Source organism: Cajanus cajan, chromosome 6 (assembly GCF_000230855.2).
Source record: "Cajanus cajan strain Asha chromosome 6, NIPB_CcT2T_4, whole genome shotgun sequence".
Classification (NCBI taxonomy): Eukaryota; Viridiplantae; Streptophyta; class Magnoliopsida; order Fabales; family Fabaceae; genus Cajanus; species Cajanus cajan.
This window is the reverse complement of record NC_138522.1, coordinates 40,313,226-40,457,404: the sequence shown is the minus strand read 5'-3', so window position 1 is coordinate 40,457,404 and position 144,179 is coordinate 40,313,226. Positions and strand designations below refer to the sequence as shown.

The window sequence follows — 144,179 nt, the reverse complement described above, 5'->3', positions numbered from 1 at the left end:
AGACTTCTCTTCAGCACTCAATCGACCAATATATGAATGACCCACTAATGTTTCCGCTAAATCATGGTTATGATAACCACACATTATCTTAAGGTCCATATATCCTCCAAACTTTTTTGAAGTTGTTCCCCTTAGTTTGAAAGGGCACTCACATTTTTTGGTACTAGTCACCTTATTAGATAATGCATTTTAGTTTGATCTTCTAAATTTTTCACTTCTTTCACAACTCAAAATTACAAATGTCTTCCTTTTATCACTTCCTGTATTTGTATCTGACCTAAAAATAATAAGGACAAATCTACTTTCTTTCGCAACATATCGTGCCCAATCTAACAAAGCGTCTCGAGATGGAAAAACCTAAACATATAAATAGAAATACAATTATTATTATTATTATTATTATATATTGATAACTTAACAAAAATAATTAATTGTTTAATTACCTCTTTAGTGTTAAATACACTACTACAGTCAATAGTCTTATTTGTTGTTCCATTAGTTGATATATTCCTCTCCTCAAGCATTTTCCTAACATGTATTTCATGCGCACATACAAATAAAAATAAAATTACAAAATAAATAAACTATAATGAGAGATAAAAATATAATAATAGTACTAAAAGAAAAATATAGTATTTTAGAAAATAATATATAAGCAGGTTTGTGGATATGATCGAAAAAGGGGAATAATAAGAAGGTTTTGTTCCGGAAAGTACTTTCTGGAATAGTAAAGTTTTTGTTCCAAAAAGTACTTTTCGGAATAATAAAGTTTTCGTCCAGAAAATACTTTCTGGAATAGTAAAGTTTTTGTTCTAGAAAGTATTTTTTGAAATGTTTTTTTACATAATTCTGGAAAGTACTTTTCAGAATACTAAAATTACTGTTCCGGAAAGTTCTTTCCGGAATTATATAAGAAACACACTTCCGAAAAATACTTTCCGAAACAATAATTTTATTATTCTGGAAAGTACTTTCCAGAATGCTAAAGTTAACATTTCAAATCTTATTTTTTAGAAGTATGACAAATTTAACTTACCAATATTTTTTTATCTCCATCATCCACCATCGTCATTTACGATCGAAGTAGGTAATACCAGAAATTTAACCAATTATATATTTCTGTTATATATAAGTAATGTTAAATAAGTTAAAAAAGAAATTAAAGGTGTATTTATAAAATATATGAAGTGTATATATCATTAGGCTATAGTATTTTATCTTGTTTGTGATGAAATAGGTCTCTGCATATGGAACGTTATTTGTTCAAGAGACTTCATAAAGGGTCAATCAACGAGGATCTCGCTTGAGTTTGTTCGTCTATACAGTCCATCTATGGCATGATTGGGCCATCGAGGTCCCAGTTTCGGCCCAATATCCAAGGTTGAAAAGCAAAGGCTGTATTTGCTTATGGCGGAGTAATCACAAAAGTTCGGTCAAGTTTGAATAAAAATATATTCAAATCAATCAAACTAAATGAGATTGAGTTGAATAAAAAAATTTCAAGATTTTTTTAATTAACCAATCAGAACCAACTAAATAAAACTCATGTTAGATTGGATTGACATATTTATAATTTTAAATTTTTAAATATTTATAAAATAATTATAAAGACCAAACTAAAATTACATAGAATTGTGTGTATATATATATATATATATTACATTTTATAAAACGTTAATAAACAATAAAAAATAATAGAGAAAAGAAAATTAAATTAGTTCGAGTTCATTTCATTTTTTTTTTTGAAAATACGAGTTCATCTCATTTGAAAATGTACTATTTGATGTGCATGAGCATCTCCGAAATAAGATTTAGCAAACGTTGGGCCATGCTAAATTCTGTTTCATCCTTAGAAAAGTCGTATATTACGTTATGTCAGGTAGATACAAGAAGCAATTGCATGCTCTTTGAAGTTTGAACTTTGAACCTCGTTAAAAATGTTCATTATAATTTTTTATAATAAAATATGATCATTTAGTTCTAACATTGTTTGCGTAAATTATAATACTTTTATTGAACTAGATTAGTTAAAAGTACTTCCTTGTGAGAAATTTTAAGATACCCTACGTATAATATTTATTGTATTAAAGAATATGTTCCCTTTGTTTCGTTTCTCGTGAATTAAGAGGTAGATGCAACTGAGTTTTGGATGATTTGGAAGGGGAAGCAGTCTACGGCTCAAAATTAGGGAATCTTCCAGTTGGCACCTTCCGTAAGGGAAAGGCAAATGTGAGCCTCTGTGTGTGGTCATGCCAAAAATATTACTATTTAACACAAATACCACATAATCCAAAAAGAAAATTTGTTTAACATAGAAATGATAAATTTCTTAAAACAGGTTCTTGATTAGGTTAGGACACGTGTAAACATGCTGTCTTGGATGATCACATATAACCACATAGGCTGGCTCCTTATCATTCACCACAAAATACCTATCCCAAGTCCCAACTCACTTCTCATGTTTCGTAGTTGTAGCTTCATATTTCTTTTCACGTGAAAACGGCTCGTTACGAATGAATCTCCTTTGTTTCACATATTATGCCTTTTTTTTCGTACGGTTAATATTGTGCCAATTTTAATTTGTCTAGTCCAGGTCTAGTAATTCATTATGCCATTGAATTTTTGAACCGTAGTCCCTAAACTCCCGTTACTCATGCGTTAATGCTTGATAGGTTATTTCAATTAACACAATTAGTAGTTCTAACAAGTGGCGTACATAACTTGCCAAGTAGTCGAGAACAGTTTTGGTGACATCATTGATTATTTATTGCTTATAATTTTATTATCTCTTTTTATTTGGGTAGACTCCATACGTTTTCTGTATTTAATTATTTATGTGCATCATCCAGTATTAAATTGACCGATATTGATAATAATGTGTTTGTTTCATTTTCTTTATGTTGGGATGGAAATTGTTTATTTTTCATGTGCTATTTGATTTAAACTATTGTTGTATTGGGATGCGAAGTAGAATAATTATTATTACAAATCTAAACGTATAGTAAACTGGGCAAGTATCAAATTGTTAATCAAACTTGTGAAGTCCCTAGAATCCGGTCATCTTTTTGATAACACACGTAAAGAAGAGAAGAAACAAGGTCAGTATTGGTGACGGGTGCATTAGTCAACCCGGTATTTATTTAGTTGGGTGTTCAACGCAGTTTAAGGTGTTGAAACAAGTCTTTTGGTTTGTGTCACGTTCACATGGAGAGAATAAACAGTGCTGGTTCTTCGATCAGAAGGCGTTCATTGAGCATATCAAGTCACATAAGCCACCATACAGATAATGATGGCGAGTCCGAGAGTGTTTCAGAGGCCGGAGACATTGGGGATCGTGCTCTTCCAAGCAGAAGGTTCAGTGAGAGCAGCAACTTCAACCTGTCTTTCGACAACAGGTCAGAAAATGAAGCTGTTGTTTCCATTCCAGAGGATTACAGATTGCATCCCAACTCCTCTGTTATGCCTTTGCCTCCTCCACTCATATCCACATCCCCTCTTTCCACTGATGCAATTGTGGGTTCTGAAGACATAAAACAAGTGAGCTCTCTTCAACTCTTGATTTCCATGTGCTCTCAGATTTTGGTTTTTAATTAGCCATATATGGTTTGTGATAGACCCAAATATTGTCATATCATGCTGCTTTACACTTTGTTGTCTGTTTTCAGGATCCCCGTATTGGGTTGCCAGAGTTGTTGGACTACATTTCATGTATGGTTCATTTAGCTGTTTTTGGAATTCTTGGGGTAATATATGCTATCTTTTTGGCTTGAATTGTTAGATGTAGAGCTACCTTGGCATGCTACAACATAGTATTCTTCTGGTGCAGTGTAATGATTCCCATTGTTTTAATTCATAATTCTTTTGCTCATTGAGATATTAGGGCAAATTTGCAGCTGCTATTAGCACAATTATATCTTTTTTATTATCAAATTTTATTTTAGTACAGGCAGTTATCCACAAGAATCTAATACATAAATTGTCAAATTAACTATGCAGGTCTTAACAAGATATTTACTGCAAAAGTTATTTGGTCCTGGGGTTGCCCATGTGACAAGCGATGAATCTATTCTTTATGTTGATCTTCCTTCTAATATGGTCAGTTTCCTTTTCCATCTTCATTATTTCTTTGCCTTGGTTACATACAAATTATGGTGCGTTCAGAAAGACTAATGGCCAGGAATATAACTTTCAGACATTATGGTAGTAACTTGCTTAAAAGAACAATGTATGTTAAATTCTTCATATCTATTGCTTTTCTAACTATAGAGAAAATTTTTGTTGTGCCACCTTTAAAGCTGGAGTAGAACAATTAGGAACGTTCTGACTTTTGAGCTTGAAGTAGTTATTCCTTTTCTCATGACAGAAGGTTAGCTGCCTTTTGTTATATCCTTAATTTACAGGGTGCACAATTAAACATTCCGTTTTGAATCTTGCTATAATACAGTCAATCTGAAAATTTTAATTTGATGTCAAGTAGCACTTGGTTGCTTTGTGTATAGAACACAATTGCAAATTAGATTTGAATCTTACTGTTAGATGAAACTTTAGTCCATTTTAGATTTCACTCATAAGGAAGCTGATTCAGAATACACTAAAGCAATTATTTTACATTCCGTTTCAGATTGGTTCATTTCTTATGGGCTGGTTTGGTGTGGTATTCAAGGGAGACATATCTTATGTGTCAGAGCATCTAGCCATAGCAATAACAACCGGTTACTTAGGAAGCCTTACAACCTTCAGTGGTTGGAATCAAAAAATGCTTGAACTCGGTGTTTCCGGGCATTGGCTCTTTGCCACACTTGGCTTTGCCGTAGGTAAATCGGAGGATTTAACGTGTGTTTTATAGTTATAAGCTTGTAGATGTTAATTCAAAGATTTTTTTTTTGTTTTGTTTAATATCCCATGTTGATAAGCTGATGTTTTTATTTCCTCATAATGTTAATAGGATGAATTTGTTTTACAATTGTAATTTTTCAGGTTTATTTCTCGTTGCCTCTTCCATCACATTTGGGATTGAAACCGCCAAGGGTTTCAGGTGGCTTCTCAACTGGATGAATATGAGTTCAGGAAAAGATGGTTCTAAGATGAACTGCAAAGTAGACAGCTACCGCCGTCAGTTGATAGTTATGGTGATGTTCTTTGTTATATTGGGCATATTATGGGGTGTCAGTGGTGCATTAGTAAAGGATGAGTTCAAGCATGGTGGTAATGCTGCACAGTTATGGTTTGCTTGCATGGTTGGACCCCTAGGTGTGTGGATTAGATGGTTCTTAGCCAGGCTCAATGGACTTGGATTAGGAAGTGGAGGGTTGTTTAAATGGATTCCGTTTGGAACTTTAATTGCTAATGTATCAGCTGCTTGCATTATGGCTGCACTTGCCACTGTGAAGAATGCAGTAAGTTCCTTTGTTCCAGTCCCTCCATGCCTAATTGCATTGTCCATTCTCTAAACTAGTAGTAGTAGGATCCAAATTAAACCAAGCTTCTTGGCCAATGATTATAAGGCTTGTCCTGGATAGAGGGGATTGACCTGGTGCTCTTAGAGTCTCAATATTGATTCTTCCATTGTTAAAATAATGCTTTATTAGTGGAAGTTATGTTCTACAAACATAGATTAGTTCTTAATTGTTAGTATTGAGATTCTGCATGGATAATATCTATGGGAAAAAAAATAGGATCCAAATTAGATTTTGGAGTAAGATTTACCCCTGTTGGGAAATTGGCTTTCTTGTTCAACTTCATTGGAGAATACCATCTTCATTAATTCTTGGCCTTATTTCTGTCATATCTTATAGTAAGATATTTGCATAGGTGTTATCCAATGCCTTGTATGAAAGTCTATTAGGGGTTTATGATGATAAAATCTAAAAGTATCTTTTTTTAATAATTATATTGGATTGTAACTCCTATGCTCTAAATGGGTTTACGCTTCCTGTTTCAATTCTTTGATGATATGGACCTGCATCCTAATACAAAAATCTAGAAAACTGTGCATCAAAATTTTGATGGTCACAAGTCACAACCATTGATCGGTTGCTTGATGCAGGTGAACACCAGGGATTGTGATACAGTGGTAGCAGGAATACAATTTGGTCTGATGGGGTGTCTGAGTACTGTCTCTACTTTCGCTGCTGAGTTTCATGCAATGAGAAAAAGCAATCATCCTTGGAGAGCGTATGCATATGCCATCATTACAGTATTTTTGTCATTCTCTTTGGGAATCTTAATATACTGCATCCCTGTTTGGACAAAGGGGTTTGACATTGACTCGTAGCAATTGAATAAGGCAATCTTGTTTTTGCACTTCATGTGGTACAACATTTAACAATAGAAGATTCACCACAATCTTAAAGATAACGAATTGTTTTTGTAGAGAATGAGTCGACAGTTCAGAGAAACAGAGTAATGTATCTACTACTCTTGATTGTGACATCTGTCGATATTAGAATTGGGTGTAAAGCGAGGTTTTAAGCTGATAAATCACTTCTGACTAATAATATACATTCATGTCTTGATGTAGAAAAATGAGCAAAGGAAGTGTTAGAACTTTTTAATCTTGAAATAAATTATCATTAGCTTAAGTTTTCACAAAGTGGTGGTATTGATAGGAGTGAATACAGCTTAATGGAAGAGAAAAAAAAATTGTTGACTATTTAACTTAGCTGCATAATTAGCAAAGTTGCGGCAAATTAATGACAACCCTTCTGAGGTGGATTTATATAGGCTTTGATTAATGCCCCCCAATAAATGTAATGGTATTGACTTATTAAAAAAAGTGTTCTGTTCCTTTACCTACCTAAAAGGTTAGGTGAGTATTGCTTTGATATGTACGGATATTATGTGTGTATGAAGCAAGCTTAATTGGTGATATGCAACTTAAATATATTATGTGTGTGGATATTAATAGGTTAGGTGAGTATTGATAATATGATGCAAGCTTAATTGGTGATATGCTACTTAAATATAATGTTGCGGATTAGTTTGGTTTCAGTAATTTCTTTTTGTTGGTAGTTAAGATCTAGCTTCATGCATGATGCGAAAGCATAATGTAACAAACTAAAAATAGCACAATCCTTTACAATAAGTCATAACAAATATAATTGAGAATATAAAATTTTGTACAATAACAATACATATTTGTTATGCTTTTATTTTATACATTCAAAAAATATAATATTAGCTATAAACTGTTTTCCATATTTATCACTAGACTAACGTTTACTCGGCAAATTAAAGTAAGAAAGTAGGTAACATTTATTTATACGTGCAGCATGGCACTCTGTAGTGATGGTTGATTAATTTAATTTACTGAGGGATCTTATTGAGCTTACAATAAGCATAATCCTTGTATTTCTTGCTCTTATATTTTGGTGGGTTGTCTTTGTTAATCAGCTTTGGGTGAGGGCCGACGACATGCTCCGGTGGGGGCTCTACGAACACTGGCCACGAAATTCTTGTTTCGTCTTTGCTCACTGTGGTCCTGTGAAACACTGCCTTGTATTTTCCATTGCTCATTATCTGTCACCATAATAAAACACACATGATATATGATATATGATGGTCTACTAATTATAACATATTTACTATTTTTGTCCTTAAAGTGAAACAAGTTGATACATTACCTCCATTTGATCCCCAATGTGAATGACCAAAGCATTGGGGATATACTTAACATCGTACCAGTGACCATCTCTGGATGCTTGAAGGCCCTGAACATAGTTGGGCACAAGAAGGGTAATACAACTCATGTCGGTATGAGGTGGCACACCGAGGACGAGATCAGGGCATGGGCAAGGTGGGTAGTAATTGATCTTCAAAAGATGAACAATGCTGTCACCTCCAACAAACTCCTTTAGTTCATGTCCTTCAAGTCCCAACCCTATTGACATGCTTTTGAACAACTTGTCGATAACCCCATGTAGGTACTTATCATATTCCTCATTTGCCTCTCTGCACCCATCAAATAAACCCTCATTCATTATTCCCCATGTATATAATTTTTTTTAAATAAATATCATAAAATAACACATTTATTATATGTAGCTAGAAGAAACTTTGTGCCTTCATATACGTTTTAAAAATAACTAATAAATAATTTAAGTTAAACATGTGTGGAAAACTTAGAGGATGTGAACAATTTTAAGTAATTATTTAGAAGATGTAAAATGGTTGAAAAATAAATTTATGAAAAATTTGAGAAAAAAGAAATTAAAAACTAAATAAAAATAATAATATAAGAAAAAAAAAAGAAAATTAAGGGATAAAATAGTCAACCGAATGAGTACACCAAAATTATGTGTCATCTTTATTAATAGTATAAATAATTTTATGTAATTATCTTAAAAGTTGTTCTTAACATAATTTTAATTAATTGATAAAAAACTTCTTAGTGTTTACATAAAAATTAGACTCTTATAATTTAATAATAATATTAGTAATATTAATAGCAATAACTGGAAATATACAATTAATAAAAAAAAACTGGTAGTTAATTATTTTGTTATCTTCTTAAGAGATTTTTTTTGAGAAAAAATATTTTGTAGAAATAATTTATTTCGAAACTAGCGCTTATTCATCAATAACTCCGACAATAAGAGGTCATTAAGGTTTTTTATTTTTAATTTTAGGTAAGATTGAAAACGTCATTAAATTGATCAGTAAATAAAACACGAAGGAATACGATGGAAGTTATATATCACAACGATACTAAAAAAAAATTCCTACCCACTATTTACTTATTTTAGTTTTTAAAACACGAAAATTAAGTATCATAAATTTAAAAAGTATGTGAGACACGAAAACAAAATCATAATAAATCTGTGTGATACTTTGTTATATAAATCATATGATATTTTATTATATAAATTTAAATCAATATATAAAATATATTTATAATTATTTATCAATTTAAATTAATAAAATAAAGTAGAAAATAATTTTTAAAAAATTTATAAACATGATCTATGCATATGTATGTGTGTGTATGCGTGTATATATATATATATATATATATATATATATATATATATATATATATATAGAAAGAGAAAGAGAAATAGACTTGTTTCACTCGATAACTTGTATTTTATATCAAATTTTAATAATTTAATTGTTGAATTAAAAATTTTTAATATATAAATCAAGGCATATTCGTTAAAAAATTTAAAATTATTTAATATTTTGTTATATAAATTTAAATTAACGTATAAAATATTTGTATGATTATCTTGATTTGAATTAATAAAATAAAGTATTAAATGATTTTTTAAATTAAATAAAAAAAATAAAAAAAAGCTTGAAAGTATAACCTGTATGTAGGAGGGTTCTTAGGCCAGAAGCGATAATTAATGTCTGAAGGTGGCGATATCTTGTGGAATAAATGATCTACCCAACCTTTCTTGTTATTCACGTCCTTTTGAAGCTTTGTGCCATAACCTTCAATAGATGGAGAGTTCTCAGGCTTAGCGTATTGTTCCTTTTCTTCTTGTGGCAACTCAAAGAACTGTTTTCCCACGGCTTGAAGTTTTTCTATAACTTGGCTTGGTATCTCATGGTTCACAATTTGGAACATGCCCCAGTCACGACTTGCCTCCATAATCTCATGCAACACCTTATCTTCATCAGGCTCACTAAAATCAATTATAGGAACCTCCAATTGGGTTCCATGAACAGTTGTCTTGCCTGGTTGCTCTGTCTCTAATCTAACAAACTCAGTAGGAATGCTATCCTTCGACTCAGAAGCTACACGTTGCACCCTCAATTCCTCCATTCTTTTTCTTCCTATAATCTTCCCTTGTTTAGTTTTCCTCGAGTTTGCTGTCTTAATAATCAAATGAGAAACGTATCAAATAAGATACACCACGTTTAACCGTATATAAATAGCATAATTAGGCAACCCAAAATTGTTGATTTCTAATTAATGAGTAGGTGCAATCAAACAATGCAAAAGGATGTACAATTGCATGTTACCTGCATGAACGGCAACATTTTTTAGCTATACTTATAATTGCTATAGGTGAGCACCCCACAATTGTCGATTTCTAATTAGTGAGTGGGCGCAATGAAAGACGGCATACAATTGCACTTGCATGAATGAGAAGGCTTTTCTCCGCTGAAAAGCATGTTAAATCCTGTTAGTGTAAAGTATTTTACACTCACAATCAATCATATCTTCTAAATTATTTTATTTTATTTTTATTTAATTAAATAAGCAAATAACATAGTACTATTAAGAGATATGATTGATTATCAGTATAAAAAAACTTTATACTCTCGGTATATAAGTAATTAACTCTAATATATATAGATATATATTTGCTCGAGTATGTACGATGCATTAATTGTATTGTACTAGCTTACATAACATCTAAGTTGGTTCAATATGAACTTTGATTCTGAAATTTAAGTCCAGATGGGTGCTTATTCTAACTTCCAAGAATAATTGTAAGACATCAAACTTTCTGAAAATAATAAAGGTATTTTTTTAATTAATAAAATGTATCTTATAAATAATATGACAGATTTTAAAATAAGGATAAAACTTAATTATAATTTCTTAACTAAGGTCACTACAAGAAAATTATTATTATCTATGGAATATTATTTATGAAATTTTTTTTATAGATAATGTTTAGTTATCAAAGGAATATTACCTACAAAATTTTTCCTGTAAATAATGTTTATTTATCTACGGAATATTACCTACGAAATTTTTTTAGTAAATAATGTTAGTTATGTATGGAATATTACTTACGATTTTTTTTGTAGATAATGTTAATTTATTCTAAAATTTTTAGAATATTTAAGTTAACATCATTAAAAAAAACACCTTTATAAGATTTTAAAATTTATTTTTAATATAATTATTTATAAAAATACTTTTAACCATCATATTCACCGAAAATATATTTTTAATTAAAATATATTTTAAAAATTTAGTATCTGAATATTTATTATGATTTTAGTTATAATTTTTTATAATCTTTTAATTTAATATTGAATTTATTTTGATTATAAAACATAATAAATAAAATCTAAAATCTGTATTAGTTTATTTGATATAAATATTTAATTAATTTTAATATATAATAAATTTAATATCAGAATATTTATTATGATTTTAGTTATAATTTTATAATCTTTTAATTTAATATTGAATTTCTTTTATTATAATATTTTAAAACATTTTATTTAGAACATCAGTTAACATATTTTATTATCTTTTCATTTTAATTTATTGTAAAATAATTAGAATATTTAATTTAGCATCATTAAAAAAATAACCATTATAAGAATTTTTTTTAATTTAATTATTTATTATAATACTTTTAGTCACTGTATTGACTAAAAAATTATTTTTAATTAAAATATATTTTAAAATTTTAGTTAATTCATTATCATTCATTTACTTTATTAAAAGGTGATAAAATATAATTAATTTTCAATTAATTTAATAAAATAAAAACTTTAAAATATATATCTAAAATCTGTAACAATTTCTTAAATACAAATATTTACTTCTTAAAGAATTATTTTTTTAAAATTAGGAGTGAATAATATCTCACTAATTATACTTGATTAGTGTCCAAGTTAGATGTTTAGCTAGTGTAAGGTTTTTAATTTGTCTTTTAAAATAAGACTGTACTAACCTATGATTGTGTTCACGATTTTGAAAAAAAAGAGTCTTTTTCTTAAAAAACTTTTGATTCAAAACTGTGAATTTCTTAAAATAAGTTTGGAATTAATTTGTTTATAAACCAATTTTAAACATGTTTATAAAAATATTTGCTTTAGAACTGATTTATTAATATGATTGAAATAATTCTTAAACTAGTTTAGTGTGATTCATGATATTGATATATATATATATATATATATATATATATATATATATATATATATATATATATATATATATATATATATATATAATTGAAAGTAACATAAAGGGTTATAAATTCAATGAATAAGTGTGAATAATCATATTTAGTGAAATCTCTTTAATCAACTACTTTTTTTTTCAACAGAGTTTAAATCCAAAATATTACTTACGATTTTTCATCATGATTCCATTCGTGACCAACATAATGTTGGTAAATTTTTCTTTGATTTGGAAATATACCCAAGTTTATGTGGTAAACATAAAAAAATATAACATTTTTTTTCAAATCATCATGATAAAAAAAAATACATTGCTAACATTAAATATTTAACTTTTAAATAAAATAAAATTCACCTATAAGGAACATTAGAGCTTGTTTACTCAAAACTTGCGTTTGAACGAAGGGCGTGAGAGGTCGTTCACTCAAAAATTGCACATGAACTATAAAGTTTGTGACTTTGCTTATAAGTGACATTGGAGAGTCATATGATAGTTGTTGCAACTTTGAGGAAAGGAAAAGAAGAAAAAAAAGGTGTTTTGATAGTAAAATAATAAATAGATTCATTGCATAATTAGCAACGATGTCATATCATGGTGTGGATGACACATTCAAATATTAATAAATCATGCATGTATCTAGCTAGCAATGATATTGGTGTCATATAATGGAGTTATAAATAACCTCCTTAATTTAGCTTCTTATTGTAAAATTATAGATTGAACTTGTTTCGATGTTTATTAATAGAAAGTTATAATAGCGTCGGCTTTTCCGCTACTATTTGCGTCAACTATTAGCCGACGCTTATTTTTCGTCGCTTATTCACCATTTTCTTGTAGTGGATCACCATCCACTAGATAATTAATTATGTGTGAAGAATAATATTTATTAATTTTTGCAACATGCTAATTTCAATTTTAGAAGAAACATGCATTCCATTGTGATCTAATGATAAACACTGTATTGACGAAAAACTTGAATAACAATTTTTATTTTCACCCTCACTTCATTCAAAGAATTCTATGTAATTTGTAGCTGAAAAAAATGCAAAAAAGGCAAATCCCATAATCCTATATTTTCATGGATTATATTTATAGCTAGAAACAAACTTTACAAACCAGAAAAAAGAGAAAAATTGAAGAAAATTAGGTTAAGATAAAAATAAGTATGTATTAACTTTTTTTTTTAAGATAAAAAAATTACAAAGATGATCACAATAAAGATTAAACATAACTCTTCATGTTTCTAACTACCCCAATCCCTCCCACCCAACCACTAGACTAATGGTATATGTATTAACTTTTAAAATAATAGAATCAATGATTAAAACAAAAGATCATTATGATATATATGTCAAAACTATAACAATTTAATACATCTCAAGTGATAAAACATAACAATTATAATGACTTACATAATTTTTATATTTTTACTTTATACATGTCTACATTATTATCCACATCTTATTATTGGGAACAATTTATTATATAAAATAAATGTTATAAATCAATTATTATTTATAATTAATTTTAGAATAAAATTAAATTTATTAATAATAAAATTTTAGCCCTTATTTTGAGTCAACAATTTTTTTTTAATCAATTGTTATTTGGATGAAATTTTTTTAAAAGAACAGTATTAACAACTTTATATAATAAGATATATAAAATAAATATTATAAATCAACTATTATTTGTAATTAATTTTATAATGAAATTAATTATTAATAATTGGTTTCTAACCATAATTTTGAGCCAACAAAAATATTTTTAATTATTTTCTATTTGGACAATAAGAGAAAAATCACTTCAAATGTTAATAACTTTATATAATAAAAAATTATAATATAAATATTATAAATCAATCAATATTTGTAATTAATTTTATAATGAAATTAATGTTATTAATATTCAGTTTTTAACCCTAATTTTTAGCAAAAGAAAACTTCTTAATTATTCCCAAATTGGATGAAAACTTTTGGTGAAAAATTACTCCAAAGGTTAACAACTTTGTACAAGAACATATATATATATATATATATATATATATATATATATATAATTTTAAAATTATTAAATTTTTAATGAAAGGAACTAAAATCGTACAATTGTGATACTAAAAAAATTTAAATTGCTTAATTAAAATTTAAAATACTAAAATCACATAATTATAATACTTGAGAAATTAAAATTATTTAATTAAAACTTTAAGAATTAAAATTGTACGGTTACAATACTTAAGGAATTAAGGTTTATGGTAGATAAAATTTGATAAATCCTCTTTTACAAGTTTTACGACTCCCTCTTTCATTTAAAGTGGTGACATCAATTAATTTTTCTCATTTGAAAAGTTTATATTATAGACTTAACATACTAATTTTAAAAGGTGAAGAAAATTCTTAAAATAAATATAATATTTTTTATTTTGAACGATATCTTAAAAAAATTATTAGTTTTTAAATATAAAGAATAACCTACACATTTGAATTGAGAAATTGGAATGGTATACAAAACATCTGCTAATGTTTTAAAGCGAATATCCAAAATATATTCCTATGAACTTAATTTCTCATCCTTTAGACAATACGATGATCATCGTGAAATGAAATTACAAATGAGAGAATGGGATAGATCATCTACATAAACACCTGCGAATCACATAATTGACACTAGCATTACGCTACGTCCCGAAACAAACAAACATAAAAAACAGAAAACCCTATCTTGGACCCGAGATATTTTGCGAAGAAATGTAAGAAAAACGACCAGTTAGTGAATCACTTGGCATGCTTGTAGAATCACGTGCTTGTTGATGCAGCATAGAAGCATACCCATTTTCTTCCGCTATGGTGGAAGCCTCGGTAAACCTACGTCCATAAAACCGCAGGAAGTTCAAAGATTCTATCCTGGGGTGTGGCAATGGAGTACTACCCTCCAACATGCCAACAACAGTTACCATGTTTGGCCTAAGAGCTGGTTCTTCATGAACGCAACACAAGGCAATGCGAACAAGTTTCTCCACATCTTCACATGTAACACGTCCTTCTAGCCTTGGATCAGCCAACTCTAGGTAACTCCCTTGCTCATGCATCTCCAATGCAAATAGAGGAAAATAAACCAACCCTGGTGTTGATGAGGTTGAGGAATTTCCTCCACCACTGTTGCTATCATCAATGCTATGGCTTCTCGATCTAAAATAACAGTTCTTCCTTCCACTTACAAGTTCAAGAAGTACCATTCCAAAGCTATAGACATCAGTTTTTTCAGTAATGGCTGAGTTGGTGAGCCACTCTGGAGCGAGATAGCCACGTGTGCCTCTCATTGTTGTGAACAAACCAGACTGTTCAGAACTAAGGAGTTTCGAGAGTCCGAAATCAGATATCTTGGCTTGAAACTGATCCTGCAAGAGAATGTTCTCGGGTTTGATGTCACAATGGATAACCTTTTGCTCACAGCCACTGTGAAGGTAAGCAAGTCCACGTGCTGTTCCAAGCGCCACATCAAACCTCTCTTGCCATTCCAAAACGGGTCCACCACCAAAGAGGGTTCGGTCAAGGGATCCACGGTTCATGTACTCATACACCAACAAACGGTGTCTCCCTTGAGCACAAAAGCCTTTCAGTTTGACCAAGTTAACATGGTGGATGTTTCCAATAACACCAATCTCAGTGCAGAAGTCTTTTTTCCCTTGAATGCCTATGTTCACTATTTTCTTTACTGCCACAACGGACTTGTCAGGAAGCACACCCTTGTACACTGCTCCAAATCCACCCGACCCTATTAGAGTCTTGAAGTTATCTGTGGCCTCCTCAAGCTCTTCATAGTCAAACCTTGCAGGTAAGCCAGGAATGTAGAAGGCATCAAGGTCCCCTGAAGAAGGTGACTTTTTCCCTAGTTTCACTTCTTTCATTCTTGAAAGTGTTAATTTTCTCCACACAAGGAAAACTATGGCCGTCACAATAATGAATCCAAGAATAGGTAATAGCACAGCAACTGCCACAGGAAAACCCCCTTTTTTAGAACTCTGCTTGTTATTACTATCATCACTTGTGGATGCAACAATAGCTTTAATGAACCCCAACATTTCTCTTTCACCTCCATTACTTGACTGAATCGATCCCAACTCATTCTCAACCATGTAACAAGAACCAGTTGTGTTTTTATAGAAAAATCCCATGCAGGAACAGTTACTAGAACAAAGATTTTGACAAGCAGTTAAGTTCCATCTATACATAACTTGATCAGTATAAAAATTGCCAAAGTACTCAACATACCCAATATTTACAAATGAAACTACTGAAGAATATTTACAAGCATTTGGCAAAGAATAGGATCTATCGTTTGGCACACAACCACCAGAGTTACCTGAGCCTACATGGAAGTTTGGGGGACAAGAACAAACAGGTGTAGATGAAACAGTGTTCTCAGTGCATAAACCTGCTCTTCCACAAGCTAAAGGAGTTTGACATCCATCACCTGGCCCCACAAACTCCTGCTTCAAGTTAGTGCCAGAAAAGCTGTTGATAGTGAAGTGGCCATGGGTATCCAACTTGGCAATTCGAAAACTAGCCAGTGGCAAACTCAGTTGAAAAACGGTTCCACCAACTCCAAAGAGATAAAACCCTGTGTTGTTTATGGCCATGTATTCAACCACATCATACGAATTCTTATAGACTTCTATATCCATGGACAGTTTCCAGTATGTCTGTCCATACCATTGCAGTATTGCATCAGAGGACGTTATTGTGAGCTTGTAATTTGTTGTTGACAAGTTTGAATTGGACCCTTCACTTGACAAAGATTTTCCAACAGGCAAACGTTGTCCAATTACAATTGTGTCAGTTGGGTTTTGGAAACTCTCCCAAAGAGAATCATTGGACTTGTCAAGTAAGACAAGATTTCCCATCTCAGTCAGCACAAGCCTATTTACTTGAGACTTCAAAGATGGCGTTGACCATTTGTTGTCCCCATCTTCATCAATAATTGTAATCCCTCTGACAGTTAGAAACATTTTACCAGAATCTGAGATGGGGCCATCACGGTTTGCAGACCAAATGATAGTGTTGGAGGCAGCATGAATGACACAAAGATAGAAACGGGCTTGTTGGTCACCAGGGTTGAATATTGCAGCCTTGAATGTTTTGTTTTGAGACAACAGGAAGGTTCCAAAGTTGTCAATGAACTTAAGATATGAGGCAGTGAAATCTGGATTGATATAATCTGAAAAAGTGCGAGCTGAGATGGTAGTAGACAAAAGGAAAATGCAAGAGAAAGTTATGATGATAAGTTTCATGGTGTAATTTGATGAAGTCCAGAATCGAGAAAATTAAGAAATGGATTTGGAATAGAGGAGGGGAGAACATGAAAGGGTGGAATTGGTCTAGTTTGGTGCTTTCAATTTTCTTTTCTCGTATGCTGATACCCATATTTGCGTTGACTATTGAAAATCTTACAGCCCCACCTCTCTTTCTAACAAACTGTTTCCAAATTCCAATTCATAACGAAGGTGAAGGTGGGGATTTTTATTATCTAGTGATTACACTAGATAGACACGCAATGATAAAAAATTTAAGGGACATTGAAACTTTTATATATGTATTTATTCTGTTTTGGGTGATTTGCTGTCAAAACTAATGACTCTTGACTCATTGCCATTTGTCTATTAACATATTTTAAAGCAGTTATGTATGCTATTTTCCACAATTCTCATGCTCCTCAAATTATTGTTCTCAAGTAAAATAAAGCCGACTTATTTTAAAATGCAGCAACTTATATATGGGCCAGCATGTCGTGAGTAGTTAATATAATTTTAATCTGAAATAATTGCAGTTACATGCATCATGCATTCTTCCACAACTCATCCTTTTATGCATATTATATTTATTTTATTTAATAGCACAAAAAAACAACTACTTCCTCTTTCTTTAAACGTATATGGGAGATTGGAGAAAACACTTAAAAAACTAAAACATGTCACACAACTTGTCTGCATCATAAAGTCAAGGGACGACCTGCTAAGCATTGGGGGCCTACGCCTCCATGCGCGGATATTTTATAATTATTATATTCATATACCAAATAAAAGAAAAGTATAATGAAAGAGAAGTTAGATTTATGAATATAATAATTATAATGTCTTCTTCTATAAAAAATGTCAAATAATTTGTAAGCTTTTAATATATTGCATATTTTCATTTGTATTTAATTCTTTCTTTATAAAAATCTAAAAGAACATGCACAAATTAGTTTATATATAAACTAATTTTAGTTTATAAAAAAATTTAACCGAAGAACATGAGTAAGAATTAAAGGATTCTTAAGTACTAGTATTCTAATTCGTAGAATTCACAAACATATTTATTATATAATTAAAATTTATAAATTATATGTATATGTAAAAATTATTATGTTTGAATATATAAATTATATTTAAAATTTGTATAAATAGATATTCTTAAATATATAAATTATATTTTAGATTTATGATAATTAATTTATATTGTAGTATAAAATTATTTTTATTTATTAAAAATTTATTTTAAAATATTAATATTTAATTAATAGATAATTATGATAAATAAAAAAATTAAATAAGAAGTTCAAATAATTTCTATAAACTTTCTCGTCGAAGAAAAACTTCCTAGAAACACTCTCTGTTTAATAAATAAGAATTGATTCAATTTATTACAAATTCAAAATTTCTTAACAAATATGTTTTTTACATTTTCACTTAATTACATACTTAAAATAATTTTTATTATAAGGTAATATTCATGTGCTGAATTACAAAATAGTTAAGAGAAATGTTAATGTTGAGATTCAAGGAATATGAAACCACAAGACAAGAAAGTCAAGCAAATTACAAGTACAAGAACAAGAGAGAATCAAGAATGATAATGAGAGAACTCAATACGAAAAGAAAGAAAAATGAAGTAGAGTAAATGCATTGATCTCACTTCAACATATGAAAATTGTTACAACGATATACATGTGTGTGTGGTACAAAACATGTCATGTGATGTAACTAACTCATGTGCCCTATATAGAAAATACATGATTGAAGTTAGAAACTAATAAGGTATTATAACAGACAGACGTTATATGGTCTACATCCATGTAAGTCAAACATTACACTCCAGACACAACCTCTCCTCAAACAAAGCTTCTACTTGATTCACTCACAAACCATTTGACGATTCATTAATCTAAAGATTCTAAGTCAATACCGACAATCTCTACCTTGACTATATATAAAGGTTGTCATACCTCCATAGTCTTCAAAGCTATATCCTTCTTTTGATCGGTCTCCACCAACTCCTTCAGATAAAGTTCACCAAGTTCAAGCACCTCTCATACTTACATCTTGGTAGAGACTTGGTAAACATATCAACAGGATTATCATCTTATTCAATCTTCACAACCTCACTACTCTTGTTTCAATCACATCTTACGAAATGAAGTTTCACATCAATATGCTTTGTCCTCTCATGGTACATCTAATGATTAGCTAGATGAATAACACTCTAACTATCAGAATGGATTGGGATGTACTCCTTCTCAATTCCCAAGTCACTAGCATTCCCTTCAGCCACAGGCCCTCCTTCTTTCCTTCTACCAACGCAATACACACAAATTTTGTAGTAGATAATGCTACTATTGACTAAAGATTTGACTTCCAACTCACAGTAGGTCCATACAATGTAAACACATACCCAAATAAGGACTTCTTGGTGTCAGCATTTCCTGCATAGTCAATATCCACAAATCCTTCAATTGAAGCTTGACCTTGAGATATCTCCCAATATAGAAGTCCTAAACCCAGAGTTTCATTCAAGTATCTTAGCATCCACTTCAGCACCTCTTAGTGAATCTGTCAAACATTCCCCATCAACCTATTAACAACACTCACAACATGAGCCTAGTCTAGTATTGTACAGACCATCTCATACATGATGCTTCCAACTCCACTTGCATATGGAATTATATCCATTCTTCTCCTTCTTCCTCAGAATCAGGAGCTTAACTCTTTGGCAGCTTCGTGTGATGCCCCAAAGGTGTACCCACAAGTTTAGACTAATGCATCTTAAACCATTCCACAACCTTCTTTAACTAGCCTTGTTGAGACAAACACATAACACCTTTCATCTAATCATTCTCCATATTTATCCTAAGAATGTGTCTGGAAAAATCAAGATTTTTCATCTCGAATTCTAAGTTGCTTCGTCTTGTATTGGCTAGTTAATAGGATATCGTCTACATATAGGAGCAAATACAAATGATCTTTTCCTCAACACACACTGTAGAAGTGACTATCATAACTAAACCTCTTAAATCCAATCCTTATCAGAAAGTTATCAAACTTCTTATACCACTACCTTGGACTCTACTTTAGACCATATAGTGATTTCTACAGTAGATACACTTTCTTATTATCATCTACAGACCCTTATAGCTGCTCCATGTAGTTGGTCTTATCCAAACCTCCATGTAGAAAAGTTGTCTTAACATCTAATTGTTCCAAATACAAATGAAATTGGTTGGCACTAGACAACAAGATCTTGATTGAGCGTTTTACCACCGGTGAGAATATCTCATTATAATCAACACTTTCAATCTATGTAAAGCCCTTAGCCGCAAGCCTCACCTTAAACCTCACATCCTTTACCCCTGGAATTTTGTCTTTCCTTTTAAAGACCCACTTGCATTCCACCACCCTCTACCCCATAGGTAAGTGCATAAGCCTCCATGTGTGGTTCTTCTCCAATGAGTCAAGTTCTTCCTTCATAGGACATAGTCATTGCTCCCTCTCCTTAATCTCCTATGCCTCCCTAAAGTTTCTAGGTTCTCCAAAACCTTTCATTTGTTCAGTCACACTAAGAACATAGCAGATAAGGTTAAGTTGTCTAAACCTTCTTTTAGGTTTTGGAATCCTCCTCTTCCTATCAAGCATTAGTTGATAGTCCCTAATAGTTGTTAAGTCAGACGAAGCAATTTCCAGAAAGGTTGAGTGTGACAAATATAATGCACGTGGTTATCTCTAACAAGTGTGTTAGTGTTTCAGAAGAACATAAGTACAAGAAAAGTGAAGAACAAGCATATGCATCAGAAGACACAAGACGATAGACAAAAGGCTAACACAAGCATCCAACAAGCCAAATCAAGAACAAGACAAAAGCGCGTCAAGCACAACCTAAAGTGAAACATAAAGACTCAGATGAAGGTTGGTCAAAGGTCATTTGAAAGTATGACCATATACAAGTTGACCAGACGAAAGGAAAAGTCAATGCGTTAATGACAGATGCTCAGACAAAGGTCAAGGCTTGAGCTACATATAAACTACCAGACGCAGACAAAAATTGTCACGCAATCACCTAAGGAATCAAATTTCAAAGGAAAATTTTAATATCATCCACACTCACAGGAGAACACACGAAGTCATCGAAAGTGTGAGAAGACAAGAAGAAAGAAGGAAAGTAAGCACAAAGCGTCAAATCCCGAGTGTGTCAGAAAAAGGACACCTACTTTTCTGATAAAGATAACGTCTCTACAGCTAATCCCTAGGATTTTGTGAAAGTTAGAATCTGCCGATTCAGAACAATATATGCATTGTTCATAAACAGGAAATAACATTTAATGCAAGATCAAGTGCATTAAATGAAAGGATTAAAATAGTCATGAACGACTATATCAACTTCAACGGACATACGCAACGAGCAAATTTTACAGGTCTATAAGTATGCAATAACCTCAAACCGAAAAAGGTTGACAAGAAGCAACGAAAGAATGACCATAGGCATTGCCATAGGCTCTGAGCATTAAGCACCAAAAGTAATATCAAGCCCAAGAGAAAAACAGAGAAATCAGATATCGATTCTTCATAGTCAAATCTACAATGTATCATTGTATTCATCTCTGTAGTCTAAGGTGTTCCAAGCGTATCTTAGGTAGGAAGCCTTAGTGAGTGTTGTAGCCTTATGTATCCTCTTTGTAAAGAGTAACCCACACACTCAGAATCTCTGTAGGACTAAGGTAGTGAAACCTTAGAGAGTGTAGTAAACCTTTGTATCCTCTCTGTGAGAGTAACCCAAACACTCAAACTTGATTATACGTCTATCATCTGTAAAGCTTGAAGAGGCTAGGGAAAGAATACTTGTAAAGCCTGGAGAGGCTAGTCAAAGAAAACTCACTACAAGCCTGAAGAGGCTGATTAAAGAATATTAGCGCTAGTGAGTGAAGCTGGCGGGTCAAGAGTGGTCAAGAATACTTGGACCAGGAGTGATTCTGACCTAGGTAGTCCATAATACTCACTACTAGCCAGAAGTGACTGATAAGAATATACTAGCACTAGTGGGTGAAGCTGGCGGGCCAGGAGTGGTCGAGAATACTTGGAGAATCAGAAGTGATTTAAGAATACTAGAGCTGGTGAGTGGAGCTAGCTAACCAGGAGTGGTTGAGAATACTTGTGACTAGGAGTGGTCATGACTGGGATTGTCTAGAATACTCAGGGCCTAGAGAGGTCGAGAATAATTGGACCAGGAGTGGTTCTGACCTGGGTGGTCCACGGGTCAAAAGTGGTTGATAATACTTTTGTACTTTATTGAATATCTAGTGGAACCATTCAAATGAAGGAGACTGGACGTATCTCAATTTGAGTGAACTATTATAAAAACGTGCTCTGCAATTTTAAATGATTTAGACTCACTTTATTCGGTTGGTTTTAAATATCGAAAACTTCGTCCAATGCCTATCGTCCATTAAAACTATATTCAGACGAAAATCACATGTGTTTAACTGATCACCCAATAGAACGGTTTTTCTCTTCAGAAATGTTTTCTTTGAGCAGATGATGAAATTCCCAGACGTGTTAAACCTATCTTGGGTAGTTCATATCTAATATTCACCAACATCATTTTATAGGACGAAAAAAAGTCTTCTTGCAAAAAGTTTTTGAAATGCTCTTGTTCACAGACACACATATTCAACCCCCCCTTCTATGTGTTTTCCGTCTAACTTCAATAACACGATCTAACCTTATGGAATCCAAAGTTGTTGGTTCAGCTTCATCATTTGATGTATCGTTTGCCTCCACCAGACAATCTTATATGAGTCTGCTAGTGGATGACCCCACCTCAATATGAGTCTTCTCCCACCATTCTTCAAGGTTTCCACCCAGCATACCCATCCTCATCTCATCAAATGTTACATCTTTGTAGATGATACATTTTGACATTTTAGACTCCAATCTTTATATCCTATAACCCTTGATCCCATCAACACATCCAAGGAAGATACACTTCTCAGCTCATGCCTCCAGCTTATTATTTGAGTAATTTATCGGTCTCCCACTTCAAACTTCCATTGGTGTCTTATACTCCATGGTAGATGAAGGACATTTGTTTATAAGGTATAACATTGTGTTAACAGTTTTTCCCTAAAAGATCTTAGGCAAACCTACTTCTAAAAGCATGCATCTTACCTTCTCCAAAATGGTCGTGTTCATCCTCTCAACAAGTCCATTCTGTTGAGGAGTTCCTGTCATAGTCTTATGCCTCTTAATCCCTTGGTTCCTGCAAAAGTCATTAAACTCCCCCAAAACAAACTCCAACCCATTATTTGTACTTAATACCTTCAGCTTGGTCCCCCACTAATTCTCCATCTATGAATATCATTCCTTGAACTTTTGGAATGTTTCAGCCTTGTTCCTCGGAATGTGGTTTCATACCCTTCATGATAAATAATTGATAATGCTTCAAAAATATAACCCTCCACCATGAGTCTGTGTTCAAGATGGACCCCATAGATCTTCATGAGCATACTCAAAAGAATTGTTGGATATGTGTTTCCCAATCCCAAATTTCACTCTATGAGACATAATAGAAATCTAACTTCTGCAACTTATTTCCCATCAATAGTTATTGCTTATCAAGCTTAACCAAGCCTCTCTCACTTACGTGGCCCAACCTTAGATGCCATAACTTAACCTTGTCTACCATCAATTAACTAGCTATAGACGCATGAGCTATGATGGTAAACCCTTCCAAAATATACATCTCATTACTCCTCTTTCCCTTAGAAACCACAAATGCTCCATTTAACACCTTCATCATCCCAACGCTCCATCTTGGTTGAATAACCCATAATATCAAACATACTTATTGACATAAGATTTTGTTTGAGCTCTAGAATAAACCTCACCTCCTGTAGAAACATCTCCCAACTTGATTCAAATGCCCTACACCTTGAAAGCCTTATTGTCTCCAAGAAGAACAATTCCAATCTCCTTTAGTTCTAGGGTCTCAAAGAAGTCCTTCACAGGATACATATGGTAAGTACATCCTGAATCCATAACCCAACTCTTAAGTGAATCATTAGAAGACACCACCAAAACTCCAACAAATTCATAACCTTCAAAAGCCTCTACAACATCAATTAACTCTTGCAAGTTCTAAGAATCTTTCCATCCATTCTCTGGATATTACCTTTGAATGTAGTCCAACTTTTGGCACTTAAAACATCATGATTGCTTCTTCCAATCAGGTTTTGTCTCTTGATTGTTCTTTGTTTTTTTTTCCTCCCCCTCCTTCTTTTTTCTCTTTCTCTTCACCATTGTCATACCAGTTGCCACATCACCCACTTTTGAATCTTGGAGCTTCTAAAACTCCTTTGTTTGAATCGAGGTCAATACTTCCTCTATGGTGATCGCCTGTTCCTTCACATGCAACAACACAGCCTTAGAATAGTCAAATGACTTTGGTAAAGAATTAAGGAGGATTATGATTTTATCCTCATCTTCAAGCTTCACATCAATATTTTCAAGATTATCTACCAACTTTTTAAAATTTGCAAGTTGCTTCTCAATCATTCTTGATTTCTTCATCTTGAACGAATAGAGTTATTATTTCAAACAAAACTTGTGAGCCAATGACTTCGTCATTCCAATTTCACCTACATGCCAACAATTGTTCTCTCCTTTGTGACTTCCCTCAATGCCTTATATATCCTCAAGGCATAACACAATATAACACTTCTTGCCCTATCAATCATCTTTCTTTTCTTCTTCGTTGTCAAATATGGTGATATGTTCACCTTCCCCTTTAACACTTTTTTGCACCCTTGTTGGATCAAGATTGCCTCCATCTTGACCTTCCATAATCCGAAGTCATTACTTCCAGAGAACTTCTCAATGTTGAACTTCGTTGCCATCCTCACTAATCTTTCTGGATTGGTTTGCCTTTCCCATGGATGACATCACTTGTTGAGGTTCAAGGAATATTAAACTCACGAAACAAGCAAGAAAGTCAAGAAAATCACTAGCATAAAAACGAAAGAGAATCAAGAGTAATAGTGAGAAAACTCAATTCAAAAAGACTGAAAATGAAAGAGTGTAAATGCCTTGATTTCACTTTAACATATGAAAATTGTTACAATAATATATATATAGGATACACAACATGCCATGTGATGAAACTAACTTATGTGCCCTATATATATAGATGATACATGGCTGAAGTTAGAAGCTACTAAGGTATTACAACAAACAAACGTTATATGGTTTGCATCCATGTAAGTCAAATGTTGCAACTTAGATACTCCATCAAACACAACCTCTCCTAAGATAAAGCTTTTATTTGTCCCACTCACAAACTATTAGATGATTCATCAATTTGAAGATTCTGAGTCAATACCAATAATTAATAATATATTTTTAACACACTATTTCTTAAGGATTAAAATATAATAGAAATTACAAAATTATGTGAATACCATTATGTATTTAATAAGATCTTGCTCATATTCGTGTGAATTCTAATATTTTTTAACTAATAATAAAAATGTGTTATATGTTTAAAAGGAAACTAGTAATTATTGTATGATATGAGATCACCATGTGTATAAAGTATTAACATGTATCCTCGTGACATCGAAAACTTATTTAGATAAACTTATTCATAAATACTTATAGAAAATTAAAATAATTTTTTTTATAAATTAAAATTAGCTTATACGTAAATTAAAAATTAGATTTTAGATAAGTTAATATGATAGAGATTTTATAAAATAATTTATGTATAAACAAATTTTAGTTTATAAAAAAAATTATTTAATTTTTTCATTTTTATTTTCCTCTCCTAAAAGTAGTACCCGATAAATTTACCAAACAAATTCCTGGCCAAATTTTATTACCTCTTTTCATAAATAGAAAAGTTTAAGTAGTGTCATGTGAAGATCGATCGGAATCATGTAGATTTGATTTTAGATCATACAATAATTTTTGCGTTACAGAGTGGATTATTATCAATTTTCAATAATTAAAGAATAATTATATGTGATGCAATAATAAATAGTGTTTTGTGACTTAATATGATAATTAAAGTGTTTTAATATGATAGTACCTTTCTCGCAACATTTTCAGCTGCCGAAAAACTTGAAAGTTGAAATGTTCAAAATAACTGAAATATTGTATATATAAAAAAGGAGTTAAGCGAAATAATTAATTTATTTAGATACCTACGGAACGCGAGTCTATGATTTAATTCAAATAAACTAAGCGATGCGGTCAATCATATTAATAGTATAGACATAGGTCTGCGTTGGATTTAGGATAGGTGGAATTATTATAATATAAGAATATGCTCAGCATTGTCAAATTGCATATGAATCGTTATAATTGTAAATAGGATAGGTGGAATTATTATAATATAAGAATATGCCGAGGATTGCAAAATTGCATATGAATCGTTATAATTGTGTGAATTTTAAAAAAAAATTAAAAATTATTTAATATTTTATTTCATTGATTTAATTTAATGTATAAAATATTTTTATCTATCAATTTAAATTAATCAAATGGAGCATCAAATAATTTTTAATTTTTTTAAAGATTTGCATATTATTAAAAACTTAAATTTAATAATTAAATCATTAAAATTTGATGTAGAACATAAGTTATTGAATGGAATAAGTTTATTTATAAAACAAATGGATTCCTCATAGATTGAAAGTTCATATCTCTTAAATCATATATGTCAAATTTTGTTAAAATTGAACAACAACTTGAAGGTAATCAAAATGTTCATATTTTAGTATATTTTGAAATTTATATATTACGTCAATTTTGTTTTATGAGAATGAAGTATCAAATCATCTTAGATTAATATAAAATTTGATATATATGATCCAAGAGATATGAACTTTCAATCTAACGGTTGGATTTTCAAAATTCACATTTAATATAAAGTTATTGAGCGGTGTAACACTTAGTAAAAGTTACACCAGTGTCGTTTGAACCCTCCTCATATATATATATATATATATATATATATATAGGGAGCATATCAAGCAAGAGGAAATTTATTATGAGAGATGAGAGGGTAAAAATATAATCCTTAAATTAATTTTCTCTCACTTGATTAAATCCCAAATTTTCTCTCACTTGATTAATCTAAGGGTTATATTTTAACTCTCTCATCTCTCATAATAAATTCATTCTCACTTGATACGCTCCCTATATATATATATACATATATATATATATATATATAGAGAGAGAGAAAGAGAAAAAGAGATAGATGATCCATTTACCCTTAAAGTAAGTTTATCTCAACTTATTTAATTAAATAATTCATTTTACGGTGAATTCTCTGAAAGACCACTTTCACAAGTGGTCCATGGGTGCACCATGAGTTTGGACTCTTAGATACATCTAAACTAATAGATCATCATACACCTTATCACACTGGATCCAAATTTCCAAATTTTTTACTGAATTTTTTTTAAATTACCCAAAAAAGAAACACGCATTACGATGCACTGACCAGCTGCTAATCACTTTCGGAACGGGCCGTTCTGAAACAAGAACGGGCCGTTCAGAACGGGCCGTTCCAGATGAAACAATAACACATGAATAAAAGATCAAAACGGGCCGTTCCAGATGAAAAAAAATGCATGCAGAATGGATCAGAACGGCCCGTTCCGAAATCAGAACGGCCCGTTTCAGATCCAAAAATAACACATGACTACTTAAACTAGAACGGCCCGTTCTGAATTCGGAACGGGTCGTTCTAACGATATATTTGTCCTATGACTTTTTTTTGAGCAAAATAATATTTTTCTTTTCATTTTACTAAATTATATTTAAAATTTAAGTATAGTTATAATGTTTTTCTATTAGAATTAGGGGTTTACATTAATTATATGCATAAATTTCTAATTCTAATTAGAAAATAACACTAAACAAAATTTTCTATTATAAATATAATTTTCTCTCATTTAAATCATTGCAAAAATTTGTTAGTTTTAGTTATATATCTCGACATTTTTGTCTTAAAAAAATGATGTTACCAAATATTTTTAAATTTGATTTACATTAGTTTAATTGCTTTTAAGGTGCATAGGCTTTCGTGGTTTTGTTGTCAATGCCACAAACATTAGGCGTTGATTAAATGTCACCTAGTGTGAGGAGAGATACTCATTTTCTGTTTGGATATGCATTGGGTGCTAATGTATGCGGCATTAAACATAAGTTAGACAAAGGCCCTCTGCCTAATTAGGGTCGGGCGTGAGTTTTGTCATACCAGACACGAGAGAATAAGAGACTTTTTGGCTCAATGACATTAAGTAAAGAGAACCCTAGGCCCACCAAACCCATTGGGCTCGCTGAGCTCAGAAGCAAACAAAAGTCGAAAGGCCCATGAAACCCAAAACTAGGCCCAATAAACTTAAAACCCAAAAAGCCTTATATTAAGACCCATAATACAAGACCAAACAATATAAATTCCTATACTACCAAATATATGAGAAAGATGGCCATCCATGTAAAGCCCAAGTAAAGAGAATCTTAGGCCCACCAAACCCATTAGGCTCACTAAGCTTTGAAGCAATCAAAAGCCTAAAGGCCCATGAAGCCCAAAACTAGGCCCAATAAGCTTAAAACCCAAAAAGTCTTATACTAAGACCCATAATACAAGACCAAACAATATAAACTCCTATACTACCAAATATATGAGAAAGGTGGTCATCTATGTAAAGCCCAAGTAAAGAGAACCTTAGGCCCACCAAACCCATTGGGCTCACTAAGCTCAGAAGCAATCAAAAGCCAAAAGGTCCATGAAAGCCCAAAACTAGGCCCAATAAGCTTAAAACCCAAAAAGTCTTATACTAAGACCCATAATACAAGACCAAACAATATAAACTCCTATACTACCAAATATATGAGAAAGGTGGTCATCTATGTAAAGTTCAAGTAAAGAGAACCTTAGGCTCATCAAACCCATTGGGTTCACTAAGCTCATAAGTAAACAAAATTCCAAAGGCCCATGAAGCCCAAAACTAGGCCCAATAAGCTTAAAACCCAAAAAGTCATATACTAAGGCCCATAATACAAGACCAAACAATATAAACTCCTATACTACCAAATATATGAGAAAGGTAGTCATCTAGGTAAAGCCCAAGTAAAGAGAATTAATCTAGCAGTGCTGGATGCTCGTATGATACAACAAAATGATGGTTTAATTCCTCAAATATTAGTTCAATGGGATGTGACAGATTCTTCAGATGCTACTTGGGAGAATTTGTGTGATATTCAAAGTTCTTACCCTCATTTCAACCTTGAGGACAAGGTTGTTGTTGATGAAGAAGGTAATGTAACGTGCATAAGGACAAAACAGTTGGCGGGAGAGTTAGTTGGAGCACCAGGACACGTGGCAAAAGATTCTCAAATAGTGGAGACACGGCGCAACACTTGTGAAAGGAAGCACAACAATAAATGGAAGGATTATATGTTGAATGGGATAGGAAAAAATGGTATCTGGCTTCCCTCTGATTTGGTTCTTCCCTCTCTGTCGTCTCTGATTAATTATCTTGCACTGATAGTTCTCAATTCTTTTCTTCTATGGTTCTCAGGTTCCAGGCTTGATTGAAGAATTGCACTGCATCTGACGTTTTCAAGTTTCTGTTATTGTGGCATTTCGTTGTTGATTTTTGAATTTTCTGTTGGCATAGTAAATAAAATTCACAAACATTTCACTATAATACACAAACTTGATTATCTGCGCAAGTAAAACGGCTAAAAAGGCATAAAAGATTAACAGTGTATATGATTACATTATGTTTCGTTTTAATTGTTTATGGGATAACAGATGAATCTATTTATTTATCATATATGTGATTCATCCACAAATAAATTCATTCAATCTATCCATTACAATAAAAATAAATAATGGATCATATTCAATCCATTTATTTATTTTTGTGGATGATTAGAGATTCATTTACTACTTTTTTATAATCTATCGGATGACATATAAAATGTTTATTGAAATGAGATTTTAGAAAAATATTTTGATATTAAATTTTTTCGTGAATTTTAAAAAGTTATATAAAAATATAATAACTTATAAAAAAATGAGAGAAATAAAATATTTTAAAATTTTAAAATTATTTAATTTTTAAAATATTATTTTTATGAATAGATAGATATTCATCTATAAAAAAAATTATTAATAGATAAATTAATTTATTATGTAATTTTTTTTTAATAAATTAATAAATTATTTTTATCTAATTCATTATCATTAAAAAGAATTATTCAATACGTTCATTTGTTACCTTAATTTTCACACAGCTCAGGCACAGCTCAGGCAAGCGCAACATGCTGGTTGGTGTCTGCTGTCAGGAAGCTACACGCAGTTTATATGTATTATTCTAAATTTGGGATGCAACATCGTATGGTCGTACATTCTCGATCGTTCGTTTAATATTTCATGCTAATTTATCATTCATCTAGTGCTACAATATTCAATCTCTTATCCATGGCACACTCTCCCGAGAACAGTAAGAAGTTTTGACTCGTTTGATAATTTAAATGTTTGGTTTTACTGTTTTTAATTTTAATTATAAAATTTTACTTTATTTTTTGCTTTTAGATAAATGTTTTTAACTATTTTCTTTGCAGGAAATATTTAAAACATGAAATAAAGAGAGTAAATGGACCTTACCTTGATATTTACAAGGTTTTTTTTTTTTTTTTAACGAAAGGGTTGGGTACCCGGGTGAAAGAAAACACTGAAGAAGACTTGAAATTATTACAATACATTTAATCATTAATACAAGAACGGGGGAATATAATTCATATTTTTTTTGTATAAGATAGTTTCCTTTTTCTAATATTTTTAGGAGATTGTAAAATACTTATTATAATTTTAAATTTATTTTGTCTTTAAATAAATAAAATTTGGAACATTAAAATAAAAAGATGTTATATATCTATCGTATTTTTTGAATTTTAATTAAGGTTTTTATTTATTTTTATGTCAATTAAATTTTCAGGAAATAAAAAATGAAAATTACAACTTTAATTGATTAATTAAAAAAACCAAAGAACAACCAAAACAAAAACATTTAAATCTTGGACATTTCGAACAATACACATAACCACATAACAAGTAAGTATAAATCCAATGGCTTATAATATATACACTTCCTTTTTTTTTTTATAAGTACACCTCCTTCTTTTAAATTTTTTTTTTATAAAATATTATATTTTTAAAAGAATTTTAATTTTATACTTTTAACTTTCAATTTGTTACTTTCTTCTTCTTATTCATACACTTTTTTTTTCTCTTTCAATTTTTACATGCTACCAAAATAGGTGGGGTGAAGGAAAAATAAGGGGGTGTATATAAAAATTGAAAAAAGGAGGAAAGATATGTGAAAAAATATACTAAATTAAATATTGTAAATGTAAAATTAAAAATTTTAAAACAAAAAATTAAAAATATTTTAAAATTTTAATTATTTTTTTTAAAAGGAAATGTACTTATAGAAAAAAGGAGGTGTATATATCATGAACCAAATCCAATTTCATGAAGCCCAACTTATTCTATTGGAAAGCCCAATTAATTTGGATCAACAGCTTAACAGCCGGGAAATTCCTGTACAGTCTAAACCAAATTATACTAGTAGTTGGACCAATTATAATCGCAGCTAATTTGATGTACTGATTCAATTTACAATAAACCAATTGGACTATAATAAATGCAATTGAACCAAACACCATATGATATTGTTAATAATATCACTACAAGGATAACCATGAGCGAAACCAATCTATTGTACTAAGTCGGATGAATAAGTTCAATTAATACAACTTTAGAAAATGGAGCAGTCCAATTTCACTAAGTTAGCATGATCAAAATCACGTAAATCTAAATAGGTTAGGACAAATAAAAGACAGACATCACAATATAAAAATAAAAAAAAACTATATGAAAGTAGTTACTTAAACTTAAAGAGCAATTGAACGGTTATTAAGAATCAAGATATGTATACTAAAAAATATGATAATTGAGATAATCTAGACTAATTTGATCATTGTGATCTTTTTTGTAGGTACTCCTCTCCTCATTGCAAACAACTAAGAAGAAGTAAAGATTGGATAAAATATCATATGTGAAACCTCTATTTGGAGAGATAAGGAATTTTAGTGTCCAAATTTATCATATTCTAGTAAAAATATTTTAGCTCCCACCATGAGGCCAAAATATATCCTCCTTCAGTCACTTGTGGTTTCAATTCAAAACCAAGTTATGAAATATCATAATAAGGTGAACACAAAACATCCATCATGGAAGATAGTTCAACCTTATGTAAATTGGCAAATCAGATAGATATGATGAGACAACAAAACCAAGAAGCTTTTGATGCTATGTGTTGCCAACATGAAACTGACCTTCAAGTCTTATATGCATAAAATGATGATATTAGTATACACAATTAATAATATTATTATTGTGTCGAGTATTTCCTACATCCTTAATAAGAGCAATTTTAAGTTACCCAATTACCATTCAAATCTATTAATTCTTTTAACAACCTAATTCAACAATTTGGAGCACAATATGCTACCAACCGCCCTCACACAGATCAACTCAACGACGTTGGTCAATATGAGGCAAGGCAGTGATGAATATTTGAGAAAGTTTGTCAAACAATTTGTTGATGTCTCCATAAAAATATGTAACCTTAATTCAAAAGCTACTCTCCATTCAATGTTGATGGCACTTAAGCCATGACCATTTGTTTATATCTTATGTCAAAGACAACCTATAAGCATGGACAAAATTTTTGCAAGAGTTGTTGGTTACATCCAAATGAAAGAGCATGTCAAGTTCAAGAATAAAGCTAGAAATTATGACCAATTGCGAATCAAGTAACAAAGAAAAGTTGAAGATGATTAACAAAACAAAATCCAAAAAGCCTTGCCAACCACGAAGCCCAAGGTATGAGTTATATACTCCACTAAATGCTCATCAAGTTAATATTTTAAAGGAAGTTTAGTGTGCAAACCACAAGTGCACAAATTATGGCCAAGTAATAAAAATATGGATTCATAGAGACCACATTTTGATTGTGTAATTATCATTGATTAATCAAAATTAGATAATGGGGAACTTTTGCAATTAATAATATAAAATATAATGATAGGATAAAAAAACTAATATAGCAAAATAAAAAATTTGATTTTTAGGGTTTCGATAATTAGGTTTACCTTTCAGTTCTTCCCTAAATATCTAAAATTATAGAAACGATTTTCAACACTTAACATATATCAAATACTAAAAATTAGATCAAGAGAATAAATTAAATAAACAACTAAATGATTTGATTAAATAAGAAGGTTCTTGAGAGTTAAGCTTCAGTACCAAAATAAAGAAAACATAAAAGTAAAAATGAACCTTAAAGTTGATAGAGATTCAAAATCCTCAAGCCTATAGGTAGAAAATAGAGCAAAAGATGCCTCCTCTCCCAACTCACCTACTATTTAAAAGCCTAAAACTAATTCTAAAAATAAAAGAAAATATAATTAAATTAAAAATTCAAAAATTCAAAATATAATAGAAATCATGGACATTTGCACAAGTGTGCAATTGGGTTGTACGCCCATGTCGGGTGTTGTCTTGATAGCTTCAATGCATGTGAGACTTCCTCAATGATTGGCACGAGCGTGCCATTTTGTGCACAAATGTGTCATTTGCTACCTTGTGGTTTTCCATCTAGTTAAGGGTTGAAACCTTTCGAATTTGCTCCTCTATAGGTCCATGATGATTTAATCATGCTCTGGTGACGCATGCAATTCTATAATTCCTCTTTTTGCATCAAATATAAACACTTTTGACCCTTATATTTATAACAACTACCCACAACATTATAGGAGATGTCAATAATATCTTCCCAACATTAGGTCTAAACTACTTGTTCAGTCTTCTAGTTGGCATAGATAGTCATTATCTTCCTAGTTGAAGAAGGAAACTTCATGGCTAGGTGTGACATTGAAACTATAACACCTAATTTGTTAAGGGAATGAGATTGCCCTATTAAAACATTATAGAAGGTGTTAGCATTGACTAGTATATAACTTATACAAATCTTCCTCCTCGTCTTCCCCTCATCATCAAAGGTAGTCAACAAATAAACATAATCTCTCGTGTCAATTCTCTCTCTCCTAAGAAACTAACTAGTTGATCATTGTATGGCTTGATGCTTGATTTAGGAATTTGTAACTATTGAAAGGTGAACATGTATAAGATGTTAGTAGAACTATCTTGGTTTACTAGGGTCTTCATTATTGCAAAAATTTTCATCTTCACAATGATCATTATAGGATCATTTTGACAAGGATGCAAACCCTTGATGTCCTTGTTGATAAAGGTTATTAACAACATTTTTTGAGAGAGTTATTAAGTAACAACATTCACCGCCTTCATAGTTTAAAGCTGCCTCTTTCTTGTAGAATTGGTCGAGCCCCGAACAAATCCTCTAACAATGGTGTTAATTATCCCATGTAAACAAGAACTAGGATGATATTCTTGTTAAGGAGCTTGTTCAAGGCTTATCCTTGATCTGTCATTTCTTTCACGCTACCTCTCATGGTGTTCATAACTTTGATCTTGATCATGATCATGATCATGAGATCTAGTATTAGATTTTTGTGCAAACTTGAGTAAGTGTTTGGCCTAAATCAACTATTCTATCTTGTCCTTCAAAGTTGCACACTCCTTAGTAGTGTGACCAAAATTGCAATGATATCGACAATGTTTACTACGATTGACTTTCTAAGGAGTAGAGATCGACTTGACTGGATGTATTAAATCACTATTCAATACTTTATCCAAAATTCATGAACAAATTTCATTCAAAGGAGTGTAGTAAGAGAAACGAGGTTGTTTATGCTCCCTCGTACGTTTTGACTGGTCTCTCTATTGTCTCCTCGAGATTTAATTTTCTCCTTGTCTCGTTTCTCGTTGGAACATTCTCAAAACTCAATAAACTCCTCTGTTTGCATATACTTCGCAACCCTTCTATGAAATTCCTCCATAGAAAGGGTCAATTTCTTATACATACTATTCAGAAAAGGACCTTGCCTAAATCTATAAGCATCTAGTGTAGAGAAACCTCTTTGGCCAAATTGGAATTTTAGAAGCTACTATCCCAAACTTGTCCATGAAGGCCCTAAGAGATTCATCCTTCCCTTATTTGACACTGATAAAGGTGGGCGAGGTCATAGCATGAGGTTGAGTAGTACCAAACTATGTAGTAAACTAAGAGACCAGTACTTGTTGAGATTTCCGTTAAAACCACTTTTGTTATCACTTTAAATTACTATTGTTTTGTCAACGGTCTCAAACACGGCAAGTATACCAGCCGTTCAAGTAGTAAAAATATCGTATCCACAGGGATTAGAAGGTAAAATAAGCATTTATTGACTATTCATGACTAAAAAATAATTCCAAATTGTAGTTTGTCATGTATGTGAATTAAAGAGCATGACTACTAGAATGAAAGCTATAAAAAATATTTGTTGTGAGTGGACAAGGGTAGAAATGGTATTATGATTTTTGTGAGATTGTGGGGTCAGATTTCACCAAACGTTAAACTAATGAATCCTTAATCACTTGTTACATGCATTGCTTAGTCAACCCATAAGTTTACTCAAACCTAATCCCTTAGAGCAAGAGCCTAGGTGCGGACATTGAATATCAATCCCTTGAGTACCCAATATCTACACCCGCATTACGGGTTAGGGTTTAAGACTACTAATGGGCTAAGCTCCATTCCTAGATACATCTCCCACTAGGCATTTGTTTCAGAGCTAGTTTCAATGGTTATTTTCCAACATCCAATGGAACCCATATCATGCAAAGGAGAATCAATCCAAAGCAAGCATTAAGAATAGAAACAACACAACAATGAATGAACAACATATATATATATATATATAATTGAAAATGTAAGGATTACACTAGAATTCGTTGGTTACATCTAACCCCACAAAAAATGGGTGAAACCACTCAAAACAATGAAGGCAAATACAAAATAGAGATGAAAGGAGAAATGAAGAACCGAAGGAAAGACCCACACACGAACGACTCCAAGCTCCGGGAATCCCTTCCACAGCTCCTAAAACGCGCTCAATGTGTGAATGGGGAGAAAAGTCCCCGAAAATGGCTTCAAATACGAGCTTGGGGAGATCAGATTAGGGTTTCGCGCCCGGCGCATAAATCTTCGCGCCCGACGCAGGTCCTTCCAGAGAAGTCAAGCACTCTCTGTCTCAAAACAAGCCCGGCGCAATTCTTTTTGCGCCCGGCGCAATATAACTTGCAGAGATGATATACTTTGTTTCGATCACGCTCAGCGTGGGTCATCGTGCGCCCGGCGCAGTCACTCTTCTCTGCTCCTTAGCTTCTTTAGTTTCCAATCCTATGGGTCTTCAATCCTCAAGTCTCTAGCTCAATACTTGCACAAAAATGAGGTATTAAGGTATTGTTAGCTAAATTTGGGTTAGTTATATCTGCACACAAAATGAACCAAAAAGAGAACAATTATATTGCAATGGTTCAGAGGATGAGTGGAATTGTTCAATAAGTCTCATCCAAAAAGAGGTAAAATTGAGACTTAACAACTCCCCCAAAATTAGAACCTTGCTTGTCCTCAAGCAACAGGTAATTAATCTAGCAGATAACAAACAATGCAAGTGTGTCAAGTTCTACATCCCAGTTCACTTGTATTTTCCTTTCGCAAGCATGAACCTAAGATGGATCTCCAGTCACAATTATTGCAATAGAACATGACAAGGTACAAACAAAGGTTTCAAAAGAGATCAAAGAGCTGAGAAGAGTTAATGACTATCTGTGTATACATCCTCACTAGGAAAGTGTTTCTCTCTATGCACACTAGTGTATCAGGGTGAGTGTTTCTCTCATATCTACTACTCACGCCACATGATTCAACTTTGCTCTTCGTTTCCAAATGAAACCAGTGGTAAAACAGATGCAGGCACTTATCACAAGGTCTTTATTAGGGCAAATCTGGGTTAAGTAATAACAATCTCATGGTTTTTCAAGGATTCAAGTTGCTATGGCTTAAAAGAGCAATTGAGATTTCTACAATGATATCCCTCTCTATACCCCAATACAACAATTCAGCACATGCCTCTATCCGAATCCAAGCCATTAGCCTTTATGAGATGTATATTTACACTTTTGCATCTTAATATTTTTTTTTGTTTTGCTTTTTTTTTTTTGAATTTTTTTTGTAATGGCTGACTACATACTTTCTTTTTCCCAAAATTTCTCATTCTTCAACTCCCCCAAACTTGTTTGATGTCATCAATTTGCTTTGTTAACCAAAGTAAAGGTTATGGTTAATTTTTCATGGTTTGGGATAAGTGGAAGGTGTGGTGTTTAGGCTTAGGAAGGTATGGTCAGGTGAAAAGTGGATATGGCTTTTTGGCTTAGATGGTTAACAAAATATGGAAATATGAATGCCTTGATCATATAAATGCACAACACTAGCAAACCACCAGGGGAAACTCAAGCAAAGTCTATCATGCGACTTAAGCGTAGTTCACTCATCAGTATTTGGGCTCAAACCTCACCCGGCTATGCAACCACAAATTATCAAACTCAGCTCAGTCCTATGATCAACATTGAAACCCGTATGCAACTAGTTATGAACTAAAGATCTAACGTGACTTGAAAATGTCTAAGGTACACGCACCACAAACATCAAGCAAACCACAATCCAGAATCGACCACAAGCAAAGCAAGTATCAACAAGATTAAAAACCGTGCTAAAGCAGAATATTCACAAAAAAAGAACCAACAGAGTAATCATCAAAAAGAAACTAGATAATAAAAATAGTTAAAATACTAAAAATAAAAGACAGAAAAATAAATTGCAATAAACAAAGGTAAACTAAGGTAGGCTCCATCTGCTTCCATCTATGGGGTCTGGTCATCATCATCAGCAGCTGCTCCACCATTATTAGCTCCGTCAGCATCAGTAGCTCCACTCCCCCAAACTTAGGAGCCTGGTCCCCAGGCCAACCAGTATATGCCTGAAAGTCCTGGTAACCAGAAGTGGTTGCGGAGTGTAATCATGAAAGAATATGGTGAGCACAAAATTCATACACAGTGATGACCAAGAAAATATAGGAAAATTGAAGAATATCCTTAGACCACAATTAAGCACAGCATGCATGCACACAGAAATGGACTATGACAATGCAACATAAAGCACACAAACAGAACATAAAGAAACATGATTGAAAATAGATAAATATTGGCTGTCAGGAAGGTTGCGTCGGGCACAGAACAGATGCGTCGGGCTTCGTATCAGTAAAGATCAACGAGGTTTCAAAATTTGATATCTAGCCGGGCGTGACTTAAGCGCGCCCGACGTGGTGGGTTCTAGAGACCAAAAATTGAGTACTGAGCCGGGCGCAAAAGAGTTACGCTCGGCATGTAGCCACTTACATGGTCAATTTGCCTAAGTTTTCTTAAAGAGAAGGCCTTATCTCCACCCAGAAACATAATTACCTCATCCTCACACTCCCAACAAGATGTACCCTATATTTACCCACTCAAACATGATTCTAACAATTAACACATAACAAAGAACAACATATTCCACAAAATAACATATAACACAAAACACAACACATAATACAAAACAACACAAAATCTAAAACACGGTTCAGATCTCTGGGTTGCCTCCCAGGAAGCGCTTGTTTACTGTCCCGAGCCTGACGGTGACCAACTTGAAGTGCTCTGATTCTCCTTCTCCTCCTGTTGCTCTTGTTCCCCTTTGCCCCGTGTGCAACCTTATGATTGCTCAACAACGGCTCAGAAGGATTGGTCAGTCTAATTTGAACAATACCTTGCATACAAGAGAAAGCTAAAGACTAGAGTACACAAGTTAGCTCCAACAATTCATTGCTAACATAAAAATAACAAAAGCAATAAAGGATTAAATCACAAATAGCTATAAATACTAAATTGCCTTGCTAATCCCCGGCAACGGCGCCAAAAACTTGTTGAGATTTCCGTTAAAACCACTTTTGTTATCACTTTAAATTACTATTGTTTTGTCAACAGTCTCAAACACGGAAAGTATACCAGCTGTTCAAGTAGTAAAAATATCGTATCCACAGGGATTAGAAGGTAAAATAAGCATTTATTGACTATTCATGACTAAAGAATAATTCCAAATTGTAGTTTGTCATGTATGTGAATTAAAGAGCATGACTACTGGAATGAAAGCTATAAAAAATATTTGTTGTGAGTGGACAAGGGTAGAAATGATATTATGGTTTTGTGAGGTTGTGGGGGTTAGATTTCACCAAACATCATACTAATGAATCATTAATCTCTTGTTACATACATTGCTTAGTCAACCCATAAGTTTACTCAAACCTAATCCCTTAGAGAAAGAGCCTAGGTGCGGACATTGAATATCAATCCCTTGAGTACCCAATATCTACACCCGCATTATGGGCTAGGGTTTAAGACTACTAATAGGTCAAGCTCTATCCCTAGATACAATCTCCACTAGTCATATGTTCCAGAACTAGTTTCAATGGTATTTCCCAATACTCAATGGAACCTTAAAACATGCAAAGGGTGATCAATCCAAAGCAAGCATTAAGCATAGAAACGTACACAACAATGAATGAACAACATATATATATATCATTTAAAACGTAAGGATTACACTAGAATTCGTTGGTTACATCTAACCCCACAAAAATAAGTAGAACCACTCAACAATGAGGGCAAATACAAAATAGAGATGAAAGGAGAAATGAATAACCGGAGGAAAGACCCACACACGAACGGCTCCAAGCTCCGGGAATCCCTTCCACGGCTCTTAAAACGCGCCCAATGTGTGAATGGGGAGAAAAGTCCCCGAAAATGGCTTCAAATACGAGCTTGGGGAGATCAGATTAGGGTTTCGCGCCCGGCGCATAATTCTTCGCGCCCGGCGCAGGTCCTTCCAGAGAAGTCAAGAACTCTCTGTCTCAAAACAAGCCCGGCGCAATATAACTTGCAGAGATGATATACTCTGTTTCGGTCACGCCCGGCGCGGGTCATCGTGCGCCCGGCGCAATCACTCTTCTCTGCTCCTTAGCTTCTTTAGTTTCCAATCTTATGGGTCTTCAATCCTCAAGTCTCTAGCTCAATACCTGCACAAAAATGAGGTGTATTAAGGTATTGTTAGCTAAATTTGGGTTAGTTATTGTTGAGATTTCCGTTGAAGTACTTTTGTTATAATTGAAATTTAGTTTAATTCCATCAACGGTCTCAAACACGGCAAGTATACCGGCCGTTCAAGTAGTAAAAATATCGTATCCACAGGGATTAGAAGGTAAATGTGAGATGAAGAGCATGACTATTGGAATGTTAAAACTATAAAGAGATTAGTTTTAGAATGGGAAAGAGTAGAAATGGGATAATGGTATTGTGAGGCTGTGGGGGTCAGATTTCACCGAACGTAACACTAATGTATCCTTAATCTCTTGTTAAATTCATTGCTTAGTCAACCCAATAGTTTACTCAAACCTAATCCCTTAGAGCAAGAGCCTAGGTGCGGATATTGAATATCAATCCCTTGAGTACCCAATACCTACACCCGCATTACGGGCTAGGGTTTAAGACTACTAATGGGTCAAGCTCTATCCCTAGATACAATCTCCACTAGGCATATGTTCCAGAACTAATTTCAAAGGTATTTCCCAATACTCAATGGAACCTTAAATCATGCAAAGGGTGATCAATCCAAAGCAAGCATTAAGCAAAGAAACAAACACAACAATGAATGAAACAACAAATATATATATCATTGAAAACGTAAGGATTACAATAGAGTATGTTGGCTACATCTAACCCCACAAAATGGGTGAAACCACTCAACAAAGAGGGCAAATACAAAATAGAGATGGAAGAGGAAGTGAAGAACCGAAGGAAAGATCCGCACACGGACGATCCCAAGCCCTGGGAATCCCTTCCGCAGCTCCTAGAGGCGCCCAATGTGAGAATGAGGGAGAAACCCTCGAAAATGGCTTCAAATACGAGCCTGGGAGGTCAGATTAGGGTTCTGCGCCCGGCGCATAAGTTGTCGCGCCCGGCGCATAGTCTTCTGAGCACTTTCTGCCTCGTTATAAGCCCGGCGCAATTACTTTTTACGCCCGGCGCAGTGTCTTCCAGAGACTTTCAAGCATTCTCTGCCTTAGAGCGAGCCCGGCGCAATTCTCTATTAAGCCCGGCGCAATTCGTTCCAGAGAGTATTGAGGTACTCTCTGCCTCGATCACGCCCGGCGTGGTGGAGTCTCGCGCCCGGCGCATGTACAACTTCCAAAAGTCCACTGCTCTGTTCTTCTCAAGCCCGGCGCAGCGTCATCTTACGCCCGGCGCAGACACTCTGCTCTGCTCCTTGGCTCCTTATGTTTCCAATCCAAAAGATCTTCAATCCTCAAATCTCTAGCTCAATACCTGTACAAAAAATGAGGTGGATTAAGGTATTGTTAGATGAATTTGGGTTAGTTATATCTGCACACAAAATGAACCAAAAAGAGAACAATTATATTGCAATGGTTCAAAGGATGAGTGGAATTTGTTCAATAAGTCTCATCCAAAAAGAGGTAAAATTGAGACTTAACAGTTATATCTGCACACAAAATGAACCAAAAAGAGAACAATTATATTGCAATGGTTCAGAGGATGAGTGAAATTGTTCAATAAGTCTCATCCAAAAAGAGGTAAAATTGAGACTTAACAGTACTCGAAAGGATTTGACCAAATAGGGTGGAAGACGAGGGAACCACCTAAAAGCAGCTCTCTTCAAAGAAGTAAAGAATAATTGGCAGATAGCATTGTCGGTACTTATGAGCATGCTAACTTGAGAAACATATAAGTTATTAACATGATCATCAGAATCAAAGGTCTCATCATACTTGTCCAACCCCAAGTTCTTTCATCCCCTTGGAAGAGGGACCTCGATGATCTCTTCAATATAGGGGTGCTTGCAAAACTCCTCTAGTGTAACTACAAAGTAAGGTTTTGATGTGTCGGCTGATCGAGACACTAGTGTCGATGTCTCGATCTGCCAAGATACTTAAGTATAAAAAATGTTACAAGAAATGTTACATATAATGATATATAAAAAAATGTCATTATAGGTACAAAATATGTAAGTATAAATTTATTTGACATATTACTACGTACAATTTTTGTGTTGATTTTGAATGAGATTTCATAATATATATTGTGCGTCACTATAATCTATACTTACATTTTTTTTAACAAAATACTAATATATATTATATTTATAGGTGTAAGTAAAAGTAATTTTTAGTAGCAAGTATTGTGACACTATAAAGTGTATGTCACTATATGGAAACATTTTTGTAGTACCTTCATGTTAGGTTGCTCTAGTAGGACATATGATATGGGAGCATATTTAAAACTAGATTAGAGATCCTTTTCATGTTGTTTAGTTGGAGGACAATGATTTTAATTTCTTTGTAATTTAGTTATTTTCATTATGTGTTTGAGTTAAGTTACAATGTGATTGTCTGTATTGTATGGATTTTAATTCTTTATATTATGAAGTATTTCGATTAATTATCATTATTTGTGTATTATGATATACAAGGTAGAAAATGTCATAATTAGGATTAGCATTTGGAGATTTAGGACTTGTAGCATTAAATTTGGATTAGGGAAGAGAAGCATGATTGATAAAGGTTTGGATGTAATGAAGTGCATTTTGAAACAACAATAAAAAAAACTTATCAAAACTAAAAGTAAAAAATGGGTAAATTATATTATTAAAAGTTATATTTAAACTTAAAAATAATTACTTTAAAACGTGTTAACAAAGAGATTACTTTTTAAATATGTAAATTGAATAAGGCATATTATATGTTAAAAATTACACACATATTTATAACAATAGTATGATAATATTTCTATAATACTAAATTGAAACTAAAATTAAAAGGAGCAAAACAAGGAGCCTGTAGGTTTGGTAATGAATAACATATATTTACAGGAATATGCAGACAAGCTTCGAACAATTCAAATAACGATGGCTGTGGTTGTACGGTGGTTTTCATAAAGACACTAATACAAGAACATAAATCACATCGTATTTCACAATTTAAAGATGTTTTTAACTATAGTAATAGTATACTATTATGATTGTCCTATCCTCAATTCCAAGACACAATCTAGAGTGTTTGAGAAAATAAATAAATAACAATTCCAATATACCGAACAAATGAAAAGAAAAAATAAACAAATAAAAGCATAGGTAGGCGTTCTTTTTATTCTTCCAAACATACTATTTGAAAATTTCAAAAACAGGAAATTTTCAAATCTTTAATTTCATATGTTTATTTGGCAGGAGGAAAGGGGAAAACCACTGTTAAAAAATAAAACAACTATTCACAAAAAAAAAAACTAAAATAAAACAACTTATACTTTTTTCGTTGCATCATTTATTATATTAATTTGTTATTCTTCTTTATTTTTTTCCTTTTTATTCATTTCTTCTCCCCCTCCAAATTTGGATAGACAGTTATATTTTTCTATAACAAATATATCATTTATACCCTGTTTGATAGGATGAAAATGTAGTGACAATTGAAAGAAGAGAAAACGAGTGATGATTGATTAATTAATTTGACTAAAATCTGTCTAAAAAAGTTTAGAGGAGTCCACAAAATAAAATTTCTCCTCGGATATATAGGTGAAAGAGTTGGAAGTGAAGTTGATGTCTTTCTTTCATTTTGTGAAAAATAGATTATATGTTTCACTTAAAAGGAGAGTATAATTGATTACGTTAGCCTTTTTTATTTTAGGATTTAAGAATCAAGTTATTCTAATAGTAACATTAAAAAAAATTATATCTTGACTTTTATTTTCTTTTGATCTAGTATTCAAACAAATTATATCTTTAATTTTTATTTTATTTCTTATTTACCTCTCGCTTGTTTTTTTTCCGCTTATTTCTTCCTGTTCCCTGTAATTATAATTATTTCCTCTTGTACAAACAGGAATTAATGTTTATACAGTTGTCAATGGCAATGGACTTCTTAATTAATATTTTAGCATGACTCGTAGCAATCAAGCAATTATGAGGGGACACGAACTTATTACGAAATGATAACTCATATTCATACCAAAACGTGAAAGAATATTACATATATTATTTAAATACCAAATTGTATAATAAATTTTACATTATTTATTTTATCTTATATTCTTTTTTTTTTGTTTCCTAATAACATTCTCACAATTGTATAAATTCCTGTACAAATTGATAGCAAGAAAACAATTCCTCAAATTGAAATGGAAGGCCCCTTACTCCTTTTTCCCCTATTAAGTAAAGCGAAGCATGAATTGAACATGTACATGTTTGGTTACATTTACACATATGAACATATCCAGTAGAGGATTTGGGCAGTATGAAAAAGAGTTTGGTTTGAAATTATAGAGTGTATAAAGTTGAGGAACTCAAAATAGAATGTGAAGAGAGAAAAAACTGTGTGATGAAGAAAATGAAGTGTTAGGAGGTGAGGCTGAGGTGGTGGGACTAGGTGACATTCATAAGTCATGTTAGGTAGCAAAGATTGTGAAAGTAAAACTAGTATAAAAGGGAAGAAGAAGTAAAACAAAGGTTTATGACTTGGTTTCAGTTAATTTGAATTAATGAGAATCTGGGAAGAAGTCCAAAGTGAAGCAGAAAGCATGCGCCTAGATTTCCAATCCAACACCAACTTATTACTCCCCAACTCCTCCACTCTGTATCCGTCGTTGAAAAGACCAGCAAAAGCTTCGCTTGGCAATGATTAGCGAAGCTTAGGGGAGCTCCCCTGAACCCCGCTGCACCCAACCACTCCCCCCAGGACCCCCTCTCCTCCTCTTCCCCCGTCCGGTATATACGGCCCAACGACCCAACTATCCGGGGGCCCAAGAAAACGCGCTCCACAAGGGCCCTGGCCCGGCTCTACATCGGAAACCGAGCCTCCAGTGAGTCAAACACGACCGAGTAGTGATGCAGCGAGTCCATGAACCTTCCCACGAACCCTCCCACACTGGACCCCACCTCCTCTTCCTCCTTCACCACGGTCACCAGCTTGGCCTTCAACGCCTTCGCCCCGCTCAAAAACGAGGCCACCGAATCAGGTGCACGGTAACTAAGGTGTGGCAAGTTCAGCATGCAGTTGAAGACCAAAGCCTCTCCGGCTCCGCCTCCGCGAACCACTTTGAGAGAGGAAGTGTGAAACGTTTCGTCGGAGTCCAACCTGCACTGGTGGAAGGCGAAGGGCTGGCCGAGGGAGGCGGCGAAGGCGATCAAGCAGCGATCGATCTCCTGCACGGAGGTGATGGACCTCCGGGCAGTGCCAGTGCGGGACAATGTTGTGATTCGGAGGTGCGGCGCGGGTGGGCCTGTTTTGTTGGAGGCGAGGGCCTGCATGAGGGAGGCCCACTGGACCCCTTCCATGATGTCATAGTCGACGATGTGTACTCGGCGCTCGTGGGCCACGGCCTCCAGGATGGCCTGGTTCGCTGTGAAGTGTCCAAACTTGATGTAGGGTGACATGTCCTGAAGCAGTTGAAACGTCGCGAGGGTGTTGTTTTGATGATAATGAATAGGATGATGCCTGGTGTTGTTATTGTGCGCACCCCTTGCGCCTTCTAGCAGGCCCTGGAGCGCGTCGGTGAAGTACGCGGCCAACCTCTCCATGTTGGAGGCGTGCGCCGCGTGGGACACCAACTCCTTGAGCCGAACCAATATCACTCGAGCCAGCTCGCGGCTCTTGGTGGCACCAGTGAGGGCCTCCGTGGCGTCCATCAGGAGGTGGACCAGTCTCAGACCCTTCGAATCCTATTCCTCCGTCACGGAGTTGTTTTCGGCGTTGTCGGGGCTGAGGTTGTCCTCGGCGGCGCCGTTGCTGACGATGAAGTCGAGGAGGTGGTGGAAGTTGTCCGGGGTGGCGGTGAAGGCATCCCAGTTGACGAGGGGGGACCAGTGGTTCCAGTTGCAGTAAGCGTAGTCGTCGTCGGAAGAGGGGGTGGTGTTGGTGATGGTGTTGTATCCGAAGAAGTCGAGGTTGTGGATAGCATCCATGTCCATCATGTCTATCTCCATGGTTGGTTGTTGAGTTGACTATATATGAAAGAAAGAAAGAAAGAAAGAAGAAAGAGTTTGTAGCTGCTTGTAGGTGTGGTTAGTAGAAGTTGTGTGTGGGGATTTATAGAGGGGTTGAGAGGAGAAGCATTTGGAGCATGAGACAGTGGGAGTCCAAAAATTCATTGGTCATTCTGGAGCTATGCCCATCTGATGTTAGATCGATTCAATCTTATAAAATATATATACTACTGCCATTTTTTATACCCCATCTTCCACTTATTCAAATATACATAACTCCTTCTCTTTCTCTATTACTTTCAACAAGCCCCCATTCATTTTCATCCATATCTTCTAATTCACCGCTCCCATAAAGATTTTGTTTCAATTCATAATATTCATATCTAACAAGGACTCTCCTAATCCTTCACATCACCATTCTAGGATATTAATACATAATTAATATCTTCCTAAACATTTCTTTCAGTCTTTATAAGGTTCATCATAATCCTCATGAGTCAGTCACAAGGACTCGATTCTTAAATTAAAAGATAAATATTAAATGACTTTTATTTTTTAAGCATCAAATATTTTAGGATTTAATACTTGTTTTTTATTTCTTAATGAATACATGAAGTTGAACATGTTAAGATAAGTTTAATGTTTAAAATATCAAGTAATTTGTAAACTCTATTATCAATTTGTCATATTTCTAAAACTAAAAGAATTCAAATAAACGCAATAGCGAACAAAACTGAATTACTTCGGCTCGATCTTTCCATGTGCTATTTTATTTTAACATGCATGTGCTTATTAACATGAACAAAATAAGAAAAGATATAACCCAAAGAGTCATGACTAAAAAAGTGTCAAGTTTATAAGAGAATATATATGGCATCATAATTAATTAAACCATTTCAGGAGAGGGTGAGAAGAAGCAAAATATGTAAGAACTGTAAGTTCTATGATTTTCTAATACATCAATTATAGAAAATTAAAGGATCTTTGAAATTCATGATACTCACATAATAATTAGAAAGTGTGTACCTTTCTCCATAGTAGAAAACTCCTTTGATCCTTAGAGTGCTTTGATCTTCTTGAGAAGAGAACCAAGATTTCACTCCCTTTGACTTTTCTTTTCTACTCTCTATCTTTCGTGATGGCTAGGGTTTGAGAGAATACTTTCTATCAGGAGTGTGGACATTGTCTCACATTAGTGGATATTTATCACCCCTAAAGATTTTTATTTCCATCAAATAACAATTATTCTCATAAATGCTCCATTAAACCTATTTATAATTTAGTCTTTAATTATTTAATTATTTATTTATTAGTCCCTTTATATATTACATATTTCCCACATGAGACATAATTATCTTACATTCTCCCACTTGACTCATGTGACATTTCTCACAACGGACAAATAAATAAATAAATTAAATTAACATAATGCGCATTAAAATGGCTAAATTATTTTATACATTGGGTTCATCATAATTTCATATTTAAAAATATGAACTAATTTGAGTCATGGCGGTTGTACATCAGTTTAATCGACATAGTCCCTTCCATGTACTACAAACAAGTCTTCTTCTTAATATGATCGTTAATAAGGAGCACATAATTGGTCCAACATTATATCTTTATTCAAGATAACACCTGTTTACATTACTCTAACACAAATATGCATAAAACCATAGAAAACAGGTACTCAGAAACATATCATTAATGAGCTCAAAATGTCAATCACTTAATATCAAATAAACATAATACTCAACAATCATTAGTAACAATAATGCCCATATTTTTAACATGCTCAATAAATGTTTTGGGCAGTAATCCCTTTGTTAAAGGGCCAACTATCATAAGGTTTATGCTAATAATATGTTCTATTGACATTTCTTGTTTTTGAACTTTTTCCTTCACGACAAAGTACTTTAATTTCATATACTTAGCACCCTTAGAGTACTTGTCATTCTTAAAAGAAATACTGCTGCAGAATTATCAAATTACATTTTCAGCAGCTTGGCAATACTGTCGGAACAAGCCCTGAAATAAAGTTCTGCAACCAGTTAGTCTGAATTGTAGCCTCAAAACATGCTACAAATTCAGCTTCCATAATCAATGAAGCAACAATTGTTTGTTTTACACTTTTCCATGATATTGTTCATCCAGCTAAAAGAAATACATAGCCAATAGTGGATTTTTTGAATCCACACATCTAGCAAAATCAAAATCTGAATATCCAATCACCTTAAGGTGATTAGACCTCCTATATGTAAGCATGTAACACTTTGTTCCCTATAAGTATATCAAAACTTTCTTTGCAGCTTTCTAATGTTCCATTCCCGGATTACTTTGGTATCTTCCTAACATTCTAGCTGCAAAACTTATATCTGGTCGAGTACAGATTTGAGCATACATGATACTCCCAACAACTGATGCATACAGAATTGCTTCCATTTATTTTCGTTCCAAGTCATTTTTAGGACATTGAGTGAGACTAAACTTGTCTCCTTTTTGAATTGGAACAGGCGATGCTGAGCACTTTTCTATCCTGAATCTCTCTAGTACTTTATTGATATATGTTTTCTAAGACAAGCCTAACAGTCCTTGTGATCTATCTCGGAATATTTCTATTCCTATCACATAGCTTGCTTCACCCATATCTTTCATTTCAAAGTTACTAGAGAGAAACTTCTTAGTCTCATGAAGAAGACCAAGATCATTAGTTGCAAGCAAGATGTCATCAACATATAGAATTAAAACTATAACTTTACTCCCACTGACCTTCAAATATATGCATCGATCAACAATGTTTTCTTTAAATCCAAAGGAAACAATGGTATCATTAAACTTTAAATACCATTGGCGGGAAGCTTGCTTAAGTCCATATATTGATTTCTTTAATTTGCACACCATGTGTTCCTTTCCTTCAACCGAGAACCCCATTGGTTGGTCCATGTAAACATTCTCCTCCAAATTTCCATTTAGAAAGGCGGTTTTCGCATCCATTTGATGTAGCTCCAAGTCATAATGGGCTACTAATGCCATGATAATTCTAAAGGAATTTTTTCGTGAGACGGGCGAAAAAGTCTCTTTGTAATCAATGCCATCTTTTTGAGTAAAACCCTTAGCAACAAGTCTAGCCTTGTACCTTTCAAGGTTGCCATCAGAGTCACGTTTAGTCTTAAAGACCCACTTACAACCAACTCTCTTGCAACCTTCTGGCAATTCTACAAGGTCCCAAACATCATTTTGTTCCATGGATTTTAATTCTTCTTTCATGGCATTTAACCACTTTTCAGAATTATCAAAACTTACAGCTTGTGAAAACGGAACTGGATCATCCTCATTAATACTTGAGTCAGTTTCTAACTCATGTAGATATACCATATAGTCATTTGAATTAACAGGTCCTTTTTTTGTGACCTTCTTAATACTATTTCTTGTGGTTGTTCTATAATAGGTTCATTATTAATCATGGGTTCATTATTGTGTTGCTCTTCTTCATTGTTGTTTGACACAACAGCCAGAGGAACACTTACTTTACTGCCAGAGGCATAAGTCAAAGGAACTTGCATTCTAACTTCTTTGACTTCCACTTTCTGTGGAATTGTACTCCCACTGACTTCACCATTTTCAATGAACCTTGCATTTCCAGTTTCAACAATTCTCATACTGTTAGGACAATAAAACATATATCCCTTTGATTTTTCTGGATAGCCAATGAAAATCTACTGATTGTTCTTGCATCCAATTTCTTTTCTTGTGGATTATAAATCCTTATTTCTGCCTGACAACCCCAAACATGTAGGTGCCTTAAACTAGGTGTCCTACCAGTCCACAGTTCAAAAGGTGTCTTTGAAACTGCCTTACTAGGAACCCTATTTAACAAATACATAGCATTTTTCAAGGCATACATCCACAAATATATGGGTAAAGTTGAATTGCTTAACATACTCCTAACCATATCCATTAATATTCTATTACGCCTTTCTGATACACCATTTTGTTGTGGTGTACCTGACATTGTATATTGAGCACAAATGCCACGTTTCTGAAGAATTTTAGCAAATGGACCTGGGTGTTGCCTAGTTTCATTATATCTTCCATAATACTCACCACCTCTATCAGATCTTTCAACTTTCATTTTTTTTGTCTAATTGCTTTTTTTTACTTCATTCAAGTAAATTTTCAAGGCATCGACTGCTTGAGATTTCTCATATGCAATAAATAGACATAAGCATAACGTGAATAGTCATCTATAAAGGTAATGAAGTATTTTTCCTTTATGAAAGAATTGACATCAAAAGGACCACATATATCGGTATACATAATTTCAAGAAGCTGAGTGCTTCTTGTAGCTCATTTCTTTGTATGTTTTTTTTTGTTTTCCTTTAATACAATCCACACAAATATTTAGATCCATAAAATCTAGATTTGGAAGAATTTATTTATTTATAATTAATCTTTTCATTCTTTCTCTGGAAATGTGACCTAAACGTTTATGCCACAAGAAAACAGAACATTTCCAAGGAAGTTCTCATTCATAGTCATTCTAAAAGACTTAAGTCTTGCTGCAATATTTGTCATCTCAATGACATGCTCATACATAGTACATGAACTATCAAACTTCATGGTGGTTAATGTACTCATTAGTGTCTCAGCAAAAGACTTATCAGTTGTTTGAGAGAACTCTCCCATAAATCCCATAAATCTTTAGCACTTTCAGTTTTGGGAAGAGTTGTCTTAATACTGTCAGTAACAGTCATTCTCATGAACATTAGGCAAAATCTATTAGACTTTTCCCAAGCTTTATAATAGGCTTTCTCTTCATCGCTACTAGAATCAATAATAGTAGCACGTTTCTCTTCCAATATAGCAAGGTCTAAATCCAATACACCAAGGTGAAATTAGACTTGCTCATTCCAGTCAAAGAAGTTAAGCCTATTAAAATTGGAACAGACGCTACAAGAGAATTTAGTGAATTGGGAATATATACTTTATAATAAAATTTCACATGAGTGTTTTGAGACATAAAGTACATGCTACACATATAATATATTCAAACATCAATCAATAGTATATTGATGCTCTCCTTTGGGTGATACATCAACACACAACATACAAACATAATGATGTTAATAAATTTAAACATTATTTTGCAACTAAACATGCACCAATTAAAATTATCTAATACCTTTGGGTATATAAATAATTTAATAACACACATAAGTCACACACAATTATATTCATTAATTATGAGAACAACTAATCAACCTTTGGGCGATACATAAATTTCTTATAATAATGAATTTCAATATACCCATAAACAAACAATTATTTTATTTATCATCCATTATTCTATGGGTAATTGAATTAAATTACCATTAATTTGAAATTAAATAAAATAAAATCTGGCCACTTTGGTGACTAACAAATTCATCATACAATTAATTCCAAGTAAATAAAAACTTTACTAGTCCCAATTTAAAGTAATTCATGAATTTCATAAAAGAAAGTAAAATAAAACTTCATACTTTAGAAATTGAGAACATTAAAATTCTACGTTAAAATACACGAAGGTAACATGCGCAGTCACAAATTCCAAAATTTGATTAAAAGGAAAAATCAATTATTTCCAATTTGAAATATTAATTCATGCATTTCAAAAAAAGGAAACTTTCTTTCAATCACTCGATTTCATGAAAATAATTCTTTTGCGATTGCCATTAGGATTTCGATAATGTGGGATTTAATGTATTGATCATAATTCAAAATTAAGAATTTTATTCATGATCCAAACAAACAACATGCAGCGAAAAATTACATCATAATTCCTAATTTATAAAATTAGGGTTCATATGAATTGGGATTTATATGTATATAATTGTCCCAAACATCATTTAATATTTGCAACAATGACCTTGATAAAATTATTTCACTTCTAGTGGTACTCAAAGGATCAAATTAATATAATATTTATATCATATTTGTTTCTTTATCTATCCTTTTCCTTTTCACTTTTCATATTATTTTCCCACTTCCGGTAAGAAAAATATTCTTTTCTTTTCATTATCGTACAAGTATCTCACTTCCGGTGAGAAAATATTCTTTTATTTTCATTGTTGCATAATTATCTCACTTCTGGTGAGAAAATATCCTTTTATTTTTCATTGTTGCACAATTATCTCACTTCCGCTGAGAAAAAAATATGCTTAAAATTTCTTAATTTGACAATGTCTTCTAGATCATTGCAAAATCGTTATATATGTATATATATATATATATAACATTCATGGAGAATTATACAATTTTACAACACATATCATTCACGAAGAATCATTCAATTTCAAAACTAGGCTCTGATACCACATGTAAGTTCTATGATTTTCTAATACATCAATTATAGAAAATTAAAGGATCTTTGAAATTCATGATACTCACATAATAATAAGAAAGTGTGTATCTTTCTCCATAGTAGAAAACTCCTTTGATCCTTAGAGTGCTTTGATCTTCTTGAGAAGAGAACCAAGATTTCACTCCCTTTGACTTTTCTTTTCTACTCTCTCTATCTTTCATGATGGCTAGGGTTTGAGAGAATACTTTCTGTCATGGGTGTGGACCTTGTCTCACATTAGTGGATATTTATAATTAACCCCTAAAGATTGTTATTTCCATCAAATAACAATTATTCTCATAAATGCTCCATTAAACCCATTTATGATTTAGTCTTTAATTATTTAATTATTTATTTATTAGTCCCTTTATATATTACATATTTTTTACATGAGACATAATTATCTTACGAGAACAAGTACTGGAATTAAAAAATAGAAAGCTCTAGAGACTAGAGGTATTTGGTGGGTGGCTGATGAAAATTATTTTGATGAAGTACGTCTGTCCTCAGAAACATCATATTGAAATCATCAACATGAAAGCTCAGTTTTGTTGAAAAGTTTAATTTTAACCTCACACAATACATCACGAAAAAGACATATATAAGCCTCAATATCTCATAGTCATAAATGTTAAAAAAATTTAAACTTTCTGTCGAGCCTATCCCACTGGCCACTGGCTTACCATTTGATCATGCCACGTCATCTTTACAGTCCCCATATTATTTGGCATCCTCTCATTGGCTGATGCCACATCATCACGACGGGAATGTTTCCTCCTCAGCCATTGGTCCAAGTTCACTCCGGCTCCACTCAACTAATTAGAACATACTGTTAATTCTGAGTGAGTATAATAGAAAGCACAATTTTATATTTTTTTTAATAAAGACTACTTATAAGATTAATGTGATATTTTCCTTTACAATTTTAAGTCGAAGGCGGGAATTAATTAAACTATGTAAGATCTCTGATTAACAAACATAACAAGTATCAATCAAAGTATCAAAGATCGTTAATAATTTGATAATTTTGTAATACAACTCTTTATTAAATAAATTATCTGTCCATCATCAGAATATCGATTCTTTGAAATAATTTTTTTAATGAGAATAAAATTAGGTATACGTGCATATGAATCGAAACGATTTTATTTGATTAACAAGTTGAATGGCCGATTATTGTTGTCCTTAATTGTGGCAGATATAAAAAAGAACAAGGTGGCCGTTACAGTACAGATTTTTCATATGAAGATAATTTTTTAATTAAACGAAGAGCTAGCTGTGCGGTGTCCACCTTTAAGGGTAGGGCACATGTATATTTTATGACGTGTTCAATGACATATATAAATCCTCTATTTTGGGTTTTTGAAACGATCGCCCACGCCTAGAGTTGTTTCATTGCATGTTTAATTCACACATATATGGAATAATTGATGCCACGAATAGACGTGATGAGTCAAGTTGTGTTAATTAGATGTGGAAATTACTTTCATTTAATTTATAATTCATTGTGTTTATGTCAACTATTGAGATATTGCGAAGGGACATAATTAAATAGCTCTATTAGAATACCCCGCGAATCATGCTAATCAACATGTTAACGAGGTGAAGTATTTGTATCATATACATATAGTGACTTTCTGTATTCCTAAAAGTTACTATATATATATATATATATATATATATATATATATATATATATATATATATATATATATATATATATATACACTTCCTAATGAATTCTTAGCCGTAAGTATTTGAATTCTGTTACGTAGATATAGTTGTAAATACGTGATTGGAAAACACTTACTTTGATTTGCTACACACAGGTCGATTTTGCCATGTTCATACTGTTTCGTGAAAGTCGACTGATTGCATTTTATAACCCTCTTTACAAATTCATAGTTGAAAGCATCTATTAAAATAAATATAAATGTATGGGTTTTAGATGGAATCTCACATTGGCCAAGGAAGAAGGAGTCTAAGAGTAAAAAAATGCCACTTCTCCAATTAGTATAACTTATGTCGATATATTATGAAGTATGAACAGACATGGAAACTGCAATTACAAAAAACTAACAATTGTTACTAATGGCTAGAAAATAAAAATCAAGAAAAATAAGTAGGCCATGTTTGACAAGTTTTTACTTTTAAGAAAAAAAATCCAGGCTTGATATATTGTATTTTCCTCTCATTAATTTGCTTTGCATGTGGTTTAATTACTTAAAAAAATGAGCTGGGTAATTAAGCACCTCTTTTTTAAAATTAAGGAAATGTTGTCCTCTCATTGAATTTATTTAACTTCAAAAAAATTAAAAATATTTTTTATCTGAATATTTGAGAAATAAAGGTGAATTTGGAATGTGGATGATTTTAAAAGTATATAAATTTGAAATATAGTGAAAACTTGATAAAATTGAATGGATTTTTTTTTTTTTACAAAATTGAATGAATGTATAAATGTGAAAACTATCTGGTAGATAAAAGACAATTTAATTGATTAAATTTATAAGGAGTTTGAGTAAAGAAAATAAAATTAGAATCTGAAGGTTTTAGTTAAAAGAAAATCAGTTGAAGGTCAAACTTTACTTAATTTTAAAACTATAGACTTAATTTTCTTATAAAAAAATTAAAAACAGAGAATCAAAACCTATAGATAATTTAACTACCAAGACTATAAAAAAATATAAAAAAAAGTTGTATTAGTATAAATAAAAATACACAATCAATTAATCAACAAACCCTCGTAGTATATTGTCGAGCCCATTTGAATCAACTAGCAAAAGTGAAGTTATTTAAGTTTAACGGATCTTGAATTTAAGATTTGAGCATGTAGTGTATTTTTGGTGAAAGATTTGTGTAGTTAATTTATAATGCGTTTAAGTTTTGAGAGTGATTGTGTTTTCAATAAAAAAAATATATATGTCATCATCTATACTATAAAAAAAAAATCAAATGTAGTATAATGTCATTGTATATTAATTATTTATTTTTACTAAAAATGCAAATATATATTTTTGAAGTTTATTTTTTAAAATAATTTCAAAAATTATTTTAAAAACAACATAATAAAAAATCTATTTAACAACTTTTCAAATAACGATGGTTGTGGCTGTACGGTGGGTTTTCATAAAGACACTAATACAAGAACATAAATCACATCGTATTTCACAATTTAAAGATGTTTTTAACTATAGTATACTATTATGATTGTCCTATCCTCAATTCCAAGACACAATCTAGAGTGTTTGAAAAAATAAATAAATAACAATTCCAGTATACCGAACAAATGAAAAGAAAAAATAAACAAATAAAAGCAGAGGTAGGCGTTCTTTTTATTCTTCCAAACATACTATTTGAAAATTTCAAAAATAGAAAATTTTCAAATCTTTAATTTCATATATTTATTTGGCAGGAGGAAAGGGGAAAACCACTGTTAAAAAATAAAACAACTATTTACAAAAAAAAACTAAAATAAAACAACTTATACTTTTTTTCGTTGCATCATTTATTATATTAATTTGTTATTCTTCTTTATTTTTTTCCTTTTTATTCATTTCTTCTCCCCCTCCAAATTTGGATGGACAGTTATATTTTTCTATAACAAATATATCATTTATACCCTGTTTGATAGGATGAAAGTGTAGTGACAGTTGAAAGAAGAGAAAACGAGTGATGATTGATTAATTAATTTGACTAAAATCTGTCTAAAAAAGTTTAGAGGAGTCCACAAAATAAAATTTCTCCTCGGATATATAGGTGAAAGAGTTGGAAGTGAAGTTGATGTCTTTCTTTCATTTTGTGAAAAATAGATTATATGTTTCACTTAAAAGGAGAGTATAATTGATTACGTTAGCCTTTTTTATTTTAGGATTTAAGAATCAAGTTATTCTAATAGTAACATTAAAAAAAATTATATCTTGACTTTTATTTTCTTTTGATCTAGTATTCAAACAAATTATATCTTTAATTTTTATTTTATTTCTTATTTACCTCTCGCTTGTTTTTTTTTCCGCTTATTTCTTCCTGTTCCCTGTAATTATAATTATTTCCTCTTGTACAAACAGGAATTAATGTTTATACAGTTGGCAATGGCAATGGACTTCTTAATTAATATTTTAGCATGACTCGTAGCAATCAAGCAATTATGAGGGGACACGAACTTATTACGAAATGATAACTCATATTCATACCAAAACGTGAAAGAATATTACATATATTATTTAAATACCAAATTGTATAATAAATTTTACATTATTTATTTTATCTTATATTCTTTTTTTTTGTTTCCTAATAACATTCTCACAATTGTATAAATTCCTGTACAAATTGATAGCAAGAAAACAATTCCTCAAATTGAAATGGAAGGCCCCTTACTCCTTTTTCCCCTATTAAGTAAAGCGAAGCATGAATTGAACATGTACATGTTTGGTTACATTTACATATATGAACATATGTAGTAGAGGATTTGGGCAGTATGAAAAAGAGTTTGGTTTGAAATTATAGAGACTGTATAAAGTTGAGGAACTCAAAATAGAATGTGAAGAGAGAAAAAAATGTGAGGAAGAAAATGAAGTGTTAGGAGGTGAGGCTGAGGTGGTGGGACTAGGTGACATTCATAAGTCATGTTAGGTAGCAAAGATTGTGAAAGTAAAACTAGTATAAAAGGGAAGAAGAAGTAAAACAAAGGTTTATGACTTGGTTTCAGTTAATTTGAATTAATGAGAATCTGGGGAAGAAGTCCAAAGTGAAGCAGAAAGCATGCGCCTAGATTTCCAATCCAACACCAACTTATTACTCCCCAACTCCTCCACTCTGTATCCGTCGTTGAAAAGGCCCAGCAAAAGCTTCGCTTGGCAATGATTAGCGAAGCTTAGGGGAACTCCCCTGAACCCCGCCGCACCCAACCACTCCCCCCAGGACCCCCTCTCCTCCTCTTCCCCCGTCCGGTATATACGGCCCAACGACCCAGCTATCCGGGGACCCAAGAAAACGCGCTCCACAAGGGCCCTGGCTCGGCTCTGCATCGGAAATCCAGCCTCCAGCGAGTCAAACACGGCCGAGTAGTGATGCAGCGAGTCCATGAACCTTCCCACGAACCCTCCCACATTGGACCCCGCCTCCTCTTCCTCCTCCACCACGGTCACCAGCCTGGCCTTCAACGCCTTCGCCCCACTCAAAAACGAGGCCACTGAATCAGGAGCACGGTAACTAAGGTGTGGCAAGTTCAGCATGCAGTTGAAGACCAAAGCCTCTCCGGCTCCGCCTCCGTGAACCACTTTGAGAGAGGAAGTGCGAAACGTTTCGTCGGAGTCCAACCTGCACTGGTGGAAGGAGAAGGGCTGGCCGAGGGAGGCGGCAAAGGCGGTCAAGCGGCGGCCAGTCTCTTGCACGGAGGCGATGGACCTTCGGGCAGTGCCGGTGCCGGTGCGGGACAATGCTGTGATTCGGAGGTGCGGCGCGGGTGGGCCTGTTTTGTTGGAGGCGAGGGCCTGCATGAGGGAGGCCCACTGGACCCCTTCCATGATGTCATAGTCGACGATGTGGACTCGGCGCTCGTGGGCCACGGCCTCCAGGATGGCCTGGTTCGCTGTGAAGTGTCCAAACTTGACGTAGGGTGACATGTCCTGAAGCAATTGGAACGCCGCGAGGGTGTCATTTTGATGATAATGATTAGGATGATGCCTGGTGTTGTTATTGTGCGCACCCCCTGCGCCTTCTAGCAGGCCCTGGAGCGCGTCGGTGAAGTACGCGGCCAGCCTCTCCATGTTGGAGGCGTGCGCCGAGTGGGACACCAACTCCTTGAGCCGAACCAATATCACTCGAGCCAGCTCGCGGCTCTTGGTGGCGCCGGTGAGGGCCTCCGCGGCGGCCATCAGGAGGTGGACCAGTCTCAGACCCTTCAAATCCTCTTCCTCCGTCACGGAGTTGCTTCCGACGTTGTCGGGGCTGAGGTTGTCCTCGACGGCGCCGTCACTGACGATGGAGTCGAGGAGGTGGTGGAAGTCGTCCGGGGTGGCGGTTAAGGCGTCCCAGTTGACGAGGGGGGACCAGTGGTTCCAGGTGCAGTAAGCGTAGTCGTCTTCGGAAGAGGGGGTGGTGTTGGTGATGGTGCTGTATCCGGAGAAGTCGAGGTTGTGGATAGTATCCATGTCCATCATGTCTATCTCCATCTCCATGGTTGGTTGCTGAGTTGACTATATATGAAAGAAAGAAAGAAAGAAAAAAGAAAGAGGTTGTAGCTGCTTGTAGGTGTGGTTAGTAGAAGTTATGTGTGGGGATTTATAGAGGGATTGAGAGGAGAAGCAGTTGGTGCATGAGACAGTGGGAGTCCAAAAATAGATATTGCTTATGCGTTGTTAGTAAATTGACGCGATTTCTCATGTTTTTTTTATCGTCTTTTCAATACCCGGTGAACCCTCCACGTCATGTCTCATTTAAAAAAATGAATCTTTTCCCCCTTCTAATCTTCGAGGTCACGTCGTAATTATTCACATATCACATATATGCTTCATGCCTTCATATATTTTATGGCAACTAGTGTGTAAAAAAAAATTATGGATGTCACCAATGACACACTCCTGAGGCTTCTATATTTGTTATAATGTTCATAAAAAATAAAATTCAAACCCACACCTTAATTAGAAAAGGGATTAAGATAATTTAATATAAATTAAATATATATTTATATATCCTAGATAATAACTTCGATGAAAAACACACACACACACGTACGGCCGTCTTAAAATTATGTTTCTAGATTGGTATCATTTGTATAATTATTCTAGTTCATTTGAGGTAGAAACATAATAGGAATATTTTTTTTTTCAAAAGTCAATTACGAAGATTTACAGAACACTCCATCCATGAATAATAAATTATAAAAATGAATTTGATATTAGATTCTAATAAAAACTTTAAGTATATTAATTATTTTAGATCATTAGAGGGAGAATCATAATAGGAATATCAAATTATTTTCTTTTAATTTTCCCTTCCTAATGAAGAGTTTTATATTAAGAAACACTCTATTCATAGATAGTGAATAAATTACATAAGTGAGTTTCACACCACATCTTAACCTAACATTAAGTAGTCAAGTCTTTTTATGCCATTGCTAGAAAGTTTTACATTGGAAAGCATCTATATATATGATGAGTAGTGAATAAACTTGTTACACAAGTGAATTTAATACCACATAATCTTAATCAAAACCTATACAAGTAGATCTTTTTCACTTATATATTGTTCATTATGTTCAACATTAATTTATGTGTGACTTTATTTTACATTTGAACTCTAATCAAACCAACATTTTTCCCTAATTCTATTAACGTAATTTTATATATGAAAATTATAATAAAAATAATAGAATTTAAACTTAAAATCACTTAAAATCTTGTACATATTAATTTGATCTCTCACTATTAAATCAACCATAGTGATTTATTAAATTAAATATTAAGATTATGAAATTAAGTTAACATATTTTACACGTATATTTTGTTTAATCAATGCGTATATTAAAATATTTAATGAGAAATAAAAAAGTCAATAAAGAGTAAAAAATTTAAAATCTTAACTAACATATAGAATGTTGCAATTTTTTCATCAACTTTGTTAACACCAATATTTAATATTTACGTTAAGCAATTAATTAATGGTATAGAGTTTTTATTAGAAAAATATAATGTATTTTAAAGTTTAATAAATATTTTTTAAAAGAAATACTTTACAGTTTTTAGTTACTTAAAATTAAGTCTAAAGAATGAAGTTAATTAACATAAATATTTTTTTAATTCACTAAAACTACATTTTAATGAAAGTATTTAAATCATATATCTATATATCTACCACACCGAGTTCATTTAACTTTTTTTCTTAAGAAACAAAAGTTATTCTTCTAGAATATATGAAGATGTGTGAGCCAACGGTGAACCCTAAGTTACAACAGTTGCTTATAGCAAAAGCAGACACAAATTATACAACAATAAAAGAAAAGCAATAAAATCAGTATCCATATTCAAGTGATAGCAATGTGTTTGAGGTGCACAACTCCTCCACCCAAATCCGTCTCTGCCATGCATGTATTTGAGTTGCTCTTTGTAAAAAAATATGTTTCATAAAGGGGTCAATAAAAATCTAAAATATTAACTTAAACAGCTTTACAAATTACATCAATAAAGTTACTCTTTGTAAGCAAAATCCACTTACGTCTAAATTAGAGTGACCGCAAGTGCAAAATATTTCAGACATCTGATGCGATGCGTCTACCTTTTGAATTTACAGTGTTCAAGACATGTATGTTTTCCCTAGAAGTTACTATGGCCTTATGAGGTCGGCAACGAGGAACCAAAGAAAATAACTCCATAAATGATGCAAAACCCTACAAAATCATATCTGAAAATGACACTGACTTGTCGGGTTTGCAACTAATGCTTAAAACCCTTTTGTTAAGCATGGGCACGCCCACCCATTAAAAATAATTAGCCATATGTTTTGAAGGTGCTAGAATAGTATTTGTACAATGACATCAGTAACACACATAATTATGAATGGACTAATAAAGTCAGTGGTTGACTTAATGGGATTGTGTTTACCCATAAATGCACCGAAAGAGGTACACCTAATCCAATGGCCGGCATGTCCCTCAAAACCAGGCAAGGAGGCAGTCCCATATTTGTGAGGCAGTCTCCCTTTTCATCACTCATAATCCCGTTTGGGCGGCAAACAAAATCACTTGTCATTAATCATGGTTGTTAACATGTCATCATATTATTCATAACAACTAATTAAACGCATGGATCGTAGATACAAAGAAAGAACTATCACTCATCTCAATATTATTTTTTGTTTCCTTCCAATTAGGCTAGTCACTTGTCTTAGAATATATAGTACATGACATGTAACAATTGGATATGGACTTGACTATATATATTACTAAGTTAATATCTCGATATGTATGTAATCAAGTTAATATGTCAATCTTTATTAATAATTAGAAAATATGTACAATTAAGTTGGTATATATATCAACTTAATATTTATATTTATATTAAAAAGTAATAATCATGAAAGATAACTTATTTTTATATGTTAATTATAATGATTATAAAATTAATGTAAACAAATAATTGTGGTTAACAAGAAAAAATGTATATATAACAAAATGAACAATAATATTAGATAGATCAGACTAATTTGTTCGTCATAATCATTTTACATATACCTCCACCTCCCAAAAATAAAGATCAATAATCATTCAAATCAACATCAATTCATAAGGATAAAAGGAGATCTTGTGGAATAACTTCTTACTCTAAGTTTGTCTTGATAAAAACACAACCTAATAAAGATTTTAATGGGTTGTTTACTACATTTTGACCTTATGATTAAAACGATCAAGTTATAAACTTTTTAAATTTAACCATTCAAAGATGTGTATTTACTATATCTTTGTTCTAAACTTTGAATATATAAAAATTTATAAGTATTTTAAAAAATATATATTAAAAATATTTTTTTTAATAGAAAAATACTAAAAAACAACACTTATAATTTGTTTACTAATTAATTACATAAATCAGTCAGATACTTATAGTCGTGTAACTCCTTCATTGTGGAGCTTGACAAGTCCCCATTAGAGGACCATATCACATTCCCCTGACTGAGATTACAAGATATATATGTGACCACTTCTCATGGACATACGCAAGGACATCCATGACCTAAATTCAAATTATGAAACAAAGAAGTACTTACTCCAAAAGTAATTTGGAGGACACATATTTAATCTTATTAACTTTCGAAAAATTCTCACATATATATCCTACAAATTAGAAGACTTTGGGTACATTATTTCTTGTTATTGCAATCGAAAAACGTGCGTGTAGATGTAATGTTTAGGTGACATGTTTTTTGCAGGCTAAAGATATTGAATTAACAAGGGTAATTGCACAGTTATCATATAGACAAATTAAACCTTTTACCATGAACTAGATCCCTATTACACAAAAAGTAAATTAAACCAGTATTAGTGGGGGGAAAATGATATTTTACCACACCTTTTTATATCAGTTATATAAAGGATTAGTGTAGAAAGTGATGTGATGATAATTTTATAATTTAAAATAGTTTTTTAACATCAATTCAAAAATAATTGACGTAAAAAGAGTTCTTTTACATCAAATCCAAATGATCTACAAATAGATTTTTTACATTGATTTAAATTTGAACCATTGGTGTATTATGTCTTTTAAAAATTTTCTTCCTAAACAGGCAATATATATAATTAAAATGTCAAGCATTATGTTTATAAAATAGAATTTAGGGTTACATGTAGATACATGCTATAAAAAAAAATACCCATTCTCCGAAGGACTTAATAAAATAATTATGAAGCAGGTAAGAGAATATTTGGTTCGCAAGTTCTAATAAATATAGAGTCGAGCTGCCTATATAGTTGAGTCCCAATCTGCAAAGCGAATGTCAAATGGAAAGAATTAGAAAAGAAAATATCAGAAACTATATTCCAAGCCCTCAAATGTCATGTTTCGAAAATTCCAAGCACAGGTGTGACTCTGATCTGCCACTGCCAGTTGTTGCTTAAACAGTGTTGAGAAATTATTATATTCATCTCATCGAATGTATTACACTAATTCACTATATATATATAATTGTATTGATGCCAAAGTAATTAATCATTTTAAATATATTGCATTTAATAACATCTTTTACGGTATAAATTAAGTTAAATCCTGACTAGTGAATTTAATATATTTACCTCATAATCAACACAATATTTATAAATATATGTTTAAATATATTTTTATCACATTAAAATACTAAAATTACTTGATATTTTTAATCTTCATTAATAATTTAAATGAGTAAAATATATTTTTGACCTTTTAAAATTTTATAAATTCAATTATAGTCTTTAAAAATTATTTTATTTTGGTTCTCTAATATAGATATACACTATTTTAGTGGTGTAGATACCACTTAAAAGCATTGTCTAGGCAACTGAAATAAAAAAAAGATACATTTTTAAATTAAAAATCAAAATAATGCAAAATATTTTTTAGGAGTTAATATTGCATTTTAAACATTCCGATTGTGTTACATAATTTGAACCTGACTAAAGAAAATATCCCAACTTGTTGCTAAACTCACAAAAACGATCATAAAAATAAATAATCTAAATTAAATGTTCCTATTGTTACAATTTATGAAAAATGAATTATATATTCTTTTTTCCTGTATGTATGTGTTGTGTATGAGATAGAGAGGTAATTTGAGATGAGATTAGACATTTTTTTTTATTTTTAAAATATATATATATATATATATATTGAATTGGGTTAAATTTAAAAATTAAAATTTGTTACTTAACTCGCTCATGAATGAGTTGGTAGGATTGGATTTGAACTAAACAATTAAAAAAAAAATCTTACAAAAAATAATTCAGTCAGTTAATTTGGTTTGAATATCCAAACTTCTAAATACTCCTATTGAGACATATATTACATATAATGCTTATAATATAAAATAACGGTGTGTATATTAATATTTTAATCTTTTTATATACAATTTATACAAGTAGATAGAATTTCAATATTTAACATTTTTTTTAATTTGTTAGTATGCTGTTAACTTAATTGTATATTATTCAAGTTTTTTTAAATATAAATTATTCAAGGGTCTTATTTTATATAATTTTATTTTTAAAAATAAAAGTATAACTAGAATATAGTTTCTGCATTCATTTTCAAAAAAAAAAAAATCAAAACAATTTGGAAAATAAATATCAAATTAAAATACAATTACAAATTTTAGAGAAAAAATGTATAAAAAATAATATTAAATGCTAGTAAAGATTCTTATAATGGTTGAAAAAAGTATATAAGTTTTTGTCAATGTGAGACTTATAAGATGAGTACAAATACTCTTTAATTATCTTATCTCTAGTCAATGTGAGACTTGTAAGATGAGGGTTGTTCCTTACTTATATATTCTTTAATTTCTTATTTTTTTTATTATTTTATCTCCTAATTAATTATTTTATTAATAGTCAATGTGGAATTTGGGTTTTTCCTAATACATCTCCAAGTTTAGCACCATTAAGTTTGATAATGGTAAATAATCTGATATCAACTTAGAATAGTAAGTTATAGATATAACTCAACCCTACAAAACAAATTTTAAGGTGAGAGTTATCATCTACTTATATGTTCTTTAATTATCTTATCTCTAGTCGATGTGAGACTTATATTTTTCTTAATAAATAATTCTTGCTAATAAATTTTTTATGTAATATAAATACATTTTTAGTAGTCATTATATATTAATCATTAATTTCTTTTAAAAAAATATTAATCATTAATATTTTTATTAGATAATAAAATAGAGATAATTAATTTATTATCATTAGATAATTATTGATAATAATAAATTTTGTTGTAATAAATCGAATCAACTTATAATTTCCTTCAAGTTCAAGTGATGTTAGGGTTGTTCTTTAGTTATCTCTTATACTCTCAAAGTACTTGCTTTATCTTACCATATCATTTTACATAGTTTATCAATTATTCCTATTTAGCCTAGTGATAAATCGAATTTGGTACATTGTCTCTACTTGGTTGCCTACATTGAAGTTTTAACTAATGCGATACCTGATCATTATTAGCTCAATCTTGCATCTACTGACATGCCTTATTCCCACTTTTATGTTAATATAATCTTCTAGCTTCTTAAGAAAAATGTTATGCACATGTATGATATATCCTACATGTTGACCTCAATGTTCGTAACTCTTTTGAAATTTTAGAACATTTGAACTTGAAAGAGTTGTAATTTGTACCGAACCTAAGCCCAAATTATATTTTTTAACAACTTCTAACTATGAAATTACCTATATCTAATTAACTCTAAGTATTTCTTCGTGTCCTTGACATATATCCGAAGCATGTAAGATGAACATGAAATTTTATCTTCTTTATTATTTATTTGTTTTCACAAAAGGAGTCCCAACTTTCGCTCTTATATATCTAACCCTATCTTGTCTACAAGTGGATAATTAATTAACTTTATAGTCCTAATTCTTAACACTAAACCCAGTAACCACATAAATAAATTTAAGCATGATCAAAGCAATGTCTACATGATTTGATGATTAAGTAACTATTATTATATATCGGCAGCAAAAAAAATGTAGTTATATGGTTTAGGGTCTATATGGGACAGTACACCAAGTTCGATCTATAATTTCTGGGAATTCAATTAATTTCTAATACTTTTTATACAAAATTGAAATGGAGTTTAGGTCAAACTTTGCCACTGGATCCCTATCTCCTAGCTAGATGGAGTTGATTGGTTACATGAGTTGTTTAATTTAGTGATTTGCACACATTTATGTATCCTAAATAATTCAGAAGTGGGTAACAACGTATATTCGGTGCATGATATATTAAGAAGTACCTAATTAATTTAAGAAATCGCAATTAACTCAGAAATGGACAACGGAAACATTAAACATGAGGTTGTTTGTACATTAATGTATATGATTACAGTGGGAGAGTCAAGTTTTGCCTCCTAAAAGCCAGTAACTGGTCATTGGAACACATATTCCATATAGATCTGCTATAGTGATTTACTTGCAGTATAAATCATAGTTTGCATTAAAAAAATTATAAGGGAATCTCGGTTTCTTGCACGAGACAAGGAATCTCTATATCTTGGTATATGCGAGCATATATCATGTAGCAAAGAAGTTGCCAAAACATTAATATTGTGTTCAAATACACATTGGATAATTTTTTTACTTTCTGCGAAATGTGCCAACTAGAGTGTGTTTTTGACTTGGATAATGAATATATAAGCCGTCTGGTTTCATCGCTATTAAATTGTTCAATAATTAATATGGATGTTCGTTGAGCGATAAACGATTATTCTCAGGAATATTAATTTAAACCCCAATTTCATTTTAATTTGTCTATTTTGATCTTGAGTATATGATCGTTAAACGTTAATACATTACGAGAGAAAGCAAATTAACCTCGGTTAAAAGCTGCCTAATCATAAAAAATTAATTTAATAATTATTTTGTTGTCGGTGAAGTGACGTCTCAAAGTTATGCTACAAAAGTTATTAATTACAAATTTGTTTGCATTAATTAAAAGAAAGTCTTAATTTAATTAAGTAGTCACTGACAAGAGTTTGCGTCAACATTATTTATTTTCATTTTTTAAAGATATTCATTCGACTTTAAGACTCTTCAAATTACTTGACAATATTTTGTTTTGAAAAAATAATTATAACTAATTAAAATGAAAATCATATGTTAATTATTATTTATGGATGAATACTTAACGCTTTACTTGTTAATGAAAGAAATTATCTAAAAAAAATTCTTCTTGCATGAGAATATTTTTAGAAGAATTTGTCCCGATTCTTAAGACCATTTTTAATTGATTTAATAGTTTGACCCCATTAATTTTAAAATTACGATGAATAGTTTTACTAACTATCTTGCAACACAATTCTTATTTTAATTCATTTAATCTATTTTTAAGTTTTATTTTTATGATTGAAAAAAATAGTTTGATTTAGGTATAGATGAATTGAATGATTAGTGCATAAATAGATGCAATAATCACCCATAAATTATTAATTTTTCTATTTCCGGGCCAAGTTCCATATACTAATTAAATCATTTCAAGTGTGCTCATCAGCGTAGTTAGATGTTAATTAAAAATTTAGGAAGAAAAAGTTAAAACTGAAGCCTAATGATGTCAGTGATTCACACACTTCTCATCCTAGATTATTTAAAGGGCTTAAAGACTAAGAAAGAGGCTGTGAGAACTATTTAATTGTCATGTTTAATGGGAAAGAATCAACAAATATCTTATTTGAAGTTGAAAAGACTTGAAGTGTTTTTTTTTTCCTCTCACTTAAAAACTTGAAAGCATCATCTAGAGTTTCTTTTTGTCATGAGGCAAAACCAAGTTATTTGAAGAAAATGAAGGAAATAGCAACATCTAAAAAGTTTGGAAAGCAAATGGAGGCTTGTTCACACTCGCTGTCTTCTTTCAAAATATCTTTTTATTTTATTAATTTTTATTTTCCTTTTTAACTCATTCCCCATTTGTTGGATGGTTTTGATTTTAAAAATAAGTACTTGGTGAGGGATAATTAGATGCAGCATTTAATTTTTTTTTAACCATGTTAACACAATCACTACAACAAAATATACTTTTAATAGTATTTAATATGATTTTTAGTGGTAATAAAAATTGCTACAAAATCTTTTATCGGTATTTCTACATTAGCCATTGTATGCAATGTTGCTAAAATATTTAATGACAATTATTCTAAATGCTAGTAAAAACCTTATAATGGCCAAAAAAAGTATATAATTTTTTGTGATATTTTTTTACTTCCTAGTCGATGTGGGACTTGTAAGATGAGTATAAATACTCTTCTTCTACTGATATATTCTTTTTAATTATCTTATTTTTAGTTGATGTGAGATTTGTAAGATGAAAGTTGTCTTCTACTTATATATTTTTTAAAATTTTCTTTTTTTTTTTTAAATTATTTTATCCATAGTCAGTCCCCTCGAGTTTAGGGACTATTGAGTTTGATAATGGTGAGTAATCTCATACCAACTTAGAATAGTAAGTTATAGGTCTAACTCAACCCTATAAAACAAACTTGTAAGATGAGAATTATCATCCATTTATATACTCTTTAATTATTTTATTTCTGTTTGATGTGGGACTAAAATTTTTTTTAATAAATAATTGCCGCTAATAGTAAATTTTGGTGTGATATAAATTTAGTGGCCATTATATATTAGTCATTAATATTTTTATTAAATAATAAAATAAAGGTAATTAATGTGTTGTCATTAAATAATTGTCGGTAATAATAAATTTTGTTGTAATGAACATTTAAATTTGATTATTATAAATTAAATTTTTAACGATTAATTTTTAATAAATAAGACAGGCATGGGAGTAATAAACATTTCAACAATAATTAGATAAATAAATTATTTAACCACTAATCATCATACCAATTTAATCAAACTAGTTATTTACAAGAAATAAGTAATTAACTAGATTAAGCATGAGAGTGATTAGTTCTAGTTTTTTGTGGACTTAGGGAATTAATTTTATTGAATCTTAGGTATATTGGTATTAATAAAATATTTAATTATGTGAAACTAAATCTATTATTGATACTAGCAGGAAAAAGACACTCCGTGCCTATATTGTATTGAAAAAATAAATAAATAAATGAGAAGTTACTTATAAAAAGTAGTTATTAAAAAATAAATAGAGGATAAAATGATCATATAAAAATAAAAATTAAAAGTAATTATTGAAAGTAAAATCTCTTTATATATTAGTATAAATTAATTAGTTTCAAGATTTTAAATTTGATTAAAAATATTTTTTCTAATTTTTTAAAATAAAAAGGTATAATAGTCCAAAAAAGTAGAGACCAAAGTTGTTACAAAAAAGTGTATCCCCTTTATATATTAGTATAGATAATTAGCTTTATGTTCATATTAATATCATTTCCCGAGAGAGGGATTTAGGCCCAATACCCAATTTCATAATAATTATAAATAAAAAATGACTTGTGTCGTTGGGTTGAGCCCAAAATTCAAAATAACAAAATATTTTTGAAAAAGGATAGATTGGGCTCATTTGGATTTAACGCAAAAATTTATATTAAAAAAAAAATAGAGAAGCTGAGCTCCATTCGGGCTAGCCACACAAGAGATAAGGGATGAGCCAGACCAAAATTTAAGAGAAAAATGAAACATTTATATCTAAACCTATTATATAAAAAAAATACATTTCAGTAACTACCTCTTTTATATTTAACCAACTATATCACTTTTATTCTATAATTTAATTATATAATATTAATATTTATATATATATATATATATTATGATATTAATATTAAATTTATATATTTAAGGTTTTTATGATGTCAGGTTTGATTCACATAAATGACCAAACCAAACTTTTGAGCTGGGAAAAATTAATCTTTTACACTATCCGTATATAAAAATTAAACCCTTTATTATTGGATGCAGAATGATTAAGATACATGTGTTTTTTAAATGGTAGTTCAAAGTTCAAACATGCACAACGATAATTCATATTTGTAGACCCCAAATTGTTAAATTACGGTACTACCTGAGGATGGGCTTTGTTGTTCCAGGCTGTTCCGGCCCACACCATGATGCTTGCAACTTGCAAGGACGGCAGAAACATTTTTCCCCCTCACACCTAAATAAGAACAAATTTAACTACGATTTTTTAAAATTTTAAACATTACTGTTTTCAAAAAGACTGATCTAAATTCTAAACAGATATCCCTAGACACAAGAAAAAAAATTAATATCACGATTTTTTTTATCACAATTTCTATATTTTTTTTAATGTTTCATAATATCAAATGTTTTACTTTACATTCCCTCTAATTTTCATTATAAGACATTATAATTGATTACACATATTAATATAAATAATTATGTTAGTTAATTTTTTTAAATTATAAATAAATTATGATGTATCAATTTTATATTCTTAATTTATTATTAAATTTTTAAGAGAGAGATTGAGATATTACTTAATGTGAAAGTTTATACACCGAATCAAAAGGGAAAAAAATTATACACCAATGTAAATAAAATTGATAAATAATAATCGAAAAGTTTAGGAAGTGGAAGACAACATTTGATTCTCAAGATATTCTCACAATATTTAATAAGAGTAAAAGATTAAAAAAAATTAATACTTTAAAGAAATTGTAAAATACCACATAAAAAATATTATATTTTCTTTTAAACTGTGTCTTATTATACAGATTAGGTGAGAAAAAAATTGTCTTTCTTACTCTTATTCGAAATTGTGAAGAAAAAAAATAGTACAAATTGAAATTCAACTAGAAAAGTTGATCACGTGTAGCACATTTAATAATTTTTTTGATACTGTTTTTGTAATTTTGTTTGTTTTAATTGGATGTCCTAACTCCAACTCTTGAATCGACCCAAAAAGCAATCGGAGCTACAGTCTAATTCGGAAATTCCCTAAACCATACCAATGTCCAGAGTTTCCACTGAAAATGAAACCACCACCGTTCAGAAAAGGCATCATCCTATGCAGGTGCATCCTCTTTATCTCTAAAACTTCACTTTCATCATCTATTTATCAATGCTAGCTTTTGCACATGCTTTCCAATATATGTGAGCCTGTCAAATTCTTTTTCATTTATTCACGATTAGATTTCGTGGATACACCTACCACTTTCTCTGTTCCTCATCCATATATGCGTTGCCTGCGGATAAACCCTTTAGATTTCATTAATTTCTTCATTTTTTTATTCTCTGGACATCCTTTTTTTTTTTTGAAAGAGATTAAAAAAGAGAGAGAAATATAGGTACTTTGAGTAATATGACGTGATAAAGAAAAAAAAAGACAAAAAAACAATAATGAGATTGATGAGTCATTATTTTCCCTTATTTTCTTACCTTTCTGTGCTTATCTTAATCTCTGATTTGTGCTTAATTGTTTATATTCTGCACTGTTTTCTATTTGGGCTTTAATTGGACCGGTAATTCATATTTTAACTAAATTGAATTTTCTGGATCTTATTATCCCAATTTTTATTTTCAGGGCAATTTAATAATTATTTGGGCTTGGAATAAATTTTTGGACTTCAAGAAGATCTGCCACATCACATGCCATGTCACCATTGCACCACTTATGCCATATCAGCATTTTATTTTCTTTTTCGTTTATTTTTATTGTATTTTCGGGTCAGACCAGTGGGGGCCCATTTTTACACTCTATTAGGGTTTTTCTAGGGAGAGGAGCAGCTACCCACATGCAGACTTGATGTGACCACGTTGTTGTCTCTCTTGGAACTTTGTTTTTTTTCGTTTTATGCTGGTGGCTCTTTGTTCTTCACGGTTTCTGGTTGTTTTCTGGTTGATCTTCCTCTTGTATCTGAACATTCACGTTTTGCTATTATTATTCACGTTTTGTATTTTGTTCCTGCTTCCATTTTCGTTTTCTTCTTCCTCTTCTCTGTTACGTTTTGCTTGCATTGCTGTTGCCACTTTCATGTTTTCTTGTATTTTCGTTTCTGTTGCTATTTTAATGGAGGGCTAAATCCCAGGGTTTGGGCCCTTGGACAGAATGCAATCCTCTGAAAGAGGTTCTCTGTGCGTTGCATTTCTGCTCCGCTTGATCCTCCCTTGTGGGATCTCTGTTCTGAGGCGTTCAACATCTGAGCCATGCTTAATGACTCTGGGTTGTTCACGTTCAGTATCTCAGGTTGCTTAATCCCGGGGAAGGAGGTCTTGCAAGGTTCACGTTTGCTTAATTCGTGTAGTGAAGTCTCATGTTAGTTTTCGCTTAGTTGATTAATCATGGACTGAACAGGATTATGTTTGGACAGATTATTTGTTGTGAACCAAGGAAATCAGAGGTGCATTATGTTCAGGGGTCTGACCTATTTTAATTACTGCAAGTAATCCATACTTCTGCTCGTTTTATTTAACTCGATAATCTGAACCAACCCCCCCCACTGTGTGTTTGAACCTTTGACTGAGACAATTGGTCCTTGGGAGACGACCTAGGAGTCACTTCCTAGTACTACATTAATTGTTTTTTATTTGACCGGGTACGGCCTCGATCAGAGATACTTGAAAAAAAAAATATAGTATTCAAATTAAAAAATTTACACTAATTCCTTTACATGGTATTTAGTTGGAGTACAACAAAAGGAGAAGATGGAAAGGATTTTTAAAAAAAAATTCTTATTTGTTTTAAGTTTTTGGAGGAGATAATTTTTGGGAGGGGAGGGAAGCAAAATCCCTTCTAACTCAATTTTAGCTCCCTCTAATAGTGGGGAGATTTGGAAAGACATAAGAGATTTTAAAATGTTTTTAATATAATATATAAAATATTCTTAATTATATTATTAAATTTAAAATTATAAGGATATAAAAGTAAATTATTTTTTGAATCCCTTCCATCCGCTCATAAACTATAAAATAAAATAAAAAAAGTTATCTCTCATCCTTTCAATCAACCAAAATTTCAAATAGACCCTTAGTGTCAAGGTAGATAAAAAAAAAAAAAAAAAAAACACTTCTATCTTCTAAGAAAAAGAAGCTATGTAAAATGGATTTAAATTTTAAAAAAAATTATCTATAGAAATTACAGTAACAACAACATAGTATAGTTTAATGTAGAAGTGCTAACCAACTCCATATCACTTGGTAGACTGTAGAGGTTTAGTTAAAATTAATGTATGCATGTATTAAGTTTTGTTTTTTTTTTTATCTCACTCTTAGTGAAATTACGATTTTATTTAACTTTTGAGAAAAGCTTGATTTATTTTATTTTTATATTTTTTTCTTATGAATGGTCTTATTGAAAAATTTATCTAGAGTATATCCTTAGTCTTCATTTGTTGTAGTTGATATAAGGGGAGGGATGAAGTAAGCTAGTGAAAGGGTTGGGAGGTGACAAGAAGATTGTTTTGAATTTGTGTTTGGATTAGTTGAAAATGAGGGAAGCCAAAGCAATAAAAAGGAAGGTCTCATTATTTTTTATACTCACTAAATAGAGAAGACTTGTGGAGAAGAGAAATTTTTTTTACCATATTGTTTCGTCATTTTATTGACACTTGATTATATAATGAAGCTTGTAACTAGGTAATCGATTACGTAACAAAATCCAAATTTCAATGCTAATAACCTCTTTGTGATGCCCTTATATGTAGGGTTACAGATGAGTCAAATTGAGTTAAATTCCATTTAGTTCAACTTAATAATATTTGACTTAACTCACAACTCAACTTAAGTTCAATATAAACCTTTTTTTAGCTTAAACTCGATTTGGTTGAAATTCGCTAGTAATTCGGTTTAACTCGGTAGCTTAAATCATATGAGAGTTAATTTTTTTAATCTTATAATTTCAAAAGCTTAATTTAATAATAGATTTTAAATAAAAAATTTTTTTTACTTTTTTTTAAGACAAAACACAACTTATTCTATTAGCTTTGCAATGTTACAAACTATGATTCTAAAGAAATAATTACAACTAAGGTGTATAAATAAAACCTACTCAATCTTGCATAAAATAATATAAAAAAAATAATCCATAATCAAGAAATTCTAAAGTATTCACTTCTTTAATTATTCTTAACTTATAACTAAGTTTTGAAAGTTCTCTTAAATTTTAATAAGTTAAAGTTAAATATAAAGTTAATTCTATACTTATATACCAAGTTGATTTATGAACTAAATGCATTGAATTATATGTAACTCAAGTTTTGACTCATTTATTTATCATGCTAAATCTTTAATTCAAGTTCATCTCATTTAATTCATGAATAAAATTTAATAAGTTAATTATCATATCTAATTTTGAATTATTTTGGAATTGTTTCAGTTCATTCTCACTCATACTTATATGACATGTGATGTTTCATAATTGTCCGCATGATCAAATAATCTATTAATATACAGATTAATTTCAAAGTAATAACCAAATTTTAACAAACATTTTTATAAACAATTTAACCGTTTTATTTAATTCAACATTAATCAATAAAAACTAATTTTTCTTCTACTTCTCTCCTACTATACAACTCCATTTTCAATATATTTCTCACCTACTTCTCTTTTTTTCTCCTTTCACTGCACTTTCATCTCACAACCAAGCACATGGGTCACATTATACGAACTTTCACACACTAAAAATGAACCTTGTTATATTCATTTTCGTTTAATTATGTTCATATTTCCTATTGAATTGCTTGTTATCATGGCAAGGGTGTTTATATTTGCTGTAAGCAAGAGAATTTGGTGAAATCAAACACAGCATAAAAATGACCAGTAGCCTTTTTATTTCTTGCTGATTGTTATTTGTTTGTCAGGTTGCGAAGCGCTTAGAGAAGTTCCAAAAGGATAGAGGAGGTGCAAGCAACTTGAAAGATGGAACCATTGACCTTGGACGAGGCTTTCCCAACTTCGATGGTCCAGAGTTTATAAAGGAAGCAGCAATTCAGGCAATCAGGGATGGAAAAAATCAGTATGCACGAGGTTATGGAGTTCCAGATCTAAACATTACTATTGCTGAAAGATTTAAGAAAGATACTGGATTAGTGGTAGACCCTGATAAGGAAATTACAGTCACAAATGGGTGCTTAGAAGCAATTGCTGCGACTTCGTTAGGACTAATAAATCCTGGTGATGAAGTTATCATGTTTTCTCCTTCATTTGGTGGTTATGCAGCCAATTTAACTATGGCTGGTGCAAAAATAATAAGCATCACTTTGCATCCTCCAAATTTTGTTGTCCCAATTGAAGAATTGAAGTCCATTGTGTCGAGGAATACCCGCGCCATACTTGTAAATACTCCTCACAACCCTACTGGAAAGATGTTCACTCTAGAGGAGCTCAATTCTATTGCATCACTTTGCATTGAGAATGATGTTCTGGTTTTCGCTGATGAAGTTTATGGCAAGTTGGCATATGATATGGAGCACATTTCGATGGCTTCTTTGCCTGGAATGTTTGAAAGGACAGTGACAATGAACACCTTGGGAAAGACATTCTCCTTAACAGGATGGAAGATTGGTTGGGCCATAGCACCCCCGCACTTGACATGGGGACTACGACAGGCACATAATTATCTCATTTTCTCGAGCCCCAATCCTTTGCAGTGTGCAGCTGCAGTAGCTCTTAGTGCACCAGACTCTTACTATGTAAAGTTGAGGAGGGATTATATGGCAAAGAGGGATATTTTGGTGGAAGGATTAAAGGCTGCTGGCTTCAAGGTATTCCCACCCAATTCATGGTGTTGGCAGATCACACATATTTTGGAATAGAAAATGATGTTGCATTTTGTGAATATCTACTTAAGGAGGTGGGGGTGCTGGCAATCCCTTGCAGTTTGTTTTTCTTGAATCCAAAAGAGGGAAAGAATCTTGTCAGATTTGTTTTCTGCAAGGATGAGGAAACCCTTAGGGAAGCAGTTAAGAGGTTGAAGAAGCTTAAAAAATGAACCCAAAACTTGATCAAGGCACGTGATATGTATTGGATTGAAGACGTTTTCTTTTCTAGAATCCCAAATGTTGGATTGTAGTAACTTCTGGTTGATTAAATTGGATGTCCAACAATCTAGCCATTATCAACTTCTTATTTGCCAGTTTTCCTTCCCATGAATCTCTTGATGTTTTTATTGATATTTTTATTGATATGTGAGTTTTCATTTCTGTGAAAGTGAAGTACGAAATAAGCATGCAGTTCTGATGTATTATGAATTGGAATAAGAAATCCTGAATTCAATATCTTGTGTTATATTACCTGGTTTACAAAACCTTCTAGTGCCTCAAATTTCAATTATTGTGAAAGAGCATCTTCAGCTTGCATGAGATTCAAACAGGTTGATTCTAATTATAGAACAGAAGCCTATGTATTGGAAAAATATTATTCCGCAGTCAACTTCTCCCAGCAGCCTCTCTATTCTGTGTTAGTCATCATAGCACCTAAACATGAACATTAAGCAGCTATAATGTTAGAGACAGACAAGTAGATAACAACAAAATCATTCAGGTTTGAAGGAAATCGTGACTTGAAATTCAAAGTCACCGACAAAAGGTCATTCTTCTGGCTTCTCAGTAATAACATAAAATAATTTAAAACAGTTCAATGGCTATGCAAAAACAAGTATCTGTCCTGAAGAAATTTCATTATCTTATTAACATCTTTATTTGTGTTGTCCATGGATACCGAAAACATAAGGACGAATCTGAATTTTTCTGAGACGTACAATGCATTATACTAAAAGATTTATCTGCAAACTAATAAGTTCTTAATCCAAAAATGAGAGTAGAGTAGTATTGAATCTCTATTTATAAAATCTATTGAAACTCAATATTTATATAAGAAGAAGAAATGGTCTTTCATAGTTATAATTAATCACGATAATTAAGATCAATTAATTTTAAATTTTAATATTACTAATTAATAAAATAATTATTTTAAATTTAAATTTAAATCTAAATTTAAAATAATTTCACGAATTAATTAACTTTTTGAAATTTATCAAAATATACACCGATGTGTAGTCTCTTGATCGGCCCTAAAAGCCTCTCTTGATTCCTAAGAAGGGTCAGAAAGTTCTAATTCTGATTTCAATAATTCATAAAGTTCAAATACACTCCCCTTCCCCTTCCTCTCTCTCCCTAAAACAATAGAGAAAATAAATATAGAGTAATGCTTTTGCAGGAATGACGCTAAAATCTTGCAAGTAAAATAAAGCTATGGACATCTAACCATATTCACAAGAGTATGTATTTGGTTTCAACAGGCAAGAATAGAGAAAAGGATCAACAGAAACAAACCCATAAAAAGGTAACAAAAATAAAGTTCAACTCATACAATCAAAATCGTCAAAGGAAATTCAGCGTCATGCATGACTTGAAATAAACAGAAATCATCAGGCAAAGTACCAGATCCACTTGAGTCCAAGCTTTTGCTCAAACAACAACGAATCAAAACTGGAGTCCGGCCAAACAATACTACTACTACAAATGGAACAACACTTAAGTTTGATAGAATCTGCAAACTTTGAATTTGGTTATTCACCCCTTTATTCCGCAACTTAAATAAGGGCGTATTTTATAGCAAGTGACGTTTTTTCTTCTTTCGTGGAGTTTTACTAACCTTTTATCTCTATATAAATGAACACGTGTATCGTGTTAGGGGGCTGAACCTAGACAGGGATACTCTGAATTTCGAAACATGTCTCGTCCAACATTTCTTTTATTTTAATAAGTAATAAAAAATGATAAAATGAAAATGCGAAGATAACTTTATAGGTGGTTGTAAACCTTAATTTAAGAGTAAAAGAGTAAAATAACAGTGAACTTCAAAAACAACCTACCTATCCTATCCACTGTTAATAATAATATATATATATATATATATATATATATATATATTATAATAAATACATAATATTTTTTTTCAAAAAAATGTGTTCTTACTAGAAATGAGTGCAAGAAATTTTTAATGGAAAACTTTCAATTCTCAACTTCAAAACATCACTACTTTGTACTTGTAAAAAGATTTTTGATGTTTAAATTAAGGTTAAAAATCTTTTTTGGTCCTTGATAATATTTTTTTATTTCAATTTAGTTCCACTTTAATTTTAGATCTCAATTTGATTCCCAATAATTTAAATCATTGCAATTTGGGACTTCCGTCCAAATGATTTAAACGGGGTTAACTCCTGCTGACGTGGATGTCAGGTAGATACCACGTAGATGCATAGGTGGATGCCAAATGTCATGAAATACACTTGGAACCAGAACGACCCGTTTTGAAACCAGAACGACCCGTTCTGCATGCACATGTTATGTGTTAATTTTGTAACTGGAACGGGTCATTCCAAATGCAAATTTAACACAACATGAGTGCATCAGAACGGGCTGTTTTGAAACCAGAACGAGCCGTTCTGCTATTAGAACGGCCCGTTCCAGAATGCCAACTTCATGCTTTTTATTGTATTTTTTTTATTATATCTATATTAATAAAAATATAATAAAAAAATATAAAGAATTAATATTCATTTATGAATAAAACTAAAAAAAAAAAAGAATCAAATAAAATAAGACCTTCCAAAATCCTTCTTTGATTTGAACTTATCCAGTTCAAAATTTTGACTAAAATGCCGCAATGTGATTCAAAAATTGAAAATAAAAATTCATAATATATCATAAATTCAAAGACAGAAACATGGTTGAGAAATTGAAAACAAAAATTCAGAACATAACATATACTAAAAAAGTTCAAAGAAATTATTGAGAAAGGAAATCATCTGGGTAACGCTGAAGGAAAACCCTAAATCACAAAAATTTAGGTTGTACCTCCTCAAGAACAGGTTTTTATTGTTGGGGTACATCGTCAATGACTTCAAGGGGAAACACCGTTTCGTTTCATCCTTGACTGTATAGTGTCAATTTGGTAGTAAGTGGTTCACTCCAGTTTGACTAACAATGAAATAAAACTTGTTACCATTGTCCTTAGTGATACACTGCATCGTCCTTAATGATACACTGTATAACCCAAATGTTTAGCAATTGAAGTTATCAATCCCCATTAACAATATTACCAAATCTAGTGTTTGAAATGCTTTGTACTTTGGTTTTTTTTACACGAAATTTTGGAACCAGAACGGCCCATTCTGGTTACACTGTTGGTGTGTTAATTTTGCATCTAGAACGGCCCGTTCCAGCTACAAAATTTACACACCAATAGTGTAACCAGAACGGGCTGTTCTGGTTTCAGAACGGGCCGTTCTAGTTCCAGGTGTATTCAAGTATTTTGGGATCCACCTACGTGGCGTCTACATGGCATCCACCTGGCATCTACGTGACCACCAGTTAACTCCGTTTAAATCATTTAGATGAAAGTCCCAAATTGCAATGATTTAAATTATTGGGGACCAAATTGATACCTAAAATTAAAGTGAGATTAAATTGAAACAAAAAAAATATTATAAGGGACCAAAAGAGATTTTTAACCTTAAATTAACAATTGTTCTATTATGCGAAATTTAATGTATAATATATGAATATATGATTACGTATATTATGAAGCTCAACTTCTAAACATCACGTGCTTTATACTTGTAAAAGGATTTTCGATATTTAAATCAATAATTGTTCTATTATGCATAATTTAATGTATAATATATGAATATATGATTATGTATGTTATGAAGCTTTGATACATGCATATTTTATACATAATGTTGTTGATGAGGTTTTCACCATAAATATATTCAAGAACTTTTATTATTTTGTAACAGTTGAATGTTACTTTTTGTAATGATTATGACAATAGTGCTATCTTGGTTGAGTTTAGGGTTTACCCAAAAACATCTCTCGCACAATGTGAATAATAATATATCTTTTGCATTACAATCTTATTTTGTATAAGATAAAAAAATTTAAATGGATAGAAAATCTAAAATTGGGATCATTTCCAAATAATAACATATTTGTATAAAAATGAATTTTAAGGTTATAAATATAATTGACTCTAGTGGGTCAATTATGGCAATAAAGACAGTTTGGCAGTCGGGACTACTCCCACCACACAAAGCGGAAGTTGTTGCCCTCTTGGAAGCGCTTCAATGGTTGCTAACTCTCCCATATGAGTTGGTTTGCGTTGAAACAGACTACAAGCAGGTTATTGACAACCTCAATGAGCCTCTATTCACCATTTAGAGTTTGGTATCATTCTAGTACAATGTAGATCTCTACTCACCTCACATAACAACCTTAAGGTTAGATTTATCAGGAAACAAGTCAATCATGTCGCATATTCCCTAGTCGGAACGTCAAGATGTTTTACTATTCCCCACTCTTGTGATTTTATCCCTCCATGTACTGCTTCAATTATTATGAATGAAATGAATGAGTTAAGTCTTTTTCCTTAAAAAAAAATTAATTGACAATCACTTCAATGTTTTTATGATGAATAATGTACAAATAAAAAGATCGATGAAAAAATTAATACTAAAAATTTAGCAATTAATATAAAACTAAATAAAAGACATTCATTAATTTTTTATTTAATTATATGAGCTGAATGATTTAAAAATATATTATAAAAATAAATATGAAAAAAATACCATATTATCCATTTGCATTAGCAAAGGAATACAACCGGAAATCATTTATATAACAGTCTATAACAATATGTAAATGAAACCAAATGATACGGCAAGTTATAAATGCTATCCTCGAAAATTTAGTTGTCAAATTGTTTTCTACTATCTTTATTATTACTAGCAGGAAAACAAATATTATGTGTCTTCATAAAAAAATTAATATTTTTTTGAAAAAAGAATAGTTATTATTTTAAAAAGAACAGATATTTTATTATTTATACTTTTCAAATTTTATCTTTAAATATAATTTAATGAGAAAAAATAAAATATAACACAAAAGTATAATAAAATATTTCTTTTATATATTATTATAGATGTTATGGATAAAATATAAATAATTAGTTCAATAAAATTTAGAAAAAGTAAGTTTTTTTTTTATTAAGATCAATATACAAGTCTTAAATTTTTTCCTTTTTCAAAATTATCTATAACATACACACACACACAATAAATTAATGTTTGGTTAAAATATTTTGTAATTCTATAATTTCACTTATTTACTTTTTAGTTTATAATTAAAAATAGATACTTTTAGACTATGTATTTATCTTTTTTGGATCATTTTTAATCTCAGTTTGTACACTTTTTAAATATTTTAATCCATATTGTTATTTTTTATTTATAATATTTTCTATTTTTTTTGCTTTTTTAAGCTATTAATTCAATATGTATGATGTTAAATTTATTTTATTAAAATTACTCTAAATTAAATTTTTAATATTTTGTGAATCTTTTGTTCTTTCACCCACTACACATATTATTGGGACACTTTTTTTTCACCCTCGCACAATTGAAGACTTTTATATTTGATGTCGAATTTATTTAGTTGGAGTTACTTTAAATTAGATCTTTTGTCACTTTGTGTCTCTTATGTATGTGAGACCCCCTTTTCTTTTCCTTTTCTCTCCCCGACACTCTCTTCTCACTCACTCTCATTCCCACTCTTTCATTCTCTCTTTGCCTCCTTCATTGATTTCTACTTGCTGTCTCAAGGTGCTGATTCTTGAAGGTTTGGTGTTGCTGTGGTTGCGGACATTCTTCTCTTCTCTTCCCCCGTGCAAGCTCATTTCATCTTCTTCTCGTTTCTCTCTTCCCGGAGCTCAGATTCTTCGTACCGAGGTAAGGGAAGCTAGTTTTGGCTGTGTTTTGTTGAAGACGAGTTCACGAACTCATTTGGTGGCTGACTGACTACTTGAATGATTTGTGGCTGTGTGTGATGAATTTCGTTTTTAGGGTTCTTTGGGGGTTTTGAAAATTTTTTGCATTTCCTTTGATTGTGGTTGCATGTGTAAAAAGGTGGTGTTTTTGAGCTGTGGGTTGAAAATGTGTTACTTTGAATGGATTGCATGTGCTGGAAAAGTGGATTTTTTGTAGGTTTTGGTCAAAATTTTCGAACTTGGGAAAGTAGCTGCTGAACCTCGCACTGGGCACTGTTCTTCGCGCCGGGTGCGTGACCACCTGGAGGCTCCTTTTAGGCAAGCCGCCAGGCGCAAAGGTGTATGCGCCGGGCGAGCTTGAGAAGGAGAGCCTCTGGATGGCCTATGCCGGGCGTGACCTGGACCACGCCGGGCGCGATATTAGTTGTGCTATGTGTTGGGTTTTCTAGTGCCGCTCTGGGCGCCACCATTGTCGCGCTGGGCGCGGAGGCTCGTTGGGAGTCTCTGCTAGAGAGGCGCTGGGCGCAATATGAATTGCGCCGGGCGCTGTTGAGATTTCCGTTGAAACACTTTTGTTAATATTTGTAAATTCGTTTAATTCTATCAACGGTCTCAAACACGGCAAGTATACCGGCCGTTCAAGTAATAAAAATATCGTATCCACAGGGATTAGAAGGTAATATAAGCATTTATTGACTATTCGTGACTAAAGAATAATTCCAATTTCATAGTTTGTGCAGTGAATTCAAAGTTGTGACTATTGGAATGAAAGCTGTAAATAAATATTGTTTTGTGAGTGGAAAAGGTAAGGAATGGTATTGTGGTATTGTGAGGTTGTGGGGGTCAGATTTCACCAAACGTAACACTAATGTATCCTTAATCTCTTGTTGAATTCATTGCTTAGTCAACCCATAAGTTTACTCAAACCTAATCCCTTAGAGAAAGAGCCTAGGTGCGGATATTGAATATCAATCCCTTGAGTACCCAATATCTACACCCGCATTACGGGCTAGGGTTTAAGACTACTAATGGGTCAAGCTCTATCCCTAGATACAATCACCACTAGGCATATGTTTCAGAACTAGTTTCAAAGGTTATTTTCCAATACCCATGGAACCTTAAATCATGCAAAGGGTGATCAATCCAAAGCAAGCATTAAGAATAGAAACAAACACAACAAAGAATAAAACAACATGTATATATATCATTAAAATCGTAAAGATTACAATAGAGTACGTTGGTTACATCTAACCCCACAAAATGGGTGAAACCACTCAACAAAGAGGGCAAATACAAAATAGAGATGAAAGGAGGATGAAGAACCGAAGGAAAGATCCGCACACGGACGATCCCAAGCCCTGGGAATCCCTTCCACAGCTCCTGAAGGCGCCCAATGTGAGAATCGAGAGAAAAATCCCTGAAAATGGCTTCAAATACGAGCCAGGGAGATCAGATTAGGGTTCCGCGCCCGGCGCACAATTCTTCGCGCCCGGCGCAAGTTCTTCCAGAGAAGTCAAGCACTCTCTGTCTCAACACAAGCCCGACACAATTCCTTTTGCGCCCGGCTTAATTCCTTTTGCGTCCGGCTCAATTCCTTTTGCGCCCGGCGCAATATAACTGGTAGAGATGAAATACTCTGTTTTTGTCACGCCCAGCGCGGGTTATATTGAGCCCGACGCAGAACCTCTTCTCTGCTCCTTAGCTTCTTAGGTTTCCAATCCTAAGAGTCTTCAACTTTCCACTCTTCCTCAATACCTGCACAAAAAATGAGGTGGATTAAGGTATTGTTAGATGAATTTGGGTTAGTTATATCTGCACACAAAATGAACCAAAAAGAGAACAATTATATTGCAATGGTTCAAAGGATGAGTGGAATTTGTTCAATAAGTCTCATCCAAAAAGAGGTAAAATTGAGACTTAACAGGCGCAAAACCTTGGTAGGTCTCTGCCTTACCCACGCTGGGCGCGGGTTAGGCCACACTGGGCGCGGGTTAGGCCACGCTGGGCGCGTGAGAATCTTTGGAGTCTCTGCCTGGATGTGCGCTGGGCGCAAAGCTGAATTGCGCCAGGCGCGTGAGAGCCTTGGGCTCTCTGGCTGGGTCACGCCGGGCGCGAGCACTCTTGCGCCGGGCGCACTAGCTCCTAGTGCTCTCTGGTCGTGCCACGCTGGGCGCGACCATGAGTGCGCCGGGCGCGTATGAGGATGAGGTGTTATATGCTGAAATTTGCTGAAATTGATGAATATGTTGTGCTGACTAGATGTAATGCTGAAAGATGATGTTAAGCTATAATAGATGTATATAGCTGTGCTGAGCTGTGCTGTTATTGATGATTTTAAATGCTGATTTGATGTGCTGTGCTGTGAGCTGTGTTAGCTGAGCTGTATGATGATTACTAGCCACTATTGTGGTGCTGTTATAGCCGCTATGTCGGTACTGTTATTAGCCACTATTGTGGTGCTGTTATTGTCGCTTTGCGGTGCTGATATTGTTGAATGTTGTGGTGTAACATAAGTTGTGCTGGTGTGCTGATAGTTGTAGCTGTTATCATATTGCCATATATGTATACTAATTTCTTTTCACTAGCTTACCCTTTGTTGTCTCCATGATGTTTGGACTGCAATGATCATACTATGTATGAGAGCAAAGCAGGGATAGGTTGGTGGCTGATGGTGAGTCTGTAGTTGGCAGACGGAGTTGATTTTCTAGGATTTTTTAATGTATAGCTACTTAGTGTAGTAGCTTTTGTTGTATTTTGTAGACTTTAACTCTATCCAGACTTGGATCATGTATATGTATATATTATAGACCCTATATGTATACACTTGTTCCTTTCTGTGTGGTGTTTCTAGTGTGTTTGCGGTGTGTAGTGACCAGCTGGGTCGTTACAATGTACCTTCACTTGCAACATCACTCATTGTTGAAATACTTTTTTTACCCTCACACAATTGTAAATTTTTGTGTCTAATGTCAAATTTATTTTGTTAGAATTATTCTAAATTAGGTCTTTTAATATTTTGTGTCTCTTTTGTATTATCACTACCACACACATTGAGATACTTTTTTTAATTCTCACATAATTAAAGACCTCTATCACGTTAACAAAAAATAAACAATATTAAAAAAATTTAATAAAACTTAATAATAGAATTTAAAGGATTAAAAATTGTACGTATAAAAACTAAAAAAATCTATCTTAAATTATAGGGACTATAAATAATAAAAGATAAAAATAATGATTAAAAAATTATTTTAAACTATATAAATTAAAAGGTAAAAATAAATAAAAATATAAGAAAAAAATATTTGAACATTTTAATCAAATGGAGTATATAATTGCATGATACATTCTCTTACAAGTATCACATTTTATGCAATTTTACTAAAACAGTATACTTTCCTATTTATGATTGTGGTGTTTAAATAATTATAGAGGGGCAAATTAAAAAAATTAATACTATAATTTATTTGAAATATTTTTAAATATTAAAACGGTAGATATTACCTTACAGAAGGTTTAAAGGGGAATGGTATTTAATATTTATGATAATAGAGTAAGAAAACCGATGGCTGAAATTAACTGAACAAGTAATTAGATGATAAAGCTGAGAATAATGCGTATTAACGTGGAATGAAGGCGTGAGGAAGGTTTAGGGTGTCCCGAACCTGATGCATCAACGGTGGAAGAAACGTGTATTGGGTCCGAAGCAATCATCACGGTGAAATATAGAAACCTGACGTAGGCTAGGATGCAGGGATTCATGGAATGCATGTGGCACGCGTGTCTAGAAAATACAAAATACATAAATAAAAATAAAAATGAGATACTATGATTTGATGATTCTCTGTAGCGGACGCAGCCTTAGCCGCCGTCAGCGCTAGGCAAAGAAAGAATCAAATTCGACTCCTAAGTCTTAAGTCTTAACTCGCATGCTATGCAGCTTTATGCTATTGCTAGTAACTGCCCATATAAACTCATGAGATTCACGCCTTCTTCCAAATTCTTAGCCTTTTCTAATCCCTTTTACAAACCCTCTTTCCCTTTCCCTCCAACCCCGAACTTCGCATCTTCCATTACCGCCACTATGTCTACTGTTTCCACTCAAAACGACGCCGTCACCCACAAAGCGCATCAACCTTTGCAGGTTCACCCCTTATTATTCTGCATCTTTAGATCTCACCTCAAAATACTTTTCGCTTTCATTATGTCACAATGTTAATTGCGTTACTATTTACTCTTCTTTCATATTTACTGCTATTTAGTTTCAATTCATTTGGGGATGTTAGCCTGTTTCGTGTGTGAAGTTGAAACCTTGCTTAGATCATCATATCTTGCCTCCTACAAAGCGGAGCGTTTTGGGGTTGTAGAGGGAAATAAATGGATTCACTTCAATGTTCAATCCACGCCTTGCACATTCAACACATTTATAACTGCTGAATGAAGACCATATGACTAAGATCTTGATTGTGTTTAAGTTGATTGAGCTTGTTTGCTTGGCCGTTCTTCATCTTATGGTTTTGAATTTCTGAATGGCTAATGCCTGAATCCAGGGATATGACATACGAAAATATTGTCGAAAGAAAGGAAATAGACATGGGAATTTACGACAAGTTTATAGTTTATAGTTCATAGTTGAGCCATATGTTTACTTTGATTCTTGCTGATTGTCATTTGTTTGTCAGATTGCGAAGCGCTTAGAGAAGTTTCAGACAACAATCTTCACACAAATGAGCTTGCTTGCCATCAAGCATGGAGCCATAAACCTTGGTCAAGGCTTTCCCAACTTTGATGGTCCAGAATTTGTAAAGGAAGTGGCGATTCAGGCAATCAGGGATGGGAGAAATCAGTATGCCCGGGGTTATGGAATTCCAGAACTGAACCTTGCCATTGCTGACAGATTTAAGAAAGATACTGGACTAGTGGTAGACCCTGAAAAGGAAGTTACTGTTACATCTGGATGCACAGAAGCAATTGCTGCAACTATATTAGGATTAATAAATCCTGGTGATGAGGTTATCCTCTTTGCTCCTTTTTATGATTCTTATGAGGCCACTTTGTCCATGGCTGGTGCAAAAGTAAAAGGCGTCACTTTGCGCCCTCCAGATTTTGCTGTTCCTCTTGAAGAGCTGAAGTCTGCTATCTCAAAGAATACCCGTGCCATTCTTATAAATACCCCTCACAACCCTACTGGAAAGATGTTCACTCGAGAGGAGCTCAATGCCATTGCATCTCTTTGCATTGAGAATGATGTTCTAGTTTTCACTGATGAAGTTTATGATAAGTTGGCATTTGATATGGAGCACATTTCCATGGCTTCTTTGCCTGGAATGTACGAAAGGACCGTGACAATGAATTCCTTGGGGAAGACATTCTCCTTGACAGGATGGAAGATTGGTTGGGCCATAGCACCCCCACACTTAACATGGGGAGTGCGACAGGCACACGCTTACCTTACTTTCGCAACCTCCCATCCTTTTCAGTGTGCTGCTGCAGCTGCTCTTAGAGCCCCAGACTCTTACTATGCAGAGCTGAAGAGGGATTATATGGCAAAGAGAGCTATCTTGGTTGAAGGATTGAATGCTGTCGGCTTCAAGGTATTCCCATCCAGTGGAACCTACTTTGTGGTTGTAGATCACACCCCTTTTGGACTGGAAAATGATGTTGCATTTTGTGAATATCTTGTTAAAGAAGTGGGAGTGGTGGCAATCCCTACCAGTGTATTTTACTTGAATCCTGAAGAGGGAAAGAATCTAGTCAGATTTACCTTCTGCAAGGATGAGGATACTATTAGGTCTGCTGTTGAGAGGATGAAAGAGAAGCTTAGAAAATGATCCCAATGCATTATCAAGTCATGATATGCATTGGATTGAAGACATATTTACCATTGTAGAAAGCCCGAATGTAGGATTTTAATAACTTCTGGTTCATTGAATTGGATGCCGGGCAGTCTTTAGTAACTACCAATTTCTTATCTGTCTATTTTTTTTTTCTTCCCTGACATCGATCGTTTAATGACCAGAAATCATGCCCTATCAGCTAGTAAGTGATGCCATTCAGATATGTAACTTTTACATTTATGAGTTTTATTTCCATGAACCATGATCACGTTCTTGCTGAACCTTATATCCCCTGGTTCTCTAGCCTTTTCTTTCTTTCGTTTGGATGCAGGGGATCAATAATAAAACGGCATATGACCCCTTAATTACGCCCTCTAAGATTCGGAATATTAGGCGGGTAGATTTCTTTTGTTTTTATTTTACTAATTCTCACTCTGTTTCTTATGAGTTTTTCAGGCAGGCATTAAGCCTCTAAAATTCAAACCCAACCAATTTAACTTTGAATAGGCTCAAATATCGATTACAGCAAATAAAAATAAAGAAATCTAAGAGGTCGGTGGTGAATATTCAGGCTAAAGAAAAATTGGTCCAACAAAAATAATAAATCATATTATGTATGTTGTCTAAGTTAATAAAATGAGCTTTCTAGAGGGTGAAAAAACTGTATTTTCTGAAGAACAATTGTCAGCTATTAGGATTACATTGGAGAAAAAACAGACATAGCGATGAATCATTGTTAGGGAGAATTGTGTATACTAAGCAAAGGACAGTGAATAAGAGTTTAATGTTTGTTTACATCAATAATACTGCTATTATTTGAGAAGGCTATATTATATAAACACGGAAGATACAGGAATGCAACCAATGTATCAACAGAGACAATGACAAGATCATAATCCTTTGGATTTGACTCATCAATCATCACTCATAAACACTTGGGCTCCTCCTCGTCCAAGTGTGAGTTGTCTTTGTAGGATGAATGGTTCTATAATTCGACGACTATCGGGTAATTATATCGTATGCTCTCTCCATCTTATTTATCCCAGCATATTGATGCTCTCGATTATATCGACTATTATTTGTTGTAACGTGAAAAATTACTCCTTTCGTTTTTTATTCATAATTGTTTAAGATTTTGCACGAGACTTAAGAAAATAATTAAAATTTTAATTTTTAAAAATATTTATTACTTACTTTCTTATTTTATTATTTATTATTTTTATAATATTTCATTGAAACATATCTTTTTAAATACAACATTAACTTCACATAAGTGGTTAGAGAAAAAATAAATAAACATTAGAAATAAATAGACACATTATTCAGTAAACATATATTAATTATCAAAGGTAAAAATGAGAAAAAAAATTAATAAGTTATTGATTTTAATAAAATGATAATGAAGAAAATGATAAATTCTAACAAAAACTATGAATAAAAAAAGGAGTGAGAAAGTATAATTTAAGATGTAATGTCCAAGAAGCATAGTTTGTTACTTGTTACTGGTCAAAGACAGAAGGGGACTCAAGTTAGGGATATATCGCCCTGGCATGCTAGGGAGAAATAAAGTGGTACCATATTTCTAGAGTAAGCAAGGCACTATGTAAACAATGTTGTCGGGCTAGGTAGCTAAATAAAATTGTTAAAATGTGATGCAATTTCATCTCTAGGCGCAGCTCAACTTGTGCAAGACAAGACAATACGTGGCTCACATATGAATCAAGTGTGAATTATTTGTACTATGTAACGGAAGACAGGATAAGCATATTTGATCGTTACAACCTACAAGTTTGTATCACGGTATTATTGCACTCCTTTACAGCCACAAATTTATTGTTTCATTTATCCTTTCCTCGTGCCATTGATGGCATTAAAAGAATAACATTGTAATTGGATTTTCATGTATTTCACCAATAATCAGTTACCTCATGAATGTGTGGTTTCACATGGGTTATTTATTAATTTACAAAAAAATATATTAAAAAAAGTACTAGTATTATTATATGCCTTCATTACAACTAAATTATTTTCTCCCTGTCATTACACTTCCATGTTGTCATTTTCGAAAATAATCCGACTTTATCTTATCATTTGTACATGATTTATGCTGGTACACATCCTTTCTTAGTTGGCATAAAAATATAACATGCTGTTGAATTTTCATGGTTTAATTTCTATATTTTTAATTAATTGAATTTCAGTCTCGTTATATCAACAAAAATATCCTTTACTAGTGTTTGTTTAGATGATAACACATTAGTTTCTATTGAATAAAAATTATCAATAAAGACAAGTATAACTAATATTATAAATGTACAACTATATTTTTTATTTTTCTGATTAAAGGGATCTCCAATTTTTTTTTTCTCTCTTATACATAATTAATTTCTTTTCCGTATGAAACTTTTATTCTAACTGAAATGCTTAATTGTGCCTCATTAGAGTCTTCTATACACAAATATAGAGAGGAAGTTTTTCAATTACCATTTGATAGCGTTGACAAGGGTTCAACATGCACACATACTTCATTCACAAGGGCCTTCCACATGGCTTCATCAGTCGCTTGTGTGTCCATCATTCGAACCATCCTCTTGGATGCAACTTGTTATGAACGCGGATGGCTCAACAAGTCAAGTAACTACATCGAATGAATTAATCACACCAATGAATCTGATATTATCTATATGTTGACCCCAAATTTTAAGACATTTAATTTATAAATCTTCCCATTCCTTTCAAATGTAAACTTTACTCACTCGTATTTGACTACACCAGAATTCTCAAGACTAACTTCATCACTGATGTGGAAGCCTACAATGAACTCACAATGTGGACAAGAAGGAGTAAAACAACTAGCCAACCATACGGATTACAATAATTAGTCATGTTCAATGCACCCTGAACTTCAACCACAACTTTCTACCTTTACCTCCGTTTAAGACTACAATAGAAAAGAGAAATTTAGTTCGAATTTCAAAATAGAGGATTTGATTCAAAGTAGAATTATATACTGCTTGCATAACCATCAGGTATATAGTATATACACATATGTGACACTAATGTGGACCCCGGTATTTAATTTCTCTACCATTATTGGATGTATTGGCAAAAAATTCAAGGGATGAAATTGAAGATCAGATACTTAAAAGTTATTTTTATTAACTTTTACAGTGTAGTTCTAAGACCGATGTTCCGTGAAACTAATTACCTTACTAGATCAATACTCTTTAAGATTTATATTTAAGGACGATCATCTAAGACTAAAGAATATAAATCCAACAAAATATCAATCTTAGGAATTATTTTACATTAAAAAAAACTAATCATAACGTATTTATCTCTTATAGTCAGTATTTTTGCTGTTTGATAGATGTAACAGATGCAATGGTGGTCCACAAGAAAAGAAACCATACACAAAATCTGAATACATTTTAAGTTGGTATCTGCCTTATATATCTCTTTTGCATTAGATCCATTTATGTCTTTAGATTTCAGCAGTACGCTCGGATACTTATTTTTTGTGCCAAGGCGTAATCACCATTTTGTATATCAAGCAAAATTCCGGAAAAAGAAAGCAAAAGTTTGATGATAATAAAGATCTAAAGAAGGGTAGATACGAATAAGTAAAGCAACTTGCTATTTTCTCCTCGTTCCCTTGCTAGCTAGGAATAACCGAATGAGAAAAAAGATGACTAAATTAGCAACCCAACATTAAGAAGTAAATACACCCGGTATACTTGGATGTACACTTCTACTCTCGATAGGTTAACATAAGTATTCTTTTAATTAATTAATCAGGATTTAAATAAAGCATAAAGGAGCCTCGCCTACTACTATAAGTATTCTTTTAAACCCAAAACCGAAGACTGAATTCTTGAGATTTTTATGTGGAACATTAGATGGTAACTGAAAGAGAGTGTGAAGCAGGGGAAGTGATCCTTAAGAAAAAAAAGGGCTAAAATTAACCTGAGGCGAACGAGTCAGATGGAAAATAAAAAAATAATATAAAAAAAAAAGCCGGCCTGGCACAGTAAAGCGAAAAAGGCAGGACGCCGAATGAAAGCCGATGGGAGGAGCATATCTACCCGTCAAGAGCGGGAGGCGAAGTGATCCAAGGGCCAGAAAGAGAAGGGGAGAATGTCCCACATCGAACGGGCAACGTTGAATCTAACTCCCACCCTCTGAACGCCCCATAAATACACCAAACCCGGCACCCACTCCACGCTCCCTTCATTTTTACCCTCCCAAGTCCCAACAACAACTCTTCACTTTATTTTCTTTCAAACACAAGCTTTGGTTGCGCACTGGAGTAGCGTGTGGTGCTTTCAACGGATGTCGCCGCCGCCGGGAATATCCCGGTACCGGAAAACTCGATCTGACTGAAGAAGAAAAAGCGCGCCAAATGGAACACCAGAAGAGCGGTAGCAAGCTTACCCGAACCCACTCCTCGCTCCTCAGCTGCTCTTCCCCCGCAATCCGATCCTCCATTCACAGCCTCTCTTCCATCATCACTGAAGACCAACACAAACACAAGCTCCTCGATGTGGACGACAAGAAGAGCAAGAAACCCCGACCCCGACTCCGGGCCCTGGCCCAGGCCCAGGCCCATTCCCAGGCCCACATGTCCGCCTCCTATTCCACTCTGGCCGTGTTTTTCCTCGGCGCCTGCTCCGTCTTGTTCTACTTCTTCTTCTTCCACGTCGAGGTCTCAGCTTCGGAGAATTTGTTGCTAGCCTTGATTTTTGTGGCCGTGGCGCTTTACTTTGCGTCCAAGAACAAGGGGCTTATCCGGCACTCGTTTTCGTTGCTGAGGAATTCGTGGGAGGAGAGTGTGCGGCGGTTGGGGCTCTCGAAGGGGGCGGGGAAGGGGGCGCGGGCGGTGCAGTGGTTCATCGGAGAGGGGGAGGGGCGGAAGGCGAAGATAGTGAGGGAAGGGGTGGAGTTTTACAGCAATGGGGATTTGTACGAGGGGGAGTTTCATAAAGGGAGGAGTAACGGAAGTGGGGTGTACCATTACTTCGTGAATGGGAGGTATGAGGGGGATTGGGTGGATGGCAGATACGACGGTTACGGGATTGAGAGCTGGGCTCGGGGGAGTCGCTACAGGGGTCAGTATAGGCAGGGTTTGAGGCATGGCTATGGGGTTTATAGGTTTTACACGGGGGATTCTTATTCCGGGGAGTGGTGTAATGGCCAGAGCCATGGCTTCGGCCTTCAGACTTGCTCCGATGCTAGCTGTTATATTGGTCAGTTTAAGTATGGCGTCAAACACGGTCTTGGATGTTACCATTTTAGGTCAGTTTTCGCATTCCATTTCTTATCTCTCTGCTTGCTTCAGAGACCCCAATTTTCTTCATTTTTAGAATTAGGGTTGTTGATTTCTTCGATTCTACTACCACTTTTGAGCTTCTGCTCTCTTTTCACTGTTCACCGCTTTCATCTTGCTTATCTATCTACAACTTTAAGCAAAACTATCAAGGGCCACCTGTTGCTCTCAAATTCATTTCATTTGTGTTAGAATAATGTTTAGTAAAAAAAATCTATTAAGAACTTTAAGTCCCACATTTTATTTGCTTTCTTTTAATTAGGATGTATTATTTCGTGGGAGGCTATAGAGACAATAAATAGGAGGTTTTGCCCTTTTGGGGGTGTGGTTATTCAAAAAATTTAGTTTTTAGTTCTTGTTCTGCTGCAGAAATGGAGATAGATATGCTGGAGAGTATTTTGGGGACAAGATACATGGATTTGGGGTCTACCACTTTGCCAACGGCCACTGTTATGAGGGAGCATGGCACGAGGGTCGTAGGCAAGGTATTGGCTCATACACTTTTCGAAATGGGGACCGAAGATGTGGTGAATGGGATGCTGGTAACCTCAAGCAATCTCTACCGCCACTGTCTGATGCGGTTCTTCGAGCAGTTCAGGTACTTGCCTTCTTGCTATAATCCCTTTACAAATGTTGCTTTGCTTTGCTTTGTTTTGTTTCTCATACCCTTCTTGATGGGTTTAAAATTGCAGGCTGCTAGGAAAACAGCTGAGAGTGCTATAAACCTTAAACGGGTGGATGACCAGGTTAACAAAGCAGTCATCGCTGCGAGCAAGGCTGCCACTGCTGCTAGAGTTGCTGCAGTGAAAGCTGTTCAGAACAGGATGGACGGGAAATTTTGTGACACTGATGTCTAAGAATTAGATGTTAGATTTTGTTTGGAATTGTAATTGTACATTTTTACTAATTTTGAGTCCTTGGAAGATGTCACCCCGGTGAGCAAAAGCTTGTTGGAGGTTGAAGAGAGTATGTCTGTTTCACCACACTGTAACTTGTATATAAACCATGTATATCAATGAAAGATGAATTTGATCAACTTGTTGCTCAACTTGTTTCTATGATCGGTTATTTTTATTTTACACGCCACGAATGAAAGGAAACGCAGTCGGGGGTTTAAAGAGCTTCACTGTTAGGAGTGGTTGCGTTGTGGCAACTGGCAAGTGAAGCTAAACATTGGGATGCTTGATCCTACCACAAAAGGCTATTTATCTTATCTTTTCCTTTTGGTCTTGCAGAATATTTTTAGCGGCTGTGAGGTGACATTCTAAAATTGATTAACTCGAGAATTGGTTAATCTTCTTGGCAATTATTCTTCGATCGCTAAAAACCATGTTGGGGTGACATAGCCCCTGAGAGTTACATTTAAGATCTGTGTTTAACGTTTTCAGTGTTAAATTATGTGAAAAAGTAGATGCTGGTGTAAGATTGACCCTTATGCACAAAGAATAATGGCTGTGTCCCATACCATACCCGGATTACAGCCAAATTGTTGACACGAATAGACAAATAGCTGATTGTGATACCTGATAATCTCTCTGGTTGAGACTCTCCAATTAGGCCAGCTACTCCCAATGAAGGGTCATAACCACCCATCACCAAAAATCCTGTCAGCTGGTTCCATGTTGCTCAAGATATTATTATTATTGTGAGAAACCGCCATAACTTAGATCAAGATACTATTATTATGAGAAACAGCCATTTCATGGATCGAATAAAATTACAAGAGAAGGAAACAAATAGATGACACTACAATAGCATTATATTTTTGTAATATGAATCCATGTGACGCTCTCCTCATGTTGGACAATGACAGGAATTCTCTTTCCATTATTATTATTATTATCATTATTATTTTGTTTAAACTGTGGGCACATGATGTAGTGGTGGGTAAGATCTTTATCCCTTTTTACAAAATATAAAAGGGAAAAGAGTGTGACTTTTCTAGCATGCTGGATCTACAATCTGAGGTTCTTGCATTCTATAAAAGCATTCTTTTTGTCATTAAAATAAAGCATTTAACTTGCCCTTTTTAATTACTTTTATTTGTTGGGACTAATTTTATTAAGTTTTGTTAGATGTGGATTTGAATCTTCTAAAAGGAAGATATATATATTTTAGATACAAAGTGCACGCATATTTGTTAATTAGAAAATAAACATTTAATAATTATAATAAATTTATTTATAACAATTTAAAATTGATTACAAATTCAATTATTAGTTTTTGTAATTATAATAAGTATTACTTTTTATTTTTTTAAAGTGCACTGTCCTCATTTTAGAGAGAAGGCAAATTCATTTCCTAGAAGTTTCACTTTTGTATTTTATCTAGCCCATGATTCAAATATCTACTTGTTTAAGCCTTCTTGTTCAACCACTCACATGCATCTCGAAAAAATCCAACAAGGAAAGGGTAGATATACAGTGCGGGGCATTAACACCATACTGAAGAGAACTTTAATTATCACTTGACTTACCATTTAGGTTTTCTGGATGGCTCCAATAATCTCGAGACCTGGACTCGTTCCCTTTCCAAATAGCGAGTGTTATCTAGAAAGAGAAGAAAAGGGGGTGGAAAAAAACTTGGTGCATTATTTGTTCTAATGTGTTGAATTTGACTTTCTTAAAGTGAATGCTATATGACAGGATAAAAGTGTAAAAATACAATTTCTTATTAGAAAAATTAAAAAAAATTATTTCACAATTTATTTCATATTTGTGTATATATATATATATATATATATATATATATATATGTGTGTGTGTGTGTGTGTGTGTATGTGTGTGTGAAGAGGGAACAGTTTATTTCTGAAGTAAATCTATTTAAATTTATTTTGTTTAATACTTCATATTTTATATCGAATTTCAACAATCTAACAGTTGAATTTAAAATTTTTAATGCATAGATTAAGTTTACAATTTTTTTTAAAAATTAAAAATAATTTGATACTTTATTTCATTAATTCAAATCAACGTATAAAATGATTTTATGACTATCTGTCAATTTAATTAATAAAATGAAGTATCAAATAATTTTTAAAATTTTTAAAAATTTGTAAACTTGATTTATGTATTAAGAACTTTAAATTTAACGATTAGATCATTAAAATTTGATATAGAACACGAGTTATTGAATATAGTAAGTTTAGGTAAACTTTCCTTAAAATAAATGAATTTCTCTCTATATATAATCATATTTTATCCATCAATTTTATTGATAACTTTTATATCTCAAACTATCTTAAGTGAGATATTTTTCACAACCATATTTTTTCATTTTAAAGATTCAAAAATCTAGTTTCACTCAAAATGACAAAATATACTTCCTTTATTCCATAATATGTACCCATAAGAAAAACAAATAGAATAAGTGTTTTAGTTTTTTGATATAGTATTAATTATTCTTTTTTATTTATATCCCTAATAATATTATTTAGAAAGTTTAGGTTAAATTTTTTAAATTTATTATTCTCCTTCCTTTATTTATTTTCATTTGTATAAAATAACATAAAATGATAATTATTATAAAATTAAAGGAGTATTTTTCTAGTTAACACTGTAAATTTACATTTTATTCTTTTTAAAGTAAATCTTCACTTTAGGAGGTGGTCGTAAAAGTATCTTAACATGCACCCAAGTGAGTAAGAATAGCGAGTAAAATGGGTGGAGAATGGAAAGTTTTATAAGGAATATACCATCGTATTCGAAGACCTAACAATTAATTTATAATGGGAAACTGAGTATGTTATAAGAGTCCGTAATGTAACTTTTGCCCCTGCGATTACCATTAATGAGAATCATTAGTTATAACTACTATAATAATATATTAAAGTTTAATATTACATTCCATGAGTAGACTGATAGACTAGGTAAATAACTAAGTAGTTCAATAACTCGAGTAGTAAGTGGCCAGTTAAAATAAAATTACAAAAATTATCATACGAATAATACTATATTCTCATAATAATTAAATGTCAATAATTTATTAAGAATATCACATGAAAAGTGAGATACATTTAATATTTTAAAAACATAAAAATATTTGATATTAAATTTAATTAATAGTTAATAAAATTATTAAGAGAATGTTGTAAAGAAATTCAGAATTATTATTATTGATACAACTCATTAGTTGTAAGATCTTGTGGCACGACATTACCATTTAGGACCATAATTAATTACACGTACATTAGCTATGATAATTTGATGGAGTCTGATTTAATGGCTAATTTTATTGGTTTGGTCGCCTAAGGCGGGGTCAATTTCTGACGGGTTACCCAAATTGCATGTATAAATAAGATTTTGGGGCTTTTGGTTTACTTTCCTGTGCATGAACCTTTTTTCCTGGTCAAACTTTCTTGAAGAATCTCCATAAAATATTTCTGCTTAGAACATGCGGCGCTGCCAGTAACATGAGAGCAAGCAAATAAAATTTAATGAATCCAAGGATATTTACACTTTGCTGGAGAGGATGAAATTAGAGGGAGTGTACACCAGGAAATGAGAAAAATAAAAAAAAGTTACAAAATGGTGTAAAAATTAAAATTGTTTAGTTAAAGAGATTAAAAAAAAAAATTGAGAGAAAATAATTTTTTTAATTCATTTCTTTTGGGCTATATAAGAAATACTAAATGAAGTTGTTAATTAAAATTCAAATTTGTCTTCTACTTGTAAATGCATTTTGCATTTTTTATATTAAGTTTACAAAACCGATTATACTTTTAGTTTATATTAATTAAAAGAATTTCAGATTAAATAAATAATTTTATATTTATGTTTTATAATTTACTTACATAAACTTTAAATATCCATATTTTTAAAAAGAGGCAAATTCCTTTTTATGTTTAAACATTTTTCTGTTATTGATTCACATCATAGCGCAAAAAATATATATTTGAGTTAAGGTTATTTTATTTTGATTTAAGAATATGGTAGTTAACTTCTCTTTCAATTATAAAGATGACTTTGTTATTAGAATATTCAATAATTTTCTTCTTTCTTTTCTCTTTAAGTGTATTTTGTTTCTAGAATGAATATTTGTCTCCTTTTGAGAAGACTCCTCCTTTTTAAACCAGCAGGGCTTTGTGGTCGTAATTTTTTGGCTTGTCTCATAATCCTGATCCCTATGTTTTTCTATTACATACATGATCCCTGGGTTTTGCATATCTCAAGTATACTTATCTTATAAATAATAGTTTTATATCCTTTGTTAGTTGTTTTAATCAAATCATTGTATAATTAGTGCAACAACTCGGTTGGTAACCTATTATGAGTAGATTAATCATCATATGTATTATAAAACATGGCTAGTTGGCCATAAACCTATGAGGATGCAATAGTTATTACGATAAGGAGGTCGACCATGGGCCTAGGAGGTAGGTTGGCCACAGTTCTATGAGGTAAGTCAGCCAGAAAGGTCAGTCATGAGATTAGGAAGTAGGTCAATCATGGACCTAAGAGGGTACAATTTTCCTTATTCGACACTTTACTTGAATTATCATAACTGAAGAAATATATCGGCCAATTACTCCCCTATGATAAGATCAATCCACAATTGAATAACCAAATAAGGTAAGTCAACTTTGGACTTATAAAGGTACAATTTCAAATTACAAGTAATATTATCATCACAAATGAAAAAGATAAGGGTTGTTATTCCATGTTTTAAGCTAAGAATAAAAAAGTAATGCATTATGATAAGTTTATTCTTTTTATACTTTTCCTATAATATTTTACCAAGTTTATTTATTTGAATTTGAACTCGATTGATACTCAAAATATACATAATGATGGTTAACTTAATAGTTTAACATAATATATTGATCAATATAGTTATAATAAAAATATATATATAATTTAAATTAAAAGTATAATTTATAATATATTTTAAAAAATAATACCATGATACATATATTAATGTTAAGTCTCATTTATACATATGTTTAGATAAGAATTATTGAACAATTCCACTCACCCCATGCACTCTTGCAATATAATTGTTCTTTTTTTTTTATTCAATTTTTGTGCAGATATAGCTAACCCAAAACTCATCTAACAATACCCTGATACACCTCATTTTTTGTGCAGGTATTGAGTTAAAGAGTTGAGGTTGAAGACCCATAGGATTGGAAATTCCGCGCCGGGCTTGAGAAACACAGAGAGCATCACCTCTGCACTTCAGCATTGCGCCGGGCGCAAGAGCATCCGCACTGGGCGTGATTCAAAACAGAGAGAACTCAAAACTCTCTGGAAGACATTAAGCCGGGCGTAGGAGTATCCGCGCCGGGCGTGCTTCGAGACAGAGAGTAATTACCCCTCTCGTAGACCATGCGCCAGGCGCGAGGTATAACGCGTCGGGCATGTAAACCCTATCCTAACTCGATCAGTTCGTATTTGAGCAAAGCTTCGAGGCTTTTCTGCCTCATTCACACATTGGGCGACTTCTAGGAGTTGCGGAAGGAATTCCCGGTGCTTGGGACCGTTCGTGTGTGGGTCTTTCCTTCGGTTCTTCCATCTTCTCTTGCATCTCTATTTTTGTTTTACCCTCATTGTTTTGAGCGGTTTTACCCATTGTTTTGTGGGGTTAGATGTAACCAACAAAACTCTTTTGTAATCTTCACTTTATTAATGATATATATGTTGTTTCATTCATTGTTGTGTTATGTTTCTATTCTTAATGCTTATTTTGGATTGATGTTCCTTTGCTTGATATAGAGTCCATTGGGTATTGGAAAATAGTCTTTGAAACTAGCTTTGAAACAAAATACCTAGTAGGAAATGTATCTAGGAATGGAGTTTGGCCCATTAGTAGTCTTAAACCCTAACCCGTAATGCAGGTGTGTGTATTGGATACTCAAGGAATTGATATTCATTACTTGCATCTAGACTCTTGCTCTAAGGGATTAGGTTTGAGTAAACTTATGGATTGACTAAGCAATGAATGTAACAAGAGAACAAAGATTCATCAGTATGAAGTTTGGTGATATTTGACCCCACAATCTTACAAAATCACAATACCATTTATATCCCTTCCACACACACACACAAATAGTTTTATAGGTTTTAACATTCCAATAGTCATAACCTTTATTTGAATTGCATGACAACCTATGAAAAATTGGAATTATTCTTTAGTCACAAATAGTCATTAAATGCTTATTTTACCTACTAGTTCCTATGGATACGATTTTAAATTTACTACTTGAACGACTGGTATACTTGCCGTGTTTGAGTCCATTGATAGAATAAAAATTATTTATAACAAAGACAGAAATTAATGTCAACGGAAATCTCAACAAATTAACATGTCATATAAAATATTAATATGAATGAAAATTGGAGTTAGGAAAAAGAAAACACTCCTAGAAGCATGTTAGAAGCAATAAGAAAAGAAGAAGCAATAGTGAGAAATTATATAGCAAATGAAAAAGAGGTAAAGGAAAATGAAAAGTCATGACATATAAGAAAAGTAATACCTCTTGAATGTGAAAAGACAAGATATGAAGGGGTATGACGGTTGAATCTCCAAAAGTTTATGTTTTTACAATCAAAACTGTGTAATAATGAAGGGTTTAAAGTGATAGTTTTTCATTACTCATACATATTATTTGTCAGTTTTTAAGCTCTATTAACACATTAGGAAAAAATGTTGTCTAAAGATCGAAAATGAAAATAGACACCATTAAATAGTGCAAAATTTTTTAAATATTTTTAATCCTTACAAAAACAATTGATATATAATATTTTTTGGTGTATGGTGTAAATCATGCACTTTCAACTTAGTCTTAGATTTTTCACTATCCTTGACACTTGAGAGTAGGGGCTTATGCACTAACCATTTTTAAGTTATAACTCAAACGTAATGATCTTTAAAAGAAGTTGACTTTATTAGGTCAATATAATTTAACTCATGCAAGTTAAATGCAATATAAGAACAACTCGGTATAAGATGTCTAAAATTGTCTATAAATGACATTTTGGAGATGATGTAAATTAGAGTCTGGCACCGCCTCAAAGTAAAATGTAAAGGATTCATTTTCTCTATCCACGATTGGTGTTCAAATCTTATTCCATGCTGTAATTCTCTAAAAGACTGTTAATAGAATTGAATACTAATTAGTCCTATGATTAGGGTACTTTATTTTTGTTAATGTTAAAGGTCCTCTTGATTATAAATATGGAAGTATAAGTTATGTAATCTACAATAGGCTATTATTTAGTCTTGTTTTGTAATTTTTTACATATGTAATTAAGTACCTCTGATACTTCTATATTATATATAATACTTGTTGTTTGACTGATAAAAAAAAAAAAAAAGTTAACAATGGGATGGAATGGTTAAAAATAATGAAAAGGTATGTGATTAAATAACATTTAGACAATAGACTAACTTAATCTTCGTAAGTTTATTTTGTAGGTATACAACCTTTCCATGTGAAACTTCAAAGAACAAGTTATTAATACATATATTAGAAGTTCGTAGACGAGGATCTTGAAAAAGGAGGTCAGTGTAAGTATTTATTATTCCTAATAAAAATATTAACAATTAAAAATTAAATATTATTATTATACAACTATTTTTTAAAAAAAATTAAAAGAATGTGAATCGGAAATACCCGAAACATAATTCAAATTTATTCTAAAAAAATTACATTGGGTAATATTTTAAAATTTAAATCCGTTGGAATCATCCGAAGATCCGATTGGATCAGTATTTATTTACCTTAGTTCCAACTGACTGCATCCAAAGATCCGATTGTATCAGTAATGAAATCAATAATTTCATTATTTATTGAATATTGCTTCAATTTTTCAAACTACAAACAGATATATCCCCTATTTTAGAAACAATTTTCTATTCCAAGGATAGTTCTGAGCGGGAAGCATGTCTGGTTCTTGCATTCATTATACATTATCGCTTCAACATTAATTTCCCGTTGTCATTGTCCTATTAATGTTTCCACTTTACCTCTTCATTTTTTAAAAAATGGATATATATGCATCTAACCCGAGACCGAGACCAAAATTATTTCAAGTATATAATATAATATACTCCCCTTGGATATTAGTAATCCCACACCACATTTTGAACGGATAAGTCAATCATCTCTTGATTTATTTTATTAAATTTTGTTCCGTTTCCCCGCACTCCATATTCCCAAAGTTTGAAATAAATAATTCATTTTTTTACTCTTAATTTAGAGAAGCATTTATATCTGTGACTGTGTGGCAAATTATGGTTGCTGCTGGACGTTCACTGTAAAGACTTTACAAAGAACATAATAATAGAAGGACCAATAACCCTATTGGACTCTTTTAGTTTGCTTCCGTTTTAATCAAACTCATCATTATTATTATTGTATAAAAAAAACAACAACTCATTATCATAACATTAACAGAGCCTTCTGTTTTACAAGGTGATGAGTTAATAATTGTGTTGTCTAATTGAGTGGTTACAATCCTAAATTGGACACTGATTTTTTTTTCCTCTACATGCATTCTCAATGAATTCATGTGTTAACACGTAAGCAACTTAATTAAGAATTTTTTTTGGATATTTTTATATAATTTAATAATTTTAGTGGAGTATAATTTGTTTTTATTTGTTCTTCTTTGTAATAGCTTTATTTTAAAAAAAAAATATAATCTTCCATATTTTAATACTCACTAGAAAGATTAATACAATATTTTTGTTTTCGATCTATCCTTATCCAAAATTTTTAATTATTCATTTAATACTAAGTAATTTTATTAATAAAACAGTAACAAATAATATATCATATTATATCATAATAAAAAAATTTATTATCACCTAATAAATTACTCCTAAATTAATATTTTTTTTTGTAAACATATGATTTTTTTTTAAATTTTAGATAATATTTGGTATCTAAGAGATAACTAGTGTCTCATTGGCCTTATCGTTGCCAAATTCATGTTGTATTGAATGAATTCATATTATTATAATATAAAAAATTATTATCAGCTAATAAATTACTCCTAAATTAATAAAAAAAAATTGTAAACATATGATTTTTTTTTAAATCTTAGATAATATTTGGTACCTAAGAGACAACTAGTGTCTTATTGGCCTTATCGTTGCCAAATTCATGTTGTATTGAATGAACACAATTCAGAATACACACCATGTACTCTGATAAGTTTATGTACAAACAATCAATGAGTCTAACCTTGGATACAACTAAGCAATCTAACTAAATGCATCACTGCGCCTAACTAATTAATCATATAATGTCATGCAAAGAAATTACAAGCCACGTATATATATTACATGCCTAACTAATACCATACCCGAAAGCTAGAAAGTAAACATTCAACATTTATCAACATAGAGAGAAGAGAAGCCTGGTAACTGGATAAAGATATATAGATTTTGGTGAAATCTCCAAGCTGATTATTAGATGAGATATAGACGGTATAAATGAAATAGTTGTGTTTTTAGTTTCTCAAGTAAAAGGTGATATTCATTGTCAACATGCTTAGTATATTCATGGAAACTAGGATTAACAACAATGTGTCTTGTGTGGATTGGTTCTCACATAATATTAGTGTTGGTGACAAGTAAAGACCCCAAAGAAAGTGTGAGTCCAAAAATCATTTTTGAAACTTATTAATTGTTCAATGCGAGTTTTACTTGCTTACTATAGGACATGACCCTCGTTGGCTAAAAGCCTAAAAACTAAAAGGTGCATTTGATGATGCAGCTTGAGCCTTGTAGTCTTTGTTTTATTAGCACTCTCAAGTGAAGCTACGTACGTGTGAAGAATTCTCTTGCCCCTGCCATGTTTGATTAATTTCTCTTGTTCTTTCTTTAATTCCTCCTCTTCCATTTCACGCTTTATGTTTTTTCGTTGATTGATTTCTTCCGGGTCAGGAGAAAGGGAAGGGTATCTTTGAAAACCACCGAAAGTTAGTTTTAAGAAAGCAGTAAATAGAAGCCGAATATATTACTCTCTATTCATATCCATATCAAACCATTGTGAAACTACACAATTGATAAATAAAGAAAAATCTATTTTGAGAAACGCTACTTGGTGGACACATGACATGTTTCTTTTCACAACTTCTTTAAAGAAATTATAGTGACCCCTTCATATACTTTTATAGCTTGTAATATTATGCCAAACAATTATTGGGATGAAAAAATATATATCGAATGTCCTACAATAATTGTCAATTCGAATTAATCATGCATTTTCAAATATGATACATACAATATGAGTGGTCTTTTAGATGGTCTCCATCACACCAAAAAGAAAATAAAATAAAACCGGTAGCTAGGCCTATAGTTTGAATTATTGAATTCCAATACTCCAAAACGGAAATGATATTGTTCCGATATATACCTGCCAAAAACAGAAAAATGGGAACAACATCTTCAATCCAACTCAAATTCCATGGAGTGACGTAGGTGTAGCTTATCTCTCAATGTTAAAAAAATGAAAGATAATTTTGCTCTGGCCCAAAAATAGTGATTAATTAATAGCTAAATAAATGAGAAAGTATGTACATGCATATATATATAGACATGGATGTGTTCAGTTGAAACCGGGAAGCTGTCTGGTTTGACCTGATAGTGGTAAGGGAGATTTTAATGCAAGGAACTAAAAAAAGTATTGCATAGTGACGTTTGAACCTTTGAAAGAGAAAAGGAACAAAGGCTTGTCCTTAGTTCAAAGTAGCATGGCGGGATGACAAAAATGAGATGTAAGCTCAAAATCTTGAAATCGTGATGCTGTGGACCTTTTGCTATATGTGTTTTCTCTTCTCTATAATTTTTAGTCCTATCTTTGTTACACTCACTAATCATAGTCATAAACGTGGAAAGAGTATGAACCACTTGTGTGTTGTGAATGCTGTGAGTGCGCTGGTCAATTCACCTAATCCAATAGTTTTTCTTCACAATAAATATTTTTTTAACTACATGCACCTTAAGAAAAATAGCTCTGCCTTAGTTTATTTGATTAATAATATTATATTATTTATGTTATTCAACTAATTATTGTCGCTTATTTAATGTTTTTATGTTAGTTGAGAAGACTTGCATTTAATTTATATATTACATCACAAGAGTATACTTGAAGTCTCAAGCAGTAATTATATTAGGATTTCTGAATAATGTTGAGTAATTAAGTTTTTTGAATCTCTATATTTGATTTATTTTTCTTGCTTTTAGTGATGTAAAATAAACTAAAAAAATTGTATTATGAAGTTTTAGAAACCAAATCCTTTTAATTCGATAACTTATATGTATTATTCAATCTTTCTTAAGACACATTTAACACGAGTAAGATTTTATTAATATTAATTTTGAAAAAAATTCCATATTCATTTGTTGTTTCAAGAACATTTTATATATCATCATATATTTTTATTCTAACTAATCACAAGTCACTGTAATTTTATTACAAGCTTTCATGTCAAATTATTTATTTATTTATTTACAATGATTTGAAGTTGGTCTAAAACAAGGATATCAATCTATCGGTCAATCTAATCCTAAGCTTGTTTTCATCTTATTCAAAGTTAAAAATGTGATTTCTATCCTTACAAATCTCTTATTTTGAAATTTTATTTTTCAACATGTTTTACATCAAATTAACCGATGTGTAAATTAATTAATTAAATATAACACAACATTATAAAAATCTGTCTTATCGTCTTCTCTATCATATTTATTTAAGAGATACTATAAATATAATAATTATTTCACCTTAACCTCTACTTCGTCTTATCTTTTTCTTTCTTTCCCTTTATATATATAAAAAAATTATCATACATTTAAAAAAGAAATAACCTTTTTTCCTTAATTTCAAATGGAGTTTTAATGTACATGTTGATAATATCTTTTAAAAAAGTTTAGTTATAAGAATAAAATTTTAATTGTCAAATTTTCATTCATATATGTATAACTAACTTTTTTTTGGAACCTCTGAAAAAGTGGGAGCCTAAACTTAGGCCTCAATTGTTTGTGGTGAGACGGCTTCTTTAGTCTATGATCGTTCATTAGCTGCGTGGCATCATCATTCATCCCATATTTCAAAATCAGTTGATGCTTCACCAGCTAAACAAATCATTAATTTCAGCTCTACCCAGATTAATTTTAAAATCAACATCAATATTTACTTTTACCTAATATACATGGGATACCAAGCAGTACTGGTAAAGTAAATTTTGTTAAATATGTTCAATAGAGTTAAAAGGAAAGAATTAAATTGAAGAATGATAGCAACTCGTATTTGATGTTCTTGGAATTTGGACTGAATCAAGTTTTGTGGATTGAATTAAGTGAAGAGAAACATTGATGACTTAGTTTCGTATGTTCATTTAAGAAGTTTGTCTTTAAGTCAAAATATGCAGACATGGTCGGTGAGTTCGAAAGGTATTTCCTTTTCTTGAGGTAGAAGGTAATTGAGTGCTTCCACGACCTCTCAATTCAAAAATAATGTTTTAGGCGGTCATAAAATTTTACAATATTCCAACGAGGAACATTTTCTAAGGATACGTCACCAACACTGTCACATATTTTTCAATTAACTCACAAATAACACTATCTTTTTCTTTACTTTTCTTTTCTTTTCCTCTACTTTCCTTAATCAAAATCACTGACCAACACATTTTATACGCGACTAACATAATTCTTCTTTGATTTTTGTTAAAAAGTAAAAAAAAATGTTTTCCATGTATTATACGTTAATAATTTATAGCTTAAAGTTTTTTTAAAACTATATCTTGTTAATATATTCATTACAAATAAAAGAGTATTATATTAACATATACAGATGTCATATATATGATTATCACTTTTTTTAAAAATAATATAAATTAAAAATTTATAATTTGATTGTGTTAAAAACTCCAAAAGTGTGTTAAAATATAAATTAGAGTTTATGAGAAACCTACCTCTTCCACGTCCCAACCCCAACCACACATATATTATTTTAAAGGAAATTATATTCTTATAACAAACAAATGCAATAATTCATACTAATAAGAGAGAGAGATTATTACGAGATATAGATAATAAAATTATATATAAATTAATTAAGAGAGAGAAGTGATATATAAGTTGTTGTATAATTTCATTGAATAAATATAATATCTCTTATTTTTATTAGGTATTGTATTTCCCCAGTCATTCTACGAATATGAAAGGGTAGCATACAAACTAACGTGCAAATGGTGAAATTGTTGATAAGATATAATTGTGTATGCTTCAACTTTGATGATTTACCATCTAAAGAAAACCATGACTATTAGCAAACAAAATATGAAGTTACTCCCAAATTTTAATTTTCATATTTTGTATGCTATCAACTAATTAAAAATTATTATCATATATACCAATAGAAAAAGATACATTTTATGTCTCTAATTTTTTAAAATTAAAATAAATAAATAATAATAATTAAGTTGGTGGTTAATCAAAGAGCGTAAAAAATTATAACGTGAAGGACAAAAAAAAATCTTAATTTTTCTTAGCAATTAATTAAGGAGTAGAATGGTTATTTCTTTTGTATATTATAGATATACGATTTTTAAATTAATTATTACAAAAATTGACGATATACTATGATCTAAACATTCTGAGGGGAAAAAAATAAGTTTTTTCAAAAGTTAAACTTAATTTTTAGAAACTCTCTCATGCTATTTTTTCTAAAATATTTTTAAAGAATAATGTATAACTGAATTTTAAAAATTTACATAAACTTATTTCATTTTACTCTTCTATAAGTGTTTATGAATAAAGTTATAAATCTAAACAAATCCTATATACAACAATTTATAATTAAATGGTTGTATAAAGTATGAATAATATTAATGTATTAAATAAAATTCAATCAATAAATTATACATTTTTTACCTTAAAAAACTTGGTCAAATGTATATATATATATATATATATATATATATATATATATATATATAGGTCTCTCATTGTTTATACTATGTAGTAATTTGATGATAAATACTGGGATGTTCCAACTTGAATTATGCCCACTAACCTTTTTCACTTGCATCATGTGCAAGCAAAAGATACATGGATGGTTATTATTTTGGTGTCTCAGAAAATCATCATTGTGTTCCCGAATTTGGGTTGAAAAACTCTATGAACATAACATAACAGCACATAGTTGCCCCAGCCACTGATAAAACTGGGCCTAGTATAAAGATATGAAACGAAAGTCCATTTCCAAAAGGTTTCCTCAGTCCCACGTATGAGTTTTAAGTTGGCCGGTGATAAACACACCTCCACTCTCATATAAACACACCCCCTTTTTAAAAAAATATATATATAATGTCTAAATTACCCTTTAAAAAAAATGAAATTCTTAAATTTACACCTCCCTTCCCCCACCCTCCTTCCCCGCACCCCACATTTCACACCCCTCTTCTTCCCAAAGTCACTTTCCGCTCAATGTTATTAAGCAATATACTTTTACAGTCATTCTGAATAGAAAAAAAGGACTAGTCCCACCATAATCAGCATAAAAAAGGTTCTTTTACAGTCATAGCATTTCGAAAAGTACTTTTACAGTCATTAGCATTCCGGAAAGTACTTTTCGGAATAGAAATTATTGTTCATATAATTTCTGAAAGAACTTTCCGTAATAGTAACTTTAATATTATGGAAAATACTTTCCGGAATTATATAACAAAATATTTCCGGAAAATACTTTCCGGAATAAGAATTTAATATTATGGAAAGTATTTTCCGGAACATTTTTATATAATTCCGGAAAGAACTTTTCGTAACAGTAAGAAGAAGAAGAAGAGGAGTGCCAGAAAGAGAAAGAAGAGGGGTGCGCAATGTCGGCAAGTGATTTTGTATGAGAAAGACTCTTACTTGTTCTATGAAAAGAAAGATTAGTACAAAAATAACTTTTAAAATCGGGGTTTTAAAATCAGTCATAAGGTAGCCATTTTAAAAGTGACGCGGTGGCCTGTACTGCAACAGAACGGCCCCAGAACGGCCCTTGCTGCAAGCAGAACGGCCTGTACTGCTTGCAGAACGGGCCGTACTGATTGAAGAACGTGACGTACTGCTTGCAGAACGGGGCGTACTGAAAACAGTACGGCACGTTTTGCTGCAGAACGGCCAGCACTGAAAACAGAACGGGCCGTATTGCAAGCAGTATGGGCCGTTCTGCTTGCAGTACGGCCCGTTCTGCTTGCGGGGAAGGGGGTGCGAGGAAGGAGGGGTGTAAATTTAGGAATTTTTTTTTTTAAGGGTAATTTAGACATTTTATATATTTTTTTTTAAAAGGGGGTGTGCTTATAGGAGAGTGGAGTTGTGTTTATCATGAGCCTTTAAGTTACTCGTTGTACGGGTCTAGTAAATAAACGAATCCTGGGCCTAGTTGAATCCTAACAATGTTTGCTTCATAAATAAGAAATGAGATGACACAACAATACCATACCAATAATCTTGCTTTACTTTTTTGAGTGTTTATTAATCAATTGCTTCAATTGTCATTTCTTTCGTAAAATTGTTGTTTCCTTTTTCATTCGTCCCTTTTTCTTAGTGCTTGACCAGTAGCAACATTTTCTTTACCTCAGTAAAATGTAACTTGTAATTGAACTAGAATGAGAATATTACTTAACGAATCAAGAGGAAATGAGAATGAAAGAATTAAAATCTAGGATGTCCCAAAGCCGAAGACTTTCTCTGTTAACATTGTTAATTAAATAGGCCATTTTTATACAACTTGCTTTCCATCAATTTTAATTTCAGGCTAAAATCATGCATTGTTATATATAATAATTTGTACATACAATGGAGACAATATTCACATTTGTTTTCTACTTTTTTTATACCTATTTATTTGTTAACTACTAAAATCCCATCACTTTATTTTCTCATTTGTTATTAGTCTCCCACATATTTACCTTTTTAACTATTATAACCCAAACATAAACTTTATACAGTAATTATATCAACGATGAGTCCAGATTCAATCTCAACAATAAATTATTAGATAATTTTGAATTACAATATTTTTTAACTAGTTCTTATAAGATATGTAATTAAATATTATTAAATAATTTTATAAATTAAAAAATTTGAATACATATCATATAATCATGGATTGAGATCATAGATATATATTTCGTGGTCGTAATTTGTTACTACATGGATAGATAATTCACTTGAACTAGAATTTGCCAGACACACAATATGTAGTCCCAAGTCCTAGTCTTAGTACATAGAAAACCGAAAGACCTTTCTCTAATTAGAATCATCCATTTTTTGTGGCATGCATGATTTATGAGCAATGATAGCATGAAACTAATAGTGGCCCCTCGCATGCCTAATCATGTCAACAAATATGCAATCCACGGAGAAACAAAATCTTATTGTCCCCTTAAATTGTATATGGAGTTTACAGTGGGTGAGCAAGCTACCTGTTTCTCTACTTCATGAATGAGGGGACATGAACGTGTGGATGAGTATCCTTGGAGCTTCTCAAAGTAGGTGATCATGGTTAAATCATTTATCACACATTGTTTTAAATTTTAAAGTAATATACTAAATTTCGCTCTTCTAGATAGATTAAAATACTTTTACCTTCTTTTTATGGGTTATTTGTAATGATGGATCCAAAAAATTTTAATATTAAAAGTAGTATTTATATACATAAATTTGTAAAGTTTGAAATATAAAATAAAATTTTTATAAAAATAAATATATATTATAATTGTTTGTCAGGAATTTTTTTATATTTTGAAAATGTTGGATGGTTTGCTCATTTTCAATATTATCAAAAAAAAAATCTCTCTCTCTATATATATATATATAAGTAATTAAAAAATTATTTAACCATTCATCTCCCATACAATTTTGATCTGATTCTTGATGATATTTATAGCAAAAAAAGTTCTTTCAACTGATGCAGTTCGCATTGATACTATCAAGGCTAGCTCTAAAAGTAAATACACTAACGAATATACAACATGTTTTCTAGTCTACACAAGTTTCATAGAAAGATCATTAATCTTTTCTAATTTTGAAAAAACATTGTCAAAACATACATCTGTGAAATAATTTTCAAGTTAGTTATCTAGTGCCAAAAGTTCAATGGGAGAAAATTTAGAAAAATAAAATTAAGCAAAACGAATCAACTTCTCTTTGTCAAGTGTAGAAAATCAATCTCTTAGATTTAAGCATGTTACACACAAAAAAAAATAGTATTTACTTCCATGAAATAGTTGTTTAACTCTTGGAATTGTTGATCAATCACTCGAAAAAATAACTCAACTTGAAAAAGATGTAGATTAGAAACTTTATCTACTTTGCATCTTGACCTTCCTTGTGTTTGAAAAGTTTCATTCATATTTAGAACCACAATGTTATGCTTTTCACAAAATGATAAAACATTATTGAGCAAAGAAGACCAACCAGTATTTATCATTGCTTGTAATCTTTGTTCGAACACTGAAACTAATTTTATAGCATTTACAATATCTTGATCACTTCTTTGCAATGCTTGAGATAGCCCTTGAGTAATCCCTAAAATATTTTCCATCAAGTACAAGGTTAAAACAAATTCAAAAGTTTTGCAGCACATATGCTTCACCTTTTTGCTCTAAACTATGTCATCTTCCTTAATTATTTCAAGCACATCAATCATAGAAGAGAACAAGGAAACTAGACTCAGTAATGTACCATAATGTGAGCTCCAAGTAGTATCTCTCGCCTTCTTGATTGTAGTTTCTTGATTCAAGTCATATCCATTAGAGATCTTTCTTTTTTTCAATGTTTCTTTCATCTTTGAATGTAATTTTCTTAAAGAATATCTTGATGCTTACATGATGTTCCAACAACATTAGAAATATTAGAAATGACAATTTCTCCATGCTTGATTATGAAAACTATTTGGAACTCTAACATGAACTTGAAACTTGTCACTTTTTTCTAATTTATAAAATATTTTGTTATGAATACATCACCACTACCTTTATGTTCTCCAATATGTGATCTCATAAGATAACAATATAAAAAATATGTTACATCCTCCTTTTGACTATATTCTAATCAAGTTCCATATTTTAAATACCAAATTGTCTTTGTGAAAATTTTATTTCTTTTAGTTGACAAGGAACCTTTTGCAAATAATATCTTTTTACTTTATCACTATCACTCAAATGATAATCCGAAATTTTTGGCCTTAGACAATGATCATTAGGAAGGTTTTCTAAATCACATTCTAAAAATCTTGTTTTGATAAATGGACCCAATTTGACTTCTTTTTCAACATGTATTTGAGGAAAAGATGATTGTTCTAAAGATGATTTTCTTTTAGAATACCTTTTCATTGCTATATAATTTTAATTAATATAATATTCATCACATACAATATTTCTTCTAAATATGAAAATATAATGAGTAAATAAAAATTAAAATACTTAACTTTCTATTGAAAATTAAAAATAATTTAAATAAATTATATAAAAATAATAACTTTAAAGATACAAACCTCAAAGATCACTTTAAATATATAGTTAAACTATTGAATCGTGAAAGAATAAAGATGGAAAAGAAGAAGTAATTTTTTTCCAATTTCATTATTTTGTACTTTTTAAAAATATGTTAGAAGTAGAATGGAACTTTAACACATGAAAAAAAATATTATAAAAAAAAGGTATAAAGTATCCAAAAAGAAGTTAATAACAACTTCCAAATTGTTTTCTTGATTTACTCAAAACACATATATTACTAATTTATGATTTTTTATATATTTAAGATTTAAATACACAACAACTTTAAAGTGTTTTCCTTTTTATTCTAAAATAGGTAAGTTACTATTACATGCATAACTTTTATAACATATTAAAATATTTATTTCTTTTAAAAAAAATCTTCCTTCTCATGCAGAGATACCTTAACAAGTTTCCAAGATTTACTCTTTCTTGTAACTTTTTTAGTTTTTCTTGTAACTTCTTTTCTATTTTAGTTTTTAAGTGGGTCCAATATAATATTTTATATATTATAAAAAAAGAAATTAAAAAGTTAGTTGGGACAATTGACCCCCACACCATATCAAATAGATTTATCCCTGGTTACTTGTATAATTTTCTTGAACATTATATACCTGTCTCTGATCCCTAGGATGGTTTTGGACAAAGGTATAAACTAGAAAAGAACTACTATTGATATGACTAATGACATTGCTCAATACTAAAGTGAATCAACTTCTTTTTAAAAGGGCTTCTCGAAATATCCATCCAGGCTTCAACAAGCTATTTTAGCAATTACATAATATAATTAGAGCATGTTTAGGCACAAGTTTAGAAGGACTTAAAAATTTATCTACTTATGAATATTGTTCATTTTTAGTAAAAAAGTTCTCAAAAATCCAATTAGACTATATCCAAACTTTCTCTTAATTAATTTGAATAATGTTTAACAAAGAACAAATTATATTGATCTGTTTGACCTTCCACAAATCTTCATCAATTATTAAATCCACAAAAATCAAGCCAGTAAGGAGCGTCGATGTTGATTAAAGGAACTATAATTGTACCTTCCTAGATATATTCTGAGAGGGTCACTTTGACATGGTCTACATGGAGAGTGCCCCGACCTAATCCCTATGGCTTTCAAGTTTGGGGCTGATAGGAAAGTGTACCTTCCTTGGCATTTTTTGACATTGACCCACCTTCCAAATATATTTCAATTGAACCCATACCATAAGAGGTCGAAATCAGTCTAACCTTTTTACCTAATTTGATTGATTAGACTAGGAACGAAAGGTTAGTCAGTATCAATTTGATCCTTTATATCTCATACATTGCCAATCAAACAAGCCTAGAAGAGGTCATAATTGGTCAATTCCTTTACTCCAATAATAGAATTTTATATTTAATAACCAATTATCTTTAATAACCAAGATCACATATCATAAAGATACAATAACCAGAAGGTGAGTAATGATTCTATGAAATCTCAAAGTTTTCGAGACCCATAAATTTATAATTGTCAAGTATAAAAATCCTAACCCTAGAGTAAAGTAGGGCAAAATACACTTTTGAATGTTCTAACTTTAGTCGAGTAGTTAGATTAACCTTAGTACATTTTTCAAACTGGAACAGTAATAAATTAAGGAAACTTAGAGGAGTAGAAAGAATTAAAAGTGTAATCAATTAAATTTTGGAAGTACAAATATAATTTGCACCAAAATCATAAACCAAAATCTTAAAAGCATTAATTTGCCATGTAAATAATTGTTCAATGATTAAAATCAACATTGTTAAAAACATGAATATATATACAAGCTCCAAATTAATTTTTAAATTTAAATGATTAGTAGGTAAATTTATTTACCATCAAGTAGTTGGTTCAAGTAGTATCGAACTTGATTTCTTTAACCAAAATTTATGAATAAGAAAACATAATTGATAGGAAATACCTTAATAAAAATTAGTTATTAACAAAATCAATAAATACTTCTTACCAATAATATAATTATAAAAAAAATAAAAGTCAAAATAAATAATTTAAAAGCAACTTATTAAACTTTAATAATCTTTATGTGTATATGAAGAAATTGGTCTTTGTGATTATCTCTAAATTGTATGGGATTGTGCCTTACATTAACTATTTTTTTGTTATAAAAAATTTCTTAAACCTTAAAAAGAAATGATCACTAGATATCTTTTGATAATCATTGAAATTAGCTTAATAATGAGAGTTTGGACAATATACATAGTTTAAATTCAAACTTTATTATCCGTTTATAAAAAAGATTCTTTTTAAATCTATTTGATTTGATTAATAATAATAATAATAATTACTATTATTAGTAAGAGAAAGCATTGTGTGATTGTTTTGCATGAGATTAAAGATATAAAGCGGGCCTTGGGCCGAAGCCTACTAGGCTTTCTCTCTTTGAGTTTAGGGTTAAGACGAAGCTTAATTTAACATGGATCCAAGCATGCTGATAGAAGTAGCCAGGCCTATTGAGCCATGGTAGGCAAACCCAAGTACGTAGAAACCAACTATTGGACCTACGAGAAGCACAAGGATGGTCTGATAAATTAAGAAGAACCAAAATAACTGGTTCAGAAGTTTGTCCTTCCCTGGGAAGTGGAAATCCAAAATCCAAGAAAACACGTGAGTTAAGAAGAAACGTTCTCAATTGCCCCACTCATCCTTTTCCTAGCCATGCAAGGAACAGTGCGAAGCTAAAAAGAATCACTTTATGCAAACCCAGAAGTCATCCTTTTCTCTCCTCCTATAAAACGCGCGTTTCCCAACCCCACCTTCATTAATTCCATAACCGTTAACCATTAACCATTAACCATGTCATTGAGTCCTCCAAGAGACAGAAACAACAATGCTCAACCTCAACCGAGAACGTTCCAGCTCTACTGGTGCTTCCAGTGCAACCGCACGGTCCGCGTCGCACCGGATAACACCACCGAGGTGGCATGCCCACGCTGCCACGGCCAATTCATATGCGAAATAAACGTGCCCAGGCCAAGACTCGTCGTGGATTTCACCACCCCAGACCCTTCCCCAGAAGCGCGTTTGCTCGAAGCGCTTTCCCTCATGATGGACCCACCCATACGCCGCTTCCCGGGTCTAATGCAACCCGAACCACAAGAAATCCCCGTCCACAGGCGCCGAACCCGAACCCGAACCCGACGTCCCGAGCCCGAACCCCACCCCGACCGCCGCCCCCGCACCTGGATCGTCTTCCAGCCCATTAACAACATCTCAGGCCCAATCCCCATCCCGCACGGCCCAGGCCCAATCCCCCGCGGAGTGGACGCGCGCGACTACTTCCTCGGGCCCGGACTCAACGAACTGATCGACCAGTTAACCGAGAACGACCGGCAGGGCCCTCCGCCGGCGCCGGAGAGAGCGATCGACGCCATTCCGGCGGTGAAGATCGAGAGCGCGCATCTGAAGGAGAATTCTCGGTGTCCGGTTTGTCAGGAGGAATTCGAAGTGGGTGGCGAAGCGAGGGAACTTGCGTGCAAGCACATTTATCACTCCGATTGCATTGTTCCCTGGCTCAGGCTTCACAACTCTTGCCCTGTGTGCCGCCACGAGGTGCCTGTGCCGTCTTCTTCCTCCGAGGACGATGACTGCGTCGCCGATGATCGCCGAGAAGGTAGGTTGCGGCGGTGCTTGAGGTGGACCCGTTTGGCTTCGCTTTGGCCTTTCCATTCGAGGTTTCGACGGGTTTATCCTCAACCAGATAATAATGTTGCTGCTGCTTCTTCTTCCAGGGGTGAATCTTAAATTAATTTAATTCACTGCTCATTATTCATCACATTTCTAGATTGTTTTACTACTGTTATCGGTGGTTATTATAGTAAATCCTTCATTGTCTACCATCTGTTATCTACTGAATTTGTAATCCCAATCCCTTAACATGGTTAAAAACTCAAACTTTATTATATCAGTAGTTAATTGATTGAAGAGCAATTTTTGTACGAACCAATGCTTGTAAAATATTTTCTAAAAATTCATGCACGTGAATTTGCGACCGATTACGTGATTTGACTCGCAATTTATTTTAATTGCACTATTGAGTCTTTTAGGACTCTCCAAACGAATTTTGAAACCTAAGGAGAAAGGAAAATGAAAATGGCACAAGTTGAATCATATTGATGAGTAACAGATGTTAGGATGTCGATTAAATATTGGCTCCATGTACTGAAATTAATCTTTGCACTAATTTTCAGCATCTAACTGGAGACACAACTCTTGCTGTATTCTTTAAGCTCTGCGGCGATGACTCACGTTCAAGAGCTGGTTGGAATTCTGACTTGTTTGTAAAGCCGTCATGCTCACCGGTAAGTTAATTCAAGCATAAATCTCGTGGGTTTTAGTTCCTTTTAATTCCTTTTTTACAATTTTATTGCAGATTGGTGATGGCGTGATTAACAAATATTGAAAAATGAACATTAAAAAGGAAAAATTTTCAATACAGGAAGCCTGATTTCAGAAGTTTACGACTTTATACGAACTACAGGGATTAGAAGTAAAAAATAATAATAATAATAACAGGAATAAAAACTACTGATTTTTATAGAAATTAAAAACAAAACAGATGTATATTATGGAGATTAAACTATTAATTAAGCCATAAATATATAAATTACACAGTTCTAATCAAAAGCCAGCTTCAATGGCTGGAGTGCGTTTTGCAGGGGCAACCTGGGCTTGCGATTCAAAAATTAAGTAAATAAGCTTTCAAGCTTCCATCAAGTTATTAAAAACCAAATTCAACAACATATACTACGAAGTTCGAGATCTGTATACTGCACGGCTCTTCTCTTTCATTTCATATATGTTGCATTTATTGTTCAATTTAACATATAAATACAAGATAGTTAAATACAAATATACTAATAGGGTGAGAATAAGTGTTGCCACAAAAAGATACCATCATATTGGCAGATTTGTTGATTACGATGTTAGACCAATGCGTGCTGTAAATATTATTTGTTATTAAAAATGACAATATTTACCTATTATCATAACACAAATACACTTGTTATATGTGAATAGGAATGCTATGTCGTGAAAAAATATATTATAATTCATCATTGTAAAATTAAAAGCCGATTCTCTCAACCAGTAAAGTCCTTAGTAATTTATTACAATAACCTAGTAGTGTGTTTGGATGAGGAATTTTATAAATTCAAGGAATTTTAAATTCTTGGTATTTGAATTACTTTGATTTCAATTTCTATCATTCTTAAAATATTTTGTTTGGATAAGTCAATTCAAATTTCTTAAATTTTAAATTATTAGGTTGAATATGATAATTTGATTCCATCGTAGTAAAATTGATTTTAAAAATGTATTTATATGTTAAGATTTTTAAATTAAATTTTATAAAAATAAATATTAATTCATTTTTAAATATTTAATAATTTTAAAAATTAATATTAGATAATATTTAATAATTTAAAAATTAATATAAGATAATATTTAATAATTTTAAAAATATTTTTGAATATCTAATAATTAAAAGAATGAAGAGATAAGATAAAATATATATGTGAAATAAGAAAAACAAATATGAGGAATTTCAAATTCTCTCATTTTTTAGAGAATTTGAAATTCTACTATTTTAAGAAATTTCACAAATGCTTAGATTTCAAATTCTTTGTAAATTCCTCATCTAAACAAAACATTTCACCTCAAGAAATTTGAAATTCTTCAAATAAATGAATTACCCTATATAAATTTCTCATCCAAACACACCATAAGTTGAAATATACTACCTTTCTGTACATAAAAAGTAATGTCTGCTTAAAACATTTTACATTTTATACCAAAATTATTCAATAAGATTTAATAATCATACACTATCAATGTAAAAGTTATTAATATAACTTTTCAAATCGTTATAAAAATCAACAAACTCTTCATGCATAATAATTTATGATTGAATTTATACATTCAATGCAAGCTTTTTTTCTCATTAATATAACTTCAGTAAAATTATAACCAGTAAAAAGTTAATTATTTTAAAATACTTGATAGTTGAGGAACATAAAAAGAAACATGAATGGCCTGTAATTTATAGCCAAATTTAGAATCACTCTTCAAAGTAGTGCACCCTTGTTTTCAAATGATGAACTTAATGTGCCTTTTCATTTTTCATTGATCAAATTGTTTCAAATGATCTATTCATATTGTATACCAAACATTTTCCAGAATGAGTGTTCAAACAATGCATGTTGTTACCACAAACTAAACATTGAACAACTAGAGTTAAAATTTTGGTCTCTTTTACTTTCCCTCCAGCAAATCTTAAACCATCGTATGCTTCACATGCGCGGGGGCTGGCAGCGAGTACCAGCATGGAACCCTTCTGTATATGCTGTGTTCTTAAAGATCATCTGCAAATGTTATAAAGAAAATTGAAATTGGAAACATAAAAATGTAACATGGAGGCTTTAATTTCCTGAAAAGAGGAAAAGCTTACTAGCATCTTCATATATATACTTACAGCAAGGTTCTTAAACTCTGAACTGAGGTTTTTCTGTAATTTTTCAGATACCACGGTACCCAGTTGCTCCCCGTGTAACTTTATATTTTCTTCCTTGACCTGCACGACCAAGATTCTTCAGCCCGATGCAGGAAGTATAGCATAAGTTCCAGGGACGGAGCCAGGATTTCAATACTGGGGGTGCCATATAGGGGGTGCCATATAGTAATATATATATGAGTTTATATTAAAAATATGAGTTTATATTAAAAATAGGGGGTGCCATATAGTAATATATATGTATATAAAAAAAAATTAAAATTGTTGGGGGGGCCGTGGCACCCGTAGGTCCCCCCTTGGCTCCGTCCTTGATAAGTTCCAAATTGAAAGAAAGTATACATACAACTTTACCTCTGAAAACAATAATTGTGATGTTTTCTACAATATCTCTTCAACGAATTGCCCAACATCTGCATAGGAGCCTGATGAATTAACACTTTTTACCGGTGTCCCCTTTGTACTTTTCCCACCAGAGGATGCCTTGACAACTTTGGCAGCACCTGAAAGATTTTTACTTACTAATTTAATCACTATAGGATATTTCAGCCACAAACAAGGTTTTTCTGCTACCCTTAAGAAATTGTTTAACAAATGTGCTGAACTTCTATGAGCCCAAGTGAGGTCAAATGTGAAAAATATAAGCCTGAACAACTTGATGGTAAACATTGTAGTAGACTAGAAGTTAATGCAACTGCAGGTTGCATACAGTAGCTTCACCCAGAGTAAAGGTATACAGAAGCAAGCATATTTGACTACACTAGATAAATTTGAAAATTGTGTCAGAAAGACCAGATCAATAGTAGGTCCTCTTATACTTCTAGTATCAAATGGTACGAGATTCAGTTTAATGCATTAACATTTTTAAGGATAAGGAAAAAAATATTAACAGAAAAAAAATTATGAAACAAATGATTAGAAATTAATCCACAACCATGAGAAAGAGGAAAACAAAATAAAATAGAAGACTATGTCAACTCAAGTGTAATCATTTCATGTCATTCTGAGACAAAAAAAAAAAATCAAAAACTGTTTGCTTATAGAATAAATTATACATTTCCTAAACGCGTAATGTAACAATTTTGGACGATTATACAATCTTGAGCTAATGTACAAAGGATTTATAAGATAAAATAGATGAGCGGCCTTAAATCAGTAAAATAGTACGATTTTCTTTTTTCATTTTCCATCTTTTGCTAAGATCTAGATTTTGACTGATTCTTATCAATCCTGTTAAGTGGTATATAATCAACTCTGGCAGCTTTCTCAGGCCAAGGTTGGATAACTTATACTACCCAAGACTCCTTGCATTTCAGATACATGGAAAATGCAGATAAAAACTATTGTGCAAAGGAAAAGTAATCTAGTGATCATACAAGGCACCTTTAGCAATTGAAACACCAGTCAAGGCATAGATGCACAATGCTCTCAGTAGTATCCAAATCATAGAAATAAAGACAACCAAAACAAAAAAAATTGTTGTTTCAAATTCAATGCAAATAATAGATAAATGTGCACATCGAATACTGCAGTTCATAGAATTTTTACCTGAAACTATATTGGTTCCATCATCCACAGAAACATGGTTTGCACCCTTAGGCTGTGAGGAAGTTTGCTTTTGGGGTTGATCAGTCAAAACTATTGAACTAGATGGAACTAGTCCAGCTAGATCAGGGGGTTGATCCTTCCCCACTGTAGGATTGGCCTGCAAGGAGACAAGGCAGACATATGACCATCAATGGAAATAATAGGTTAATTAATTGTTTTATTAAAAAAAAGGGTGCCTTGAATTTACTCACCTCCAAATCAACATATGAGGGATTTCTTCCTATTGATTTAAGAAATTTGTCAAGATCAGATGAATTTAGAGCTGCAATTGTAAACAATATGACTATTTTACTGAGCTTTTCAGTGCATCAAAGCATAATGGATCTCACATGAACCTAAAATCCTGTGTCATACTTCTTCATAGATGAGCTAAAAGATAACATTTGGATACAAAATACCATCAACATTTAATTTCCTAAATTATCAAATAGTAAGTAAGCATGAAAGGAAGTCCTGTTTGGACTTCAGACATCAATTGATGGACCCATGGTGTTGGACATATACAAGCAAAATATATCCCTAATGTAGATGGTTGCATCTGTTATAATATTCATCAACTTTAAAAGATTAAGAAAAAATATGAAAGCATTTTTTTTTCCTTTTAACAAGGGAGTCTAATTGCTTACATATGGACATGTCATTTGACAGTGGATGGAAGAAGCAGTGCTTCTGAGTCTTGAATCCTTGATCCAATAGCAGTGAAACATCTCTTCGGATAGGAAATGATGTGACATAAAACAAAAATAAATTAGTTCCTTGGAAATATATTAGTGCAGTGAGTCAGAAAAATGTTTATAAACAGTCTAAGAAGCAAAAACATAAACATCTCCAACATAGAAGTCCCTTCGACAAGCCAGTGCACTAACAAAGTGAGTATGTCTAAAATCGTGAGATTATTTAACAATCAACAGATTTAGTTCATAACTCAAGAGAAGACATTTTAAATTTGATAGCAGGTAAGAATCAATAACTAAATTCAGAACTGGTAAAATTTTCATAAATTAACAAAGAAACTTTATAAGAAAACTAAAAGAAGATAGAAAAACATGATTAAAGACTAAAATGAGAAAGCTACAAGGAAAATAGTGACAGATGGATTTCAAAGCAAACTATCTTAATAGTGAAAGAGGGAAACACCTTCAGTAAATAGCTCTGAAGAACAGTATTGCAATCAACTGGATATGTGAGCAATCATTCCAAAGAAAAAAGATTAGATATCTCATAAGTAACCAAACAGAATAAGAACATAAGCATACCTTGCTGATTCATTCACTAGTGCAAATGGAGTGACACAACCCAAGGGTACCTGGTGAGTAAGAAAAAATAAGGGCATTAGGTGTAAGACAATAATTTCAACCGTGCCGATAACACAATGTTGATTTTCCTTTTAAATTATGTAATTATCTATTTCTCACTTAGCATAACACAAGCAATCATTATACAAAGGAAGATTGTTGGTCACTTCAACAGACACAACTTCTTATACAAAGTAATAAGCATAGAGAGAGAGGGAAATAAAGATTCCAACAAGAAAATGATAGAAGAAAGGCATAGACAAACCTGAAGTATTTCACCTAAAGCCTCCTTAGGTGTCATTCTCAGGCCACCTTTTCCCAAACCAAGCCCCTGAGATAACACTGCTCAGCTTTGAAGCAACAAAGAAATCCTATTAATATCCATTCAAGTAAAGCGACAGAAACACGTGAGGTTTACAAAATTATGCATACCTTTGAGATCTACTTTGGTACCAGCTAAAGCAGAAACAACATACAACCTGTTTTTCTTGTCCTGTTTAAATTAAAAAGTGTAGCAATCAGAGCATAAAACGCATAACAATTTAAAACCAAAAAAGGATAAAGAATATATAGATTTCAAATTTCAGTTAAATTATAGCACACCTTGAGAAACAAATTCTTGCTCAGCCCACCCCCCAAGTGTCCAACATATTGAGCCTGAAAAGTGAAAACGGATACTGAATCAGAAATATGAAAAATAAATTGAACAAGACATGGCAGATAGTATTAAAGGATTTTACCTGAGCGTCAACAGTCAGAACAATTGGATGTTCATACTGGGAAAATGGAATCTGATCGCTCCTGTGAAGAAAAGATAAAACAACGCAACAGTTAGTGAGGGGCAATGAGGGAAGCGAAGGTGCACAAAATAGAAATGTTGGAAGCTCGTTTGTCAAACCTTCAAGCGCGCCAGAAGTTGTTCCTTTGAGAAACCCATGATGACTACGAGCGCCGAAATGAATGGTGATGGAGTCGAAGCGATTGCAATTCGCAGTGCAAAACCCAAAAACAGCGTGTAATAATAATATGGGTTATGGGTTATGGGTTATGGGTTATGGGTCAGTCACTCAATGGCCACACCTCCAAACTCGTAAATCGTAATAACATTTATCCTTCAAGGCCCACTAAGAAGCTTGGCCCAATACTATAATTTCCTTTTGTTTGATTAGTTAAGTAAAACAATTTGTTATAAAAAAAAATAAAAAAAAGTTCTATAAGTGTTCCAAGAATCTATTTTTGATTAGTTAAAAACTTAAGCTTTTACATTGATTGTGTATATTTATTAAAGTCTTATATAATTCATATCCCTGATTTATATAAATCAGTCTCATATACTGTGTAAATAATTTATGAGTTAAATTTTGATACATTATTAATATATTTTTTCAATCAATTGGAACTTATCTTAGACATAATTTTTAAACTAATTATTGTAAAACCATTAACACTCTTATCATATAATATTATCCTATATGATATCTTTATGGAGTAAATACTCAATTTGGTTTTTTAAAGATGGTGTAAGTGATCCATTGATCTCTAAAAGATTTTTTATTGTATTAGGGTACCAAAATTTTAACTCTGTTATGTAAATTAATCTTCCTGTTATAATTTGTTATTAACTCTATTAATTTTTGAACAATCAGTAATTAAGTGTCATACTTATTTTCTCTTCTAGTTAATCGTTCTCTCTCCTAATTATGTGATATGAACCATAATACAAGATTTTGATACTTTTCGATCAACAATGAATATTTTTTCAAATTTAAATATTTTAATCATAGGTATTTTGATTAAAATGGAAGATTATTATTAAGTTTTATAAGATTTCCTATAATTAAATTCTTTTGTTTCAATTATCATTAATTTATTCGTCTATTATGACTATATGTTTAGGGTTAATAAAGCTGTATCACATATTAAGAGGTCATTAGTACTTGCTAGTGAGTACTTTATATTAAACTTAGTTATATTTCAGCATCATGATACTTTTAATTTACATTAAAGTTTTTTATATGATAACAATAAACTTAGAATCTCAAGCAATCTACTTAAATTCTCCGTTACTAGATTGACTCTAGAAGTTTTACGTAAAAAAAAAAACCAAAAAAGTTTGCATAAACGTATAAATATAATATAGTAATCGTATTAATTTTTTTATTATTATTTTGAGGAATTTATTGTTTTTTTATGATAACAAATAATAGTTACCCCTAATTTCACATTTCGAAGTCATAGATGTCAGTGAGTGAAGTTTATGATAAAGTATAAGCTGGTGACAGTGTTACAGCTAGTCAAGAAAAGGAAGAAGAAAAAAGTGGAACATTTAATAAACATAAAAAAGTAATTATACCATTGAAAGTGTCATCCAATAACAATAAACAATTTGTTCTGTTTAATCAATTCATTAGTTTTGACAATAAATATTTTAAAAGTTATTGATAGTGCAAAAAAATTATATTGACAAAACACAAAAATTAAATTCAAATCCCATTTTTCTTAATTGTAATTCTTATTCTTGCAAAGATAAAAATGATAGAGGCCATCATAGCACACTTTATTTTGAGCAATCTTCTTTAAAAATATTTTTTTGCTACCGTAATAATAACTAAAGTTTGTTTACACGACTGTAATCCCCAGTGTCCAATTAATTGTCAACTTGTTCTGTGCTCCTAGAATTCCAAATTCCCACTGTCAACGTAAAATAGTTTCAATTTTTCACTCGCACGTTTTAGACCAAACTGTGGCATTTGAGTAAAGTCTTGTGGGCTCGACAGTGAACCAAAAAAAAAAAAAGAAGCAATATTGTCGTTGTTGAGACGCCTTCACGGTAAAAAAAATAAAAAATAAATAAATAAAACACTTCAAGTATATGTGCAAGATATTTTGCATCTAATGTTGCTTAAATTTGCGTTGTTGGCTGGCAAGGGTGCCATGTGAAACAAATCAAACGTTTTCTTGATTGAAATCTACCGGATTCTTGATTAATCAACACTTGACTAAAATTATGTCTTAATAAGGCCAAGCATGGATCATTTAAGTCATGCTTAATGCTGGATCTCGACCTCCCCGCTCCTGCATTTTCTTTTTGGTGGCCAATTATTCTTTCTCACAATCATTATATGCCAAGTGAATGATCCCACATGAAATACCTAACCATTGTTTATACTTCAACATATGCCTTCTTTATATAAGATACGTAATCATGTTCCTAATGACATTTAAACATGTCATAAAGAAAATTAGAAATGACGAGCCTAATAATTATGCCCATGTTGAATTCTATAGTACATGATACTTCCATGAGCACAAAGTGACAAAAAGATATACCCACTAGTAAACTATTAACATAATTTCAAAAGGAACTTGTATCGGGTAAGTCATTCAGCCACTCAATAAAATCTAGATAGTTTAAGATCTCTCGACTCCTCGATAATCTGCTTGGCACCCTCGACTCCAAAGCTTTCAGTGCACGATCTGGTATCTTCAGCAGTCAAAGGAGACACTTCATCCGTTCAACACCTTCGACTTTTGAAGTTTGTTTGCCACCTTCGACTTTTAAAGTCCATTCGACACTTTCAACTCCCAAAAGTTATGTTGAACTTTCGGAAGCCGAAGGCCCATTCGGCACCTTTGACAATTGAAAGGATTACGGGGTACGAGTAATCTTTTGGATAATTGTTAATCACTCTTAATCAGAGATTAAGGATTATTTATGGGTACAAAGTTGTTCATCGATATATTACCTAATTAGTAACCCTAATATAAGACCCATTAAAATCTGGACCCATTAATATCAATATAAATAGTTTGTATTTTGAGGTAAAGTGACTTGTCATTTATTATTATTGTCGATATTCGCGTCCTACTTACTTGAGCATCAAAGTATCTTTTGCAAGTATCTCATCCTCTACTTCTCGAGTTAGAACTCTTGTTCGACCCTCAGATTATGAGAAAATTATTAATGTGTCCTCGTCCAGGTACATAATTAATTGGTTAAGAAAAATATATAACAAGCTTGATTAATAGTGCATCTAGCAAGGCAATCGCTTGTTGATATCAAACAAAACAACTATTTACAAAATGTATTATAAATTTATAATCGCGTACTGATTGACACATTAAGCTCACATGCTGATGGCCAAAATAAGGACACTCACATGCTGTGTCTCAAAACGTAACATTTAGATTGTTATTTAGTTATATCATTTTCAGGTGCATAAAATAGAGAATAAGCTAAATTAAATTGATGCCTTAGGGACATAATGCTATGTAGGCTCAAGAATATGTACATGTACATGCAGATTGCAGAGAAACAAATTAAGGTGTCAAGGGAAAGGGTAGATCCCCTGCCCTTCTTCCTGCGTATTGGTGAACAAGTAATACCAAAAGCAAAAGCTTTCTTCTATGCTCCCATTGCCTCTTTGTCCATGTTGAGTTGAGACTAGTTAGATGCAATGTAAAAAGAACAAGAGAGAATGGCATCCCATGCCTTCACCCATTTCACAAAAGGACGGGTCATGTCTGCTGATTCGGTTCGGACATGTGATCCGGATCAAAAGTTGGCCAAAAAGCGTCAAAGTTTGTCTAGCCTTCTTATTGTGTAAAGAATATGATCTTGCATATAATATTCTGGACACGTTACACTAACATGAAATACAAAATAAAGAGTTGCTCGCATCGACAGGCATGACTAGAAGTTTTCTTTTTCGCTAGATATCATATGCTACTAAAGGCAAACAAAGTTGGCCCAATTAAAAAACAATAGAAATTGAGGAATCATCATACAATCAAATCATCGTTGATTTGCAATTACATTATTATTTTCCCTTCATCAACTCAATTATTTAAAAGCATTCCCAAATTCTACCCCAAAACTATAGGAGGGAGAGGGAGGGTAACAGCTCTCGAAGTAGTACAAAATCGACCACTATGCACTAGGCTATCCAATCCATCTATGCATAAACTGGAAATTAACCAGGATTTATTTCCATCTAAGAGAAAAATAAGGTATAAAATTCCAAACTTCCACATTAAAACAAGGGAACACTCTTTGTTCTTTTGGCACACTAGAGAGCAGACAATACTTAGAAAAGACACACTTTTTCCAATGGTTTCAATTTACCACGCTCTGTACATGGTTCCCTATTCTCACTGAATTGGAAATAAGCATCTCTGATACCTTCCCATGCAACAAACGCCTCCCCAAAGATAATCAATAACAAAAGCTTCCTTACATTAAAAAATAGTGAAAGGAATTGCTTATAACCAAGGATATTGATGACTACATGTTTTTTTCCTCTCTTTATTCTGTGACACATGGGAAACCATTCATGGCATTGGCATAACAAGCTTTGCATCAATAATACATAATTTCAAACTCGTAGAAATCCACATAAGAGATGCCAAAAAAATGTCTTATCTCTATGAATTTCATCTAATATGCGCTGCTATGTAGCATATGGCATACAAATTTTAATATGGTCATAATGAATAACATCTTCAAGTTATACCACTGAAGACAAACAAATTGAATTTTTGAGAAAAGGGAAACATTGGAGTTGGCTCGAGTTTTTCTCAACAGAAGCTCCACAAACGAATGTCGCTTTCTTCGTATAGATCATCAAGCAGATGAGACGAATCAGCATCAAAGAAAGCACCACTTAACATCTGATCAAGATACTTGGGTGATTGAAGATCATCAGCAAAGGTGTACCAAGGTTCCATCACAGCCACTGATTCATTTGCTTGATCAGAACTAGTGTAGGCCTCAAAGGATGATATTAGTGAGGCTTCATCATCCATTTGATCCGAGGGAGAAGAAGCCACTGAGGGGGATGAGACCAATGATGATGATGATGAGGTTGATGGAGGAGTTGGTGAAGGGGGAATGGTGGCATTGTTAATGAAACTATTTGCAGCTGCTGCAGCAACTCTTTGGATTGATTTGGGAGACATGGCAGCATCTCCTAGAATATATTGTGAAGAGCTTGAAGGGAAGTTAAGATTTGCTGAGGAGCCTTTAAGGCATAGAAGTGCAGCATCATAGGCTCTTGCTGCAGCTTCTGGGGTTGAATAAGAGCCAAGCCATATTCTTGTTTTCTAGTTTGGTGCTCTAATCTCTGACACCCATGACCCCCAGCTCCTCATTCTCACTCCCTTGTACTTCTTATTCTTGCTATCTGAATCTGACGATGATGCTGATGATGAGGATAAAGATTGCATTGCCTTTGATGGTTCCGATTTGATCTTGTGCTCTGACTTAACCATGACGGATGGCTGCAAGTGCAAAGATCCTTCTTTAGTGAATAGAAAATGTTGAAGAGTGGTTCTTTCTTTGAGGGTACGTGTTTCTGGGGTGTCTCTCTTGCTCTTTTTGTTGAGTTCTAGTTTTTTTTTTCTCTCTCTCTCTCTTCTTGCTGTTATGAAAGTGGGGAAAAGAATCAGATTGGAAGTGAATGACTGAATGTAGGGAAGAAGAGGTCCATTATTTATAGATAGATACTGATAGAGCCATAAAGAGGCTTGCGTCTCAAGTTAGCAACAAGCAAATCCTCGGTAGTCAATATACGACATTGTTGCCAGATGGTTTTCAGTTTATTTCAATTTAATACGGACAACTTGGTTCTTAAAATTACTTTTCTGTCCTTTCTTAATGAAGCTTCCTTGTATGGGTAAAATATGCTTATGCTACCATATGTAGTTAAGCTTGAAATGAAAATAGTCGAATACTGACTTAATGTCTTAATAGACTAACTTGTTTGGTAACCTTTTTTTCTTGAGAAAATTATTTTTTCTAAACTCTCAACCAAAGATATATCCTAACAAATAATTATATTTTTAAGCTGAACTAAACTCACACTAGCACCAAATTATGACCATAGGTTGAATATCATCCACTGTTGGCATGAAGGATCAAATCAACTACTCTAAATCGTTAATCTAACTAGACAAAATTACCATTTAGCATCAACAGTCAAGTACTGTTCTTTTAGCACATTTTTTTATCACTTGTTATGTATGAGCTTGCTTCCTGTGCATTAAAATTTGATGTTCTTCTAGGAGAGTTTTGATTTAGTCGTCGCAGAATGATAGTTTTGGGATACTGAAGGTCAAGGAAAATTTATTCTACGACAGTACAAAATAAAATGTGATACGACTTTTTGGTTGATAACTTGGCAGGGTAGTTAATACAACTCAAATGACTAGGGACAAATTACAAAATTTTCAAACACCACCTATGGTTGAAGGTGGGCAATCCATGGGTGCATTAAACACGAATCCTATAAACCAATCAGAAACAATAAAATAAAGTACATTAATCTTCCTGCTGTTTTAGCTCTGACTTGGGAATAAGTCTTCATCTTTCCCTGATGACACCCATTTTTTCTGTTTATAAATCTTGCACTAAACTCAAAAAAGTAAGGGCTTTAACAAGACTTTTTTATTTATTATTTATTAAATAAACATTTGTTTACATAAATTGTCATACATACAGTATAAAAGTTTCAAATGAATATATATATACTTAATAATATATATTATTATATGTTATCTTAAGTTGTACTAACTATTTTAGGAAGGTGATATTGTTACATGTGATTGTACGTTAATATTTTTACATTAATATTGTATGTAGAGATCGAGAGAGACACATTGGATTCTCTTTAAGTTAGAGGTAGCTTCCAGGTGCTGAAGCTTGACAAGGATTTGAACTAAAGCTGTTATGCACAAAAAGTTGGAAGGTAAAATATATATACACACAATGCTCGACGCGCAGTTCAATAGTGAACCCATTTGCATATGCAACCTAACAGCTGTTGCTTCTCTGTACTCAGCTGCAAAACCGCGTCATGGACCCTCCTTTCCTAATCAACTGTGGCCTATGTCTGTTATCCTTTTCTCTTTCTATACTACAAAACAATATAATAAAATAAAAGCGTAACATCCTCGACTCAACGGTATTATAACGATGCTTACTTGCTCTAGATCATGCTAACGCCTGCATAACTTGACTTTTTCACTCCTTTTTATCCTTCCTTACTTGTATTATATTTATACTTTTGACTAATGCCATCCGTATCTATACTTTTACTCTTGCTTTTCTAATTTTATCATATGATTGCAATGTAAATCAAATTTATACACTTACCTAATCTAATTGTCCAGCATCGCTTTATGTGAGAATGAAAAATATAAAACCAATTAAAGCAAAATGTAAGGGGCGTTTTTCCTTGCTTTTTAGTTTATTAAGGTTTTGAATGGTATTTCCATTCGTACGACTCAAAGGCAATTTGGTGTACTATTTAATTTGGTTTTTACTTTGGGGAAATGCCAGCTTAGCTCACATGCTGGAGGATATGTGAGGAAAATAAAACGCTTTTTAGGAGCAAATGATACTCTTTCTAACATGGGTCAGAATTGATTTTCATGGATTCAAAGGGTTTCCTGTGTTCTTTTAAATATTATAAAACTTTGTCCTTAGGTAGAAATATATAGATAATCTATGCATGAACCTATATATATATATATAATCATTAACATTTGACTACATAAATATTTCAAGTTTATGCAGTAGGCAAACATGAATATAAGACGTGTTAGTTTTGTCAACTCTACAGCAAAGGTATTGTTATTGTCCGCTAGCAATGACCTTCCAATGTGTAAGGATTACACCCATGATTAAAAAAAGCATAGAGAGAGATGTCCATAGTTTTTTTTATTATTAATCTGTTCAAATTCAAACTATACAATCTCAAAAGTCAAAACTAATTAAGTTAGATGAGCAACCTTTTTAACGTGGTAGTTTTATGTATTAACTACGCACTTTTAATCCTTCCGTTTCATGTATGCGACAATCATTAGGGACAATATAATCAAATATACTAAACTTAGGAATGGGTGTGTGTGTGTGCCTTTATTTTGAATCGAGAGTGATCAATGAATGAGAGTCAAATTAGCAGTCACAATTGCACTCCCCAGTCCCCAATAATAATGCATGTGTGAAGAGAATAGTGTCGTCAATCCGTACGAGTCCTCTCCTTCTTTCCTGTTTCCTTCCCCTGTCGTGCACAAAAAATATAGATCAAAGTTCAAAACATAGCTCCCTTTGTGAACACACTGACAATTTTTTAAACTTAACAATCCTAGAAAATAGCTTGACAATCGATTTATAATTGGGCGTGGCAGCTAAGAGTACGGTCTTTGACATGCCTTCATATTAATGATGCGCACATGTTCTTGCCACGCTAATTTGATTTAGAATTTTTTGATCAAATATTCTCAGAAAAGGAAGGCTCTGGTTGTTGGAAATTTGAAGGAAACTTCAATTGCAAATGGGTTTTATCCATTGGATTAGCTGGACCTTCTCGAACTTGGTTTACTTCTCTCTTGTTATATATACCATGCCAAATATATGTGAACATGATCATGATAAATCTTAAATTTACCAATACTGAAATTCCGAAAGTTAGAAAGTGAGGTAATACATATGAAAATAAGATTGTCCACAAGACTAGTCACTAGTCAGGCTGAGACTAAAACTTTATATATATAAAGTTTGTTAGAAAAAAGGATAATATTTTTTGGCCAAGGAATTAATTAAAGAGGTAACTATAATTAACTTTTTTTTGTTTATAGATTCAGTTGGTAAACAACATCATGATCAACTATGGCTTAAGGTTAAAAAAGGATCAATCTTGATCCGAACAAATTATATGGCATATACTTTTCCTAGGTTTTGCTGTGTTTCTGTAATATAACAGCTCAAAATTTCAATATTGAAGGGCAAAAAAATGTCCATCTCCTGTCACATTGGAGACTTGAACCTTTTAGGAGAAATTGCATTAGCAACCGATCCACACACATCACAATATTTTAATATACAAGTTTTCTAAGTTAAATGGCCATAATTTTATGTTTCTTTTTTCTTCTGCCAGAAGACATATTGGCCTACATATCTCTAATCATACTTGAGCTTCCAATCTAACTCACCAAAATAACAGTGTTGTATGTGGCATGCTGCCAAACTACTTGACCATAAAATGTAGATGCATGCATAGTTGAGCCATTTTGATAATGTACCACATTTGTACTCTAGTCTGTCCTTACTGACCCGTACCAACTATAGGACCATCCGTACCCCCTTTGGCACCCATGGAAAGGACATTACAAAATAATGAAGCCAAAGATAATTGTAGGGCCAAAATTAAACTGAGATTCGATAGGGCTTGGCAAATGACCTCACACCCACCCTATGGGCTAGTGACATGCTTGCATGCATTCAAGACTTAGGGTGTTTGCAATCTGAGAGTGACATTGATCGATGTTGATCGTACATTGAGAAATTGGATGAGATTTTACAGAGGAAAAAACTTAAATGCAATTCTCAATTAGTAATGCCATTTGATCAAAATTGAAACTTTCTTTTAATAATATGCATAATTATATATTATTATCCATACATAATATCAAGATAAAACTAACTCTAATCATAAAACAATATCAATTAATCACTTATAAATTAAGAATTGTATCTAAATTTTGCTGTAATATAAATTCAAACAAAGGAGCAAGGATTATTAGCATCATAGCATGATTTTCCGTTTTAGATGTAACTTTTTACATTTTGGATATGATTTTAAAAAGTTAACAGTTGTATATAGTTTTTATATTTTAACTGCTTCCATCTCAATCGATTTTTAAATATGCTATACTTCAAGTTAGAAGGTGTCTAAATTAAAAGAGTGAGAGTGAAATTGTATTTTATTTAAATTAAAATACTTGAAAAAAATTTATTTGATTTCAAAATTGATTTGAAAGTGAATATACACTTCAATATTGAGTTGAGTGGAGATCAGAAATCATTTGATGACTATTATAATCCCCGTTGGTGTTGTCTGGGAAAACGTTTGCACTATTAAAAGCCCGTTTAGAGGAAGTAAACATGTTTTATATCTTGCTAGCTTGGTGATACCTTACCAAACATCACATTCACAGATGATTGTAACACTATTCTACTGAAAAAATTATGTTTAGTTATTGCTCAATAAATATAAAATCATGTCATTGGAAGGTAAAAAACTAAAACTTTTGTGTTCATTTAAAATTTTACAATTTAAATTCAACTATAAACTTACTTTTAAGATGGAAAACTTCAAATATAAACACACTTTCACTTCAAACACGTTTGTAAAACAAAATCCATTTTAGAAAATCAAAATCATTCAAAATCAAGGTCACAAACATTCCTCGCTCCAAATCGCATATTTAATTTTTGTATCATCATGTTTACTTAGTAAAATTATGTGAATCATTTGGATTAGCTTAATATACAAAGAATTCTATATTTAAATTTCGGTCTCCTCATTATAATTTTGATATATAAAAAATAGCAAAATTTTGTAAAATCAATTATATACTATAAACAGTGTTAATTTATAAGTAACATTTTGATTTGTTGGCTTTTGTAATTAGGATATCGTTTTAGTAGTATAAACAAATTATATTGAGAGTTCCTGAATTTAGGTTGAATCATGTGTCTCTTACTCATATTTTTGCCTACATATTTCCTTAGTAAACTAAACTTTATAAAAATGCAGATAATCTAAAATTACATTTACATATACTTTCTCTTTTTTATAAAAACTAGTAATCAGCTTAAATAACTTTATATTAAATGATTCACTAATAATTGTCAAATATGTATATTATGCTTTTAAATCTTGTTTTTGACCACAAAATATTTAGTCAATATTTAATTTTATTTTATAATTTAATTATTTAAATATTAAGTATTTTCAATGTTTTTCTTTGTTGAGATATAAGAGAGAAAATAATTTGGAAGTTACAAGTCTCAAAAGAGAACCATTGCTCTAAGCCATATAAAAGACTCTCCAAGCAAGGGAAATTTGCTCAGAGTAACCAACAATTTGCTCATTTTAAGCAAGTCAAGTCAAGTTAGAGAGCAATCCTGAAAGACTATACCAGCTCACTCAGAGTGAACTACATACTCAAACATTCTAAGCAAGCAAAATTCACTTAGAATTACTGTAAGAGCACTTTGAGCAAGTGTTGTCAAAGAATACCCTTAAAAGCATACACAAGCTCGCTTAGAGCAAGCTACTTAGGTGCTCTAAGCGAGCAAAATTCACTCACAATTACCATAAGAGCGCTTTGAGTGAGTGAAGTTTAAGAGCTCTCTTGGAAGCACGCACATGCTCACTCAGAGAAAGTTATATGAGCGCTCTAAACGAGTGTATCAGACCTAAAAGTCCATTAAAATTGTTATAAAAATAAGGTATCTAGGAGGTTTTATATTTCATTTCCTATCATTCAATATATCTCTTAGCATAATTCTAGAGAGATTAAAGAAAGTTCTTGTGAGATTACTCTTGTATAGATCATTCAAGGTCTCTCTTTTATTGTGTAATCCTTAGTCATGAGTGACTAAGTTTGTATTATTCGAGATTGAGGTAGTTACTTGAACTATGTCATTCTTTTGTTTTCCTTCAATAAAATATTCATTTAGTTAATCATTTTACTTTTGTACTTAATGCTTATTGTGATCCAGTCAACCTCTTCATGATTTTATAATTTTTAATTGAGGTTGGAAAACCTTTTTAAAATTATAGCATAGATAAAACTGATAATGTTTATTACCAACGAATTGGAATAAATCTTATAAGATAACTTTTGATCCTTAACCTTAATGCATGATTGTTTAATAGAAATTACCAAAGGATTGAAACTTTTCTTAAACAACTTAGAATTTCTCACCTAAAAAATTAGTGATGGAAGACCATCATTGGAGCTTCATGTGGGACTCATTACTAGGTTTATGGCTAGGAGAATGAAAGAGGACAGGGGAGCTAAACACCCCTAAAGACATGCTCCCATATGCTTAAAGAAATTCTCCTAAGTCTTGTTAGTATAGGATTTACTTTATGACTATTTTATCCTTATCTTAAATTTTCCATTTTACCCTTGTATTTTGGGTATCTTAAACATAAAAATTATTTTACTTGTATTTCCTATTTTACCCTTATATTTTGGGGTACCTTAGACATAGAATTTATTTTTACTTGTATTTCCCATTTTACCCTTGTATTATGGGGTGCCTTAGATTATAGAATTTTATTTTATAGCTAAGGTATTTTATTAAGGTGGGAAACTAGGCCTAAACGTGTTTTTTTTGTGGCATTGGATTTATTTTTGGACTTGGCAAGGTTTAGGCCCAAGTGAAGGGCACCTAGGTTGCATGGTCTTATCATGCACCTAAATGCAGCTTAACCAAACCCAAAGATTCCATCCTTGGCCACCAAGTAGCATCTAAGGTTAATTTAGGTTTCATTTAAAGTGCATTTTACTTGCATTACTCGGTCATGCACTTTCAAATGTAACCTGATGGAATCATGCCTAGGAAGGCAAGAGGTGACATATTGAAGGAGCCAAGAGGAGTTGGCTAGACATGAAGGTTTGGGCCAGTCAGGGCCCAATGGGCCTGATGGGCCTGGGAAGGCCCAAGTTGAACTTTTCATGGGCCATATTTTGTTATAGCTATTTTCATATGTTTTGTATACATCATGTTAGTATAGGTATCATATATTTTGGTCTTGTATTTTGGACCACATAGAGTAGCATTTTAGGTTTTAGGCTAGTTGGGCCTAGTTTTGGGCTTCATGGGCCTTTGGGCTTTTGGTACCCAATATTGGGCTCATTTTCATTCTTGTAATTTTTCCTTTCCATTGTAATTGTTTGACCAATGTAATTAGGTCATTAGAATAGGAAAATACAAGGAATATTAAAGTATGCTAATTAGGTTAAATTAGGTTTAATTTGGAAGTCATTTAAGTTACATTTGAGTCACATGTTTAGCACCATGGGTGGCTGAACATGTGCCACTCAAATTAACCCTAAATGACTCTCAAATCACACCTAAATGAACCTTGGCACCTAAATTTTCGGACTTACACATGTGCACCAAAGTTTGAATTCAAAATTCAAATTTGAATTCAAACTTTAGGCGCCATTTTGTGAGGCTTTAGTTTAGGCACCTATGGGTCATAATTCTGTGCATACTTAAGCCATTCTTTCACCTTTTGTATTCACTTTTGATCATAATTGAAATTTGTGAGCCATTGGCCGAGTTTCCTCTCTCAAAAGTCCCTTAGAGTTCATCTTCAAAACCTTAGGATTTCACCTTAGAATCCTCCTCTTTGAAGTGTGCTCTCCATTGATGCTTGAGCTTGGATGCTTCCCTCCTAGTTCTAGGTTGAGTGCATCCGTGAGTTCTTAAGCTTCTAAGTGTTCTTGAGTTGAAGAATCAAGCCTCCATTGAAGAAGATCCGGCCTAAGCAAATCCGTGGAGAAGATCATCCATCACTTCTCCTAAGTTTGCTATCATAACCCTAAATGCATCATCCCTTCTATAAATACCCTAAAATAGCCTCCTTGTAAATACTTTGGATATTGAATATAGAGTGCCTTGTACCTTTATATTTTTCCTTAGTCTTCCTTGGCTAAATTCGGCCTAACCTACCTATCTCCACCCTTGAGAGAAAAACCCTAGGTGACCTTCATCACCCATGGAGTGAGCCAAAACCTTCAACCTCCATTTTCATCATCCTTCCCTAAACCATGCGTCACTCTTGAAGAACTTGATCTAAGGAATCAAGGTCTCTTCTACATTGATCATCACACGCCCATCAATGCTAGCAAGGATTCCATCAATTAGAGTTTAAATATAATTGTGGGTTGTCAAATTAACTATATAATTATAATATTGAATGAAAAATTAGGAAGTTTTATATGAGTAAAATTAATAAATTAATCTTTGATGGTTCTTGTTATAAATTCAAATTTGTCATAATTTACTACTTTATTTTATTTTTATTAAATTTAAGTATTTTTTGTTAAATAATTTTAAATTTATATTAAATTATCTATTTAGTACCAAAATTATATTATACAATTATAAATTCAAGTCTACGTGCATTCAATAACTTATACTTCATCTAGTTTGTTAAACAATTAATATATATGTCAAATAAATATCATTTAGGGACATTGTGGTACATTTATAAATACTTATTCAAACATAAACTTAACAATCTAAGATCATTTCATTTATTTGTTTTTATTAAGTATACGGTTGGCTATTGGCATGGCCCCAACTACGTTTGGGATTCTAAACATTTGTGTACCTATATTCAAGGTATTTAATGTTATATTTACGTTAAATTAAAAAAAAAATATTGAATTTTTATTATAAAATCCACACTTTTAATGTAAAAATTCTTATCACAAATTACTTTATTTTAAGTAAAATTAATTTTATAAATTAAAGATGATTCAAAATCAAAAAAGCTCTCGCCCAAATACAAAGTGAAAGAACAGTTTGAATGTCACGAGTGCGAAATTTCAATCGATAGAGATTGGGCCCGCGAGGGATGGGCAAAAGTGCACTCAAGGATTTATAAATTGGAAGTTTGTTCGGATACGAAAGAGGCAAGATCCAAGTGTGTGTGATGTGACGAGATATTTTTAGAATTATTGGAAGAAAATTAAATCTACTATATTTTTTCACAGATAAAATAAAGAATATATTGTGAATCTTCCTAAAAAATAAATCAGGTACTGTGGGTATCATCAAATCAACAATCGTATTTCATAGCTATTACTATCATATTACATGCAACGAATTAAATATCTTGCAGAAATAGCACCACCAATTTGTAATTAACTTAATGTGTTTCTTTTTTTACTGAAACTCTTTAAAGAAAAAAATTAGGTTAAATAAGTTCGATAGTTTTTTGATTTACATTTCAGAGGTTTTGTTTGACCTATTGGATCTAGTGAGTTGGATCTAGTAAATGAGTTTCGTTGTTTTCAACTTAAAATTTAATAGCTTGGCCCAATTTTATTTACAAAATATTTGTATTAACTTTTGAGTTAACCATCTATATATCGTGAATATAAAGTTTTTTACACTGATAATTAGGAGTATTTATGGATCGGTTTTTTGAAAAATTTGAACCGAACCAAACCAAACCGTTTTATAAAAGTGGATTGGTTAACCGATCCATTTTTTATAAAGTGGATCGGTTTGGTTTTTTTAAAATATGGATTTATTTTTTTGAAAATGGATCGGTTCGGTACGGTGCGATTATCCACTTTTTACTCACATATGGATCGATTTTTTTAAAAAACCAAACCGATCCACTTTGTAAAAATGGATCGGATAACTGAACCGGTTTTATAAAGTGATTCAGTTCGGATTTTTTTTCAAAATGAATCGAATTTTTCAAAACGGATCAAATCGGTTATGGATCGGTTCGGATCAATTTAGATTTTTTGCACATCCCTACCGACAACTAATCATATATTTTAAATTATGTTATTTTATTTTTATTTCATTAAATAAGCAAATGATATTACATTATTAAAAGATATGATTAGTTGTCAATATAAAAAAACTTTCCACATAGGTGATTAACTCTTAACTTATTGTATCAAACGAAATTTGTTAGTTACATGAGGTGAAATTTGCAAGAATAAATGAACTGGATATTTTTTCCCCTCCCTTTTGTCAAATAATAATTACTTGTGTGGATAATTATTATTTTAAATTCAAGTGACAATTTAGACTCTTTTAATAATAAAACCGTTCATGTAAGTTTGCTTAATTACAGAAATGATTATGTTATTATTTGGGATCCTAAATTTGTGCAACACTATTATATTAGTTTTTAATAAAAAAATAAAATAAAATTACATTTTGTCATTAACTTTAGTCCAATGTGAATGTCAATATTATAATACCCAAAAAATGGATGTTAATTAATTAACATGGTTAGCATCATTATGTAACATGTTAAGTATCATGTGATGTCTCAAGTGTCCTTACACGTTATTGATGATCAATTTTATAATATTTTTTAAGATTTTTTTTTCCGGTCACACTTGAGTCACCCTGAACACCACCTGCTTCTCACACCCCTTAAACCACCACAACCATACTAAATCCCCTTTACTCTCACTCAAATGTCACCTCCAAAATCTCTTCATTTGTCTTACATTTTGAATAACTATTCAAATTTCTGAAATATTATTTAGATATAAAAAATATTATTTTTTATTAAGATGTTATTTAAAATTAAAATATTATATTTATTTTATTAGTTATTTTCTTTTTTATAATTAAAATATACAAAGTTAATAAATAAAAATTCTTAAGATAAAAAAATGACTCAAACTTGTAAAGGATATCACCACCCTAAATAAGAAAAAGGAAGTCATATGATGGGATACTATTGCAGATGTAGACATGAGAGACTGAATTACATTAAATAAATTTGAGATAATAAATATTGATTAAAATGTTATTATGGACATAGACATGAGGGGTTGAACTACGTTAAGTAAAATTATATTTTTTTTATTTATTTTATGATATTTTTAAGTTCTCTCGTTGTTGTGTGTAAAGAAAATATTTTTTATTATTATGAACAATGATATCAAAGTCAATAATTTGACTAAATGACTAGCTTAGATAAGTATTGACAATGAAAGTGTTGTGCACCATAAGTTATCATACATGTGTCTCTACATTGATAAAATATTGTTAACTTTGGATCTAAGTCTTCATAGTTTAGTTTTTGGTTATCATTTAAAAGGTCTTTTACCAATAGACTTTGTGTGTATTCATAACCAATGTTCATCCTTTTTTTTTCTTTTTCTAAATAAAGGATCATGGTTTAACCCATTCTTGTAGTAGAAGTTGATTTATGAGTATATCTAGTGGTGATCCATAAAGCATAGTTATGCTCTAAATACTTGCATCGATCGTTGCTCCATCGCAATTGATCCAAGTATGAGATTCCTTGTGTTGAAAGTCTTCTTAGAGGTGTAGAGGTTAGATGGTGTGTTTCATTAATATGAGTTAACGTATGTGCAATTATTTATAACTTATTACAAGAGATAGTTAAGCTTTAAGGGTCACCTTTTTCTTTTTTTGAAAGGACTCTAACATAGTGTCTGGTTGGAGGGGAATTCAACTAAACAAAATTTCTAACTTTTCCCCTCCCCTCTCTCCCTCAATCCCCCCTTCCTCCTTTCCATTAAAATTCTTCCCCTTCCCTTTCCTCCTTTGAATACTTGTGGAATGAAGACAAGAAATATTGTAAAGAAAAAATATGATTAAAGATAATTGTGACGAACATTCATGATAACAAGAAAATGGAATTTGAAAATTTTAAATAAGGAAAGAATTGTTGGGATAGTAATTCAAAATTTCAATTTCAAATCTCTGAAAATATTGTTTAGATATGAAAGATATCATCCCTTTATTAAGATGTTGTTTAAAATTTAAATATTACATTTATTTTAATGATTTGTTTTCTCACTTATGATTAATATACAAGGTCATTAATTAGAGATTGTTGAGATGACAAGAATTACCTAAGTTTATAGAGGAGGTTATCACCCTGAATGAAAGGGGGTGTCATATGATAAAATATTATTGTAGATGTAAACATAAGTGACTTAATTATGTTAAATAAATGTGAAATAATAAATATTCACCGAGATGCTGTTATAGACATAAATATGAGATATAAACAATGTTTAAATAAATTTATATAATTTTTTTCTTTTTTATAATATTGTTGTGGATTTTCTCATAGTTGTGCATAAAAAATAAATAAAAACTTTTTTTTTTATTCCTATGACTTATAAACAAACACCATGAGTATAATATAATAAAGATTACACACTTATGATTATTCTTGTGAACCATATTTAGTGCCTTCAACAAAGAAACCTCACCTCCTTACATACTACCAATGCATAACTTCTATGAAAAACATATCATACTTGCAATGATCACAATCTTATATTACAGAGTGTGTTTAGATACAAATTAAAAATGCTTTTAAGAGTTTTTTTTATTATTAATAAATACTATTTATTTTTAATAAAAATTCTAAAAATACTTCTAAATTTATATCCAAATATACTTATATATTTGAGAAAAAAAAATAGTGTATCATCTCAAAGCAAGGAATAAATTTCTCATCTTAATATTATGGAAGACTCTAAATTTCTCATTCATTTTTCTTTCCCTCAAAGTAACAAAATTTGAACAAGTTGAAGAAACAACAAAATCCAAATGGTAGTCACACAGTTTATTCATTCATTTTAAATTCTTTATTTTGCTCCCTAGTGACATAAACGCTACGTGGAAGCAAGGTTGAAACTCCACGAGGAGCTTAACCTGTCACATGTGTTATTAACAACATTAGCTAATAGATATTTAATTATAAAACAAATGTGAATGACAAAATATTGTTTGAAAAGACTTTTATATATTTTACTTTTCCAATTTAAGGGACTCTTCGACATCATAAAACATTTATAAAATTGTTTTTAGAAATCTAATGCTTAAAACACAATATAAATTTTTTTATTTTGATTTTCAAATATAAGTATATAATATTTCAAATATAAGTATATAATATTGAATGAGACGCGAACAAAGAGCGTGGTTGAAGGTTTGTGTTAATGCCACATTTCCCTACAGGATACAGGCATCGTGATTGTGATTGGTGAATGGTCTGCCACGTAGTCCGGAATGCATCCCCACCTACTCCTATCATACGCGCACTTGTTTGGTTGGAATAATATCAAATTATCAACCACCACTAGTAACACCCAACTTTATTACTATTATTATTTACGGTTAGTGTCTTTATCTTGTCCCGTGTAATTGACAAATTTAGATCTGAGTCCCCTTAGTGTTCAGACTATAGAGTATCTGATTTGGATTGAAGGGTCAACTTTGAGTAATGGCGAACGACATGAACCTAAGCTCTCGAACCCCAAACCCTCTGCTCTTGCTCCTATGCTTCACCACACTTTTGCTCCTACGTACCGAGGCTGTATGGTTAACTATTCCTAGTAAGGGAACCAAGTGCATGTCCGAGGAAATCCAGTCACACGTCGTCGTTTTAGCCGATTACTATGTTGTCGCCGATGATGTCAAGGGTCACCCGCTTCAAACTATTTCTGCCAAGGTATATAGACATACATATACATGAATGATTGTGCTTGCCAAGACTCCTTTTATTCAATTTTCTGATTCTGATTTGTGATTTCTTACTATTCACATGCCCACTTCTAGATCCTTCATAGATTTAGGGCTAGATTAGTTTAGTAGGTTGCTTAGAAATTTGTGAAATAAGGATTGTAATACTATAGTTCATGTTGGCTTATGATTGCTCCTTTCTCCCTAGGTCACATCCCCTTATGGAAATACTCTTCACCAGAATGAAAATGTTACCCACGGTCAGTTTGCATTTACAACTACCGAGACTGGGAACTACGTGGCGTGTTTTTGGCTGGATAACAAACATCAAGAAGGTGCAGGAGAAACCACACTCAGCCTTGAGTGGAAAACTGGAATCGCTGCCAAAGATTGGGACTCTGTGGCAAGAAAAGAAAAGATAGAGGTAACAAATAAATTGATGATTTTATTCATTTTCCCGTTATTGCCTTTGGAATATCTATAATGGATTTTTTTCCTACTGAAGTTTTTAATGCCGTATATGTTCTTTTTGGCATTGGTTTTAGGGTGTTGAACTTGAGCTGAGGAAACTTGAAGGGGCTGTGGAAGCCATCAGAGACAATCTGATATATTTGAAGAACAGGTAAATCTCTTATATATTCATTATGATGCTTGATATTTCTGTTTTATTTATTTAGTGTGTGTTTGGATGAACAACTTAATTGAGGATTTTTTGAGTAAGTGCTGATGTATAAATTGTTTTTACTATCAAAGGAAAAATTAGGTTAAACTTTTTTTATGCAAGTTATTGGTTGAATTTTCATAAGTTATCTTAGAGAGCATGTTGTGAAATAAGTTGAAAACAATTTAAGGAATTATCATAACTTCATAAGCTATTTCCATAAACTCATTAAAGCTCTTACACAAATACTTATGTCATGAGTCTAAATAAGCTATATTTGAAACGGGTCTAATCAGGATTCAATCTTTTTGTTGAGACCTTTATGAAGTTAAGTTCTTTGGAACACTTCACTATGTAACAATGATAGTGATGGGTGGCTTAGAAACATAACTCCTATTAAAGTTATTGCAAATCATTCATTGTGTTGATTAATACATTTCAACTTCTTTTTCCCTTTTCTTGGACATTACTACAGGGAAGCAGAGATGAGGGAAGTGAGTGAAGCAACGAATGCTAGAGTGGCTTGGTTCAGTATCCTTTCCCTTGGGCTCTGCATTTTTGTTTCGGTGTTTCAAGTGTTGCATCTGAAACGCTTCTTTGTGAAGAAGAAGCTCATATAGATATTGCTTTCTTATGACACTTACCCACACCAAATTGTTTTATCAAGTTCTAGAGATAACTCCTACGTTGTATAGTTTTTCTTCTTGTGGATCCTTTAATGTGTCATTGGGTTTTGTGGGTTGCCTCTGCGAGGGCTTTGGTGGGCGTTACTTGCATATTTGCTGAATTGGAGGGTTTGGTTCTTTCTTGGGGCTAAACGAATGGTGTCTGATTTTGATAATTGAGTATCAACTATATGAATTCCTTCGTCATTATGGCAATTGGAAAAACGAAAAAGCATTCAGAGTTCAAAATATTTGTTACAAATGATTTCCCATGAAAAGGACTGATGTGCCCTGTTTTTAAAGAAGGGATAGACTACAATTTAGGAAAATGTTGAGTAACGCAATGTGTTATTGATGAAAAGAAACAATCAATGTAGAGAGCTGTGGGTTAAATGTTTGCTTGTGAACAAATGTTTGATGTATTAATTGTACTAAATTAAAGATTATTTAATTGTATGAAAATAAGTGAATATTTATACCATCTAAAAAAAAGTGAATATTTATAAGTGTTGCTTGTGCTACTATTTAAGCAAATGTAATTAATAGCATATATAAGTTTATTATATACTACTAGAGGTTAATCGTATTATAGTTGTTTTATGAGCCGTAACTACCAACATATGCTTATTATCTTTTTAATTAGAGAAAAATATACTTTTAGTGTAAATTTTTTTTTGGGTTAAAATATAGTTGTTATAATTAAAGATATATTATTTTAATTCTTATACCTATATTTTTAAATAAACCCAATGATGGGACAAAAAAGTCTCACTTGTCCCCCCTACCCTAGGAGAGAGCTTCCTTGAGGTGAACGAGTGGGTAATCACCATTGTTTAAGATAATTTTTTTTTTAATTTTAAACTTGTAGTTAATTTTAAATCTTTTTAGTATGTATTGTTAATTTTTTTATATGATATCATAGAAGTTTTCAATTTTGTGAGTAAAATAAAGGTTATCTTAATAAGAAGCG

The 144,179-nt window shown here is 32.1% G+C and overlaps 8 protein-coding genes, 1 long non-coding RNA gene and 4 pseudogenes across 23 annotated transcripts; 6 read left to right on the top strand and 7 right to left on the bottom strand.

Moving 5' to 3' along the window:
* Window positions 1-2,416: 2,416 nt before the first annotated feature.
* On the top strand, window positions 2,417-7,531 carry LOC109808018 (fluoride export protein 1). 2 transcript variants are annotated; one of them, XM_020370816.3, is made up of 7 exons: window positions 2,417-3,537; window positions 3,666-3,743; window positions 3,997-4,095; window positions 4,622-4,814; window positions 4,978-5,396; window positions 6,047-6,174; window positions 7,393-7,531. In XM_020370816.3, the coding sequence occupies exons 1-7, from the start codon at window positions 3,205-3,207 to the stop codon at window positions 7,400-7,402; spliced, it is 1,260 nt and encodes a 419-aa protein (XP_020226405.1). In that variant the 5' UTR covers window positions 2,417-3,204; the 3' UTR covers window positions 7,403-7,531. The 2 variants fall into 2 exon arrangements, with proteins under 2 accessions (XP_020226405.1, XP_020226404.1); XM_020370815.3 differs by lacking the exon at window positions 7,393-7,531 and having other exon boundaries at window positions 2,418-3,537; window positions 6,047-6,525.
* On the bottom strand, window positions 7,101-9,850 carry LOC109808020 (flavonol synthase/flavanone 3-hydroxylase). Its single transcript, XM_029273441.2, has 3 exons — window positions 9,309-9,850; window positions 7,623-7,950; window positions 7,101-7,518 (listed from the first exon to the last, which is right to left on the bottom strand). The coding sequence occupies exons 1-3, from the start codon at window positions 9,767-9,769 to the stop codon at window positions 7,306-7,308; spliced, it is 1,002 nt and encodes a 333-aa protein (XP_029129274.1). The 5' UTR covers window positions 9,770-9,850; the 3' UTR covers window positions 7,101-7,305.
* Window positions 9,851-14,401: 4,551 nt separating this feature from the next.
* LOC109807654 (S-locus lectin protein kinase family protein) lies at window positions 14,402-17,377 on the bottom strand. Its single transcript, XM_020370229.3, has one exon. It carries the CDS (start codon window positions 17,169-17,171, stop codon window positions 14,598-14,600), a length of 2,574 nt encoding a protein of 857 aa, XP_020225818.2. The 5' UTR covers window positions 17,172-17,377; the 3' UTR covers window positions 14,402-14,597.
* A 26,514-nt stretch (window positions 17,378-43,891) lies between these two features.
* LOC109806997 (protein NODULATION SIGNALING PATHWAY 2-like) lies at window positions 43,892-46,565 on the bottom strand (annotated as a pseudogene).
* Window positions 46,566-57,110: 10,545 nt separating this feature from the next.
* Window positions 57,111-59,016, bottom strand: LOC109806855 (GRAS family transcription factor). The gene has a single exon (XM_020369386.3). It carries the CDS (start codon window positions 58,931-58,933, stop codon window positions 57,473-57,475), a length of 1,461 nt encoding a protein of 486 aa, XP_020224975.1. The 5' UTR covers window positions 58,934-59,016; the 3' UTR covers window positions 57,111-57,472.
* A 4,092-nt stretch (window positions 59,017-63,108) lies between these two features.
* On the bottom strand, window positions 63,109-77,524 carry LOC109807574 (uncharacterized). Of its 5 annotated transcripts, XR_003805091.2 has the most exons (5): window positions 77,313-77,524; window positions 76,165-76,346; window positions 70,881-71,117; window positions 69,974-70,066; window positions 63,109-63,228 (listed from the first exon to the last, which is right to left on the bottom strand). It is a non-coding gene; the product is annotated as an uncharacterized LOC109807574 (long non-coding RNA). The 5 variants fall into 5 exon arrangements; XR_003805090.2 differs by lacking the exon at window positions 63,109-63,228 and having other exon boundaries at window positions 69,833-70,066; window positions 77,313-77,522; XR_003805092.2 differs by lacking the exons at window positions 63,109-63,228; window positions 69,974-70,066 and having other exon boundaries at window positions 70,585-71,130; window positions 77,313-77,517.
* On the top strand, window positions 70,883-75,862 carry LOC109807573 (uncharacterized; annotated as a pseudogene).
* A 7,997-nt stretch (window positions 77,525-85,521) lies between the features above and the next one.
* LOC109809304 (uncharacterized) lies at window positions 85,522-87,817 on the top strand. Its single transcript, XM_083077066.1, has 2 exons — window positions 85,522-85,843; window positions 86,382-87,817. Exons 1-2 carry the CDS (start codon window positions 85,634-85,636, stop codon window positions 87,528-87,530), a joined length of 1,359 nt encoding a protein of 452 aa, XP_082933192.1. The 5' UTR covers window positions 85,522-85,633; the 3' UTR covers window positions 87,531-87,817.
* Window positions 87,818-91,759: 3,942 nt separating this feature from the next.
* Window positions 91,760-93,898, top strand: LOC109808251 (uncharacterized). Its single transcript, XM_020371154.3, has 3 exons — window positions 91,760-92,831; window positions 93,232-93,460; window positions 93,555-93,898. The coding sequence occupies exons 1-3, from the start codon at window positions 91,939-91,941 to the stop codon at window positions 93,717-93,719; spliced, it is 1,287 nt and encodes a 428-aa protein (XP_020226743.1). The 5' UTR covers window positions 91,760-91,938; the 3' UTR covers window positions 93,720-93,898.
* Window positions 93,899-114,874: 20,976 nt separating this feature from the next.
* Window positions 114,875-119,262, top strand: LOC109809719 (RING/U-box superfamily protein). 9 transcript variants are annotated; one of them, XM_083077059.1, is made up of 3 exons: window positions 114,875-116,122; window positions 116,580-116,690; window positions 118,909-119,262. In XM_083077059.1, exons 1-2 carry the CDS (start codon window positions 115,186-115,188, stop codon window positions 116,615-116,617), a joined length of 975 nt encoding a protein of 324 aa, XP_082933185.1. In that variant the 5' UTR covers window positions 114,875-115,185; the 3' UTR covers window positions 116,618-116,690; window positions 118,909-119,262. The 9 variants fall into 9 exon arrangements, with proteins under 9 accessions (XP_082933185.1, XP_082933184.1, XP_082933182.1 ...); XM_083077058.1 differs by lacking the exon at window positions 118,909-119,262 and adding an exon at window positions 117,036-117,371; XM_083077056.1 differs by lacking the exon at window positions 118,909-119,262 and adding an exon at window positions 117,021-117,371.
* Window positions 118,571-122,608, bottom strand: LOC109806996 (uncharacterized; annotated as a pseudogene). Its single transcript, XR_014434670.1, has 11 exons — window positions 122,541-122,608; window positions 122,404-122,457; window positions 122,233-122,293; window positions 122,066-122,142; window positions 121,762-121,811; window positions 121,132-121,214; window positions 120,697-120,767; window positions 120,446-120,602; window positions 119,252-119,400; window positions 118,862-118,960; window positions 118,571-118,751 (listed from the first exon to the last, which is right to left on the bottom strand). The product of XR_014434670.1 is annotated as an uncharacterized LOC109806996 (transcript).
* Window positions 122,609-126,041: 3,433 nt separating this feature from the next.
* Window positions 126,042-128,280, bottom strand: LOC109808259 (ethylene-responsive transcription factor ERF014 pseudogene; annotated as a pseudogene).
* A 13,287-nt stretch (window positions 128,281-141,567) lies between these two features.
* Window positions 141,568-143,458, top strand: LOC109808387 (transmembrane emp24 domain-containing protein p24delta3). The gene is made up of 4 exons (XM_020371376.3): window positions 141,568-141,872; window positions 142,092-142,307; window positions 142,429-142,505; window positions 143,020-143,458. Exons 1-4 carry the CDS (start codon window positions 141,645-141,647, stop codon window positions 143,162-143,164), a joined length of 666 nt encoding a protein of 221 aa, XP_020226965.1. The 5' UTR covers window positions 141,568-141,644; the 3' UTR covers window positions 143,165-143,458.
* The last annotated feature ends 721 nt before the right edge of the window (window positions 143,459-144,179 follow it).

Excerpts from the sequence above, each read along its gene's own strand:
- LOC109808018 (XM_020370815.3), top strand. The coding sequence starts at position 3,205 with ATGGAGAGAATAAACAGTGCTGGTTCTTCGATCAGAAGGCGTTCATTG. Across the intron at positions 4,096-4,621 it reads TTGATCTTCCTTCTAATATG|ATTGGTTCATTTCTTATGGG; the intron begins GTCAGTTTCCTT and ends ATTCCGTTTCAG. Across the intron at positions 4,815-4,977 it reads CACACTTGGCTTTGCCGTAG|GTTTATTTCTCGTTGCCTCT; the intron begins GTAAATCGGAGG and ends GTAATTTTTCAG.
- LOC109808020 (XM_029273441.2), bottom strand. The coding sequence starts at position 9,769 with ATGGAGGAATTGAGGGTGCAACGTGTAGCTTCTGAGTCGAAGGATAGC. Across the intron at positions 7,951-9,308 it reads AAGAACCCTCCTACATACAG|AGAGGCAAATGAGGAATATG; the intron begins GTTATACTTTCA and ends TGATGGGTGCAG. Across the intron at positions 7,519-7,622 it reads ACATTGGGGATCAAATGGAG|ATAATGAGCAATGGAAAATA; the intron begins GTAATGTATCAA and ends TTATGGTGACAG.
- LOC109807654 (XM_020370229.3), bottom strand. The coding sequence starts at position 17,171 with ATGAAACTTATCATCATAACTTTCTCTTGCATTTTCCTTTTGTCTACT.
- LOC109806855 (XM_020369386.3), bottom strand. The coding sequence starts at position 58,933 with ATGGAGATGGAGATAGACATGATGGACATGGATACTATCCACAACCTC.
- LOC109809304 (XM_083077066.1), top strand. The coding sequence starts at position 85,634 with ATGCAGCTTTATGCTATTGCTAGTAACTGCCCATATAAACTCATGAGA. Across the intron at positions 85,844-86,381 it reads AAGCGCATCAACCTTTGCAG|ATTGCGAAGCGCTTAGAGAA; the intron begins GTTCACCCCTTA and ends TTTGTTTGTCAG.
- LOC109808251 (XM_020371154.3), top strand. The coding sequence starts at position 91,939 with ATGGAACACCAGAAGAGCGGTAGCAAGCTTACCCGAACCCACTCCTCG. Across the intron at positions 92,832-93,231 it reads CTTGGATGTTACCATTTTAG|AAATGGAGATAGATATGCTG; the intron begins GTCAGTTTTCGC and ends GTTCTGCTGCAG. Across the intron at positions 93,461-93,554 it reads CGGTTCTTCGAGCAGTTCAG|GCTGCTAGGAAAACAGCTGA; the intron begins GTACTTGCCTTC and ends TTAAAATTGCAG.
- LOC109809719 (XM_083077059.1), top strand. The coding sequence starts at position 115,186 with ATGTCATTGAGTCCTCCAAGAGACAGAAACAACAATGCTCAACCTCAA. Across the intron at positions 116,123-116,579 it reads TGCTGCTTCTTCTTCCAGGG|CATCTAACTGGAGACACAAC; the intron begins GTGAATCTTAAA and ends ACTAATTTTCAG.
- LOC109808387 (XM_020371376.3), top strand. The coding sequence starts at position 141,645 with ATGGCGAACGACATGAACCTAAGCTCTCGAACCCCAAACCCTCTGCTC. Across the intron at positions 141,873-142,091 it reads TTCAAACTATTTCTGCCAAG|GTCACATCCCCTTATGGAAA; the intron begins GTATATAGACAT and ends CTTTCTCCCTAG. Across the intron at positions 142,506-143,019 it reads CTGATATATTTGAAGAACAG|GGAAGCAGAGATGAGGGAAG; the intron begins GTAAATCTCTTA and ends ACATTACTACAG.